Genomic DNA, 139517 nt, shown 5'->3' on the forward strand with positions numbered 1-139517 from the left:
TTCCCCTGTCAATGTAGTTACACGAAATATGACTTAGAAATTTCACGCTGCTCGACTTGGTGAAAAATGTTTAGGTTTTTCCATAATGTCGTAGCAGCAGAAGTATCAATGTTTCAGATTTATATATAGGATTCATTATCCGGAAAAGGAACCTATTTACTCTATCCACTAGCAAGAACTAACCATACACCAGTTCCTGACAATTGAAACGGTTTGTAGGTAAGAAATGATGGGTGTTTCCTGCAACTATGGCACAGTGAAAAAAAAAATCACACTTTCATATAATAAATAAGTAAAGCGCGGACCTCGTTGCCTTTTCATTGCCTGCTGCCGCGATACAAGTTGTCTGCACAAGGCCTATACCGAGAGTCTGACGTCACGTCCACATCACTCGAGATGGGTATGGCGTCTCGACGCATTCTCAATACGTACAGCAGTCGGTCGGGCACCTGTAGACCGTGCAGAGTTGTAAACAAGAGTGCCAGTAATGTCAGATGTAAAGAAACAGAAGTTGTTGCAATATGTGGAGGAATTTGGCCGTGAGTATTTCACAATACAATTAGTAAATATATTTTGCAAAGTATGCCATATACAGTTTAAAGGCCACAGAAAATGTTTCATCCAAAAGCACTGTAAGTCTAAACAACATAAAAAAGTATAACGCTGTTTGGCAGACATGATACACCATCGAGTTCAAATTCATATAAACCTACTCAGAGACAGTTTTGTAACGACCTCTACAATATGATGGTAAAGCCTGGTTCAAACGGTGCGTGTTTCTGTGATGGATTCCAAGGTGGCTGCGCGGATGGGTCGCCTGCGTGCTCACTGGCTGGCTCCCGTGTTGCCTACGGTGATGGTAGTTGTTCACACGGTGCTGGCTCTTTTCACAGTTCAAATTGGAAAATCATCTGCTGCTTCATCTGTTGCCAACACTCATGGTCAGAAAGAAACTAAACCGTGAGTGGAAAACAACTGAAGTCCTACATTAACAGTAGTAAATGTCGTAATAAAGTAATTAAGCCATAAGTGCAAAGCAGCTAAAGTCCGATATTTAATTCTTGTTTCTTAGAAACTAAAGAATAGGCCTAAAGAAAAACCAGGTTTAGTTGGAAAACAACGAACATGGCGACATGGTTTCAGTGGTGATATTATACGATCATCTTTGGTTTCCAGCCTGCAAACCATCACGAAAAACAGCAAGGAACCTACCCTCGAAATCCAGCAAGCTAGCCATCCACGGAGCCACCAGAGCGCGTTACTTCCGGTGAGTGACCACGCAGGCGACCCATCCGCGCAGCCACCTTGGAATCCATCACAGAAACACGCACCGTCTGAACCGGGCTTAAGTTGCATATTCCGTTACACAAGTTACAAAATCCTACTTTCAAATCATTTCTGCAGAAATATACTGGGCGAAACGTTCCATGCGAGTCAACTCTACGCAAAAGATATTTATCCCTGTGCTATGATCATGTCATCAACTGCATTAGGAAAGCTGTCGCAAATAATAAAATATGAGTTTGTATAGACGAAACGGCAGATATGGAAGGAAGGTCTATTGGCAATGTTATTGTTAGAATATTATCTCCGGACAAACCTTCACAAAAATACTTGTTAACAACCGAGGTGCTTACTGCAGTAAACAGTTCCACAATTGATACTCTCTTTGAGACTGCTATGAATCTTTTGTGGCCTGATGGAATACAAAGAGAAACTGTCCTTTTTGTGACCGATGCTGCAGCATACATGTTAAAAGCAGCACGCCAAATCCGGACTAGATATCCAAACTTCCTACATTTAACTTGCTTAGCCCATGGTCTGCATAGGGTAGCTGAAGAAATTAGGTCGTTATTCCCTGATATTGACGCTTAATCTCCAACGGAAAGAAAATCTTTTTGAAGTCCCCGTCTCGAAAACAGAAATTCAAAGATATCATACCAGGAATTTCTTTGCCACCACAGCCCATTTTAACTCGGTGGGGAACTTGGTTGAAGGCGGCATTGTACTATTGTGAACACTACAAGGAAGTCCGTGGTGTAATACAAACATTTGATGATGACGCGAGTATGTCAATAAAGCTCGCAAAGTCGTTGTTTTCGGTAGCACTCTATGAAGATCTGTTGTACATAAAAGATGTTTACAAAGATGTTCCCACAACAATAAAACTAGAATCGTCAATCCTCGAAATGTCCAGTGGCCTCCAACTCGTAGAAAATTTGTACCAAAGTCTGTGTGAAACAAAACCACATCCAAGTTTGGAACCGGTTAAGACGAAATTTGGAACCGTGTTGAAAAAGAACTGTGGATTTTTAGCAATGCGTGAAATAAGATATATTTTATCGGTTAATGGCGAGCCCTCAGATGATACGTGTGACAGCTCACATTTTCGTTTCGCACCACTCACGTCTTGCGCTGTGGAACGCATATTTTCTCAGTTCAAAATGTTTCTAAGTGATAGGCGAAGAGGTTTTTCTTTCGACACTTTACGGAAATGTATTGTTCTCTATTGTAATGTAACTGTGGACGCATCAATAAGTGAATCATAAATGAAAAATGTTGTACAGTACCTATTGCATTCTATTAATAATATAATGCTATTAAAGTTCTAAGGATGTGTTACAATGCATTTATTTACAACAACGCTGTCATGTAAAGAAGGTGCAACTTTGTCCTTCACCGCACTGAACCTGTACAACGGAGGGAACGTCTGTATCTTCCCCTCCCATCATACATCAAGCTAGGCATACACCACACTATCCAAGCGCAGGTAACTTATGAACGCGGGCAACGAAGTCCGTGCTTTATAAATAAGTTATTTGAACTGCTATGAAGGCTCGAAGAAACAGAAATGTTTCTTCAGAGATTACAGAAGATGTAACTATAGAGAATTGTTCACGGAATTAGAACAATAGGTCTCAAACTGTGGGGAGCGCAGTATCATGACGAGTATCACAGTGTGATCTATACGCATGGCTGCACTCAACCTGAAAACTATGTTTTCATATGAAAGTCATGGCCCCAGTCATCAGACCTGACCTATTCTATCCTCTCTCCATACTTTAAGACACAGCGGAATCTCACTCCTCTTAGTGTAGACCCCACTGTTTGTATTAAGACGTAAACAAGTTACAAGTCTGGTTCACAGTAGGACGCATGCATTTTTAGGAGTAGATAAAAAAAACTAATGATAATTTAACCAATGTTCGTAAGATATTTCTTGCTCAACATTATCTATAAGACTGATTCGTAAAGCGTCATTCTGTAAATTGTAGCATGAATAATTAATCCGTAAATGTTTCGTAACACTTAACTTACGAAGTCGAATTGATTACTATTTACTCAAGCACTAGAAAACTACATCTGATTCTATTTGAAGAGTATTGGCGGGGTGCAATATAGCGCATTCTGTAGCTTGGTAATGGGATTACAGTACTGTCCAATCACAGAAAGTTTAAAAGTGGAATGGTCCGTATAAGGTAACAAACATTCGGTACACTAGTTAAAAACCAGGAATGATCAAGTATTAAAACTTGTTTTTCTCCATAATGATGTTTTGTGTCATCCCAGTTTTTCCCAGACACAATTCATTACACCCTTTTACAAGGATTTGTTTAATATCAACTTATTTATGTCTTTTAAGGAACCCGCAGATTCATTGTCCCCCTCACATAAGCCCGCCATCGGACCCTATCCTGTGCAAGATTAATCCAATCCTTACCATCATATCCAACCTCCCTCAAATCCAGTTTAATATTATCCTCCCATCTACGTCTTGGCCTCCCCAGACGTCTTTTTTCCCTCTGGCCTCCAAACTAACCATATTTTGAGGTTTCGTAACAAACTATTTTTTTACGGTGATGGGTTGGTAGCCCTTCGCCCAATCCCCAAGCTGGAGGACCAACCCTGCTTATTCAATATATTCGCAGCTAATCTCCATATCTGGAGGCCGTCTCCTCTATCCGCAACCTGAGGACGCGACATGCCGTGGTGATAGGGATCCACGATACATGGTTTGTTTAATATCTATTTTAGCATAATTATCTTTCAACTTAATACCGACCGAACCAGAAACTTTGTCATCCCCTCAAATAAATATCAATAGTTTTTCACGAAAACCAGTCATTCACTGCTTCCATCACAGCATTGAATTTCCTTCCTTCAGAAGCAAACGGGGAGGAAGGGTAGATATACTAAAAAAATATTACATCTTCCCTAGGATCCCTGCTATTGCCTTTGGTTTTGAAGTTTCCTACACTAACACAAAACAGAATAGAACATTATGATGAGGAAACAAATGAAGAACTTACTGATTACAAAAATGAAATATGCTAAAATTTTTAGCTACATTGCACTGGAACCTCTGCGCTGTGGTGAACAACTCATGACTAAACATAATACCCCTAGAGGTGACTTATTTCTCTAATTAACTAAGGACCAAATCTATATATATACGGAAGTGTCAGATCTAAAAATACATCTGTAACATCCTCCGGTATTTACCCTTAGAAGAGGCTCTTTATCCGACTAGTCAACTTAAGCTCAAAACAGATTTACAGAAAGGAAGACAATAAATCAGTTGTGCTAAATGTGTTCTACGCTTAGTATTCCTTTATATAAGTATCACGTAGGAGTAGTAACCCTTAAAACTTGTTCGGACTAACAATAAGTAACAAAGTGGTTCAGGTCGAACGAGCCATTGTAGTAAGCTCTCAGTACTTTCCCTCCCTCTCAACAGATGACACGACACATTACACACATATAGAGCTCTGTATACAGAGCTTTACACTCAACTAGAGTGCTTCTTTGTATAGATCGTGAGTCCGTTGAAAAGGGGAATACTACTGCAGTCAGCCGTAATTAATACTCCTCCTCTTAATTTCACATAGAACATGTTTATTTTAATAACATAAAGATTCCTTAATTGGTACCTTTTCTCTATTTTATTCGATACCTTTAAGGTAACTGCAGTAAAGGATTGCATGACCCTTCTATGTAAATTTTATTTCCTCTATCTCATCCTTTCCTTTTTTCTCTACTTCCGGTTCCTGCCTCTCTGTCACTCTTTCCATTTCCCTCTCTGTTTTCTTTGCTGTATCTCTCTTTTCCAATCTGTGTATCTTTGTCTCTCTATCTCTTTGTGCATGTTACTTTCTCATTATACGAAGTATGTATACAAAAAGTATTGTGATTATGAAATCATTTCAATATTTTTAAGGAAATACACGTTTTAATCCGAGATAGCGTCTCTGTTAAGACACGCTGCAAGTCGAAAGATTGTGACTTCGATTCCCGATGGGCTCAAATTTTCTCCATTGATTTAATGCTTCCGGTAGCACTAGAACCCCTGGGGTTTACTCAGTCTCTAACAGAATGATACCCAGAAGTATTTCCTTAACGGTGAAGGCGGCAAGTGTGTGGGACTCGTATCATCACTACTACTAATGCCGATTGTCTGGAAAGGTGAGTGTCTTAACCTTCGCTATTCTGGGACTCCCGCATGGTGTGCAACAAAGAAATTTTTACAAATTTCTTCATTCCTGTTAATAAAAAAATTGCTTTCGGAATGCCGTCCATATGTGAATTCAGAGATTTCTCCTGGACTACTGACGATCTTTAGTGACCTAGGAATAAAATACTCTCCTCTAGACCCAAGGAATGCGAGTTCAAACCCGGCTGGGATGGATGAATTTTTCAGGACGCAAAAACCCGGGGCGCAACTCCTCCGGGAGGGACTTGTCACGCCAAATTTTCTCCTCTCCCGCGTCCTAGTAACATAGTTGCATACTACATGGCGTTTGAGACGATAAGCTTACCATTTGTCTATCTACCCCTGTCAGCAAATAAGTGTAACTAAATTCCTTGTAGGTACTGAAACCTCCGTCAAGGGGTAAAGGGGTACCTGTGTTCTGATATCGGAACGATAGGTTAAATACATACTGACGGTCTTTACTCATATTCTGTACCTAGAAAAAATAACGAGTCTTTTTCTGAAATAAAAGCACATAACAGCTATTCATCCGAAACTGCTGTAACGACTTTCTCTGAGTTTTACTTCTGATTAAGATGCACTGATACATGCATTTATAAAGTCAGTATGTTTCAATACATGTTCCTTCTAGAATGATTAACTATTTCTTATGTAATTACTGATATATCAATCTAAAAATTCTTCAGATAAAAATTTTAGCTTAAATTATATTTTGAAATATTTCTTTAAAATTAATGTAACCACATCCGTTACTCCAATATGCATTATCATTTCCATAGTATCTACCAAAATGGTATAGCTGGATGTAGAATTGGACGGAGTTACGCAATACTAGACCAACCGACAATTTGAAAAAATTATATATTTGCACAAATCTGTTGATGGCAGACTAATTTTTACTCTGAAAAGATCAAGAATGAGATATCTCAATTTTGCTGCTATTTATAAGCAAAAATTCGTTTATTGCATAAAATTTATTTATTTATTTTGCTTTGAAATATTAATTCAACTGATGGTGCCTTATTAAAAATCGGTTAGCCTTTTTTGGTATTATTTGTGCTATTTTTGTAATAGTATGAATGCTATAATACTTCTTGCATAAAATGTTTTATATAAAAAAAAAACAGATTTATTTCAATGGCCAATATCTCGAAACAGGTTTTTGGCGCTTGGTCTGTTATTGCCTAACTCTGTCCAATTGTGTCTGGAGAACAGAGCTAAGCTCTCACATCAATCCTAGCATGCAACAATTAGCTCAGTGATCAACCTACACTCATTACAGTCAGTTCACTTATCTGCATCACTAATGAAGAATAAAGTAAGTTCAAAACTTGAGTCTCACATTAGTCACATATTTTGAAACGACTGTGAAAGGCAAGGGTCCTAAAGAGACCTGGAACTTATTTAAACATGCTCAACAAGTGTCACCACAAAAAGTACCCTATGCTATTGGAGGTTAAGGGACCTCCAACGATAATTCACTTCACAGGACCTTAAACCTACGTGACTGAACCGACAGATGGACCACATAGCGCAGTCACAATATCTAGAAGAAAGCGGCCATTCGGACTCAAAAAATCATTCCAACATAAAGGAGTATTAAAGGACAATAAACCTGGGGCTATAGTGCAAGCCTTCAGACCCCTTCTTATCAAGGGGGAAAAACTATACTCGTACCTAGTACACAAAGAGGGCGAAAACATTACTTAGGAGCAAATATAATACAAAAAGAGGCATATCGTTGGAGTTTATTCAAAATTAATTACATACTCTATTTAAGCCGTACAATTTACAAATGAATGAATTATTTTCGTGTGTAATTTGTAAAACAAAAATAGTTTTCTTTCGATGCATAGTAGGCCCAAATTACTTCATGTTTTTTTTTCTTTCCAATACTAGTTAAAATAAAGAAAAGCGATAATATCATTCACAACATGATAAGGCCTGTCTCTCTCTCTCTCTCTCTCTCTCTCTCTGCTTATGTATTTCACCAATTTTCTTTTCATGTTGTCTCTTCTCTGCCTTTTCTTAGCTCAGTCTAACTCCTTTCTTCTATCTCTCCGTCTTTCTCTCTATTTCTCAATCAATCTTTCCCCCTTCATTTCGATCTTTATATTGTTTTTTTTTCTCAGATTTTCTTTATTAGTCTCTCGGTAGTTCTTTTTGCTTTCATTTTATTTTTCCGTGTACTTTTCTCACTCTGATTTTGCCTGCTTTTCTTCTCTCTCTCTCTCTCTCTCTCTCTCTCTATTCAGCTACTTCCATGCACACGGATTCAACACGATTTATTATGACCTCTCTCTCTCTCTCTTTCTCTCTCTCTCTCTCTCTCTCTCTCTCTCTCTCTATTCAGCTACTTCCATGCACACGGATTCAACACGATTTATTATGACCATACTCTTGATATCAGTTTATGATAGCCATGCACAGAAGAATTTTCGAAGTAAGATGCAATTTAAAACTGAAAATAAATTTATTTGATTCATAAATACGAGTTAAGTACATAACGAGAAATTTACTCCGCATTTCGCATAACTTCCTAAAATATCCAAGCATTTTCTTCAACATGTCGACAGCATAATATATAAATTCTCTGTATAATTATGTAAACCAATTTCTTAGAACTTCCATATTTAAATGACGGAAAAGAAGTCACCCGCCAGTATAGACCGGGAAATCGGATATTCAACCTGCCCATTAAAGCTAGCATAGCTGCAGTTTGTGGGTTAAAACGAAGCAATACGTTGATAAGAAGAAGAGATAAAGAAGTCTGAGCAGTCAAGTTGCCCAACAAGACTGTGCTGAAGTCAGTTAAATGCAGGCGAGTCAATCCATGACTATGACTGTGCCAGTCAGGATTGCCAGATTGGGCTACAAAAAGCCAATTGGGCTACTTTAAGTTTGGATTGGCTATTGATTTTTATCATTGGGCTACTTGGGACTTTTTGGGCTACTCAATTTTTGGGGCTATTTTTGTGTTATTTGTTTCTGACTTGAATTTGTGGAAAATTAATAATAATATGATGCTGGGTAACTTTCGGTGCCGGACCCCGGACTCATTTCACCGGCATTATCACCTTCATATCACACAGACGGTAAATAACCTAGATGTTGATACAGCGTCGTAAAATAACCCAATAAAAAATAAATAATGATATATATAGTAACAGGCTTCCCCTTCGTGAAAAAATTCTTACAGTGTACGTCCAGCCTTAATTCACCACCAGCTTTACAGCAAACTATATGCTTGAATCAAACTCGTCCCGATTTTTCGGAACTCCCTCTAAAACTCGTACGTGACAAATCTCAGATAGGTAAAATAGAAAACCAATGGAGACAAGTTTTATAAATGGACTGGAAGGCAATAGGAGATGAGGATAGTCCAACTGATCGTGCATCATTTTGGACTGCAGCTGCTAAAGTAAAAAGTGCAATTTGGGGAACTGGTACCTAAAGAGTTGTCAGATTTTGCCCTAAGAACTTAGTTTACCAATTAGCAATACTACAGTTGAGATTGTTTTTTCTCGAGTGACATCAACAAAAATAAAATTACGCAATCGGATGGGACTTGATCAAAGTTCAATTCTGCGAATTAAAATTATTCTAGAAGAAAGTGGAACATGCTGTGTGAATTTTGAGCCCACACCTGCTACGCTGCATTTTCTTCCGAGGCGAAAACGTAATACGGCGAACGCCAGTAGGGGAAGTTATCCCCACCCACATGAAATGTGCATTCGACACAACACTAGCCTATCACATAGAGTGTGTGGTGAGCTTGTAGGGGAAAAGTGGAAAGGGGTCGTGGGCGGAGCTTAGCGTTCGCCGTATTACGTTTTTACCTCTTCCGACATTTACAACAAAGATACCGCTGATGTGGAGAAGGAAGAAATATTTCAGTCATTCCAGTTGTGGGAAGTAATTTTATTACTATATTATTTCTCAACCATTATTATTATTATTATTATTATTATTATTATTATTATTATTATTATTATTATTATTATTGTAGATTTTGATGTTATATTTCACCTTTAAACAGTATGTTAACGACTTATTGTTGTACGCATTTTTTAAATATTGGGCTACTTTTTCTGAATGTTTGCTACTTTTTCAGCGAGCTTTCTCTACTTTTAGTTACACAAATCTGGCAACCCTGGTGCCAGTCTGTTCTCTCTAGAGAGGGGGAGCACAGAAGTGCACATCATCTTCTCTGTATTCCTCATCCTTCACTACTACTTCCACAGTATATACGTATTACTATTAATACCTATAGGCTACTGTGCTACTTCTCGTCACTAGGGGCCATATTCATAGACATTCTCAGCGCGGGCTTCAGGTGGATGATCACCGAACTAGCGTTTTTCGTATTCTTAAACCAGTGTTAGCGATATGATATATGGTACATGGTACATGATGATACATGATATGATATATGATATGATATGATATATGATATATTATATATGATATGATATATGATATGAATCCTGTACAAGTAATCACTCTATAGCCGGGACTAGTTTAGCACGCTCGTAGCGCGGGCTAGCGAAATGTCTATGCATAGCACCCTAGAACTCTCTGCCGCCTGAAGTCACGGGCTACCGAATCTTGAAATCTAAGTTAGAAAATTATCTGATGACGAGTTGGCAAACTAACTTACAGTTTATGACCAGTGTTGTATATTTCCAGATATTCTCTATATTTAGATATTCTAGTGATATTTACTTTTCTTGTTTTTTTCATCATTTTTTTATTATAATGCCTATCATATTATGTCTATCATGTGAGAACCCGTGATACTTATTATCATAATTTTCCTTTTCTTGTGTATTTAAAAATTATGCATAATGTTTGCCCTATATTTTACTATATTACGCTATTATTATTATTATTATTATTATTATTATTATTATTATTATTATTATATTTCTATGCATTGTGCATGTCTCACTCATTTTGACTCACTATTCACATTGTATTGTTGTTTAGTCAATTGTCCAAAGAAAGGTATGAACCTAAGTAACACCAATAAGATATTACTCATGAGGCAACTAAGTTAGAAGATAATGGGGTATGGTGGTTAGTTCCTTTCCTCTAATATTGCATTATGCATTTTATTTCTTTCTGTATGTTATATATGTCTCATTTCTATTGACTTATTGTTCACATTGCATTACGATTATTTCTTTCAATTTTTTTGTACTACTAGTACATTTGAAGTATTTTTAATGTTGTTTGTATCGTAGGCCTAATTTTACTCCTGGTTAAGTGTTAGAGGATGCGCTATGGCCTTAACTTTGCCAGGTTAAATAAAAAAAACAACATTTTAAATGAGAAGCTTTTCTTCCATGTGCGTATTGGACTCCGAAGTTGTAGAATACACTGTGGGAAACACCAATCCGCTTTAGGAAGATGGGGAGGAACAGTTAAGTGGCTTAACGAGAGAAGGAAAGGGGGCTGAAAAGGAAAGTAGCGCAGGTAAAATAGATAGAAAAGATGGAAGGAATCAAAGGAGATAGAAACACTGAAAGAATTGAAGGATGTAAAAGAGATGGAAGAAACGAAAAAGATAGAGTGAACGTCGATATGATACGGTGGAGAAATTAAAGTGGAAGAGATGAAAATGGTGGAAGAAATAGAAAAGGTGAAGGAAGTAAAATATGTGAAGGACGTGAATCGAGGTGGGGAAGAAAGTGAGAGGTGGAGGTGAAGGTGAAGGATAAGAAAGGAAGAGGTGCAGGAGGTACATTAGAAGGAAGAGAGGAGGATGGAAAAAAAGATGAGGGACTATAGGAAGAAAATTGTTTAAGGGTGCAAAGAGAAATAAAATTAAGTAGAAACTTAAAATATTTAATAACCAAATAAAAAGAAACATTCTCAATAATAGGCTGAAAATAAGTCAGTATCAGAAAATCAGCAATATAATTATTCACATTTTGTTCTCAGTTCCAGCAATTTTTAGTTAAGTATAAAAAAATAAACTTGACTATACTCTTCGAGACTCCAAATCAGACCTGGGCGTTAATAACTCAATTGAGTCACTGCAGACTATCCCTTAACTCCCCACTCCAACTTCCCCGACAGAGACAGTTATTTTTCGCACCGATGCGAGTAGACAATAAGTCAAGCATTCCAAGTGACGGTTTGTATAATGTAGACATCATAGTTTTCGGCTCTCGCTGCTCACTTAAAATCCACCACTATTGCACAGTGCTTTACTGTGGGTTTGTTTCTAAAGCAGTGTAAGCGAAAAGGACATAGGCTGGGGTATCTTCTTTCCTTTTCCCTTCTCCTTTACGCCCAAAACAGTTCCAAATAATGTGTTAATATAGAGTACATCAGGAACACATTGCAGTGAATAAGACGAGTCCGTTAAGCGTAGGAGTAATCATTCAAACATGTTACGTAATATAAAAGCGCTATATTTCACTGTAGGCCTAATGCATTTAAAAAAGTCAAAACTTTATCTTACTTAAAAGCAATATTTTCATATTCGTTATACAACTCCCCCACACCTATACATCATGACCATAAATGCAATTTATTAAACCAATTCAAACAGAAATCATAGTCGTAAACAAAATGTTCTGAACGTCTTTCAAAATGAGGACGCGGAACAATTATAACAGTACGCAAATTGTAAATATTACAAATAATTTTAAGTCTGTACTCACAATCTTTCCAACGATGTTGCACTGTGGAGTCGATCCTGTAAATGAAATAGAAAATATTAATATTCTGAATTTTTTAATATTTCCAGAAATAGTTAACAGTAAAAAGGGAATTCTATAGGCTATTTTGTTTTACATTCTCGTCTCGTCACATCTTACATTATGTTTTTAATCTATTTCCACTCTTTTCCCAAATTGTAATGTCATTATAGAAGTCTTCAGAACCTTCGTAAAAATTTTACTCAGTAGATGTAAATACAGAGTTGTTATTGGTTTGGTTTACCGATCTACGGCATATGGACCGGCCGGCGATAAACTATCGTCTGCTGCTGCCCACTCTGTTCCCCGATTCCGCTCCACGTTGGACGCCGCTTTTTGTGCAATTGTGCGATTGTTATGAGTGCATGGTGTGAGATACCGCTTAGAATGACTCGCTATTTGACTCTAGAAGAAAGAGTGTTGCGTGCAAGTCGTAATATGAATCGGCTCGCCGAGTCTGTACGGAGTTTATTGCGAAATTTTGGAATACTCGACCGCCGACGAGGCAGGGAGTGCTTAAGTTAGTGAATACATTTGAGAACACGGGATCGGTGTTAAAATACCATAGAAACAGATCAGTTTTTAACAGAGGCTACATTAGATCAAATTGGCGCCATTCTGGAAAGCGAATTTTATCTGTGGCCTACTACGAAAGAGAGGGCGTATCAGTCTAATTCCAATACACTTCAGAAACTGAAAGTTAACATGGAGTTGGAAATTACAAGAATTTCAGGGCAAGAATTGGGGAGAGTCAACGAGAACATATTTACGCGATATTCCACTTGTGTGGGACAAGAGGGTCGATATTTTCATCATCTATTATAAGCCAAGTGTGTTGTAGTTTAATTGCGCTGTTACGGCACTAATTCTGGCGGCCGAACCGCAGTCCTCGCCAAGGACGCGCGACAGTACATCGGTAAACCAAACCGAAAACAACTCTGTATTTTTTTGGAATTTAAAAAGCCACTGTCGACTCGGAAAAGTTTCAGCATGAAAATAACGCGAAAAAAGTAATGTGAGCAAGAATGATGAGGCCAGATAATCAGCGCCTTTCAGAGTATGTTTTCGAAAATTTAAGCCCTTGTCTAAAAAAAGGTCTCGAAATTCTTTCTGAAATTATTTGAGAATATGAAGTGAAACAGAACAAGTCTGGTTGGCACTTTGAACCGAGCAAGAAAAAGAGGTATCTGCTAAAGTAAAGAACTCCCGCTCCTCTTTGTGTGATATGAAAATCTTGAAAAGAGTGACATATTATCAAGGAAATTTTTAAAATGATACAATACAGTAGAGTCTCGTTAATCCGAACTACGCTGATCCGAAAATCTGGTTAATCCAAACAAAATTATTTTAATAAAAAAACTAAATTTATTGTAATAGTACAAAGTAGCGAAAAGAAAAAAAAAGTATAAATTTACTCAATTTCTTTTACTTTAACCCGTAATTGGTGAGGTGGTGTCAGTGAGTACCCCAGCCATTGTAAGAAAAGAAGCTTGCGCCAGGGGGGTGTGCGGAGGGTTCCTGTTCAATCAGATATTTTTTTTCTTTTTCATTGCTTATTATGCTGCCCTTTTCCCTAATTTTGAAGGAAACCTAGTTAAAACAAATAAAAGTACTGATTATATAAATTCAAAATTCAGTTTGATTATCTGAGTGCTACGATACAAGGTTCTAAGTTGGGGTAAGTGCAATCCCCACCTCACCACTTACGGGTTAAAAATTATGAAAATAGCACATTCAAGGGTACTTAAACAATTAATGTTTTCTGTACATAATTTACACTTCTGTCATGCTCATAAAATCAGTCATTTTCTGTTGTTGTAATGAAGTGAACCTGTTGGTTGTGGTTCTAAAAATAGCACCACCACCGTCTCTCAGCGCTCGTGAATAGCATGCATTGCATTACAGGAAATATTTCGGTTAATCCGAAAATCTTGTAATCCGAATAGGTCTTGGTCCCAATTAGTTTGGATGAACGAGACTCTACTGTACTAAGTTCATTTCACTTTGTCGTTCAAATTCTAACATTCTACAACGATTCAAACTATAGCGTTGATCATGTCGATCAAATGAATCACAAGTAGACCTACTCAGTAAAGTAAGCACCACATAGGGGCCTCCTGTACACAATCAGTAATAGTCTTGATCTAGCTGCATAAGTGCATGGATTCTACACAAATAGTTGAGCAACAAAGATTTCGCGACGCTACTCTTTTGCTGAAGCTGTCTTGAGAGCTCACTGAGTTAAAAGACTAATGGACAGAATCAAGTATATGTAAGTGATGGCTCTGATCTTCATAAATGAGACAAAAGAAGACGCTGCCAAAGAAAGAAAATCTATAAAGGAGAGAAAAGTTACAACAGATGTCGCACTTTAAAAAATGCAATGTAATAAATGAATTGGAAAGAAGAAGAAGAAAATATTTACATTTGTAACTTGTAATAATCATACTGCACCTTCTTCGCGCATTAAAAAAAATGTGTAGAGTAAGAGGAAGTATTAAGAAATTTGTGATGTTATCATAAAAATAGCAATAGATAACCTCTCAGACATATTAAGTGCTTTTGTTCTACAATATTCGTTGGTTCTTTTTTGCAAGTGTAATCCCTATGTAGCCTACGTTCAAAATATGTAGACTAATTGTTAATATTTAATTCATATGTTTAATAGGTCTACCGATAATAAAGGTCATTAATATCCACTTAACACAAATTAATGATTTTGAAAACTACATTTACTATGCAAATAAAATCTACGAACTGTATGCGATACTGTACACATCTCTCTCTCTCACTCACACACATACACACACACGTTCGCAGTTGTGAGCAGTATGGGATGAAAATAAATGGGGCGTTCAGAGCACAAGGTAATCAAGTCACAAAAATAAAGTTTTCAAAAAATTAGACTTACAGTCTTTATGTATAGTTAATAACCCATTAAAGATGAGTGTGATTTTAAACATTTGCACCATTGCAAAGATTGTGAGGGCATGATTCTTTTATGTTCTGAAAGTAGCCTCATCTATGGTACCTACAGACGAAATATCTCCCAATTGGCCGCAAATGGACTTAATTCCCTTGTGCTCGGAACGCCCCAAATGTAACGAAGGCGAAGACCATGATTATCGAAGGAGAAATTATTCGAAATGACGCTGTGGAACAAGTGGATAACTTCAAATACTTGGGGTGTACTGTAAGCAGTAACATGAGCTGCTATCAGGAATTCAAGAGGATAGCAATGGCAAAGAAAGCTTTCAGTATAAAAAAGAGCATCTTCTGCATACCTTTGGGAAAAGATCTCAGGAAGAGACTAGTAAAATGCTTCGTGTGGTGTGTGGTATTGTATTAGATAGAAACAAGCACATTCCGATGAAGTGAAGAGAAACAACTAGAAGCATTTGAAATGTGGATATGAAGAAGAACTGAACATATGAAATGAACAGATAGAATAAGAAATAAAGCTATGCTAGAAAGAGTGAGTGAAGAAAGACTAATGCTAAAACCGATGAGGAACAAAAAAAAATAATAATAATAATAATTGCAGAATCAATGGCTAAAAGGAAATTGCCTACTGAAGGATGCAGTAGAAGAAATGGCGAACGGGAGAAATTTCGGGACAGAAGAAGATATCAGATAATAGACAACATTAAGATTCATGGATCATATGAGGAAACTGAAAGGAAAGCGGAAAGTAGAGAAGATTGGGTAATGTTAGGTTTGCAGTGAAAGACCTGCCCTTGGGTAGAAGACTATATATGAATGAATATATACATGTCTCTCCAAGTTATCAGTTATCCCTACCGCATGTAACAGACATACGTACATAATTTGGTTTATAAATATTTCTTGTTTTGAAATGAGGCATTTTTGTCCCATTCCTTATTCCACAATGAAGACGATGTTCGATCTTACTAGTTCATTTCCCATGCCATGTAAGACACGTGTATCATACTGTAGGTTTCTGTAACACCTTTCATAGTCACTGCGTGCTAGCATGAAACATTCACTTATACGATGTGATATTACTATTTATATCATATCTCTTATTATTTTTGTTATTGTTATTATGATTTGGAATGATGTTTCTTCCGTCAGTATGACACATGGCACGAAAACTGACATTAAGGTCACTCTGCTAACCACATCAGTGGTACTATAAAAAAAGACCCTACACATATACTGTTTCCGCTGGGTTCGTCCATTTTGCACTCACTTGTCAGTGTGTGAAGTGACTGCAAGAGGAGAACTCCATTACCAAGAGTCGAAGTAACGTTTCACATTCTTCATGTAATATACATCTCCGTCAATAGTAAGTTAGTTGTGCATGTGTGTGTGAAACTTTGTGTTAGTAAGCACGCTCTTTTGAAATATTCAGCATGCCGAATATGTTGTCGTTACTATTAAAGAATTATTTTTGTTGGATTGATTTTTAATTTTTCGGAAGCGCATGTGTTTAGCGCAGCAGCGATCTTCGGCAGAGGTATGTTGTACAACCTATCACACGGACCCTGTATTAAAAAATTATAGTTTATGAGTTCATTTAGTCTATTACTTAGGCCCTATATAGAAATAATATACTGATTATTGGACGATACTGCATCACTTAAGAAGAAATATTTATTGCAGAAACAAATGCTGAACATTCATACAAATGTATCTATACAATTTACTGAAATGTAAGGAAAAAGTAACAAAATTCAACTAAGATTTTCATCAAACTTCTCGAAAGTGGGTTTGGACTAATAATCAGTTTATATTATGACGAAGTTGATTCATATTTTTGAGGTGGTTTTATGGAACTTCCTGTAACTTTATTATCTATCTATCTATCTCTATATATCTATCTCTATCTATCTATATCTATATCTATATCTATCTCTATCTATATCTATCTCTATATCTCTATCTATCTCTATATCTCTATCTATATCTCTATCTATCTATATATCTATCTCTATCTATCTATCTCTATCTATATCCATCTATCTCTATCTATATCCATCTATCTATATCTATATTTATCTATCTATCTATATCTATATCTATCTATCTATATCTATATCTATATCTATATCTATATCTATCTATTCATTTATTCATTTATTTAATCTGACAATTAAGGCCATAAGGCCTTCTCTTCTGTTTCACAAAAATTATTTTAAAATACTACTGGTACCTTTAATCTATTCAACGATAGTTCATACTGAATTAAGATATTGATATTATACAAATAAGAGAAGTGATATTGGACTATTATCACCACATTTATAGGCAGAAAAAGAGAAGGGGAGATCAGAGATACGGAAAGGAAATCCACAGGAGGGGTATATGATGTTTACATTACATTCATCATAAATTCTTTTATTTCTAAAAATATTCTGAAGATAAATATTTTGTTAATTCATCATAATACATGTTATACAGAATGCTTCAGAAATCAACCGAAGAAATTTATTTGGTTATGGAAGGGTTGTAGACAAGCAATTTCAGATAGGGAACCCAGAGTCTACGATGAAAAATATCTGAGTTATTAGTTGTTAAATTGTTTACACCTGACACTCATAATCCAGAATTAATATTAAATAGATATATGGAATGTTTGGGATGGTTTCGAACTATATTAGGGATTTAATGAAGCCTAATTGTTAAGAACTAACCAACCGTGTTTCCAAAATTTATATTTTACAAACTCAATAAAATTGCCAGCAGATAATGGGACAGTACGTCACTACAGCCTTACTGCTTTCTGTTTCAACCTCATTCATTTTCGTCATTATACCTATTTTAGACGAGAATTACCGGCATGAAACTGGGTTGCATTCAGAAAGTATTAATTTATTACATCTATCTTAAATACGAAGAAATTAATTGCAATCAATTATTTGTTTTATTAGATTTATTTTCTTTATTTGATGTTATTTTTTTATGTAACGGATAACGCGACAGACCTCAGATCAATAGGTAGTACTGGCCCAAAAATATATCACTCCATTCAACCACTTTAATTTCTTCAGTTGATTACTGAAACACTCTGTATAGTGTTTAAAGAAATTGTTACGTATTACTTTAGCGCAAATTTATTAAATATGCTATATAATATATTTGTTTTGCTCAAAAAATTGTTGCATAAAGACCTGCCCTTGGGCGGAAAACTATGAATGAATAAGTATACTGGAAATTTATGAAAAAAAATACAATGTATTTTATAAAAATAAATTTGCATATTTCTTTATAAGTTTCAATAAAATAATATACAAACATTTCTTTAACCACTGCACATAACATAGTACCATTGTTCACAACGGAAATTATTTTATCTTGTGTCACTGTAGGCCTAAACAAAATACGAGTAATTTTTTACTACAGATTCGGAAAGTGAACATTGTTCAAACACTATTTGTTTTTATTGATTTTACGACACTTTATCAGCTGCGATGGTTATCTAGCATACGAGTATATTGATGGTGATAATGCCAGCGAAATGACTTCAGGGTCCAGCGCCGAAAGTTTACCATAATCAGAATTTATTTCTTGTGTTAAGTTAAAGAAATTTTTCCTTGTGAATGTTTGACACTGGTAATTTTCACGCGGATGTGACAGATTAAAGTACACATCTAGCGGTACATTTTCAGAGCGCTGGGTGACGTCAGTGGACATTAAAATTACAGTAAGAACGAACGCCCATATACGGCAAACTGAAAACATTGATCACGATCACATATCTCATCTGATACACTTGACGTGTTGTAGCTAGTAGAAATCAGTGTAACGCATGCGCAGTAGATACCACTCACTTCCAATCCAATATTCGCTGTCGCACAAGATAATCGCAAGATCTTCAGAATGAAATAACTGAGGTGGCTGTGTGGTACAGATCTGTAATCTGACACGCAGAATGTCCGGTTTCGAGTTTCAGTGAGGTCTTGGATTTTTCATTGAAAATTCCACAGTAACTTTTGGCTAACAAGGTTGCAAGTTCTCTCTTCCCCATGATAGACATTCTCCGATCACTAGTTAGAGAAGTGAGAAGGGAGTTGACGAGGTACAAACGAGGTTGCCTGTATGAAACCTGAAACTAAGGGCTGGTTCACACGATACGGGAATTTCTCGAAACGAATATTTATTCAAATCGATTTCTTGCGGACAGCAGTGTAGATACAGTTCGATTTTTTTCCCGTGCATAACGAAATTCAAGTTACATACGAGAAAAATCGAATCGTGTGTACATTGCTGTCCGCACGAAATCTATTCGAATAAATGCCCGTTTCGAGAAATTCCCGAATCGTGTAAACGTACCCTTAGATACGCAGCACGGGCGACGTTTAAAGGGTATGGGAAGTTGGGAGGGAGGGATGGATGGAGGAAGGGGGGGGGGAAAGAGAGAGAGAGAGAAATTTCTATCAGAGTTTAATATTTTAAAATAATTATTAATTGAATAGTACCGCTAAAGAAAAAATGTGAGAAATGTGTTGCAATATTAAATATTCCACTTTTATGAAGTCTTAAGAATAAAAAAAGAGTTAATTATGACTTTGCTTAAATGAAACCAACGAGTTACCCTTTGCTACATTAGTGGTTATCTATTGCAAATAAAAGTTCTAGTTTTCTGTTAATTGAATTTAGAATTTATTTATCAATAAAATTATGTGTTCATTTGCTCGCACCTACGCCATATTAGTACCTAGTGTATTTAAATCTCGCATTGTATACGTGTATACGTAGGATAAATTAAAACTAGGTCTGTGTGTGAAAAGTGTAAATGCACTGTAAAGTGGGGTAAACTTCGCCATAAAACGAACAAATTAAAACATGATATCCACCTTATTTGTGATTTTAAAAAAAAGTAAAAATAATACTTAAGAAACTGAGAAGAAAAAATGAACTTTAAAAAATGTGTTCAACATACATGTATGTATCATAATTTAAAATTTTCTTTTTGTGATAAAGTTTACCCCCATTTTACGGTATGGAAAATAGTTCATTTCAGTGTAAATTCGTATTATGACGGAGGTACGCTACGCGTTATACCTCGAAAGATCTTCCCTAAAAATTAGACACCCCTCAAGCAAAAACTGAAATGACGCCCCTAATATATTGCGAACCTTAAGAACAGTTTGTAATGTGTGTCAGAAAGCTATGAACCGGGGTTGCGTAATAGTTCATTATAACAGACTCAGTGCTAGGGGTTCACACTCCACAATTAGGATAATAATAAAAGTAGGTCAAAGGATGGTCTTCATCATCTAGTTTTTCTAAACTTCTGCGTTATTCAATGGTGCGAGAAAAATGTTTTTTAGTATCTAAAGCAAGGGTAGGACGCTTGGCGCAATGGGACAGTTACGATATGCGAGACAAATGTCGAGGCCATCTGGATGCGTTATTCAGTGGTAGGTCCATAGTAAAAAATGTTTTTAGTGTGTACAACGGATGTGGACAAACTCCGGCTTGAGGATGACTTTCTATGGCTGATGGTAAACTATAATAATTATATATAATTAATCTCTTCTCCGCGGATGAGACGCTAGCCCGAGGGTGCAGTGTGCTGATTACCGCTGCTCTAGATAGAGAGAGGTGACGATTAGGGAGCATGAACGCGGCAGCAGCTGCAAACACCTTGATATATTTATATACAGTGCTTTTTTTTTTCTTCTTCATATCTTTGAAACTGTGCATTCTCTTTTAGTGCATTCAAAAACCCACAACTATACTTTCTGAACGTTGTACTTGATTACTGCAGTCAATTCTTAAACAAAAATAAAATTACAGTCCATAATTTTATTAGCGACATATCCTTTCGCTTTTGACATGGCTCGGTACGGACCGATCATTAATGCCGAGCATAGTCGGCGCTAGTGTTCCATATGATTGTCCAATTGTTTTTTTTTTTTTTTTTTTTACCTACAAGTTACAAATAATGACAGTTCTTATAATGTGTAATGGGCATTTGTGTAGCTATACCTCTGTAAAATCCTACATGGCAGAAGTGCATATTATGCGCAACTCTAGCCGACAGTGAGTCCAAGAAAAGACACAGGCCTATGTCGTTATTCAGACTTAGTAATAACAATAATAATATTAATAACAATGATAATAATAATAAATATTATTATTATTTAATATTCGGTAGTCTTTTTGTGCTTCTTCCATTAACCACCTACGTAAAGAGGGCCAGAGAAGGCCTGACGGCCTTATCTCTACCAGGTTAAATAAATAAATACTAATACTAAGTCAAAATCGTTGCTGCATGGGCCATTAGAAAATTAATGACAACATTTTAATAAAGATCAAAAGCTTATTTATTTACAGTGCACATAATTACAGTTCTTAGAGCTAACCTGCTTCAATATAAAATAACCGCCGCCACATCTCTGGAAGGCGATTGATGCCATCCACAACGTTACTTTGCTCTAAGCTTCTAATTGACTGTTCTACAGCTGTTATAATAGCCTGTCTATTTCTAATGCGTACCACTAGCTGTGGTTCTTTCATCTTATGAGAATGACGTAGTCGCAAGGACTCATATCTGGAGAATACGGAGGATGTTCAAGAATTATCCAGTTTCACATGTTCGGTAAATTAACGACTTGGGTAGCCATGTGACAACGAGCACCATTGCGAAGAACAATGGGTAATTAAGAAATTTCGTCGCTTCCTGTATTCCAAAAAGTGACTGTAATATGCAGCATTCATGTTTATTCCAAATGGAACAATGAGTTATTAATACATCTCCATAATCATAAACAACAAACGTAAGCTTGAGTGGGTCATGATCTCATCTGCATATTTTTGGCCTAAGGCGTTGCAGTTAACAGCTCTATCATTGCAATCACTGCATATAAAGTATAAATATGATACTGCCTTATAACTTACAAATACATAAAACGTACCACTCAATCTCACAGGGGAAACTCGGCTAATTTCGCAGTACGTGTAATTCCGCAATAGTGCATATATGATTTTACTGCGACTTTACAATAGCGTGAACGTATGTTTTGAGAGGCTGTCAACAGGAAGCATGTCCTCTGCAGTGCTACAGAAAAAATCAAGGATATTGGTCGAGTTTTTTTAATTGGGTTATTTTATGACCCTGTATCAACATCTAGGTTATTTAGCATCTGAATGATATGAAGGTGATAATGCCGGTGAGATGAGTCCGGGGTCCAGCACCAAAAGTTACCCAGCATTTGCTCGTATTGGGTTGAGGGAAAACCCCGGAAAAAACCTCAACCAGGTAACTTGCCCCGACCGGGAATCGAACCCGGGCCACCTGGTTTCGCAGCCAGACGCGCTGACCGTTACTCCACAGGTGTGGACATATTGGTCGACACCTCTATCGGCAATACAGTGAAACATCGAAAGTTGGCTGTTTTTCGTGTTTTGCTACACAGCTGTGAAGAAAGTGAGCATTGTTACAAATAAATTGCTCCATTTATGTTACTTTCATAATGAATTTCAAAATTATTTACTACTGCGAAATTTACTTTAGCGATACCCTCACGGGAGAGGCTGGGAACAGAGGGCTTTGGGTGGGGAGCAACCTGAGACATCTACACGACGGTGAGGTAAGTGTTGCATTATTCACACAGTGCAGTAGTGTCAGAGTTGTAAGCTCCAAAACCGGTTGTGGAGCTAGAGTCGGAGCGTGAACTTGCTTATGTCTGTGGAAACACCGGAGCACGCAACGAGTCTAGTGGAGCGCTCCGATCCGTTTAGTCTCTGTCTGACAACGCTGACATAGTGCATTGTGTTTGTGATACGGCGTCGTTTAACATATAAGGAAGAAACTAGCGCACAGGTAGTTCTGGTGATTTCGGAAGTGCATTTTTTTTTCTTTTGTGGAGATAGAGTTGGGAAGTTGAGAATTTTATGGGAATATATTTGAAGAAAGGAAAATGTTCGAAAATGTAGAAGATATGTTTGAAATGTGAGGTGCGTAGTAATAGAGGTAAAAATATTGTTGTTTGTAGTGAAAGGAGGAAATGTAGAGATACGAAACACACGATGCGATGTATGTGAAGAACGCATAACTTGTATTAATAGAATAAGCACTCAAAAATAGTGAAACAGAACAAACAATAATGAAAAAAACCACTCAGTTTTCGTAACGTATAGCCTAAATTCGTTTGTACATCCGTCATTACACTAGCTTATTACAGATCAGTACTGATCACTAGGGACCGGATTTTTATGTAATTACATATTATATTCCTTTCCATCTAATCGTATATAAATCTTTGCGAATCATGTAATTACCTTTAATATATTAAAATTTGATACTACATATTGTTACATATCTGTCCCACATTATATATTATGGCTTGGTATTACATAAATCTACATATTTAGTGGTTTTATTCATTTTTACTTCTCTAAAAGGAAAAAAAAAAAAAAAAAAAGAGGAAAAAAACATCTGCTGGGGAAGTTTACAATTTGAAAATACACAGATTTAAAAAGCCTTTTTACCTACGCAAGAAAGGACATATGAATTAATCGTGGACTACCGCCCCCGACACTCCCGCTTTTATTTTTCCTACCTTACAACACTTCATTGCACTCCCTTCCTCACATATTTTCCTATACTTCTCTCTTTCATCCTCTACCTACTTTATTACTAATTAACTTATATTAAATTAGAATACATGACAATACACCGGGATTCGATCCTAGGTCCTTTCGTTTGGTGAAACACTATCACAGCCATTACGCTACGAATTCGTTGATGAATAAAACCTTAAAAATTATACTGAGCATAATTAAAATCAAATACTTCCAAAGATATTAAACATATGAATTATTAATATTATTATTATTATTATTATTACTATTATTATTATTATTTTTATTAGTATTTACCAGGGCTCCCTCTAATTAGAGGCTGCCAGTACACAAAGCATACAAAACAAAAAGAAGAACAAATAGACAATGAAGGATAAGAGTAAGAAAAATGACAAACAAGTAAACAAACAAATAATGGAAGTTAATAGAGCAGGAAATTATTATTATTATTATTATTATTATTATTATTATTATTATTATTATTATTATTATTATTATTTACCAGAGCTTCCTCAAATTAGAGGCTGCCATTACACAAAGCATACAAAACAAAAAGAACAACAAATAGACAATGAAGGATAAGAGTAAGAAAAATGACAAACAAGTAAACAAACAAATAATGGAAGTTAATAGAGCAGGAAATTATTATTATTATTATTATTATTATTATTATTATTATTATTATTATTTACCAGAGCTTCCTCAAATTAGAGGCTGCCATTACACAAAGCATACAAAACAAAAAGAACAACAAATAGACAATGAAAGATAAGAGTAAGGAAAATGAAAAACAAGTAAACAAACAAACAATGGAAATTAACAGAGTAGGAAATTATTATTATTATTAAAACTATTATTATTATTATTATTATTATTATTATTATTATTATTATAGAACTCAATTCACTATTTCAGGGGAATGCTAGAATTCTATATATTCATAATTTCATTGTATTATATTTTTGTGGCCATAAATACTATTATTATTATTATCTTTATTATTATTTAAGAAATTATGTTGCGGATTATAGGCCTATTAGTTCACTATGAACATTATTACAGTTAATATGGAAAATAGATCACGAATTAACTAATTAACGTATATTGTACAAGAAACTAGTATGATAAATATGCGAATGATGGCGCTACTACACTTATGCACTATGAATATTGTCTTAGTATACGTATATTAAATGGATTAACTACACTACTCCCTTTAGTATTCCATTAATCTTATTGAGATAAGTTAAACTATCACATTTTTATTAAAACAGTTTTTCGTATTTGCATTGTAATGTGAGGACATACGTGATATCGTATACGCCTATTACGTCATCCAACTTATTCATCGGGAAAACAGCATGAAACTTTCGTAATATCATCAAAGTTATGTTGGTATGACTGAGGAAAGAACTGTATAACAGTTTAAGGTGTATACGCGGAGTAAATAACTCTGCGCTAGTTTAGCCCATATAACTATTATAATAGTTAACCCAACCTAACCCAACTTCTGGAGAGTGAGGGTAGCTGGATAGAAGTCACACAGATAGAAGTGGATGAAGTGTTTACGAACGACATTGCTAAAGTAAATAATTACGGAAAATCAATTTTTTTTTCTTCTCCTGTAGGATTTAAAATCTGCATATTAAACCTTTCTGCTCGCAGGTAGGCTATTCAAATATTAAACTTAATCTTTACAAACAAATCTCCTATAAATTAAACAGTTTTCATTTCCAGAATCATCCGACTTTCCAGTGCACTAGTTTCGCCGAATAAGTAAGAAAATTAGATTGGAGTTTAGCTTATCTAAGTGTAATTTGAGACTTTCTTCATAGGCTAAATGGTATAACTAGAAAATAGCTCTTAGTAACGTATCTAACAGACGGTTTCATAATTAGGAAAGGGAAACGACGAAAACTAACATGTATGTAGCTTGAAAACGTTAGGCGTCTGTACATCTAGAAAATGGTGCAAATATATCCAAAAAGTCCGCACCCAGTTCAGCTTGTTAGTGACTGTGTAGCAATAGAGATGCTACATTTTATATTATTATTATTATTATTATTATTATTATTATTATTATTATTAGTAATAGTCGTAGTGGTGGTGGTAGCAGTTGTACAGTGTTAGTCGTAGCAACCTCAACATTAGTAATAGTATAAAAAACCTAGAACATGTAAAAGTCACTAAAAGGTCACTAACATTTAACTCTGAAATAAAAAAGTTGGTAATACTTACTATATTCAACCAAGTGCCCGTCTTCTATCAAATTACCTAGTAATAATAATAATAATAATAATAATAATAATATTATTATTAATAGTGGTGGTAGCAGTTGTACAGTAGTAGTCGTAGCAACAGAGGAATAGTAATATTAGTAATAGTAGTAATATTATTACTACTACTATTATATGATTATTATTATTATTAATTATTATTATTATTATTATACGTTGTTACTATAAGTGTAATTTCTGTGGAATAAATTTTTCTAATAAATACAACAGAGCTTGTAAGTATTCTGTAAATCGACAGTGAGCTACAGTAGGTCTACAAGAGGAACCGGCTTACAGATACCATATTGCCTAGATGGATGCCGAAACGGCTTCATTTTCAGAGAATAAAGTACGTATAAGTTACTGTAGGCAGAGATTTGTTGGAGTATTTCACCTTCTGAATTATATCAGCACTAATTGCAAATAATTTAACACAAAGAACAGACAACAAGACATTACACGGTATTTTTAACTGCAGTTTCTAGTAATTAAGGAGCACAAATTATTGACTAAACATAATACCCTCATAAGACATCGAAAGAAATATTTCAAGACTACCACAAAGGCAAATTGAATAAAAGTTCAGATAATAACTAAACTAAATTTGACTTGAATAAGTGTAAGACGGAACAGGAGAAATCTCCTAATCCATGAAGAGATGATGATAAATGTAGATCGGTACAGGTTTATTTGATGCATAATGGGTATGGGAGGAAATAACAGGCTATTATTATAAATATAAAATACCCACCTGATGATGTCATGAAAGGTATCAGAGTCTATATAATTTCACTGTCCGTAACACCAACAATAACACAATCACAAAAAACACATATTTTTCGCGTTAGTAATAAAACTACGCATCACAAAACAAGATTGCCTTCCCTCCCTCCGATGTCATTTTATTCCACGAGTGTGATACGAACTGTCAACTCTTCTAAAGCAAAGCCATTTTCAGTTACAACGATTTAACATGGCCTCCTATACACAAAATATTACAACATTTTAATTGTCAACAACATAAAATATTATTTAAACACGATAAAGAACCGATGTCAGCAAATATCTTCGCGTCAGTTAGTCTCGCGGTCAACCCTAATTCAGAACCGGTACCGGAAACAACTAGAACGTGTACGATTGGTTGGATCATTTCCGTTTGCCCTTCAGATGTTTTTTCATCAATCAAAGAGAATCGAAGTTGTAACAGTGCTCTCTACTCAAGTTTGCCTTGAACTGCCTGCCTGGCTCAACAAAAAACACGAAGGCTGCAGGAAATAGGATAACGAAATAGTATTACTCTGATTCTCCGCTGTGGTTTGAACGATGTTGTTCCTAGCTAAAAACCTAATGAATCCATGTTCAATTCATTGGCAATAATAAAGTGAAAATGTATTTACCAATGAGACTAGACATGTGTCGCGAATCCAGTGTTACAATACTTCAGGTTAGGAGTTGACGTTGCGCCATGAGAAATGAGTCCCGCTACTTTTGAATATGTAATGTTGATTCATGTCCTTAAATACTCTGTGTGTAAGATGTGTATGTTTATTATTATTATTATTATTATTATTATTATTATTATTATTATTACTACTCATAAACGTGGTTTACCTTTGCTCCACGAACTTCAATGTATACTAGGTTCAACTGCACAATCCTAAGCGATCCTGGTGCATCTACATGGTTCAAATTTCCATGCGTTTACGAACGCAATCTGGAGAGAATATTGAAAGAATCGAGATGAAAACAAACGTTCAATTAAGATGCATGCAGATTTTCTGTCTACAGGGTGAGTTGTATTGAAAGTCATCTTCAGTATATTCATTTATTCATAGTCTTCTACCGAAGAGCAGGTTTTTCACTGCAAACCCAGCATTCTCCAGTCTTTCCTATTTTCCGCCTTCCTCTTTCTCTCTTCATATGAATCATATATCTTAATGTCTTCTATCATCTGATACCTTCTTCTGTCCCGAACTCTTCTCCCGTTCACCATTTCTTCCATTCCATTCTTCAAAAGACAGTTTCTTCTCAACCAGTGACCCAACCAATCCCTTCTCCTCTTTCTGATCAGTTTCAGCATCATTCTTTCTTCAGCCACTCTTTCCAATACAGCTTAATTTCTTATTCTGTCTGTCCACTTCACACGCTCCATCCTTCTCCATATCCACATTTCAAATGTTTCTATTAACTTCTTTTCACTTCGTCGTAAGGTCCATGTTTCTGCCCCCTACAATGCCACACTCCATACAAAGCACTTCACTAGTCTCTTCCTTAGTTCTTCCTGCAGAGGTCCGCAGAAGATACTCCTTTTTCTATTAAAAGCTTCCTTTTCCATTGCAATTCTCCTTTTGACTTCTTGGCAGCAGCTTATGTTACTTCTTTGCTTTTCTTCCTATGATCATGATCTTCGTCTTGTTCGCATTTATCTTCATTCCATACTGCTCACAGCTGTCATTTAGCTCCATTAGCATATCCCTTAGCATCATATCCTCTTCTGCTAACAACGACATATCATCAGCAAATCTTAAACACTTTATTCTCTTCCTCCTACTATCAACCTTACCATGTTCTGAAAACAGTTCTTCACTAAATCCTCCAAGTAGATGTTGAACAGAGTAGGTGATAAAGGGCATCCTTGATCGTACTTCTCTCCCTCTTTCACTTGCTTCTGACATTCTTCTTCTAGCCTGACTCTGACTCGTAGTTTCTTATAAAGGTTACTGAACAGCCTCCTCTCTTTCCAATCCAAACCAATTTTTTTTTGGATCCCCAATCAGTTTATTCTAATCCACTCTGTCAAACGCAGTTTATATATACATAATCATAAATATTAAATATCACTCTGATACTTAAGCCTACTTAATTCGCAAAATTGCGGGTTGAACACACCATAGAAACTCGTATTTGCGATAATCTTCAATAAAATTAATCGTTCTTGCCGCCATTTTCAACTTAAAATTCCACTATCACCAAACTAAAACAATTTACAGTTTATTCAAAGCTTCCTAGAATAATCAGCTGCTCGCTACAACGATGTTATGTTTTATTTAATGACACTCGCAACTGCCAAGGTTATATCAGCGTCGCCGGTGTGCAGGAATTTTGTCCCGCATGCGTTCTTTTATATTCCAGTAAATCTACTGACATGAGCCTGTTGCATTTAAGCACACTTAAATGCCATCGACCTGGCCCGGGATCGAACCTCGGGCATAGTAGGCCAGCGCTATACCAACTCCGCCAACCAGGCCGACTGCGCTATATGCTGCTGTTGAACGAAATACGCACAAGATACACACCTGTGACGGGTAGCTTTCATTGCCGCATGCGCTCTCATTTTAATGGAAAAGCAGGCACAATTGAATGTGTTTCGTTCACCCTTGCATGCATTGCTGGAATGCGTAAAAGTTGAACCTTAAGACATTTTTGCGTTAAAGACGAGTATTTTTCCTCCACATTACTACCATTAGACTATAATATATTTATCTACTAATGTTGCAAAAGAAGAACTTCAGTTGAAACTTTTACATTATAAAACTTTGAATTTATTCCATAGATTCCATAGCAACGTCTTATGAAGTAGGTCTATTTTACACCATACTTTCATAACACGCTTTTCTATTTTCATAGCAAAAGCTTCTAGAATTCAATCTCTTCGTAAATATTTTCAATATTTAATTGCAATTATCACGTTGAAAATGGCAACTTCACCAACAATGTTTATTGATCTCTACGTACACAATCTTGTTCCTTGAAAAGACTCTGTATACAATCAAGTAGGCTTTTACCGACTCAGATGAGCTACAAATTATTATAAATTTATCTAAAATTGACTAAATAACTATTACATCATACTATTACTAACAGCTATGTATCTGCAAAATTAATATGTGTTAATAGAACTAAAATTAGTATATAATGATGTCGTTGTTTTGATTTTTGTGTTATCAATGTTACAATAATGGTAACACTTCGTTTCTTACTCTGTCCATTTCACACGTTTCATTCTTCTCCATATCTACATTTCAAATGCTTCTATTCGCTTCTCTTCATTACGTCGTAATGTCCATGTTTCTGCACCATACAATGCTACACTCCACACAAAGCACTTCACTAGTCTCATCTTTAGAGATTTTCATGGAGTCCGAGTTTTCAGCTTCTCTCATAGTAAATAGGTGATTCTGGCACGCGTTTTTTTCGTTTGCACGTCTGTGTTCTTTTCTCAAAAACTACCGGTAATCGAGGTATTTTATTTATACTCAATGTCTATTCTTCTTTGAGTATATTAGTATGAAAAATATCTGCGTGATACATAACTTATAGCGTCGTTGATTTTATGAAACCTCCGATATGAAAATATTTTTTCAGGAGGAACAAAAAATTAATTAAATATCAATAGGCTCACAGTGATTCTCGATTATGTCATTTACGTTCATCATATTCACCAATGTTTTCTACCGAATTACTTCATATTTTTTGTAGGCCCATTGATTTAATTAATTTTTTTCTTCCTCCTGAAAAATGATGTTGTGTAATGTTACATAGGAGGTTTCATAAAATCAACGACGATATGTATTTATTTACTTATTCACTTATTTACTTATGTCCGCTGAAGGTTAACTATGTGGTAACACGTCTGGCTCCAGACTAGCAGGCCCGGGTTCGATTTCCGGCGAGGTCAGACATTTTCGTGTACAATTTCTACCTCGCGTCTAGGAAAAGTGGTGGTACACAACTTCTAACCACTAGATTGCGCACTTGGGTTAAACCCCAAATCTCTCCGCAGTGCGTATGAAGAGAAGGCGTATGTCACTGTTGATAGTGATTCGTCCATCGGATGGGGATTTTAGCCTGGCGGCACCCTTGGTGCTATTCGACAGGAGCAGGCTACGTACTGGCACCGGGTTTCCTTTCTCCCTTCCTCATTTCATCATCACCCTCACTCATTCCCTACATTACATTTACACGAAAACGTACACATGACATAACTCTCCACAGATACACATCATGCATAGCGTGGCCCGCCGAAGTGATGTGCAACTCGAATATGGGTCAGAGTCCTGCCATCTATCTGCAATATGCGGAATCTGACTCAAGCAAGTAAAGTTGGTAGGCATTGAATACATACATACACACATATATTAAACTATTTACTTATTTACTTATTTATTTGTTTATTCATTTATTCGCTCATTCATTCATCCACCCATCCAACCATTCATTGAATAATATGATATGACTTGAAACTCTATTGATAATATTTCAAAGTGGATTCTTGATCGAAATCGTTCTAATAATTGAGACATTCCTTAGAATAAAAACTGAGACAGGGAGATCAAAAACCTACTAACTCCAATTTTTGACAAAATTGAATTATGGGCTGGATGATGCTTTCTAGTTTGTCCCGCATGCGTGGAAGGCAAGAATACACTAATTTCGACATTCATCTGCATTCTGGGGGCTGTTTTAAAACTCATGGAAGTCAGAAATCCACTTACTCCATGGAATAAGAGAGTTTTTGCATTCCAAGTTTAATTTCCCGGTAGGTGGCAACACTACCGCTCAACCATCTGAGTAAAGTGATACGATACGGTATTCAGAAAGTTACAAAAATCTATGAAATCTATGTAAGTAAGACTATTAAAGGCACAATATCGAGTCGATTAACTTCCAGAAACCCAATACAGATGCATCATTCCCCAGCCAACTAAAGTACAATTCAGCATTGCCATTGAAAGAAGAAAGAAAAAGGACTTGCAAAATTTAATGCAGTTTATTTCTGAGGAAAGTAGGATCTAGAATCTAGATGCACAGGAAGAACATGAGAGTGAGAGAAAAAAACAGAATCTGTAACATGAATGAGGCTGTGTTAACATTTTAATATTTTGTATGGTTTCATTTGTGCATTTTGATGTGCTTTATGGTAATTTGTGATTTTCTGTCTCATATATTTGAAATTTAAAAAAAAATGTAGCAATGTTAATCTTAATAATAAACTTCCATTTTCTCGTATATTCCAATGTTTCATAAGGAAATTATGATAAACTTATCTTTTTTCTTCACATATCTCATATTTATTCACTTTTCTTAATTCATACACTGTGGAAGTCAGGTAAGGAAATGTAAAAATTTAGGTTTTGAAATATTTAATTGATAAAGAATGTAATTTTACACAATATTAATAGGTAAATGTATAATATTTAAAGTTAGTAAGAGAAATAATAAGTTTTTTTCTCTCTCCTGTAAAATTTGGTTTATTGGAGTTAGGGAGTTTTTGATTTCCCTGTCTCATCGTAAAGTACCGTACGTTACGTACTTTTTTTCAGTTCTCAACATATATTGAATTCTTAACAACACACCTCCCTCCTGAAAAAGATATTATTCCCCTTCAACAAACACGGGGCCTTCTAGAAGCATTTGAATGTCGTTCTGCACAATTCTCGTACATGGGATCGAAAATGCTTGCTCTGTATCTCAAATTCAACATTTCACAGTTCATTTAAGTTCTTGCTCCAAAGAACCCCTCAATTTTCGGTTTCATACTTAATTTTAAAGTAAATATAACACCATGTGAAATAAGTATAAAGCAGTATTTTATAAATATTTTCTAGTGTGCGGCTGCCATTACCCTTGAAAAATTCGAGCAGGCCTATTAACACTAAGTCAGCTTTCGTAATAATACTTTTTTCACATTTAAGTGTGTCTTATTTCAATGGATATTATTTGCACTGGTCAATCCAAAATTATATGAAATAATTATTCTTACACGTAACTATGCACATACTATTATTTGAAATGTAGAAGAAAACTAAGCTAAAATTATGAAAACATTGATTGATTGATTGGTTGATTGATTAATTGATTGATTGATTCGCCAAATGACAATATAGCATAATATGACACTGTCATTAGTAATAAACATTACCACATAATACCATAAAATGCATTAAGATCAGAAAGAGACTTTATTTTAAGTTGAGATTTTATCGTCCCTTTGAATGTCAGGATAGATAAATTCTTAATACTAATAGAAAGACTACTGAATAATTTTCGTAGACATTTATTCAAAACTGTTCTGCGAAAGAGAATATTTAATTTTGTCCGAATATATATTAGAATTTCCACGAGTAAAATGGTCATGAATGTAAAGAGAGTTTTGAAATTGTCGATATATTTCGGTGACATCTAAAAGACAAAACATGACATAAATTGAAGAAAAAGTAAAAATAGGCCTACCTGTTTTAATAAAAAGTGGTTTACAATGTTCTTTATGGTGAACTCTATAGCCTATACAATTCTATCAGTTCAATTCTGTAATAGAAAAAGCATTTTGGGAAAAGCATAATTACTCCATAACAATATTTCATAGCTAGAAAAAAAATTGTGATAACATCCATAATACACAGTAATAAAGTACCACCCTTTACAATATGTTTTAATATTCTAATAATGAATAAACCTTTACTAAATTTTAGAACAATGTCATTGACATCAACATTCCAATCAAAATTTTATTAGAGTCAATCTGAAGGTGAAGAAATCGAATTGAATTTGCAAGTAAAGTTTCATTACGACTTAAAGTAATTTTCATGCCTAGAGTTTTGTGAATATTAAGAGAAAGAAAATTAAAAGTCATTACTGCATGAAGATCTCATTATCACAACGCGATGTTGTAATCTTGCCAGAGAAAATTTCGACGCCATCAGGGAGTCGCACCACACAGATTGAAAACTACTGATGTAGGTTTATAGCCAAAAATGAGGGACAGAATAATAATTGAAGACTTCGGGGGTAAATAATGATAACCCACATACACAAATTGCATACATTTTAATTTTTACTGCACACACGAGAGGATTGTCACATTTTTCAAGCAGCATAATCCAATCATTTGTTAACATATTTACATAATTATTTAACCAAACCAAGATAATGTGGTTTATAGGCTGTAAAGAAGCAGAAAATTGTCCATCTCAGTTTTAAGGGTTATAACTATTTACCCCCGAGATCTTCAATTACCAACAACTTCTCCATATAAAATCTTATGGCTTATGCATTAAAAAGTATGAAACTTTTAACATCGATTGAATATTATTTTTTCATTTACCCTGTAATAAAAACGGTATCATAACTCTCAGCAAGGTGAATGATGGGGAATCAATGCTTCCTTGCTTCCATACAACTGGGCATAAAGGCAGAAGGATAGTCATATTAACCGCTTTACTCATGCATTTTGTGTTTTAAGGACCGCAAATCGCCATGGGAATCAGCTTGAAGTGCATCCCTCCCATGCAGTCTGTCAACTGCTTTTGTTGCACAGTCTCTCTCAAGAAGGCCACCATCGCCATCTGTATATTCGGAATTGTGAGTATGTCATATATAAAAGATTACAATTTAACAGCACGTTTCAATTTAAGTTCTGGGTTAAACTAGCGCTGAGGTATTGCCTTCCTATTCCACTTATATAAGCGTTAAATTTCACATAACTGATATAAACACACACACACACACACACACACACACACACACACTACCGGTCAAAAGTTTTCGATCAGCTATGAAAACAACTATATACTTTATTTCAATGTACAAACACATCGGAAAAACTAAATAAACCAACAAAATAAATATTTTCTCTCTCTAGCACAGGCTTGGAGAATTGGGCGACAATTGTGGCGTTGCGTCACTCATCGGAAACGTCACTCATTCCTTCCTTCTAGCCCCGCGTCATTGACTTGGCAGAGGAGGGGAATTGTATTCAGTGTCTGTGTTATATAATTGCGTACGGGACACAGTGACGTCATTCAACGCCAGTGGACTGTCGACGGGGAAGCAACGCTTTCCCCATGCTTTCCACCCCTCTCTCGCCAGTTCTGTATCCCTGCTCTAGCATTATGATATGATAGAATATTCAAAACGAAATCCCTGTTTAACTACAAATTCATCATTTTTAGTTGGTTATTTTACGACGCTTTTCAACATCTTAGTTATTTAGCGTCTGAGTGAGATGAAGATGATAATGCCGGTGAAATGAGTCCGGAGTCCAGCACTGAAAGTTACCCAGCATTTGCTGTAATCTGGATTGAGGGAAAACCCCGGAAAAAAACCTCAACTAGGTAACTTTCCCCGACCGGGAATCGAACCCGGGCCACCTGTTTCGCGGTCAGATGCGCTAACAGTTACTTCACAGGTGTGGAAAAAAATCCATATTTGTGATAGGTGATCGAAAACTTTTTACCGGTAGTGTATGTAACTGTATAATATATTCTGCATCTGTAAACAGGATATATTTAAGATTTTATCGTTAACTCTTTTCTAGAACATAGTATAGATAGTTTTAATGGTGCTAGATTCCTTTTAGCACTAAGGTTTAACGAACTCCAGTCTTGTGGTGCTTATGCTATTTCTCTTTTTTCACTTGAGTGTTCGGAAGATTTCAATATCCGTGCATTAGGAAAACACAAAGTGTTTTTAGAATGTATTTCATTTTTAAATACCTTATTATGTGTTCACCTTCTTTTCTTCCCATATAGGCCTACAACTTTCTTACGACCTCACGTCAAAAATGTATAAACATTTAACACATTAAAACAAAATTAATGTGTATAATCATTAGATTTCCAACGCCGCTACTGATTAATATCGCATATCATTTTTAGTCCCCCTTCAAGGAAGGGCAAGCAAGCCGCTATGATGGGTCCACTGTACTACTTACCACAGTCTAGTATTGTCGGACCATCGGATCTATGCCCCTTCAGTGCTGTCGTCGTTCTTGGAAACGTTAACGCCTCTACTCACCCCATTCCACCCGTTTCTCTCCCACTACGTCAAACAGCAAGCTACGAACCTTGCCGAATAGGGATGTTGCCAAACTTCCGTCAAACAGTGTCATGTCTCTTGAATATTGGTTATAATACTGTAAGGTTAATTATTACTTATTCTTCATTTAATTTAAGTGGGTCTAATGACGCTGATTGACTTATGCAAAATGCTATTACTTGCTTAATAATATTTCTTTCACCACTCCGTGGTAAAGTATTCAAGTTGAGTTGACAACACTGGACTGCAAGTGCAAATAAACTGTCCCGCAAGAAGGCTCAAAATTGTGAGTAGTGGGGGAGAGAAAGAGAGAGGGATAGAAAAGAGAGAAATAGGAATATAGTGGGAGAAATGAATTGCCGAGGCTGAAAAGGAATTACGGGGGCACAGATCCGATGGTCGGACTATATATAAGTCACGAAGCTTGAGTTTATGAGGGTACTAGGAACAATAGACTGTGCAGGTACTATTTCGCATTGTCTGTAATGAGGCGATAGTAGCGATCCTAGTGATTAGCAACTATCTATGGATGCATATTTATTTATTACTTATTGAACTTCGTATATACTAGACTGTGGTACTACCAGGGATGGAAAGGTGTGCATTCTAAGGCCCCCCGCACTACAAATTCATCTGCGCGCCACCTCCGATCTCCCTACAGCCTGCATTATCCCTTTACCTTTCCATGTAGGCCTCAGCGCGGTCCTTCAACCCCTGTCCCACGAGTTACCTAAGTTCTACTTCCACCAACAACGTATGACCACATCCATGGAGTCCAAGTTCGGCAGCAGGCCGCAGAAAACCTGCATCGGAGCGAGCCCGAAATCTACGAAAGAAACAGGGGTGACAATAAAAGATGGAAATGTAATTATGATGGAGAAATGAATGCGAGGTCCAACGCCGAAAGTTTTCCAGAAATTCTGCTTCGATTGGTTGAGGAAAAAACTTTGGAAAAACGTCAACCATATAACTTGTCTGGTCTTTTTACGATCATATGTGCTAACGGTTGCTCCACAGCGCGGTGAACATCGCACACCATATTCGATGCTTTTTATTGCAACGACCTATGTCGTTTTGGTAGAAACTAGTTTTTTTTTTAATACTCATACTTCGCAGTAGTTTAGACGACGATTTTTGTATACTCGTAGAAGTCTACATTCCATTACAACGCGGCTTGACATGATGTAGTCACGTAGCAAAAGAAATAAATGTAAATTCTCAGTGCCGCTGTTTTGTGAGAAACCGTTCAGTTGTCAGAAGAATGTGTGTAATTCTGTATACCTATGTTGCTACAGATTTCTGGCATTGCCGAGATTGTGAGACCCACTGTCGTTCTGGCCACACGTGATCCCAACCCTAGGCATCATAAAAGCCAATCAGGTGAGTAAACAGTAGTGTGTTCCTTTGTGATGTCACCATGCAAACTAAATAAGACTGGTAAGTAATCAGTGTCGTTAAATGACACATGCTATCATTGTACACACGTTGCTGTAGCAACTGAGCGGTTGTCTAACATCGGTGAAGAAGTATTTTGGAAACGTAAGTCCTAGCATTCGTCACGTGAATACCTTTCAGTTGAAAAAATTTCCGTTCAGAACCCAAACAAATATAATTCATAGAAGCAGAATTCGAACCTAAGCTCGAGCGTAGGCTCGGAGCTTGAGTCCCGCTCGATAACTCCTAGACTATGCCGGTAAATTGGTGTGTCACGAAGAAATTAAAAGAGCTGTGGCTATGAGTGGTGATGTAAACAATCTTGTATAATGTGACAATGCCAGAATTATACAAATCTGGCTTGCAGGTAGTAGCTCCCTGTAAAGCAGGTTTGAATAATTTCAAGGAAAAATTGTTCTGGAGCCAGGTATCGATCCCGGGACCCTTAGCTTAGCGTGCGAAATTATTCAGTGCCAGAATTGTTAATATTTTGTAGAAATATGAGCATTAAAGTACGTCTTGCCTTTTCAAACCCTATTCTTCGTTTAAGGAGAAACTAAAAGGAAAAAATTACAAATTATATCTATATTTTTTTAGATCCAAGATACTGACACCACTTCCATGCAATTCCTTCCTTGATACATGTTTAACGTTAGACTGTTACATCCAAAATCCTTCCTGAGCGTCCTCGTCGCGGGAGGTGAACAAGACAAGTAAAGGATAGACTAGCGCTGGTGTGATGCACTTGGTAGGTGTGAGCCAAGATCGCTATGGTAACCGAAGAGGCACAACAGGAGAGATGGTGGCGATCCTCAGCCGGAGTGTGATATGCCATGTTCCACTTACAACGGAACATTTTTTATTGCATTGTAGAAAATATGACCGTGTCCGTCGGCAATGTGGAATTCGTCCGACTCTACGTGACGCTCTTGGAAATGATTTTAATTGCACAAATGCAGTTCTGAAATTTCTATCTAACACAGGACTAGTTTTTTATTGACCCGTTTTACTTATCTTCCGGACCCTTTGCATCCAGAGGTGACATTTGTTGTTTAGTGTATATTTTTAACAAACTTGACATTTGGACCTTTTACATCCGAGCATTTTAGAAATGCGCCAGAGAACTTATTTCTGGTGGCATTTGTTTTATTGTTTTATTTTTTCTTTTTAGATACTAGCTAGGGTCTGAGAACTGTTCACATTTATGATTTTTAAGTATCACATTGTTGAAACTGCATTTGTGAACCTCGTCTTAACCGTGACAACGCTTTTCAGTTCTTTTAAGCATTTTGATTATTGTATTGTGTTTCTGTTTTGTAAAGGATTTTGGATAAGGGCGCAAATAGTCATAGTAGCTGGCGCACCCATTTTAAACCCCACTAACTAACTAACTAACTAACTAACTAACTAACTAACTAACTAACTAACTAACAGTAGAAACGAAACAACGTCTCTGCGCAAATGGTGACTCGAGATTTCTGGGCTAATGAACACTCTGGTGAGAAAGGAAATTGCTTGGAGACAGCACTTTCTCTTAATACTCGCATCTTATCCCTTAGCGGCCGGACGTCGATGCTGCCCGCAACACACTTCCTTACTGCTAGGCCCCGCCCATTCGCTTCTCTCCATCTCCACCCAAATGTGTCTGCTAGATCTACAGATTCCAGAAACGATCTTTAGAAATGTTAAATTATTTCCTCAAAACAGCAGAGAATGAACACTGACCTAATGAAAAGAGGAGACCTATGATGATCACAAAATTGAAGGTCTGGCTCGCTGTCTGGGGAAACAGATTAATGTCTACAATAAGAACATTGTTTATGATGACACGGGTAAATTACCTTTCCTTGTCTTGCAGAGAATCAGCAGACGTTGGTCGCCTACATCGTAGAGGGCGTCATCACCACGCTGCTTTACTCCCTTCTCTTGTACGGCACAGTCAAGGTGAGTGGCATCAGACTGATCGACAGTGGCATGAAAAAGACTGCCCTGACCACACGTTTTGTTACAGGAGAAGCTGAAGATCGTGTCGTGTGTGGTGCATCTTCAGTTCGTTGGCATCATACTAGTCGCAGTATTCAGCATCTCCGAAGTCACCAAGGCCTTCGCCATGGACCTTAATATTGGAATCATCACGGTCGTCCTATTCATCATTATCGTGGGTTAGTATACTCTTCCCTCTTCTTTAAGGGTATATGTACGTGAACGACCAGAAATATTATCAGAAAATGCAGGCTCTAGATTTCTAAAATTTTATAAGGAAATGAACTCACTATTGGACAAAAATTACAAGGTATCCCAACAAGACTTATTAGAACTTAAATATGTGATAAAAGTATAAAAAAGGATACTAATAATATATTTTTAAATTTACTTTTTACTTTAAATTAAATTTTCCAAATTTTGAAAATTTTCACACATTTTATTTCATAACTCCACAACCACTAGAGTTCAAATTCTGAAATTTTTTTACATTGATTTAACATGCATTTATGGAAAGGTAGATTAAAATAATAACCATTTCTTTGAAAGTAGAAAAATTAGGTCACAAAACATTATGAAAATTTTAATATATTTTATATAGGACAAATAAAAATTAATTGCAATAAATAAACAAAACTACATGTCAGAGTAGTCTACTTTTCAGAAATAAGTGTTTCTTATATGGAGGAAAAATATTAAAGTTGTCAGAGAGATCATAACAATGTTATGGTTACTAAATGATGTAACTGCAGAATTTATTTGTTTTTTTCATACTTTGATTAAACTGGTTTGAAAAATATTATTAGTAAACTTTTTTATACTTTTACCAGATATTTAAGTTCTAATAAGTTTTGTTGTGGTACCTTGTAATATTTGTCCAATTGCGAGTTCGTGTTCTTATGAAATGTTATAAATTTAGAGCCTGCATTTTCTGGTAATATTTGTGGTCGTTCACATACATACAGTATACCCTTAACAGCCGAAAACCCCTTATAAAAATTAAGTTAATCGATAGAGAAAGAAAGAAATGGTTTATCATCACTAAAGTTAAGAAAAACAGTTTCTATTCACTCACTCTGCAACGCAGTATAGTTGCGTGGCGGGGATGTGGTTAAATACCGATAAACAGTCTGATGCTGGCAGCAGTACAGTTTATTCAAGAGAACTAACTCAGATTATTAGTACGTTTTATTTCGTGTTGATTAGTTATACCAGGCCTTGGTGCTAATAACTCAATCGAGTCACTGCAGATTACCCCTTTACTTCCCATTACATCTTCCCCAGCTGAGACATTTAAGTTATATTTCAGACCGATACTAGTAGACAGGAAGGCAAGTATTGCTGCCTGGCGGATTGTATAAGGCAGGCATAATAGCTTTCGGCTCTCACTGGTCGCCTAAAATCCACCACTGGTGCATAGTGCCTTGTTTCTAAAGATGTGTAAGCGAAAAGAACATGAGCGGGGCTATTTCTTTTCCTTTTTCCCTCCCCTTTATGTTCAGGCTTGAGCTACACAAATTGAAGTTATTTTTCTTTCATCTTTAATACGATTCAGATTATGAATAATATTTCTAATCAGTCTTATTTGAGTATCGAGTTTTTCACCAGATGTTTCTAAGGATTCAAAATGAGGACATTCTCATCTGGGGACAACATTTCATAGATTGATTTCTTTCAGAGAGTTCTAATTCACACTACAAAAAAAAAATAAGTATTTAAAAATCATAACCCTGTTTATTACAAACAACTCACATTAAGGAACATAACATTCATGTTTCATAAAACAATAATTATTTGCCTGTAATGACTTATGGATCCAAAAATCTGAACATTTGTGAGACGGAAAGCGAAAAGGGACCTCTTGTCGGAGAAGTAAAATTTTCAGTACAAGAAAAATGAATGGTTAGGGTCCAAAATATCGAATTCGGTATTTTGTAGATTATTATAGCTTAGTTTGTCCTGTTCAAGCTCTTACTTACTTACTTACTTACTGGCTTTTAAGGAACCCGGAGGTTCATTGCCGCCCTCACATAAGCCCGCCATTGGTCCCTATCCTGAGCAAGATTAATCCAGTCTCTATCAACATATTCCACCTCCCTCAAATCCATTTTAATATTATCCTCCCATCTACGTCTCGGCCTCCCTAAAGATCTTTTTCCCTCCGGTCTCCCAACTAACACTCTATATGCATTTCTGGATTCGCCCATACGTGCTACATGCCCTGCCCATCTCAAACGTCTGGATTTAATGTTCCTAGTTATGTCACGTGAAGAATATATTGCGTGCAGTTCTGTGTTGTGTAACTTTCTCCAATCTCCTGTAACTTCATCCCTCTTAGCCCCAAATATTTTCCTAAGCACCTTATTCCCACACACCCTTAACCTATGTTGCTCTCTCAAAGTGAGAGTCCAAGTTTCACAACCATAAAGAACAACCGGTAATATAAATGTTTTATAAATTCTAACTTTCAGATTTTATGACAGCAGACTGGATGATAAAAGCTTCTCAACCGAATAATAACAAGCATTTCCCATATTTATTCTGTGTTTAATTTCCTCCTGAGTATCATTTAGCCTATATTTGTTAATGTTGCTCCCAGGTATTTGAATTTTTCCACTTCTTCAAAAAGATAAATTTCCAATTTTTATATTTCCATTTCGTACAATATTCTCGTCACGAGACATAATCATATACTTTGTCTTTTCGGGATTTACTTCCAAACCTATTTCTTTACCTGCTTCAAGTAAAATTTCCGTGTTTTTTCAAGCTCATATCGATTTAAAAGTTTCTTAAATATGTAAAATCATATTGATGGTGACAATGTAAAACTGTGAAGCTTGTTTTCTCAAAACACTTCATTTCCGTAACAAATATTCAAATTGCCATAACTCACTCAATTTATTAGTTATAAATGTAAATTTGATATCAAATTTTTCAGAATTTAATGCTGAATTTGAAAATAACATGAACTCTAAATCTTAAATTTGCAACAAGTGGTCCCTTTTCGCTTTCCGCCTCACATTTGGACCTCAATAACGCATGAATACAACTGAAAGGAAGTAATCGTATTGGATATATCTACGTCAAATTTACAGTACCTAGCTAATAAGACAGAATAATATATTGTAACATATCTGACGAACATGATATCATTCACAGCAGCAGGTTGAGTTGGTCTGGCCACATACTAAGAAATAAACGCTGATGACATTAGGTCTTCTTTCAAGCCGAAAAAGGAGAGGATCGTAGAGTGAACTTCGACTTCATTTGGGAAACGAGATACTTCAGAATCTCTAAAAGAAAGAAATTATCCTGTACAAGAAACGAGGCTAGAAGCTCTTAGGTTTGCAATGGCCATAACTGTAAACTTGCTGATGACAAAACGCTCGGTCACCATTTCAGTATCGCTTTAAAATGAAATAGCAAGAAAATATCACCAAAATATATAAACTATATTAATTTCAACTTCAACAACACGTGAATGATTTAAGTTATCAACTTGATATATTCAGAGGTTTGCTTTATCTAGCAGAAGAGCTATTATCCAAGGGATTGTTCATAAGCCACAAAAGCAGCTAGATTTTCTGAACAGATCTACTTATGAATAAATAAACAGTAGCATTTCACCAAACAGATTCATCGGCGTGGATAATACGATGCAAATATATACCTATGGAACTCAGCTTTCCGGACTGGCAACAGGAAGAAATGGGAGGGGAGTCTGTCAGTGAAAGAGATAAGATCACAGGATGACGTATGCGATTAAATATGTACAGAGTGGTTAAGAACAATACATAAACTGGGAATGGTAATTTGATAGGCGAAGGTAAATGTTTTTGCCAGAAAACGTGAAGTTGGCGACCTATCATTATCCTGGGCAGTATCACCGTAGTGTCTGAAAGTGAGAAGTCAATACTTGAGGTAGGCACCATGGCAATCATCAGTCAGTTGGCAAGCTTGTGTCTATATCGTCGGTGTAACCCTAGATCATATATGTAACAGATAGGTCATCGCTATGTTAAAATCGTTTGCACTTTGAAGAGAACAACCTCCAGGATCCCCACCCGTCCGCCGTAAACGAACACGAGATGGCAGTACAGTCGCCAATGCAATTCAAATGGGAATTATGACGTGACTCCTTATGTAACAACTAGATGGCAGAGTAGTAAACCTGAAAAAAGTTGTTAACCTCCTTATGTAACAATTAGATGGCAGAGTAGTAAACCTGACAAAAGTTGTTAACGTCAAAGCCTATAAGGCCGACCTATCTGGGGTATATATGATCTAGGGTGCAACATAACTTTTTCAGTCGATAGTAGCCATTCGTTGAGCTACATCGAAGCTGTTCAGATGTGCTATGGATGAATTACGGAGTAGAAGAGTATGCGTATATGTACATTTGGAGTATGATCAGTTGACAAGAGTTCGTATGCAGTAAGAGGCTTTACTCTGAACGATATAATTATGCAGCAATTGATAGATATCTGTAGGAAAATGAAAGCGATTTTGTTTTGGCGTGAAGCTGGGTGTCCGCGCAATGTTCGCACGTCTGAATTTGAAGAGTAAGTTCTAGAATGGTTCGACGAACAACGAACAACAAGCACTCGATCTGAAATCTAGATCTTAGTAGGTTATAAACAATATAGTAGTCAACTCAACAGTTCCAATTTAAGAAAACCAAAGACAGAAAATGAAGTACACAGGCCTATACACCGACTTCTACCCATATAATCAGAGACTCGTACAGCGATCTAGACCTAAATATGTGAAGCTATAGTATTTTATTTTGGATGTTTCGTGTGTTATGTTTAATTCAATTATAATGTCATGATTAATTATTTTTTTTTCTTTATCCCTCTCAACAAGCGTATTTCTGCTGCTTCAAACTTTCTATTTGTCTGTTTTGTGAAAGAAAAATAATTAATGTAGGGTATAAAGAAAATTAAGAATTCACTGTAACATCTTACACAAAGTATAACCGAAGAAATTTTGGCAGCAGTGATAATGAGAGTAGGACTTTGAACCGTAAGAGGCTGCCATATGGCTTACTTATAGGGTTCGGAACTTGATTATTTAAAAATCACAGAAAAATTACTAATAAAATGACCTTAAATTTCTGAAAATATGACATTAAACTTATAAAATGACAAATTTTTAAAATTATTATTATTATTATTATATTATTATTATTAAATTTCTCCGCAATCACGCCAAGGCATATTTAAATATTAAGAGGAGCTGAAATCCTCAGACATACTCTTGTTCAGCATTGCAGTAAAGAGCTATCACCAATCATAGGGATTCGGGTTTGAAGGATCGCCGGTTGTTTAAACTTTTGGCATTTTTACGTCTTCACTTGTGAGATACAGTACAAGTAGGCCTACTGCGGGTACAGCGACTGCAGTTTTTGTTCTGTTGCATTGAATTGGGAGGAGCACATAACACACGTGATCAGAAATCAAGCCTAATGCAATCTTAAGGGAAATTTCTGTATGACGCAATCTAATTGCGCAAGCAATCTGCAGTAGATTCTTGAGTATGGACTACGACTACACCATAAAAAAGTGTTCAAAAACAGAAAAAAAGAAACATGCAACAAAAGATGAAACATTTCCTAAAATAAATTACCAATGGGTAATAAAAGTCGAAAAAAGCAAAATAAAAGTGGGCTATATTGGTTCGTGTTCAATTGAAACGAGTTTATATTGCATCCTGCATTGTCTGTGATGTCTCGGAAAAAATATGATATTTCACCAATTTCCTAACCCTACTTATCAGTAAAGTGTAGTTTTTACATTTCCTTATATATAAGATTACATATTCCTTATAATTATGATGACTAAAGAGTAAGGTTCGGATAAAGTAGCTGTATCAGGATAGGTATCCATGGTGTGTGCGTTTTGTTTACAAACATTAACTGGGCCATTCCATGGTAACTGAGGTTGCATAGGGATTTTATTCTCAATTTATCAGTTTTTCTACAAGTAATTAAGTTCTGATAATTACAAGATATTTTGTATAACATTTCAAAGACACTTTTCTAATTTTACAAGTTTTAAATTTATGTAATTACAGCGTAAATTTAATAATATAAATTAATTTTGTATGGTAAAACAGGTTACTGTTTTCATGGAATGACCCAACTAGTTGTCGCGTGTCTCCCAGCCGACAGTAGTGACGACGTATAGGACTATTCAGTTCCTATCGACTGTATTCTACATTCACTGATGTTTTAGGCTAGGGAGTGGGGAGCGCGCTTCCCAGCAGGTAGAGTTTTAGCTAGTGGAAAAGGTAGTGTTTACTTAGTCTGAAGCAAGTCAAGGCCGTATCCTATACAGCCTACACTGATACAGCTACTTTATCCCAACCTTACTGATGAGGTACTACAGGGACATCACTTTATTTTTACCAACATTTTTAACATTAACCTGGCTATACCTACTCGGAAACACTGTTACCCCCCTTCCATTACAGGAGTTTGGAGTTGTTAGTGCAATATATAAACAAATCATTTTATTAGCTACAGGAGGAGATAAAAGTAGTGTATCCATTTATGTTACAGGGAAATACAGTATTACTATTTTCAATTTGATCATTACTTTTACAGTATTTTATAAAAAAAACAGTAGAATAGTAACAATTTTTTTTCACAAACTCAACTCTGCAGGCGGTTATATTCATTATGTAATGTCTACTTTATTCAGCATATTACTAACCTAATTTATTCCAGAGAATTTTGTGAGCACTTCCGTAAGAAACCCCAATTTCTACAGCTAACATCTTGACCGACTTATTAGGACCTCGCTGCATCCTTTCTCTAGCATCTTCTACAGCATCTTCTGTCGCCTTTGTTGGCCATATTACACTTTTCTTCCTTTCTGTACATTCTGTTGCTCTAAATTTATCTACCAGATTAATGACATTTCTACGAAAATATTCCGTAATGATATATAATCAGGAAATTGTGAAAAAAAATGTTCACATTCGGTTATATGTAATTCCAGTTTCCATCATCGTCCTTCATACCTACAAACAGTAAAACAAAACTCTTGTTTAAATAATGTTGTTAAGTACCGTACTTTCGGTAACTCTAATCTTCACTTGTGTTCAGTCCACACAGATAAATTCAGTTATGCTACACACGATACCTGTGTAAAAATAAACTTCAATAATATAAGCTCTTTCTTCTATAGAAAATGCAACATATTCTGAAACACACTGTACTATGTATTGTTTATTTCACTGCTAGCAACAGCGGCCTTAAGTTTGTGTGACTGACGTTAGCAAGGACATTAGTGAAAGGGGTGGGAGTCAAGCACGTTTAGAAACGCAGGTACAATAAAGATTGAAGTAAAAATAAAATGATGTCCCTGTACAAACCGGTATCTGTTCCGAATGTTGGTAACACAGCGAGGTTTCTCAATGTTTTCTGCAGTGTCCGTCATATGCTTGTGGTTGGTGGAGTACAGTTATTACCGTCAATTGGACGACAAGGAGAATCGCCCGGTCCCAACGCAGCTGCACAACATGCCCGAGCACGGCAAACTTGCGGATCCGGAAAACAAGTTGTGAATGCTTCCGAGTTAGCCCGGTTTCATCGCAGCTACTCACTCTTCCAGATCACAACTTGTAGAAGACCTGAGCTCTACCTATCCCAGCCACAACTCCGACTGTTCTCTTAATATACACCGTGTCCGGGCTACAGGTATCAAGAAATAATTATTCAGCATTTATTAACAGGAGGCTATTTTTATTAGTATATGTTTGGCACAGGATGCAGAAACGCCACTGAATTTTATTTTTATAGCAACAATAATAGAAATCTATACAATAAAGCAAGAAAATGGAAGAAAACAAAGTGATACGATTAATCATTGCGATTTGTGTCACGAATTTCACAGTCAACATTGATCATTCTAACTGAACACAAAATGTGGACACCACGACAAAAAGTGAAGTATGTGCTTTGATTTGCTGAATTTAAATCTGTTACCAGAGTTCGACGCCGATTTTGTCTAGGATTAACGTCGAAATCAATTTTGCAGTGGAATAAAACTCTTAAGCCTTGGTTTTTCTGAACCGACGCATGCGAGCTACGGGGTGCGAGGCCCGCCTCACACAAATCCGGACTATACGAGTGATAGTGAGTGGTTTCTAGGGCGAGGTGCGAGGTCTGCGTGCCTCGCAGTTATAGAAACCACTATCACTATCACTCATATAGTCCGGATTTGTGCGTGGCGGGCCTCGCACTTCGCACGTCCAATGCGTCGGTTCAGAAAAACCAAGACTTTAAAGAGGCAGGATCCTTGATTCCACAAACAGGCAAACATCCAAAGAAAAAAATAACCGAAGAAATGATCGATCGTATACGAACTGCATTCAAACGGAGCCCAAGGAAGTCCATTAGGCGGCTAGTCATCACTTCATCAGTTACAGATTTCCAAATCAACTGTTCATGACGTTCTTCATAAACGACTCAAACTACGTGCATACAAGTTCCAGCTTCTTCTCCGCATTCAACCGAACTATAGAAGATTAAGACAAAATTTTGCGACTGAAATTCTACAACGCATTAACGAAAATCCTTCATATCTTGAGGAAGTGGTAATCAGTGATGAAGCTACGTTCCGTCTCTGCGGTAAAGTTAACTGCCATAACTGCCGCATATGGAGATCCAAGAACACTCGTGCTGTATTGAAACACCAAAGAGACATGAAAAAAGTGAATGTTTGGATCGGGTTAACGCACAATTCAATTATTGGCCCATTCTTCTTCTTGAAGAAAACCGTGACTGGGCACAGCTACCTTCATATGCTAGAAAATTTCGCTGTAACCCTAATCCCCCTTGGAACTACATTTCAACAATACGGTGCTCCACCATATTATCACCATGATGGCACCAGTTTCCTTCAAAGAAGTTAGAAGATAGTGAACTAATACTTTGGATATTTCTATAAAAACATTTGGTCAGGTAAGAAGATATTAATCTTAAAACAGTATGGAAATGGCTCTCATGCTTGATAAAAGTGTCGTAAAGATATCTTAAATAGAAGTTCACTAATTGAATGGCTTCCTAGAATAACGTTGTAAGTCCGTTTTTGACCAGACTGAGTTTTCGGCTGAAAAATGTTGTATCGCACATCTTGCATCATGCGCTGCCATCATCTTGCTGATATTCACACTAGTTCGAGAGTTGTAGTATTTTGATTGTGTTGCTGAGCTGAATAACGTTGTAACGCAAATAAAATGGCGAACATTCATACTTGTAGAGTGTCACATGAGTAGAGGTTATTGCCAATGCAAGGCCAAGCAAACCATTTGAGGTTGTTCATATGCAACAAGATATAGGGATATAGGGCTAGTAGAGAAAACAATAAATAAGGATTCAGACCTCAAGATAACAACAGCTGCCTGGTTTCAGTTCAGTTCTGACGATCCTATAGCTCTGAAAATGCTGAAATTTCATGATATAAAGTTACCATGAACAGTGTATTCTCTTGAAAAAAAAAAAGTAAGCGTGCAAAAAATAAGACTTATCATGGCCCTATTCCAATCAGAAAAGAGAAAAAAATCTGATCGCAATGTCAAGTTTTCTTCCTCTTGGTCATGGTTACTATGAATTCTACCATGGCCTAATAACAGAAAAAAAAAAAAAAAAAAGGATTCTTGTGTGATATTGCATGCCTAAACATACAATCTAAGTTGTGTAATTTGTTTCAAGTCTTATGGTATAAATTCTTATTATTATTATTATTATTATTATTATTATTATTATTATTAGTATTAATATTTAATCTAACAACCATAAAGAATTTAACAGGAACTGACAGTATTTAAGTTTCTTTGCTTTACAACGTTGTTCTTCTGGACTGACTACAACGTTTTTCTACTGTAAATGTTCGAAAAGTTGTGTTCTTTGGAAGACAAAGGCACTACATAATATATAAATGGTGTGAATACTTACTGAAATATTAATACAGACCTCACACTGTCATATTTTATAATATTTAACAATGTTAGTATAGAATAAACATATTTTTAATTTCCTGACAAACTGTAAAAACTGACTTATGGCATTATTCTAGGCAGCCATTCAATTTTTATGTTAGTATATAGTGATGTAGTACCCGTAATAAATAAGTGAATAAATATAATAGGGCTAATATGTTGTGAATAAATGATATTAACAACTCACATCGTATTAAATATGTACAATATCCATGCCCCATTCAGTAGTCAAGACAGTGATCTTCACGTTCACGCAAAGTTAGAGATGCGCGTACTGTCTATGGTGAAAACACATAAGAGGTCAAACAGAATCCTTGAATAATTTACTGCTCCTTCCTTTTTTCAGCCATTTAAAACGATCTATTCCGCACTTGGAGACCGGGACAGCAATAAAAACGAGGTAAAATCTGATTTACGGGCGCAAAGCTCGAACGTACAGCAAGCAGGCAAGTTGGGAAAATATTTTACGATATTTTATATTTTGAACGTAACTACATTGTAAAAATGATATCGGATTTTGTGGATACATAGCTCGAAATCGAAAATTATTTTCACAAAATTAAAGTTGCTTTTTTCGAAATCTTAGGCTACAGTTAATTCTGAAAACTGATTCTGTGCCATTGTTACTCTGCTCTGCAGTCAACACGTAGCGCCACAAATCTTTTTGGGAACGGCGATCGGAATTTTGCGCAATTAAAAAGAAAATATTACTGATATGAGAGAGCCGCAGCAAGTTGACCGCGACATTGTTCCACGCCATTAAATTCGCCACTGCAGCAAATTACACTGCGGCCCAGCCAGAGCCCGGATCACAGTGGTACGCAGAACGAGGAGAAACTACTTCAATACAGTTCCAAACATCACAGCGCAACAGCCATCGATGTAGTTGAGGGACGGCGAGATAAATTCGTAATCCGACGGCTTGTTCGGTGTGAGTTCCAATCTCTCTTGGGCCAGTTAGATTCTTTGGGCTCAACTCGCCAAATACTATCTCGCCAACACCAAATTCATCAACGTTAAGTAACCTAGTTATTAATACATAGATTTTAAATTAAAATGAATAAAATAATAAATACAACAAATAAAAAAGGCAATAAATGAGGTACACAAAAATGAAGCATTTTAGTAAAATAAAATTTAAAATTACAGGAGCAGATTTAATCAAAAATACTACTATAAAAATATTGATTATAGTAAATTCAGTGTTATGTATATATAGTGAGGATTACGTAAGAACTGTTCCTAAAAGGCTAATTTGGCCGTCTCTTCAGTGTTGCCAATTAATTAATACCAGATACCACCAAAGAATGTAGCAACAGTAACAAATATAAATGACACTAGGGAGGAAATTAAACGCAGAATAAATATGGGAAATACCTGTTATTATTCGGTTGAGCAGCTTTTGTCATCTAGTCTTCTGTCAAAAAATCTGAAAGTTAGAATTTATAAAACAGTTATATTACCGGTTGTTCTGTATGGTTGTGAAACTTGGACTCTCACTTTGAGAGAGGAACAGAGATTAAGGGTGTTTGAGAATAAGGTTCTTAGGAAAATATTTGGGGCTAAGAGGGATGAAGTTACAGGAGAATGGAGAAAGTTACACAACGCAGAGCTGCACGCATTGTATACTTCACCTGACATAATTAGGAACATAAAATCCTGACATTTGAGATGGGCAGGACATGTAGCACGTATGGGCGAATCCAGAAATGCATATAGAGTGTTAGTTGGGAGGCCGGTGGGAAAAAAGACCTTTAGGGAGGCCGAGACGTAGGTGGGAAGATAATATTAAAATGGATTTGAGGGAGGTGAGATATGATGATAGAGACTGGATTAATCTTGCTCAGGATAGGGACCAATGGCGGGCTTATATGAGGGCGGCAATGAACCTCCGGGTTCCTTAAAAGCCAGTAAGTAAGTATCACCAAAGAATGTAAAATCACCATTTTATGTACCATTCAGTACTACCGTTAAAAAACTTAGGTTTCCATTTCGACTCGAATCTCAGCTGGAATGCACAGGTAAAATATGTCTGTAAGAAAACTTTCTCAATCTTGCATTCACTGAAAAGACTGAAAAATTTCTTTCCTTCTAAACTGAAACAGATCTTGATACAGACCCTGGTGATGCCTTACTTTGACTATTGCGACATTTTGTATAGTGATCTTAGTGTTGAACTGTCATTGAGGCTTCAGCGTGTTCATAATGCTTGTGTCCGTTTCATTTTTAACAGCCGTCGCTATGATCATGTCTCCGAGTATGTCTTACAGTTATCTTGGCTTCGTTTACGAGAGAGACGTTCAGTTCATTCACTCTGTTTAAATAATTCCACACCTATTTATCGAGTTCCCCGCTTCACACTTTTAGCATCCCATCACAACCGTGATACACGTTCACAGCATAACCTTGTTCCATCAATTCCATATCATCAAAAATCTCTCTACTCTGCTTCCTTCACAATACACACAGCCCATTCCTGGAATTCCTCGCCGCAGGAAATCAGGAGCAGTCGGAGTCTAAAATTTTTTAAGTACACCCTACTCTTGCGAAATTCTCTAAATAGTCTTAAATGACCAAGTTGTTATTTTTTTCTCCTGTCTTTTCTTTTTTTCCCTTTTTTATTATCTTGATATATTACTTAACCATTTGTATCTGTATGCCATATAGTACGATTTTGCTTTTCAACTTTTTATGTCTTGTAATCCACATATATTTTCCTATTAGTATATTAACATACTGTAACTCAAGTGCATTAATCTTCGAATTTATCTCAAGCAGTTCACGTCTTATAAATTGTATATATATATGTTATGTAACTGATTTTGATTATATATAATTTTCTACTTTATTTTTTATTCTGCTTATATTATGTATCTGATCTTGATTATTTGTAATTTTCCACTATATTTTATGTAATTTTTAAGGTATCTTCTTTTATGTTGTTTTGTAATCTATCATATAATTTTGTATTTCATATAATATTATTGAAACCTGGTTGAGTGGAAGAGAAGGCCTTATGGCCTTAATTCTGCCTGGCAAAATAAAACTACTACTACTACAATAATAATAATAATAATAATAATAATAATAATAATAATAATAATACAGTCCATGTATTGTGGGTCCCTATCACCACGCATGGCGCGTCCTCAGGTTGCGGATAGAGGAGACGGCCTCCAGATATGGAGGGTAGCTGCGAATATATTGAATAAGCAGTCGTGGACAGCCGATAAGGGGTGGTCCTCCAGCTTGGGGGTTGGGCGAAGGGCTAAAAAAAAACAGCTTGTTACGTATCCCTATAATAAGCCTGGGAATAGGACTGATTCTCTGGCACGACCACAGCAAAGGACTAAGGTTTTGAGATTTGGCACTTGGAACGTAACTAGTCTTTATAGAACAGGAGGGGTAACATTAGTAGAAAAAGAACTAGCTAGATATAGAATAGACTTCGTAGGAAAGCAAGAGGTTAGGTTAGATGGGAATGGCATATCACAAATAGGAGATTACTTGTTGTATTATGGGGAAGGAAACAATAATCACCAATTAGGAACAGGATTCTTTGTTCATAAAAGAATAAAATCAGCAGTAAAAAAGGTCGAATTTATCAGTGACAGGTTATCATATTTAGTACTTAAGGGTAGATGGTGCGACATCATAGTTATAAATGCTCACGCCCCTACCGAAGAGAAAGACGACCATATAAAGAACAGCTTCTATGAGGAATTGGAACATACTTTTGATCAGTTCCCTAGATATCACATGAAAATTTTATTGCGGATTTCAATGCTAAAGTAGGACGGGAGGATATTTTTAGACCAACTATTGGAAAAGAGAGCCTACACGCAATTAGTAGTGACAATGGAGTTAGATTAGTCAACTTTGCCACATCGAAAAATTTAATTGTCAAAAGTACAACATTCCCCCATAAGGATATACATAAATATACTTGGACTTCTCCAGATGGATTGACACACAACCAAATAGATCACATCTTGATAGATAAACGGAGACATACTAGTATAGTAGATATTAGAACTTTCAGGGGTGCAGACTGTAATTCTGACCATTATTTGGTGATTGGAGAATTAAGAGAAAGATTACCAGTAGCCAAGCGAGTAGAGCAACAAGTTAATATTACTAAATTCAATATTTTGAAATTAAAGAACGAGGAAGCTAAGCAAAATTTTCAGGTCGAAATTTCGAATAGGTTTGCCACTTTAGAAAGTTCCGACGAAGTTGAGAAAGAATTAGATGTTAATAGCGTGTGGGAAAATATCAGACATAGTATCAAAATTGCAGCTGAGCAGAGCATAGGTTATTATGAAACTAAGAAAAAGAAACCGTGGTTTGATGAAGATTGTTGCATGGTAATAGAAAGAAGGAAACAGGCAAAATTGAAATTCTTGCAGGATCCAGTTGAGGAGAAGAGAGATAATTATTTCAATGAAAGACGGGAAGCATGTCTTACACTTAGGAATAAAAAGAGAGGTTACTTGAAGGAAAAACTGAATGAGGTAGAAACAAATAGTAAGAATAAAAACATTCGAGATTTATATAAGGGTATAAAGGAATTTAAGAACGGATATCAGCGAAGGGTAAACGTGATCAAGGATGAGAATGGCGACTTGCTTGCAGACTCTCCATCAATCCTAAACAGATGGAAAAACTATTTTGCGCAATTACTAAATGTACATAGGCCAAATAGAAATGATCGGGACGAAATTGAAATACAAACTACTGAGCCATTTATACCCGAACCCACGCTTTCAGAAGTCGAAATTTCGATAGAAAATCTGAAAAAGTACAAGTCTCCAGGTGTCGATCAAATTCCAGCAGAATTAATACAAGATGGTGGAAGTGCATTATATAGCGAAATTTATAAACTTGTACTTGCTATTTGGGAAAAAAAATTGTACCAGAACAATGGAAGGAGTCCATAATTGTACCTATTTTTAAAAAGGGGGACAAAACCAACTGTGGTAACTTTCGAGGAATATCACTTTTGTTGACGTCGTACAAAATTTTGTCCAATATTCTTTTAAAAAGATTAACTCCGTACGTAGATGAAATTATTGGGGATCATCAGTGCGGTTTTCGGCGTAATAGATCGACTATTGATCAGATTTTTTGTATTCGACAGATAATGGAGAAAAAATGGGAGTATAAGGGTACAGTACATCAGTTATTCATAGATTTCAAAAAGGCATATGACTCGGTTAAGAGGGAAGTATCATATGACATTCTTATTGAATTTGGTATTCCCAAGAAACTAGTTCGATTAATTAAAATGTGTCTCAGTGAAACATACAGCAGAGTCCGTGTAGGTCAGATTCTATCTGATGCTTTTCCAATTCACTGCGGGCTAAAGCAGGGAGATGCACTATCACCTTTACTTTTTAACTTCGCGCTAGAATATGCCATTAGGAAAGTTCAGGATAACAGGCAGGGTTTGGAATTGAACGGGTTACATCAGCTTCTTGTCTATGCGGATGACGTGAATATGTTAGGAGAAAATACACAAACGATTAGGGAAAACACGGAAATTTTACTTGAAGCAAGTAGAGCGATCGGTTTGGAAGTAAATCCCGAAAAGAAAGTATATGATTATGTCTCGTGACCAGAATATTGTACGAAATGGAAATATAAAAATTGGAGATTTATCCTTCGAAGAGGTGGAAAAATTCAAATATCTTGGAGCAACAGTAACAAATATAAATGACACTCGGGAGGAAATTAAGCGCAGAATAAATATGGGAAATGCGTGTTATTATTCGGTTGAGAAGCTCTTATCATCCAGTCTGCTGTCCAAAAATCTGAAAGTTAGAATTTATAAAACAGTTATATTACCGGTTGTTCTGTATGGTTGTGGAACTTGGACTCTCACTCTGAGAGACGAACATAGGTTCAGGGTGTTTGAGAATAAGGTGCTTAGGAAAATATTTGTGGCTAAGGGGGATGAAGTTACAGGAGAATGAAGAAAGTTACACAACACAGAACTGCACGTATTGTATTCTTCACCTGACATAATTAGGAACATTAAATCCAGACGTTTGAGATGGGTAGGGCATGTAGCACGTATGGGCGAATCCAGAAATGCATATAGAGTGTTAGTTGGGAGACCGGAGGGAAAAAGACCTTTAGGGAGGCCGGGACGTAGATGGGAGGATAATATTAAAATGGATTTGAGGGAGGTGGGATATGATGATAGAGACTGGATTAATCTTGCACAGGATAGGGACCGCTGGCGGGCTTATGTGAGGGCGGCAATGAACCTTCGGGTTCCTTAAAAGCCATTTGTAAGTAAGTAATAATACAGTATTAGCAATAACAATGTACTGCTTATTTGCTTATTCGCCACATCTCATCTTTATGATGGGAAGTGTTTTATATAACTTATGCTGTGAAAGAGTAGCCCTATATTTTTCTCCTGGACATTTCACACATTAAGTTCGTAATTAGTAAATTAATAGAATCTATATTAAAATGTATTTTGTCTGACAACATGAAATTCATTGCTTTGACTAAACAGTTTACGTACGATTCACGAGATACAGAGTGGGACATAGGAACCAAGTGTTTTTAAAATAATCATAAAATAGTTAGTTTTTGTTTTCAATACAATTTATTGGTAGAACAACATTTGTGAGAACATACCATTTCAATTATGAGCGGAAAATTACATCTGGCATACGATGTTCGTCTGCGTTGACGCAGTGTTGAAGGCGCTGACGAAAATTGACCTTTACTCTTTCCAGAAGAGCTCTGTTGATTTGGGTGATGTGTTGACGTATTGCATCCTTCAAATCATCAAATATTCGGGATTTATCCTTGTAAACACATGCCTTTAGGTATTCGAATAGAAAAAAAAAAAAATCACATGTGGACAGGTCAGGGGACCGAGGGAGCTATGAAACATCACCAGATCTCGAAATGAGAGGATTGGGAAACAGGGGATAAAGAACTGCCATTGATGCACAGGCAGTATGCGCCGTGGCACCATCTTGCTGAAACCATAAACGTTGACGATCAATACCTCTTCTTTGTAAGTCAGGGATGAAAAACGTACTGATTATCTTAATGTAACGCACAGAGTTTACAGTAACCGTAACCCCAGTTTCTTGACCGATGACGCCAAACAGTCCCACCACGCACCAAACTGTTACTTGAGGCCTATGCAGAGATTTTTCGTGTAAGTGTCGCGGATTTTCAGCAGCCCAATACCGAAAATTTTATCTGTTAATGGCTCAATTAAGGTGGAAATAGGCTTCATTATTAATTGCAATCATCATGTTTTCATAATACTAATGGAGTGCAAGCATTTCCTGTCCGAAATTCATTGTTTCGGAGTAATCCCTTACATTGAATTTCTACACAACCACCCATCTTGTAAGGGTGTAAATGTAAATCGTCATGCAAAATCCGTCTTAAGCTTTGGTTTTTCTGAACCGACGCATGCGACGTGCGAGGTGCGAGGCCCGCCTCGCACAAATCCGGACTACACGAGAGATAGTGAGTGGTTTCTATAACTGCGACGTGCGAGATCTGCGTACCTCGCAGTTAGAGAAACCACTCACTATCTCTCGCATAGTCCGAATTTGTGCGAGGCCCGCCTCGCACCTCGCAACTCGCATGCGTCGGTTCAGAAAAACCGAGGCTTTAGCCGTACGATTGCTGATTCCAAGTGCAGCTGAATGCCTTCGAGCAGAGGGGCCTGGGCTGCGCAGTGTCGCTTGTTAACATTTTCTGGAGTGCGCACTCTGCGTTGGGGACCGGGCGGCTTATTCTTCAGTATTGCGCCTTTTGTTCAAAGATTGTTAACCCAACATAAGATTGTGTCACGCACGGGAACAGAATAATTGCAATTAATATTAATATGTAGCAAAACTCACCCCGTACCGCGGTCACCGACTCGCCATTCCTAACAAAACAATCGTAAGCAAACATGTGTCCACTGCTCCATGATACCGACTGCAGGTGAAATGCTATGAGCCACAGAATGGAATCTCACATGCCATACGTCTCTTCTTTTTATAATGACCGAGTACAAGCCATTCCGAAAACACTTGGTTCCCATGCCCCACCTTATATAACCAAAAAAAAAAGTATTGTTTGATCACTTAAAATGATTAGTGCAAACTCCGAATATCGAATGCCAGTTCGAAATGTATGCTTAAGAATACTTACTCCTAATAATTTTGCTATTCTAGTCATAATTGCTGCTCCGTGCGCATAATTTCTTCTTCATTATCTTCTTTCTTCAGTTAATTATACACTGAACTAGATAGATTCCTGAAGCGTACTCTGAATGGCACATGCTTTCTTTCTTGGAGGAGTCACTGCCATGCTATTTCCTCTCTTTGTGAAATGGCACTTCTATCGATCACCCAAGTGCATGTATCACTCCGTATGTTACATTTATTTACACTTATCTGACTATAACCTTGAATGGTAACCACAACGCAATTCAACACATAAAATAACTATTATAATATATTGATATTAATTAATTATTAATCACTGATTTATTACCAACTTCTTTACTGTGTTAATATGATTTACCTTGCTTAACTAGTTTCGACACAATCATGTACACACCTCACCACAACAGGAAACCAGAAGATAGCGCAGGATATCCACTAGACTTTGGACAATGAAGCACAAGACTTCGAAACTAGTCAAGCAAGGTAAATCATATATATTTCGGAACTTCCGGTGATAGGTACTGAACTACCTTCCCTACAGCCCCTGGAACCTACTGATTTCCATTTCTTCGGACCGTTGAAAAATCACCTGGGAGGCAAGCGATTCAACAACGATGTAACGGTCAGCAAGCCGTCATGACTTGGCTTCAGGGATTTCAAGCAAATTTCTTCTATACCGACATCGATGCTTTGGTCTACTGTTGGAACAGGAGTTTAGGCAAGCATGTTGACTATGATCAAAAGTAATGCGTAACAGTGTCCTACTACTGTATATCAGTATACCTGCCTGTTAAATAAAATTTGTCCATGAGAGCTCTTATTGCCTTACTTTTGAAGCACCCTTGTACAGTTACCCTTAAAAAGAATGAGACGATTCTTGGTCGTCGGAAGTTAAAGTTATACAGCGCGGTTCACTCGATATCGACGTAACGATAAGTACCATGAAAATTAGAACAAGAATTGTTACAAGGACCACAAGGACAAGGACCAGAATAAGGATCATGAAGAAGACAGCCATTTAAGGCCACGATTTCACAACTTAGCTCGGGTAACAATATATCATTGCTTCTCTGTACCGAATGGCAAATGCCTGCTATCGGATCTACATTCTGGACTGCTGCTGTCACTGTCTTGTCTCGGTAGCTCATATAGTAGCGTGTCGGTTCCTCCGTATAACCGACACGTCTCGTGTTCGATCCCAGGTAAAACTTTTTTTTTATTGTGTTGTAATTAATTTGTTCAGAGTTCCTCTACTATCTAATTTGTTGAAAAATATGGAATAATTTATGTCCAATTTTTGGGTATTACAAATGGGCTAAACCTCGTCAAAAAAAATAAATCTTACTTGGAAGTTAAAAGTATTCTTCCTCAAAAAAAATCATAAAAAAACTAAAAGAGACCTGTTAACTTAAAATCTTGTCCACATACCATCAGCTTCTATTACAGCTCTAAGTCGATCCGGCATGAATGTCACGAGATTGTGGAATAAGTTCTGATCCCCGACGAGATCTTCCCAGGTGTCAACAACTTGATCCCACAATTCGTCTCGATTTCGAGGGCGTCGGTGGGCATAGGTGGCTATCCTTCTCTTTTCAATTCCGCCCGTAAATTTTCCATGACATTCAAATCAGGCGACTTCAGAGGCCAATTAATGATTTCGATCTCGGGTCTCCTTTGAAACCATCTTTGAATGCTTGCGGCATAGTGCACGGGATGGTTACTCTGCTGGAACAGCAATGTTCCTTCGGCAAAACGTTCTCGGACGGAAGGAAGGAAAATATTTTCCAGAATGTGCTCGTAAGTTCCCGCATTAAACGGGCCATCGATGCGTTGTATAACGCCAGGTCCAACGTAAGACATCCATCCCCAACACGATATGCTTAAGCGCCCCGATCTTTCACGTCGGTGCACATAGCGCTGATCATGTCGGAGACCATCCTCACGATAGACACGGACACCTTCGTAATCACTCGAAATGGTTGTTTCTTCGGAGAAAATTACATTTCTCCAATCGAAATCCACTCGATTGGTAGCGAAGGCAAGTCGGTTGACAGCTTGTGCTTCCCCCAATATTTCCATTTGCGCAGCCCTCCGGCTCCTAATACCGCGGTTCTTCAACCTGCTGATCACAGTCTATGAAGAACCAGGAAAGTTAGATGCTGCTCTTATTTCGTTAGCAGTCCGAAAGGGGTCCAGTCGAACTGTCTCGAATAAGAGAGCATCCTCTTCCAATGAAGAAATCCGCGGACGCCCAGGAATAGGGCAATTTTCGATCTCCCCTGAATTTTGGTAACGATGAATCCCCTCGCGGCTGTACTTCCAGGAACACCGACCAAACGGCGAGCAGATCTAGCTCCATATCCAGCCTCAACTAGAGCTATAACTCGATGTCTCATGTCACGTCGGTTCGCCATTAAGATGAGAAATGAGGGATGACGATAATACTTTAGTGTAGACATGACTATTTAACGTGATATAGAATTATTGAAATAAGGGGCATCTTGCACAGTAAGAGTTAATAGATCAACCCTAAATTAAATATTTAAATAACAGGATATAACAGGAAGTCCAATTGTTGCGAAACTAATCAAATTAAATCTAATTCCATTAAGTAAACAACACCACATTGCTACAGCTAAATTGTAGGTTATTAACATAAGCATTGAATAGGTCCGTGCTTATGCGTTGGATGACAAAACCAAACATCGAAAGTTCGAATCTTGCCGAGGAATATAACTTCTTGCTTTTTATAATGTAAATCAGACTTCTAACTACATTCATATTTCTTACATTACTTATTAATACACTCAGGGACAAAAAAAACCGGACACTTTAATATTTGCTGGTATTTTGCAAAACATTATCATCCCATACAATATTATGGTAGCCATCTGTTGTTATGGAGACGTGTATACATTGTTGATTGTTTTTTGTTTTATAAACAAGCCATTACAACCAAATATTCCAATTTTGCTTTCGGAGTCTCAGCTATAACAATTTTGTCTCAACCATTTTGTGCTTCATTATCGTTATCATTCGTTATTTCTTTATTTTTACATTTTCTGAGTTTAAGTGGGGTTGTAACATTTGTCTTTAAACAAGATGCGACCTGAAGATGTCGCTCGAGCTGTAGCCCTTTACGATGATGGACGCAGTGTACGTTAGATTGCAAATGTTATGAATATGGCTAGAAGCACAACCCATGATGCCATAAAACGCTATAGAGAGACCCTAGAATATACCAGAAGACCAGGTTCGGGTCGTCCAAGAGCTACAAATCCAAGTGAAGACAGGTATATGGTGTTGAGAGTTCTTAGGGAGCGCAACCTGCCAGCTACTAGTGTAGCCCAGCAATTTGTTAACATGCATGGACGCCTAATTTCGGCCAAAACATTTAGAAGGAGGTTGAAAGCAAGTGGACTGATATCAAGTAGACCTGCAACTGGTCCCAGACTTCTCAGGATGCATCGAGTTGAACGACTGCGTTTTGCAAATGATCACAGGGATTGGAGAAATGGACAGTGGAGCTGTGTTCTGTTCACCGATGAGTCCCGTTTCAATCTGTGCTCACCTGATGGACGTGAAAGAGTTTGGAGAAGGAGGGGAGAACGATTTTCACAGTGTTGCATTTCCGAAAATGTGCCGTATGGAGGTGGTGGGGTGATGGTTTGGGCAGGAGTGTGTACGGATGCTCGCACAGAGTTGGTTTTTGTTGAAAATGGAAGACTAACAGCTGATAGGTATATAAATGAATGTTTGGCTGATCATGTTGTGCCATTTGGCCAATTTGTAGGCGATACTTTTGTTTTAATGCATGATAATGCACGGCCGCATATTGCCCATGCGGTCGGAGATTATCTCCAAGAAGTGGGAATCTATGTTCTTCCACGGCCAGCAAGGAGTCCAGACATGAACCCAATTGAACACGTGTGGGACATGCTGGGACGGCGTGTTAAGAATAGACGACCGAGACCAGAATCGTTACAAGAGTTGAGGCGAGCACTTGGCGAAGAATGGGAACTTATTCCTCAAGAAGACATTGCTAACCAAATTGAGAGCATGCCAAGACGTATGGATGCAGTTATTCAAGCCCAAGGGGGTAATACCCGTTACTAAAAAGAGTTTTTAATGTTTAAGGCACCATAAAATGAAAAAAAAAACCAGACCAAACGATGCCATAGTTATACGCCCTTTGTAATTTTTTGTAAATTTTCTCATCAGAGATTTTTTTCAAATGTTGTCGTATAAGGTGCTAAATGAAACATTATTTTGTTTAAATGGGTTTTGTTTCATTTTGAAATAATTGGCAACAAAATACAAGCAAATATAGAAGTGTCCGGTTTTTTTTGTCCCTGAGTGTATTTATAGCCAACATTGAATCTGTAAAGAAAAGATTTTATAAATCTCATATGGAATTTGTGATCTGTAGTGACATAAACATAGATTATCTCTCGGAACTTTTCCGTAAAAGTAAATTAAATTCACTCCTTGAAACTGGAAACCTTAGTCGTAGAGTCATTTTTCCACCTCCATACAAACTTAAGTAGCACAGCCATTGATAAAAGTTTTTTTACACAGAATTAGACAGACATAACCTATTCGACAGAACGTATAATCAATGGCTTGTCTGAACATGATAAACAAATCCTAAGAGTTTCCAATGTCACTGAACAATTTCAAAATATTAATTTAAAAACTAAAAAAGGGTCGTAAATGCTGTAGCGTATCTAGTGATTATTTACATTTATGTCTACGAAATGAATCTTGGGAAAACGTATATGATACTGATACTACTGATATTAAGAGTAAATGTATTGTATTTTTCACTTAATTTCAGAATCACTTCAGTGGATGTTCTCCACTCAATGTTGTAAAAAAATTCAAAAGTAAAAACATGTAGATAACGCAGGGACTTAAAAATCTCATGTATTAAAAAGAAGAATCTATATGTAATGAGTTGCAATGTAATGATCCTCATGTTCTTAAATACTACAAAAAGTACAATGTAATTTATCAAAAATTATGAAAGAGGGAAATAGAATGGTGGTGGCGGTGGTGATGGTGGTGGCGGTGGTGATGGTGGTGGTGGTGATAATGATGGTGGTGATGATAATGATGGTGGTGGTGGTGATGGTGGTGGTGGTGGTGGTGTGGTGGTGATGGTGGTGGTGGTGATAATGATGGTGGTGGTGATAATGTGATGATGATGGTGGTGGTGGTGATAATGATGGTGATGGTGTGGTGGTGATGGTGGTGGTGGTGTTGTGGTGGTGGAGTGGTGGTGGGTGTGATGGTGGTGTGGTGGTGGTGATGATGATGGTGGTGATGATGGTGGTGGTGATGGTGGTGGTGGTGGTGATGGTGGTGATGATGGTGGTGGTGATGGTGGTGATGATGGTGGTGGTGATGATGGTGGTGGTGATGGTGGTGATGATGATGGTGGTGGTAATGGTGGTGATGATGATGGTGGTGGTGGTAATGGTGGTGATGATGGTGGTGGTGGTAATGGTGGTGGTGGTGTGGTGGTGTTGTGGTGGTGTGGTGATGGTGGTGGTGATGATGATGATGGTGGTGATGATAATGGTGGTGGTGTGGTGGTGGTGGTGTGGTAGTGGTGATGATAATGGTGGTGATGATGATGGTGGTGGTGATGATGGTGGTGGTGATGATGGTGGTGGTGATGATGATGATGGTGGTGATGATGATGGTGGTGGTGATGATGATGGTGGTGGTGATGATGATGGTGGTGGTGGTGATGGTGGTGGTGGTGTGGTGGTGGTGGTGATGGTGGTGGTGGTGTGGTGGTGGTGGTGGGGTGGTGGTGTGATGGTGATGATGGTGGTGGTGGTGTGGTGGTGGTGTGTTGATGATGATGGTGGTGGTGGTGGTGATGATGGTGGTGGTGGTGTGGTGGTGGTGTTGTTGTGGTGGTGATGGTGGTGGTGGTGTGGTGGTGGTGATGGTGGTGTGGTGGTGGTGATGATGGTGGTGGTAATGGTGGTGGTGGTGTGGTGGTGATGATGGTGGTGATGGTGGTGATGATGATGGTGGTGGTGGTGGTGATGATGGTGGTGGTGGTGTGGTGATGGTGGTGGTGATGATGATGGTGGTGGTAATGATGATGGTGGTGGTGATGATGATGGTGGTGGTGGTGGTGGTGGTGTGGTTGTGGTGTGGTGGTGGTTATGGAATCATTTAACAATTTCACCTTATTTTATACAAAGAATAAATTAGTAATCAGAGCTAAGACCATAATTTCTTTACATATTATAGACTATAATCATGCAGACATTTCTGATTTTTATTAACATTTTCATGTGAAAGAGTAAGGTAAAAGGATAATAAACTGTAAGGTAACGTAATAGCTGTTCTTCTGTATGGCTGAGCAATGACAAGGGCTGATTATATTTCATAATTAAGATAGCAGAAATAAGCTCTCTGCGAGCGACTGCAGGAGACAGGTTCTTAGATCTGGAGACATGTGCAGACACAAGACAGAAGTTAGGACTGTTTTGCTCGAGAACGTTACACAATAGGGAAGTTAACGGAGAAGCTCCAAACCAGACACGCCGTTAGCAATTTATTGCAGGGCCCTGTACGAATCATCGTCGCGAGACTACACAAATTTTAAATTTTATATGGAAAGAGAGATAGATTCACCGCTGTGGAATAACAGTTAGCATGTCTGACCGTGAAACGAAAGGCCCTGGATTCAAATCCTGGTTGAGCCAAATTACTTCACTCAAGTTTCTGCGAGGTTCTCTCTCAAAAATATTACGTGGAAAGAGAGATAGGTTCACCTCTGTGGAGTAATGGTTAGTATGTCTGACTGTGAAACGTGCGGGCCCAGGTTCAAATTCTGGTTGAGACAAATTACCTGGTTGAGGTTTTTGTGAGGTGAAGCGAGTCTTAATGGGAGACCATCTGTATGTAGGCAACAATTTCGCACGACTATTCACAAGTAGTAATAAGTACAGGGGCTCTTATTTGCTACATATGCCATAGGCCTACTTATAGAATAAGAGAGCTCCAAATTTCATTTCCGTATCTGTGCAAATCTAAGGCCAGCGTCCTTCAGACGGTTCTTCACGGTTTCGCACTACTCGAACATTCTGGAAAATTAGTTATGCATTGCATTTGTGCGGAATTGAGAAATGGACTATTCCGAGTCAGACCCATCAACACGGCGCACAGTGGTTCCAAATACAAATCTAGCAGGACAAAATTAATAACTCTCCTCGTTTCTAACAGATTTTCATAAAATTTTGTATACAGGTTACAAATTGCATTTTGCATTTGCGTGTAAACTCTGATTGCGATTGGATAAAATAAACTACCCTTTTACAGGGGTTGAATTTTAAAAAATTATAATCATTTTACAAAACTGATTTTCGCAGGGATTGGAACGAAATCACAAATGCATTATATACTTTCTATTAGATTTTAATGTGTGAAAGATGCTAAAAATACACAACAGTTGTACATACTGAGTCAAATATCATTTATTTTTTTTATAAAATAGCCTACATATTAATGCATTTTTAACAAAACCGCTAACTCTGGTTAAATAAACCTACATTTGAAATATTTACAGATATTTGAGAGAGTTGTAACTCTATTAATTTTCAAACATCATCATCTTGATCATCATCATCATCATCATCATCGTCATCGTCGTCGTCATCATCATCATCATCATCACCATCGTGATCCTGGAGCATTCTCAATAGGTGTACATCAGAAGATACACTTTTTCTAATCTTTTGGCGTTAGGGGTTCCTCGGACATCATCCCAACTGAAGTACGGCTTCCTTTATCAAATGCGCACCATAGGTAAGTATTTTATGCACACTTTGCCGCATGTAATGCCACTTATATTTCTGGATGTATAATTCTACAGTGCCCAAGCAGTATTTTTTCAAACTCTCCAATATTAATACTGTACCCACTGGCGATTATTTTAATCAGTGGTCGGCAAAGATTACGTCATATAAAATGCAGCCCGCAATACACAGCGAAGGGGAATGTAGGAGAGAAGGATATCCAGATTGCTTAACGTTGAATGAACAACTGTTGGCTAAGGGGATGTAAATCATGCCTTACCCCTCCCCCCTGCTTGTATATTCGCGAGTAAGAAATGACGACCACTGGTTTTAAAGATGGTTCCAAATCACCGAATCAAGCCTTCATCTATGCCAATAGTTTCTGATGCCAAACCTGGATCTTCAGAGAACCTCCGCGCGCTAATCCCGACATTAGTCGTACCAAATTCTGGTTTGGGAATGTAGACATAAAGTCCCATTTCTTTACGTAAGCGATCTTGTTTTCTTTTCTTTCATTCATTTTCGTAACCCTTTCTGAGTAAAAACTTAACACTTGCTTTACCATTTGTGCTGCATCAAGCCTGTATGATGAACTCAAATCCATTTCTGCGACAAGAGCAATCTCTTCAACCGAGTGTGTTTCCAGCAAAGGCTTCAGCTTCCTCTTCTGACTTTTCTCAGCACATTCATGAAACGGCTTTTGTGGACGATCTTTGTTTTTTCTTTGCTAGACACAGTCTATTTAAAAAAAAAAGTCATTCTAACACTTAACCAATTCTAGTATTTCCTTAAGAAAATTTTTTAATACATAGAGGCAATTAGTCCATTGCTCTTTGTTTCATTCAGAATTCAGCACTTTTTCTGCACTAATTTACGATCATGTCCCTCAGAATCTCCTAAACCATTTTCATTAATACATACTCACACACACAGGCTAATCTTCTTAAAATATTATTTTCTTTTCACGAAATGTCAACTAGTTCTCCTCTTGGAATTCCGTCTACCATCACTAAAATATAAATAAAAGGAGGTGGTTGAAGTTGGTTACAAAACCTTTATAATTACATACCTAAATGACTAATGTAAATGCTGAACCTGCTTTGACAGTGGCCTTTTGTGGCCTTTGCTTTTGCGGGCCTGCTACAGCAAATACAATTTTAAAAATTTTCATGGAACACTTCTCTGTGTATTAATGAGTATTATAACTAAATAACACAATGTTAAAGTTCGAAAATACACTAATTCCATAACTGTAGGTATATAGAAGCGCGGCTGTGAAAGAGCAACTCTCCGAAGGCCATAGACACTTTTGGCTCGCTTTCTCTAAAGATATTATGGTCAAAATAAAATTGGGAAATATAATTTTTCAGAGGAGTTCGTATTTTCTTCGGCAAACGATGGGCTCGTACACAATGCAAAATATGTTAAGAGAGTGCATGATCTGGTTATCTCTCTGTGTCTGTGTGGGGGATGAGTTTCCTCGTGAGGAATCAAATATCTTTACAGGATAGATGGTCGGCTGAACGATGCCCAGTATCTCCATATTCTGAGAGATTTTATAATCTCTTCAGTGTGACAAATGTATCCCTATGGGGTTATTATTTTCCACTAAGATCAGTCCCCAAGGCAGACGTAGTCCATCGTTGGCTAGCAGAGGTAGTACAACGTTGCAACAACGAGGTGCAGGTGTTGAATTGATCTCTTGTGGAGTCGAACTCAGCTCCACCGAAAACGTGAGGGCGGAGACGAATCGCTCCATGGCCTACAAATTGGTCTCACCCATACTAGCGTCTATAGACGCCCTGAGGTGTGTCGTGCTGTAAGCCTGGGAAGATGTGGCCCAGGGTGAGCGTTATGTAGCTGGGAAGCTCTAATGAACTCTCAAAGAATACAGAGATGACGACAACCTTCATGACTGTGATGATGATGATGATGATGATGATTATTATTATTATTATTATTATTATTATTATTATTATTATTATTATTATTATTATTATTATTATTATTATTATTATTATTATTATTATTATGCACTAGTGACAATTTACAGAAAAAATCCCACCATACATTATCCATTAATTTTCTAACCAGTTACCTGAATAAAATCACCTCATATAACCTGACATTTCTGCACACTCATATTATGAAATAGCGACCACTTTCGTAATTATTTTACTACCTCGTCTCTACTTCAAACATATCATTCAAAGCCTTCACAAAATAGAACTCCAAAATACAGAGAATGGCTTTGAAGTAATAAAGAGCGTAAATAAATCTGTTTGCGAAACTCAAACAACAAGAAACTCGCTTTATTTCGCTAAATATACTCCTAGTTAATTATTTTAATTGATGTTTCTCCCTCAATTTCAATTATTAGCCTATAGGGACGAGAAACATGAATGACGCAAAGTCGGCTGTGATAACATGAAAATGGAAATCAGTGAGATGATGAAAAGGAAAATCTTACTCAATGCCCTGTTCATCCAAAATAAATGTCAGTAAATTTGTAAATACATTCAACATATTCTATTCTATTTAACAAGATACTTTAGAAATGGTTTGCTTTCATTCTCTGTGACAAAGGTTTTGGTTTATTTACGAACATAGAAATGTTGTTTGCATTTATCATGTTCTGTAGGGTATCATAATGAAGGAATTCAATTAAGTGTCAACATATAATCTCAGGAAATGGCGTACAGTGGAGGGAAAAAATAACAGAGTTAGTTATACAAGGCTTTCATTTCAAAACTTCCCAGTCTGAGGACGTCAATAAACAAATCTGTTAAATTCAATTTGTAATATTAAGTTATGTATACCTAACAGATCTTGCATTTAACATTTTAGTAAAATCGGTCGAGTAAAGCCAGTTAGCTCTGTGATAGCGCGTCTGATTCTATGCTAGCCGGCCAGGGTTCGATTATCGGCTGGGTCAGAGCTTTTCGTGTAACATTTCTACCTCAGGACTAGGAGAGGTGACGATGCAAAACTTCTAATTACTAGATTGTGTACCAATATGCCTGAGTTAAATTCCAAATCTCTCCGCAGTGCATATGAAGCAGGGTTTAAGCCACATTCACATTTGTCGCATTTTGCTACTCGACTTCTAAAAACGCAACAAACTTTCAATGTAAATGTGCAAAAATGCGACAACCAAATTGGACTTCAGAAACGAAGATGGTAATGGAGGAAGTGAAATCAGAGATGTGTCTGAACTAATCTGAATTTAAATGAAATGCTAATCGTATGGGCAATGTTCAAAAAGGTATTCAGGAATAGATGTTCAGGAATGGATTTCAAAGTGTTGATGCAATTCATGTAAGTTAACTAGTTAAGTGAACAATTTCTTCTAATTGATTGATACAATTTCATCGCATATTGTAGATTGTGAGCTAGGATTTAGTTGCATGAATCTTGTAAAAACTGTAATTAGGAACCGCTTTTCAGTAAAAAGAGTTAGCACTCTGCTAACAATAAATCTTGAACGGCCTACTCGTAAAGAAATTCAAGGTTTAGTGTGGCCATAAAATAACGTACTTTGATATGATGCAAATTCAGCAGCAATTGATTCTAAACATACCTACGTATAATGATTAACTTACGTAAGTATATCTAGAGTGTGGTAGGGTGAATTGAAAGTAATAAAACTCCAAGAAACAAATTACATACTTTTTGTTTCTTGCAAACCTTATTTATTTTATCTTTCTGTACAATTATTTAGCATATTGAACAAGCTTTTCTCAATTTGCACAAATAAAATTTTTCATTTGAGCATTTTTGCGACAATTATTTATTTTCTAACTTAAACCCTGATACGAAGCGAAGGCATATGTTACTGCTAATAGTGATTCGTCCGTCGGACGGGGACGTTAAGCCTGGCGGCCTCCTTACTATTCGACAGAAGTAGGCTATGTAATGGTACTCGGTTTCGCCTTCTTCTTTCCTCAACATCATCCTCACCCATTCCCAACATTATACTTACACCAACATTTACATACACTTACTCTAGTATACGATATAACTCTCCACAGATACACATCAGACACAGCGTGGCCCGCCGAAGTGGTGTGAAACTTGAAAATGAGTCACAGTCCTGCCATCTATCCGCAATATGCGTAACCCGAATCACGCAAGTGAAGTTGTTAGAAGTTGGATACACACATTGTTAATGAAATTAAAAATGATAACATTATAACTAGGGACACCGTAAAACGGTAAATAAAATGCATCAAATTCTACAAATAAAATTACTGTAATTCTTGAAAAAAAAAAAAAAGTAGTTATTTAAATATGTAAATCATGAAAAAAAGTTGGTACTTAAACATGTGAATCATGAAGAAAATTTTGAATTGAAACATGGAAATCACTTTTAAAACATTGTTAATAAAACACTCATTCCCCTACAGGCTTCCCGGTATTAATAAGGTCGGTTACACACTAGATGGAGAAAAGTGTCACGTAAATACAAAAAAAAAAACCATTAGGGCTATGTTCATTTGCACACTATGACAGGCCGCACTGCCGCGGAATTATCGAAATATATTACTCCTTTTAAGCCTTGGTTTTTCTGAACCGACGTATGCGACGTGCGGGATGCGAGGCTCGGCTCATACAAATCCGGACTAAACGAGAGACAGTGAGTGGTTTCTATGGCTGCGAGATGCACAGACCTCGCATCTCGCAGTTATAGACACCACTCACTATCTCTCGTGTAGTCCGGATTTATGTCAGGTGGGCCTCGCACCTCGCACGTCGCATGCGTCGGTTCAGAAAGGCTTTAGTCTTCGTTGCGTAGTCTTGTTGAAAATGTGGTAAATATTTTTTACTCGTTTCTTCTTATTATGTTAGCGTGTAACACGCCTAAGCGCTGCGCATGCGCGACACATAGATTTTTATTTTCCACAGCTGAGCAGTCATACTTTGTACATGATAAAACATGAAATACATTTTCATACTTACTTATTTTGAATGTTTCATTGTCGAAAATATAATAGTGAAATTTCGTGACCGATGAATGTACGATTCAGCGACATTCGTAAAAAAAAAATCGCGTTTAACGTAAAAAAAAAATGCCAGATTCGCAAAAAAAGGGGGGGAAATTGAGCAAAATTCGCGAAAAATAACGATCGTAAGACGTGTCTACAGAACAAGTCCCGTTCGTGCCTATAAAGATCTTAATTCTCTGACTCAGTCAGCAGAAATTGAAAAAAAAAATCATTCGTGAAAATGGTTGCCCCTAGTAATAAGCGATATTTTATGATTTTTGTTCATGCTGTGTGTATACACCTATCAATCTATCTACTTTCCTATCGATTTACCTATTGACCCATCTAGCCATTCATTCATCTATCTGCTTACCTACTAACCCCTGCATACATCGGCCTATCTACTTATCTACAGAAAGGAGACATAGATTCCTATCTCACGCACCGGATTTGGGGGCAGATGTCCTCTGAAAACGAGCAATAGGAGGACATGATCGCATTGCGTGTAATGGGAGGAAATTATTGATTTCCTTTGAGAGGGTCTGGGGCCGAGATTTTATTGCGTCGAAGAGGCGCCCCGACGGCGGCAGTGACGCCGACGCATTCTTCAGAAGGATCAACGAGCGTCTCGGCGCCACCAACGACTTGTCTTGCTCACAAAGACGTCCTAGCAGGCCTGCAAACAATAAGCGACGCATCAGCGTCCCTTGACTCAGTTCCATGACCCTGAGACCTCCTCACGCTCCACGTGTTTCCTCACTCGACAGTTTTAATTTCTTTGTGTGCAACAGTTTTCTAAATTACAAGTTTTACGGGCATTTCTAAGCTACATAAGCAATGGGAAGGCGGCTGCGGTGTTCACAACGTCATGGTTCGCAGCTTCAACGTTGCCTGGAAGCCACGGCAGAACGCATAGTTGTTTGTCCATTGCTAACGAGATGTCCTGTGTTGTTTCAGGTGGAAGCCCTAGGGCCCTGAGCTCTCCATGTTACAATATACTAATGTAGAGTATGATTCAGGAGAAAATAACCGTACCCTTGGCCAAGAAGTGATACCTCCTATCTACAAAAATGGTCATTTAGTTTAGCTACATTATTATTTAGATTAACTACCATTATTATTATCATTATCATTATCGTTGCTATTATTATTATTATTATTATTATTATATCGAATATCCTTTTGAGAAGATTAACTCCATATGTAGATGAAATTATTGGGGATCATCAGTGTGGTTTTAGGCGTAATAGATCGACTATTGATCAGATTTTTTTGTATTCTACAGATATTGGAGAAAAAATGGGAGTATAAGGGTACAGTACATCAGTTATTCATAGATTTCAAAAAAGGCGTATGACTCGGTTAAGAGAGACGTTTTATATAATATTCTTATTGAATTTGGTATTCCCAAGAAACTAGTTCGATTAATTAAAATGTGTCTTAGTGAAACTTACAGCAGAGTCCGTATACGCCAGTTTCTATCTGATGCGTTTCCAATTCACTGTGGGCTAAAGCAGGGAAATGCATTGTCACCTCTACATTTTTACTTCGCTCTAGAATAGGCTATGCCATTAGGAAAATTCAGGATAACTCAGAGGGTTTGGAATTGAACGGGTTACATCAGCTTCTTGTCTATGCGGATGACGTGAATATGTTAGGAGAAAAGCCACAAACGATTAGGGAAAACACGGAAATTCTACTTGAAGCAAGTAAAGCGATAAGGTTGGAAGTAAATCCTGAAAAGACTAAGTATATGATTATGTCTCGTGACCAGAATATTGTACGAAATGGAACTTTAAAATTGGAGATTTTTCCTTCGAAGAGGTGGAAAAATTCAAATATCTTGGAGCAACAGTAACAAATATAAATGACTCTTGGGAGGAAATTAAACGCAGAATAAATATGGGAAATAACTGTTATTATTCGGTTGAGAAGCTTTTGTCATCTAGTCTGTTGTCAAAAAATCTGAAAGTTAGAATTTATAAAACAGTTATATTACCGGTTGTTCTGTATGGTTGTGAAACTTGGACTCTCACTTTAGAGAGGAACAGAGATTAAGGGTATTTGAGAATAAGGTTCTTAGGAAAATATTTGGGGCTAAGAGGGATGAAGTTACAGGAGAATGGAGAAAGTTACACAACACAGAACTGCACGCAATATATTCTTCACGCGACATAACTAGGAACATTAAATCCAGACGTTTGAGATGGGCAGGGCATGTAGCACGTATAGGCGAATCCAGAAATGCATATAGAGTGTTAGTTGGGAGGCCGGCGGGAAAAAGACCTTTGGAGAGGCCGAGACGTAGATGGGAAGATAATATTAAAATGGATTTGATGGAGGTGGGATATGATGGTAGAGACTGGATTAATCTTGCTCAGGATAGGGACCGATGGCGGGCTTATGTGAGGGCGGCAATGAACCTCCTGGTTCCTTAAAAGCCAGTAAGTAAGTATTATTATTATTATTATTATTATTATTATTATTATTATTATTATTATTATTATTTAGTTAAGATATATATACAACAAGCTTTATAAAATTGGAAGAAGAAGTATAAAGATATGGGAATACCTACTGATAATTCTACAAGTTATACTCTGTTATTTGCAGACGACCAGCTAGTTGTCGCACAGGACAATGAGGACAGAATATATGACCAGAAAACTTATAGAAGAATATAATAAATGGGGTTTAAAAATAAATTTAGAGAAAACACTGTATTATGTCCTGTGGGGAGGAAAAGAAAGGTTTGGTTTTGGAAGATGGAATGGGATGTATCAAAGGATGTGAGGAGTGTGAATATTTGGGAGTAAAAATTAACTCAACATACAGCCAGAAAAGTGACATAAAATATAGAATTCAGAAAGATAGATCGGCAAAAGCTAATGTTAAATGGTGTTTGGTGGAATAAGACAATAACAATTGAAACAAAACTCCAAATCTATAAATCTATAATAAGGAGTACTATAACATATGAGGCGGAAACGTGGCATTTAAACACGAATCTGAGATTGAAACTCCTCTCCACTGAAATGAATTGTTTTAGACGTTCCACTAGACATTCTAAATTGGAAAAAATTCGAAACAACCATTAGACGAGAAATGGGAGTTAATAGTACATTGTTAGAGTTCGTTAGCTACAAGCAATTAGAATGGTATGGCCACATACGTAGAATTCCAGAAACAAGATCGTTCAGACAGATTTTGGAATGGATTCCGCCAAGAAGAGTAAAGAGGAGAAGACCAAGGGAAACCTGAATGGACGATATAAGAAGTGGAATGAAGGAGAGAGGCTTGGAAGAACGGGATTGGGAAGCAAGAGAAGAATGGATGAAGAAGATAAGAATTTAAACACTTCGGATACAGGAAGATGTAGTTTACATTGTAATCCTGTCAATAAATAAATTATTATTATTATTATTATTATTATTATTATTACAAAATTGAAAAGTTAACTAATAGCCTAAGGTACCTTGGAGAAATAACGCCATGTTGACGTTTGGGAATTTTTCAAGGAAAGTTCTTTTGTTCAGATATAATCTCACAGTTCTGAAGGTAAAACTGACTGTTCGATCATCTATCGCAGGGATGTCGAACAACGCTCTCAAACTGTGAAACGATTAATACTGTTTCCTTCCGTAGCTGAGCTGAAACGACAGTCAGTCAGCTCACTGTAGCAGTGTTCTGTACGCAGTGTGTTTATCAACTCTGGCGGCTGGTATTGATATGGAATGACGATTCAATAGTGAGTGGACAGGTAAATATTTATTTATCTTAAAGGACGGAAAGGCACATTGCTTAATATGTAGAAAAGTACTTGGATACATTATCCAACATAATATTAAAAAGCATTTCAATTATACACGTCATGCTGAAGGTTATGGACCAGGAAAGTTATCCGGTTTCACTCGTGAAAAGGCTGTAGAAGAATTAAAATCAAGATTGAATTCAGAAAACCTTCCATCATCATCGGGTGTTAGTAGAATAAGCTTGGTTCGTGCTAGCTACAAAATTTGTGAAATTATTGCAACGGCTTCAAAGCTATTTATTGACGGAGAATTTGTGAAAGACTGTCTCATAGCTGTTGCAAAAGGGATATGTCCGGAATACGTTAATGATTTTAAATCAATATGTTTGTCTCGTAATATTGTTGCAGAGTGCGTATCATAAATGGGAGATAACTTGGAGGAACAATTGATAGCAAGAATGAAAACTTTCACATATTACTCACTATAGCTCTTGATGAAAGTACCGACCGGAAAGATACGGCGCAGCTAGCTACAGTGTATTCATAAGGGGTGTCGACTCAGGTTTTAATGTTCATGGAGATCTTGTAGATGTCATTTCACTAAAGGATCGAACTCGAGGAGGAGATATTTTTGAATCTGTAAGGCCCGTTACACAGTCATCCGTATGCTACGCAGTACGCACTACGGATCCGTAGGCAGTTTGCTTTCACAGTCACGCGTAGCAAATCCGTAGCAGATTAATTATATCAGTCGGCTTGTTTGTTTCAAAATGAGCGTGCTTCAAGGAAAGCTTTTGGCTGCACATTATTTGTATTAAAAAGAGTGCATAATGGACAATATTGTGTTCACCCGCTACTAATTCTAAAAATCCTGAAGGAAGCTTTTATAAATCTACATAGTGACTTGCGCGAGACCGAAAGAAAGTTCCTTTAACTAATTTCGCATGTTTATTCAATCGTTTATGAACAATTGTAAAAATTACAATAAATGCAGCTTGAACTGGATCTACATAATTATGTCCTGCCGAGCGGTTTGCTGTTAACATTAGGTGATAAAAATTACTCAGATGAATAAATTATTTATAATCGACATTTTATTATTTCTTGTTCATTATAACAAATTACAAAACCATCAATTATTTTTGTTGTAATCTATATAGATCAGAGTTTCTCAACCTTTCTCATTTCCTCACTTTATTTTAGTGCGGGCCTCTAAGTCTAAGGTGTAGATTGTGTAGAATGTACTGTCATGTTTTTCCTTTCTCTTTTACGGGGGAGGGACCCGAAGGCTTACACTGCAGTCTGAGGCTTATTGTGCTTACCAATCCTATTCTGTGAATGATTGGGTAGCCGAACTGCCGCGCTCTTGTACAAGAACAGCACGCTGCACCGTGTATGGATGATGATATGTGAATTAATAATGGCGAAATGAGTCCGAGGTCCAACGCTGAAAGTTACCTAGAAATTCTGCTTCAATTAGTTGGGGGAAAACCCCGAAAAACCCCAACCAGATAATTTGTCCCAACCAGAACCCGGGCCCGCTCGTTTCATAGCCAAACGTGCTAACCAATATTCCACAGCGGTGGACTACTGTAGTGTTACTCAACCTTTTTTGATTTTGAGGCTCCTTTTTTCCTCGCATTATTTTAGTGCGGCTCCCTGGCCTGAGGTGTAGAGTAGAATGTAGAACATACAAAGTAGTAATATGAAATTTGGTATAAATTCAAAAAGAAAAAAACTTAATTAGCTTGTTTTAATTTAATGTAAAATTGTCAGGTAATAAAATTTTCAAAGAACAACTTTTAAAATTATTATTATTATTATTATTATTATTATTATTATTATTATTATTATTATTATTATTATCACATTTTTTCATTGCACCCCACTACCAGTTGGTCGGTCACCCTCAGGGCTGCAGCCCCCTTTCCCGGTTGAGAATCACTGATTTAGATTGAATCTGTTTTAAATACACTGAGGAAATATTTATATTGACTAGGTACTCTTAATTAAATAGTCCTTAACTTATTTTATAGATAAGAGGTTTTATATATATTATATACAGTAGTGTGTTGCCCATAGTAGGTAAATTCCTGTGAGTGAAAGAGTATCTTTGGAGGTTGATGGAGATTGGAGAATTGACATCAAGGAAGACTATTGTTCTGTTTGGGAAATGTTTCCAGTGTGACAATGTGAACTGATATTTGTGTAGGCCTATTCTGATGTACGATTTTTCTGAATGTTAGCCCACCGAAAAGTGGCAAATGAACAGACTAAGTAAGTGATGTGAATGGGAAGGATGGAATAAAAGGGGATGGTTCATGTTTTGTATTCGCAAGACTGTGTTTCCATACAATAATGTAGTTTCTACTTCTGAAAAATGTCCTAACAGCTAACTAAATTATCCTCAACGGAAGATTTTTTTCTGGAACTTCTGCCATGTCTTCTCTCATCTTCATCACTCACCTGCATTTCATTGTGTGTTATTGTCCATTTCTGCAAAATTTTTCAATATAATGTCACGCATATCACGCCACAACTTCTACTTGATGCCTCTATTTTTGTATTATTCAAAAAATGATCCCAGAAACATTGTCTTTTATCTAATTGACTGATAACAGCTGCGCATCAAAAATCATAATGCTTTCAAACATGAATTTTACTGCTTATTATGTCGCTACGCTATGCGTAGTACGCATGACTGTGTAAGCTCCCATATATGTAAGGTATTTTGCTACGGATCCGTAGTCCGTAGCGCGTAGCGGGACGTCCGTATGGATCCTACGGATGCGTACAGTACGCAGAACTGTGTAAGCTCCCATATATGTAAGGTATTTTGCTATGGATCCGTAGTCCGTAGCGCGTAGCGGGACGTCCGTATGGATCCTACGGATGCGTACAGTACGCAGAACTGTGTAAGCTCCCATATATGTAAGGTATTTTGCTACGGATCCGTAGTCCGTAGCGCTTAGCGGGACGTCCGTATGGATCCTACGGATGCGTACAGTACGCAGAACTGTGTAAGCTCCCATATATGTAAGGTATTTTGCTACGGATCCGTAGTCCGTAGCGCGTAGCATACGGATGACTGTGTAACGGGCCTAACAAAAACTATGAACGGTAAAAGCAATTAATTTTATACATCAAAACAGTTTACGTTTCTAAACTTGAAGTTGCACTGCTACAACACATATCACACAAAGTTGATATTTTAAACATGATATTAACAACATTATTATTATGATTTACCTATTTCCGTCACTAACGAACAACATTAATGGAATGACCCAGTAGATAAAACTCTATTATTATTATTATTATTATTATTATTATTATTATTATTATTATTATTATTATTATTATTATTATCATTATCATTATCATTATCATCATCATCATCATCATCATCATCATCATCATCATAATTCATCCTCATGTAGGCTACATTCTTTGTTTATCAGAGTTCATCAAGTGCAAATCTAAACTGAGTTCCTAATCAATTGGTAAGATGTATAAAAGTTATCAAAGTACCAGCCGCCGCAGTTTCGCTTTTGTTTACTATCATTCGGCCGGACTGCCTGCTACCTGTGTTCAACCGTTGCACGGTAAGGGAGGAGTGAAGCCTCTGCAGTTCACAGCTCGAGAGCGCTATTCGACATCCCTGATCTATCGCAATTGATGCAGATTCTGCTGTTTCTGAGAAAAACATTTTTCAGGATATCCCGCAGCAAAAAATTACATGGTGTTAGGTCGCATGATCTGGGTGGCCATTCTGTTGTGCCACGACGGCCAATCCACGCATGGAATTGCTGGTTCAAGACGTCCCTCACTCCTAAACCAAAATGAGGTGGTGCTCCATCCTGGTGGCATATCAACTACATATCGGTAAAACGCGGGCTATCTACAAGTTCAGAAATAATCACCTCTTCCAGCATCTGAAGATATCGGTCCTCGTAAACCTTCCTTCAAAAAAGAATCGTTCTATGGCACCAGTTATTCGTTATGACATCTGTATTATGTATATAAGTATGAAACCTAAGAACGAATATTGAGGAAAGCGACTTTTAACCTACCTTGTAGTTATATAACACAGCATGTTAGGTATCAAGTTTCTACTTTCTTTCAGGTCTGCAACTATACTTTACAGTAAATTCGTAAGTCTTTAATTTTTTCATTCTGGATAATAGGTTTCAAGAATATTATCTGTAGGTACCTAAATTGCAGTTATTGTATAGCCTATATCGTCCTCCTCCAAATGAGGTGACCACTGGAATCAGGAATGTAATAATTACAACAGCTATAAAAATTATTACGGAAATAAATAATAATAATAATATCTTTTTCTCCATTTTCTATATTTTATAACCGCATTGCTTCATTGTTGGCCCGCATGCGAATGATTTAGCAGGTAGGTACACGATTTGCGATAAAAAGTAGTGATATAGTTACGATAAATTAATTTAACACACTTATTTATCCGTAATGAACCATTACTTACCGCTCATTAGATGTTAAGAAAATTTGGTTGGTATTTTAAGTATTTTAATATTGATTAGTTAAGGTTTAATTTGGATTTATTTATTGAAGCTTGATGAAACCAGCAGTTTTCGATAAACGCTTCCTTTATAGGCCTACAGTACAAGCTCTTTAGTAGCCTAATAAAGTGTACATTATTTCACTCTTTTTCCAAACAGCTTTTGATAAAGCGTCGTAAAATAACCAACTGTACATGTTGTGAGGGGTGATAATATTGGTGATTCTGAACAAAAACGTTCTTAACAGTATCTGACTTACAGATGTTTGAAAATCGCGGGCGTCAGACTCATGTCCTTCATCAACACTCACATGCGGACCAAACCTAAACGACATTAAGTTGTAGTAGGCAGGGTGCGAATTAACGGAGGGATGAAGGGGATTTCCTCCCTGTTGGAAAGTTATCCTTCTCTCATAAATTCATATTAACATCCCTGCCAGGGATAACTTCTATCCCCCTCACAAAATATAATTGTTTTAATACGAGTATATGTACTTTATAAAGTACAGTATAAAGTAAGCAAAGAAAATAATATTGATGTATTATCACCACCGGAAAGGCGACAACAATCAATAACTTAGGAATTACACATCTTATCTTAAGCCTGCTCATGAATAATTATTATTATAATCAAGATGCAAGACAAGCAACTCAGTGCGACCAAGCGTTGAGCCGTATCGAATGAGGATAGTAATAATTGTATGTGTATGGTATTCTCTATCTAGGATTCTATCCCCCCCCCTCATCAGAAATCATAATTCACACCCTGGTAGTAGGATCAATGAAACGTATCATGGGCGTTTAATCTGTCGCTGTGGAATAATTTGTTGGCCACCGAGGTCATCCGGCCTTACTCCATTGGATTACTGTGTGTGGGGTTGCTTAAGAGCGAAGTCTACAAGGACAAAGTGGAAACAAGGCAGGAACTTCTCGGTTTCATTTTACATGCTTGTGCTCAAGTAAAGAAATGTCCGAATCAGCTCTGATCAGCAACAAAGCAACTGTCTACAAGAGCTGCAAAGTACATTGAAGTTGACAGTGGACTACTGTATTTGAACATGTTCTGTAAAGAAAAGTACACAATTAAACAGAACATAAGATAACAATGTTTTAATTTACTATCACCTGCACTTTTCCAGTTTCTTATTATTACCTTTAGTTTACTCCGAAACCGTTAAGAACAGGACATATGTTCATACAAACTTTTTTGTTCAGAATCACCAATATTATCATCCCTCAAACCATGTACGGTACCTTTCCTCCTGACTCATCCTGTATTTAAAATTTTTGTCAGACATCTGTTTGATTTGTAATTTTGTATTAAGAATATTACTTGTTAACCAAGTTTCAGACCCATACAAGAGTACAGCTTCCACATTGCTTCTGAATTTTTTTTAATTTTGTGCTTCTAGAGATGTATTTATTTTTCCAAATAGGGCAAAAGTGGACGGATATTCTATTAATAACATCATCAAATGTTCCACTAGTTTGGCTAACTGTACTCCCGAATGTAGAAACTGATTCTATTGCCTTATTTCCAATCATTTGTTTTTTCTGAGTCCTAGAATTTATACGCAGTTCTTTTATTTTTCCAATATTTGTTTTCAAGCCTGCTGGACTAGAAATGTTATGCAAATCAGAAACTTTTCCTTGCATATGCTCAAAGCGTTGAACAAAAAGGCAGATATCGTCGGAGTAGTCTAAGTTCTCAAGCCTTTCAAATACATTGCATCTGGTGCCCCGAAGAGGATCTTCATTGAGTTTTTTTACAATGTCATCCAGAATCAATATAAAGAGCAATGGAGACAAAATACATCCTTGTCGCACATTACTACTGACAGGGAGAGCTTCGTTGAATTTTCCATTATGAAGAACCTGGATATTATAACCATTATACTCGTATATTTCCTTTATTAAGCTTGAAATTTTATCCAGCAATCCATATGTCTTTAGCACCTTCCATATATATTCATATTTCAGAGAATCAAAAACCTGTTCGAAATCAACAAAAGTAACATGCAATTCCAATTCACACTCTGTTCAATTATTAGGCGTAGTGTATTAATGTGATCTTTTCAGATATGGTTTTTCCTTATATCTGCTTGCGCTTTCCTCATACGTGTTTTCAGTACTTCTTTTATCCTGTTCAAGATTATTCTGGAAAACACTTTCCCCGGAATTGACAAAAAGGATATACCTTTGCAGTTTTCGCATGTATTTGTCTCTCTTTTTAGGAATTTTAACTATAATACCACTCTTCCAATCATCTGGAATCTTTTCAATAATCCATATACTTCTGAAGAGGGGTAGTAAGACGGATGCCCAAAAGCTCTGTAGAGTTATGTATCCTTCTGTTACTAAAATTGTTCCAAGGGATACAAAATATAGATTCCTCTTTTCTTGACTTTCCTGATGTTGGAGACGATGCATACCTCTGAAACGCTGGATGTTTCTGCATCTGTAACGAAGTAAGCCACAAAAAACCCACAAATGTCACACTGTCATTACTATTACCTGCTCATTGGCGTACATCTTATCGTGGTGAGGAGGCTTCCGGTTCACAATGACTCTCAGAGCTATATCATCTTTAGCGTAGCTACTAGGAGGGCCTCTTTTGCCAGACAGTTCTGAGAAGACCCAGAGTAAAAAACACCCATGCCAATAATCCAGGCTACTCACCTACATCATCATAATCATCACCATAGTGATCAAGTTTTATGGCTATAGAGACTTGTTACACATTCTGTATTACAGAATCCTTCTATCTTTTAAGGCCCTCCTAGTAGCTACGCTAAAGATGATATAGCTCTGAGAGTCATTGTGAACCGGAAGCCTCCGTTTTCTTGTGCTATGTATTTGATTGTGTTTAGTTCTTCGTTGTAATGAACCAACAGGATTACAGTATGGTGATGATTATGATGATGTAGGTGAGTAGCCTGGATTATTGGCATGGGTGTTTTTTACTCTGGGTCTTCTCAGTTCACTATGAACTGTAATCCTGTTGGTTCACGGGTCTTCAAACAGCTGTAATACAGAATGTGTAACAAGTCTCTATAGCCATAACACTTGATTACAACGAAGAACTAAACACAATCAAATACATAGCACAAGAAAACGTATACAACCCCAACATAATAGACAACATAATACGTAAGACAAAACAAAACCACAAAAAAACAGAAGAATACAACATAAACACAAGAATACAAAAAATACATCACACTAACATACGAAAACAAAAACACACATAAAATTCCAACCTCATTCAAGAAACTAAACTACAACATCGCATACAGAACAAATAACATTCTACAAAAACATCTCAACACACAAACAACACAAACAAACAAACAAATACAACCACACAGGCGTATACAATCTCAAATGTAACACCTGCAACAACTTCTACATAGGTCAGACAGGCAGATCATTTCAAACACGTTACAAAGAACACATCACAGCCATAACAAAATTACAAAACACCTCCATATATGCAGAACACATCACAAATGCCAACCACACCCACAGAGACATCAACACAGACATGGAAATACTGTACATCCAACCAAAAAGCCAGAAACTCAACACACTAGAACAATATGAAATATACAGACACACGAAAACACACCCCAACGATATTCTCAGCACACAACTCAATTTCAAAACACATACACTCTTTGACTCTACACTACTAACACATCCACAGAGGAAACAAGAGGCGCCAAGCCCAACAACGACCAGTTCCGAAGATGACCGAAAATAGGTCGAAACATGTTAACAAGGTACGTTAATAATATTTAACACAAGGAAGTTCTTATCATACATATGCCAAAGTGATACAGTGTTAAAAGTTGTGTAATCAAGATGTATACTTAAAGAAGCATTTGTTATTTTAGTTGTTTATATTTAAAAAATAATATGGATCATTAAAATGTTAAAATAATAACATATTTTATCAAAATTGAGGAAAAAAAGTATTTTTCAAGAGGTAAGTAAAGGATTTTAGTTTATATTTTTCATATAGTTAATAGAAATAATTTTAAGTGAAAATAGTTTAAATGTTGAGAGAATTTTGGAAAATACCAGGGAAATGCTGAGTGACTCCATAGATTTGATCTAAAATATTGAAAAACAATTTCTGATGGTAAAAAGTATAGGCTATTAGAAAATACTCAAACTGCAGAAAAAGAGGAAAGGTTGTATTGTATGTTTTTCTAATTTTATTTCGTCACGATTAAAAGACAATAAGATGTAAATATTTAAATACACTTACTTTTACCTTTGGCAAAATGTACCTCCGGCCTTATAAGCTATCACTTTAGTTTTTTTAACATATATTTTCCTCGAAAATTTTATAACAACTTTATGTAAATTGTGTACTGAATACTGACGGTATTACTAATAAAAAGTCATACATACGTTTAACTGCCTTATACTTATACAGTGAATAGCTCGTTTATGAATCGTGTGTACATTCCTGAGTAATAATCACTATATACGTCGTGTATAGCAATAAATATAAGTGAAATGAAATAAAGTGTATGGAATAACCCGCATACGTTGGGAGAACTAAAAGATGATATAAGAAGAGAAATTTCAGCAATTTTGAGAAGAAGAACTAATGCTTTTTTTAATGGTGTGAGAGATGTCTGGCGGCACAAGGACATCATTTTCGACATATTCTATGACAAGGGTAGTTGCCTATTGTAATTTTCATGAGTAGTCTATGCGCTTGACTTAAAGAGCTATGAATATTCCACTCTACCGGCAAACAGCTTGCTTGAATTTCAGGTTGTTCTATCATGTGGGAGGAGAAAACATTTCGACATTTCGAAAAAAGTTCTCTGTACAGGAAATAATACCACTTCATCTCGATCTTCATAATTAAAACTTGAGTCCACACTCTGAACTGCGACAAAATCAATTCGATATTCTGCGCATGCGTACTATCGGTTCTATCACGTCCGCTCTCATTTACACATAGAGTATCCTTCAGATGACACATCTGAATGTTCCTACGTGGAGTATACATTTTACATCTACGGTCAGAGTTAAGCGGTTCAGAAAATGTAGGTCTACAACCGTTAAGTCGGTATGTGACTTTGTTAATTACGTAATTGTAGGTAAAGTGTAGCCTATATTTTCAAAGATTATTCAATTTTTAATTTACATGTTATGATACAAACTAAGTCAGGTACTCTAAAAAGCAAAGCCTCGTCCTCAAATGCAATCCATTAGAATAAAAGTTATGACATACATAAATATTATACAGACAAAAATAATTAGGTAATACAAATATTAAGCCACCGGTATGACTCAGGCGGTAGTGCGTTTGCCTGCTGATTCGGAATTGCGCTCGAGTGTGGGTTGGATTCCATCTTGGGCTGATTACCTGATTTGTTTCCCGGAGGTTTCAAAAATCGTGAGGCGAATATCAGATAATCTATGGCGAATCCTCTGCCACTTTTCGCTAAATACCATATCGTTATCACCAATTACGTCGACACTAAATAACACAGTAGTTGATACAGCGTGTTAAATAGCCAAATAAAAAATTACAAATATTAGAAAATGATAAAAAATAATATCTATAATAATAATCATCATAACAATATTAGTAATAATAATAAAATTGACAGAAATATATATAAAACTGATATGCGAGATGCATTCATATAAGCCTATCGTGATCATGCAAACCGTAGTAATATTAGTAATAAATATATCGTACATTGATTATTTATTTTCATTGGTTATTTTACAACCCTTTATCAACAGCTACGATTATCTAATGTCTGAATGAGTTGAAGGTGATAATGTCAGCGCAAAAGTTATCCAGGATTTGCAATTAAAGAATTTAGGGAAAACTACGGAAAAACCTCATGCAGGTAACTTGTCCCAACCAGGATTTCAATTTGGGCCCGTTGGTTTCACGGTCCGGTATGCTAATCGTTACTCCGCAGCGACGAACTCGTATATCGTTAATAACAATAAAATTTATAAGAAATTCAAACGCATTCATAGGCAATAAAATATAATTTTTTACCAGAGATAGACAAAAAAAAAAATCAGTAGTCAGGCCCTTTACTTTCAGGAGCCACCATATTTCGTTCTGACATACAATGAGGGAACCATTACAGCTAAGATAAAGATATATTTACTGAAATATATTAAAGAATATTAAATATTTATGCATTGCAAACACGCTCTCAGAGACGCTCTGAAGCAATGTAGAACAATATCTTGAGATGCTCAACAAATATAACGATATTCATTTAAAAAGTACATTCGAGTTTCTTCCTACAACCGATTTTGTTAACATTACATATTAGTCGTAATGACATAAAAGAATCGAAATCTTAAAAAATGTTGAACTCAAACAGTTCAGGCGCCACATACAATTTTTAGTCGCTTGGCGCCCGGAATTTGTGTACCGCTGATTTTTACAATAAGTAAAACGCATCTAGATACTTCAAATCAGGGATTCAAAGCGCCTGACCTGCGTGCTCTCAATAATCTGTACAACATTTCCTTAAGAGCGAGAAGTGAACTTTGTTGGATTTGGATTGCTTTAGACCCAATTAAAGTTTGAAATTATCAAATGAAGAAATATAATTTTCAGCATAAATTTAAAATAAAATACATTGTGAGTACATGCGTTACGAGTCTCTACACCTTAAACTCAATGACTGTAAACATTTTAAGTGTTTCAAATAAAAAATTCGCTTTCTTTCTGATGAAACACATTTTCTTCTTTCCTAATGAAGTGCTCAATAACAAATTCTTCAATTATAGCGCTCATTTTCAACCGGGCTAGCTTTGTTTTGTTTTCATATGTTCACTGAGTAGCAGATGGAACTAAGTAGTATTGGATGACGTCAAGCTATACTCCATACGTACCTACACTGTTACAGGTTGCATGGAGGCTTTAGGCAACCAAACGCAGGACTCTAATAATAACAAGGAAATGAGCATAATCCATAATATGAAACGTGATATATAGGCCTAAACAAATGAAAAACTACAATTACAAAACAGAAGAGCAAAGGAGTAGGCTACATACATTCTATTGCAACATCCATACGTTAAATTCAACATACATATATATATATATATATATATATATATATATATATATATACCTTCAAAACAGTAGTTCATATCTAATTATTTTTAATTACTCTAAGCCGATGCATTATTATTTTACTAAGAAACAATTTTTATAAGAGGATAGAATGTTACTTTTAACAAAAACAATTGCGCGCTGGCGTGGGTCTGATTCCTGCTTGGGTTGATTACCTGATTGGGTTTTTACGAGGTTTTCCCCAACTTTAGGCGAATAGTATGTAACCTATGGCGAATCTTCGGCTTCATCTCGCCAATTATCATCCCACTGCCACAAATTCAACCGACGCTATACAGGGTGATTCACGAGGATTTACCGTCATTTACGGACCTTATTTCCAAAGACATTCTGAGCAAAAAAAAGTCATATAAACATTTGTCCTAATCTCAATATTTTCAGAATTACATTAATTTGAAGCTTTTTTTGTAAAATACCATTATTCTTGAGTTTTAAGGGTAAAAGAATATTACAGATAAAAAATGAACTATTCAGGAGTATCATTTCTTTAATAAGATATTCTGAAGCTAGAACTGTGTTGTGTGTTCCACAGTTGCTTCGTACAGAATTTTTTTTTTCGATTTTTAACTACAAAATTACATTTTCTTACGCATTTATCACAACAATGGTTGCAAATCACGTCGCTCTTGTAAATTCTTTAAGACAGTACATAATCAAACTGTAAAGAATCAAGTTCCTAAGTCGTATGATTTGTAGCAATATTTGTGATAAGTACGTAAGAATGATGTCATTTTTAATTAAAAATTGAAAACAGAAATCTGTACAAAGCAATTAACAGCACATTTTTAGCTCCAGAACACTAGCCAATAAAAGAAATGACACTTCTGAATAATTCATTCACTATTTGTAATATTTTTTTTACCCTTAAAACTAAAAAAAAAAGGTATTTTACTAACAAATTCAAATTAGTGTAACTGTGAAAATATTGAGATTAGGACAAATGTTTATATCACATTTTTTGCTCAGAATGTCTTCGGAAATAAGTTCCGTAAGGGACGGTAAATCCTCGTGAACCATCGTGTATAACCTAAACAGTTGACGTAGCGTCGTCAAAAATCCAACTAAAAAAAAAAGTACATCCAGGCTCCTAATGTTTGTAGTTTCACGCTGCATGTCGTTCCTCTTGAAAATACCGAATATAATACCTAGATGGCCTTTAATTACCCAAAGCCGTCCATCCACAAAGAACGCGAAAAATCTCGAACATTTGTTAAACCGAACACAGACGCAGTCCGCAAGACGGAAGAGCTCCGCATACTGCCTACAGAGCCAGGCGACTAGTAGTTAAATTTTTCTTAACTGCAGGACTCTAATGGAAAAACTACAGGGACATCATTTTATTTTTACTAACTTTTTAATGTTAACCTGTCTATACCTTTAGAGAACCGGAAACACAGTTTGCTATCCCCTTCCACGACTGGAGTTCGATGATACTGGCGTAAAACAGAAACAAATCACTCTACTAGGTATAGGAAGGAAGAAAAGTAGTTCATCCATTTACGTAAACTAGGAAATATCGCGATTTTGAGTTTGATAATTTTCATTAGGTCTTTCTTTAATCAAAGTACAGTACTGTATTAAGAATAAGTGTTTTTACTCACGAACTGAGTTATCCATGCGAACGTATTCATTATACAGTGTATATTATACTGTCTACAGCACATTAGCATACAATATAGAGAAAGAAATTAAATTGAAAAATAATCATAATATGAATATTTAAACACAATTTTGAAAATGGTGGCCGTCCATTTCGATACAGGCTTCAGTTCTTTTGTGCATATTATCGCACTATAGACTATTGCATCTAACTCCAATTGCCAGTTTCGTCCTTCGTACTAGTAACTCATGTTGAAATAATTCTGTACCTACTCTACGTACTGTAAATTCAATCTTCACTTCTGTCCGACCCGAAAATATAAAATTACTCAGACATGCTATCTACTGTCCGTCCAAGTGGTTATGCCGCAGGATTGTAGAAAGGAGGGAAATCACGTGACAGTTAATTACTTACTTTATTTAAGTTAAATTAAACAGCTGTATAATATTACGTAAACGTCCAATTCCTAACAGAAATTAATGTTTTCAGAAGAGAGCTAAGACAGCCCAGCTTTTACAGAGGGGCGAGCAGAAGCAGGTGGGGGAAATCGGGATGCGACGTAGGCAAACGGACAGTACCTGTGCGAAAATATGATTCAATATTGAAAGCTCTTTCGTCACTGGAAAACGCGAACATATTTCTGGAACGTACTATACTCAGTAACTCAGTACTTCTTACTATCTGCGGTCATGGTTCTGTGTGGAGTAGGAACTTCATTAGTAGAAGAGGTGGGAGTGAAGTACATTCAAAAACTCAGGTACAATAAAAATTGAAGTAAAAATAAAATGATGTCCCTGTAGTTTCTCGGTAGGATGAATGCCGAAAACGTGTTTTTCGTGCAGTGAAAAAGCAAATGTATCGGAAAAGTATCGAATATAATGATTCGATAGTAGAGTTGCCTATCGAGGTATCGTGACTTGCAGGGAAGGAAGCCTGAACCCCCGTGCCGGAGAAGTGGGTCAGAGCCCGCGCGGTGCCTGCAAACTGCTCACGCAGCCTCCCTCAGTGCGCGCTCTGTGGCGCCCGGGGAGGGTTGTGCGAGTGTGCGGTCGACACTGCGGAGCGGCGCGCCATGTTCACACGGCACAACGGTAATCACATAACATTCATATTCAAACCTCTGTTGTACAGAACATTTGACACTTTCGTTCGTTAGGAAATATTTTGCTAGTTTTGTGTCGAGCTTATTTTCAAATATCATTTTCGGAGTATGAAAACAACTTTAGAGAATATTTCGGTGACAAGATTTCGAACTAAATGCATTGAGGCATTTGTGAAATTACAAGGCAGTATTCTAAACAAGGAAACATTGCTGATTGCGGTACACATTTTCAAAGCATGCAGTTTTATTGTTTATTCGAAGCCACATGTGTTCTTGTCTGTTATCAGTGAGATAGCCTGTGTTGTCTCAGGTGGATATCCAACATTGTATCGACCCTTCTCCACGACAACATTGCCATGTGTCTGTATTGTGAGTGAATTTAATTGTCGGAAAGTGAGAAAAATCAAGTAGCTACAACAAGAATGAAATATCTAATAAATAACATTCAAACATGTGAATTTGATATCCGCACAAAAAAAACGGTTATTTTTGTAATTCCAGAATACTTCAAATGACGTGTTTAATCAATGTTTCTATTACTTGTAGCTATTACTCTATTTCATAGTTACACGTGCACATTTATTCCAAATATATTTGGATACTGTAGTTGTCAACACATCACATTGTAGATTCACTTGGCAAAAAAAAGTATATGAGTAAATTTAAGTTTTCTAAAATATATCAGCATTTATTTATTTTTTAATCTTTGCAGTTTTAAACAAATTAAATAGTTTAATATTGCAGTGTAATTTCAAACCACATATCAAGCTTGAATCCCACCTACAACGGGAATATTTGTCGTTTCCAATGTTTCGTCTTGTGTTACTTTACAATAATATTAATTTATTTTAAATTTACGATCGTGTCATTATCTAAGATCTTTGTCGTACTAAGTCATCTTCAATAGACCTATGTAGTTATTTAAAAATTACACTAAATCATTAACGCAAAAAAATCTTTCGAACTATTTGATTCTAACATTATTATTTCGCACTACTAAAATGTATTTCAACTCATCCGTCCTCAAGTGAGGTTGACCACTGGGATCCGGAATTAACAAACATAAAAGATAAAGGGAAATGAAACGAGCAAAATAATGATTCGATTTGTACATTAAAACAAAAATTTACGTGTTAACATATGGATGATAATGTAGAATTTGAAGAGAGGCCTTCAAAATTTCCATTACAACCTTCTGAACCTCATAAACGGGAATTTTAAAGAATCTACTTATTCGACGGAAATAAGTTATCAAATCTTCAGATTAGAAATGAAAAAAAAAATTGAATACAGCATGCTGCACGTGATGTAATATCAAAATGTCTTAATTTTGTTATGGCTTCCCGTGTTTCACAATAATTTATAAAAGCTATCTGGTACATAAACGTGAACAACTTAATCCAACTGCTCTATATTTTAAGTCTTAAGTAAACATCGATATAGATTATTTCCCTTTTCAAAGGAAACGTTTCTAGAACATGAATACCGTGATTTGTTTCTCCATAGCATGCTCGTGTTTTGAAGTTGAAGCCCGAATAAGTCGTGATCTTGCAGGTTCGTGTCGACGAGGGGTGAAACTGCTAAACTCCGGGACTGCAGAGATTCTGTCTATGTGTGTGTGTGTGCGCGTGTGCGACAGAGAAAGGGAGACGATCCAGTGGGGGAGTTGTGAAAGTGAAGCAGGGTGGCTGGATGACCCAGTATACACCTCACGCGCCCGCGCCGTTTAAGTGGATAGCTAATTACATTTCCGCTCTGGATCACTAAACTTTTTAGTACCTCAAGAAATTTACCTACTGCAATCTAAACACACAAGGAAAATAATTGTTCTCATGTACCTGCATACATATATGCATGCTTTAATGATAATAATAATGATAATGATAGTAATAATAATAATGATAATGACAATAATAATAATCTGGATAATAATGATAGTGATAATATGATAATGATAATGATAGTAATAATAATATGGATAATGATGATAATGATAGTAATAATAACATGGATAATAATGATAATGATAGTAATAATAATATGGATAATAATGATAATGATAGTAATAATAATAATGATAATGACAATAATAATCTGGATAATAATGATGATAGTAATAATATAGATAATAATGATGATAGTAATAATAATATGGATAATGATAATGATAGTAATAATAACATGGGTAATAATGATAATGATAGTAATAATAATGTGGATAATAATGATAATGATAGTAATAACATGTATAATAATGATAATGACAGTATTAATAATATGGATATTAATAATGATAGTAATAATAATATGGATAATAATGATAATGATAGTAATAATAACATGGATAATAGGCCTAATGATACATAAGTGTTCTGCCATGAGGTCTTTCACTGCAAACCCAGCATTCTCCAATCTTTCCTATTTTCTGCCTTCCGATTAGTCTCCGCGTATGATCGACGTATCTTAATGTCGCCTACCATCTGCTATCTTTTTCTGCCCCGAACTCTTCTCCCGTTCACCATTCCTTCCAGTGCATCCTTCAGTAGGCAGTTTCTTCTCAGCCAGTCACCCAACCAATTCCTTTTTCTGTTTCTGATCAGTCTCAGCATTGAAATAATGATAATGATAGTAACAACTATGATAGTAATAATAATAATAATAATGATAATGGTAGTAATAATAATGATGATTAGTAATAATAATGATGATAGTAATAATAATAATAATAATAATAATAATAATATGGATAATAATGATAGTAATAATGAGTAATAAATGATAAAGATAGGAATAATAATATGGATAATAATGCTAATAATAATAATAATAATAATAATAATAATAAGGATAATAAAGATAACGATACTTACTTAGGGCTTTTAAGGAACCCGGAGGTTCATTGCCGCCCTCATGTAAGTCCGTCATCGGTCCTTATTCTGAGCAAGATTAATCTAGTCTCTACCATCATATCCCACCTCCCTCAAATCCATTTTAATATTATCCTCCCATCTATGTCTCGACCTCCTCAAAGGTCTTTTTCCCTCCTGGCTTCCAACTAACACTGTATATGCATTTCTGGAATCGCCCATACGTGCTAAATGCTCTGCCCATCTCAAACGTCTGGATTTAATGTTGCTAATTATGTCAAGTGAAGAATAGGTACCCATGTTATTGTGGGTCCCTATCAACACGGCATGGCGCGTCCTCACGTTGCGGATAGAGAAGACGGCCTCCAGGTATGGAGGGTAGCTGCAAATATATTGAATAAGCAGTCGTGGACAGCCGATAAGGGGTGGTCCTCCAGCTTGGGGGATGGTCGAAGGGCTAACAACCCCCCACCGTAAAAAAACAGCTTGTTTCGAATTCCTACAATAAGCCTCGGAAAGAGACTGATTCTCTGGCACGAGCACAGCAAATGAATAAGGTTACGAGTTTTGGTACATGGAACGTAACTAGTCTTTACAGAACAGGAGGGGTAACAGTAGTAGCAAAATAACTAGCTAGATATAGGATAGACTTCGTGAGAATACAAGAGGTTAGGTTAGATGGGAATGGCATATCACAAATAGGAGATTACTTGTATTATGGAGAAGGAAACAATAATCACCAATTAGGAACAGGATTCTTTGTTCATAAAAGAATAAAATCTGCAGTAAAAAAGGTCAAATTTATCAGCGACAGGTTGTGATATTAGTACTTAAGGGTAAATGGTGCGATATCGTAGTTATAAATGCTCACACCCCTACTGAAGAGAAAGACAACCATATAAAGGAGAGCTTCTATGAGGAATTGGCACATACTTTTGATCAGTTATCTAGATATCACATGAAAATGTTATTGAGGGATTTCAGCGCTAAAGTAGGACGGGAGGATATTTTTAAACCAACAATTGGAAAAGAGAGCCTACACGTAACTAGTAATGACAATGGAGTTAGGTTAGTCAACTTTGCCACATCAAAAAATTTAATTGTCTAAAGTACAACATTCCCCCATAAGGATATACATAAATATACTTAGAATTCTCCCAATGGATTGACACACAACCAAACAGATCACATCTTGATAGATAAACGGAGACATAGGCCTACTAGTATAGTAGACATTTGAACTTCCAGGGTGGCAGACTGTAATTCTGACCATTATTTGGTAATTCGAGAATTAAGAGAAAGACTATCAGTAGCCAAGCGAGTAGACCAACAAGTTAATATTAGTAAATTCAGTTTTCTGAAATTAAAGGACGAGGAAACTAAGCAACATTATCAGGTCGAAATTTCGAATAGGTATGCCACTTTAGGAAGTTCCGACGAAGTTGAGAAAGAGTTAGATGTTAACAGCGTGTGGGAAAATATCAGAGATAGCATCAAAATTGCAGCTGAGCAAAGAGTAGGTTATTGTGAAACTAAGAGAAAGAAACCGTGGTTTGATTAAGATTGTTGCATGGTAGTTGAAAGAAGAAAACAGGCAAAACTGAAATTCTTACAGGATCCAGTTAAGGAGAACAGAGATAATTATTTCAATAAAAGACGGGAAGCAAGTCGTACACTTAGGAATAAAAAGACAGGTTACTTGAAGGAAAAACTGAATGAGGTAGAAACAAATAGTAAGAATAAAAATATTCGAGATTTATATAAGGGCATATAGGATTTTAAGAACGGATATCGGGCATGGGTAAACGTGATCAAGGATGGGAATGGTGACTTGCTTGCAGACTCTCATTCAATCCTGAACAGATGGAAAAACTATTTTGCGCAACTACTAAATGTACATAGGCCAAATAGAAATGATCGGAACGAAATTCAAATACAAACTGCTGAGCCATTTATACTCGAACCCACACTTTCTGAAGTCGAAATTGCGATAGAAAATCTGAAAAAGAACAAGTCTCCAGATATCGATCAAATTCCTGCAGAATTAACACAAGAGGGTGGAAGCGCATTATCTAGCGAAATTTAAAACTTATACTTGCTATTTGGGAAAAGGAAATTGTACCACAACAATAAAAGGAGTCCATAACTGTATCTATTTTTGAGAAGGGGAACAAGACTAACTGTAGTAACTTTCGAAGAATATCACTTTTCTTAACATCGTACAAAATTTTGTAAAATATTCTTTTGAGAAGATTAACTCCATACGTAGATGAAATTATTGAGGATCATTAGTGCGGTTTTAGGCGTAATAGATCGACTATTGATCAGATTTTTTATATTCTACAGATATTGGAGAAAAAATGGGACTATAAGGGTACAGTACATCAATTTCATTTTTGTTTTGTTACCGATAAGCTGCTATAATTTAATGTGTTACATTTTTATTAAGCCGCCAATGCTTATCTACTATAATAGTCATTTACATGAATAAGATTTTTACATGAACGTTTTCGATACCATTTTTTGTTAATTATTAATTTTAATTATAATGCATCTGAAGATGATACAAAAGTGGTATCGAAAACGTTCATGTAAAAATCTTATTCACGTAAATGACTATTATAGTAGATAAGCATTGGCGGCTTAATAAAATGTAACACATTAAATTACAGTACATCAGTTATTCATAGATTAAAAAAAGGCATATGACTCGGTTAAGAGAGAAGTATTATAATGATATTCTTTTTGAATTTCGTATTCCCAAGAAACTAGTTCGATTAATTAAAATGTGTCTCAGTGAAACGTACAGCAGAGTCCGTATAGGCCAGTTTGATGATTTTCCTATTCACTGCAGGCTAAAGCAAGAAGATGCACTACCATCTTTAGTTTTTAACTTTGCTCTAGAATATGCCATTAGAAAACTTCAGGATAACAGAGAGGGTTTGGAATTGAACGGGTTACATCAGATTTTTGTCTATGCGGATGACGTGAATATGTTAGGAGAAAATCCACAAACGATTAGGGAAAACACGGAAATTTTACTTGAAGCAAGTAAAGCAATAGGTTTGGTAGTAAATCCCGAAAAGACTAAGTATATGATTATGTCTCGTGACCAAAATATTGTACGAAATGAAAATATAAAAATTGGAGATTTATCCTTCAAATAGGTGGAAAAATTCAAATATCTTGGAGAAACAGTAACAAATATAAATGACACCCGGGAGGAAATTAAACGCAAAATAAATATGTGAAATGTGTATTATTATTCAATTGAGAAGCTTTTATCATCTAGTCTGCTGTCAAAAAATCTTAAAGTTAGAATTTATAAAACAGTTATATTAGGCCTACCGGTTGTTCTGTATGGTTGTGAAACTTGGACTCTCACTTTGAGAGAGGAACAGAGATTAAGGGTGTTAGGAAAATCTTTGGGGCTAAGAGGGATGAAGTTACAGGAGAATGGAGAAAGTTACATAACGAAAAACTGCACGCATTGTATTCTTCACCTGACATAATTAGGAACATGAAATCCAGACGTTTGAGATGGGCAGGGCATGTAGCACGTATGGGCGAATCTAGAAATGCATATAGTGTTAGTTGGGAGACCGGAGGGAAACAGACCTTTGGAGAGGCCGAGACGTAGATGAGAAGATAATTAAAATGGATTTGAGGGAGGTGGAATATGATAATAGAGACTGGATTAATCTTGCACAGGATAGGGACCGATGGCGGGCTTATGTGAGGGCGGCAATGAACCTGCGGGTTCCTTAAAAGCTATTTGTAAGTAAGTAAGAAGAATAGGTACAATGCGTGCATTTCTGCTTTGTGTGATTTTCTCTATTCTCCTGTAACTTCATCCCTCTTAGCCCCAAATACTTTCCTAAGCACCTTATTCTCAAACACCCTTAGCCTCTGTTCCTCTCTCGAATTGAGGGTCCAAGTTTCATAACCATACAGAACAAACGGTAAAACAACTGTTTTATAAATTCTAACTTTCAAAATTTTCGAGAGCCCACTGGATGACAAAAGTTTTCAACCGAATAATAGCAGGCATTTCTCATATTTATTCTGCGTTTAATTTCCTCCCGAGTGTCATTCATAGTTGTTACTATTGGTCCAATATATTTGAATTTTTTCACCTCTTCAAAGGGTAAATTTCAATTTTTATATTTCCATTTCGTACAATGTTCTGATCACGAGATATAATCGTATGCTTTGTCTTTTCGGTATTTACTTCCAAACCATCTCTTTACTTGCTCCAAATAAAATTCCCGTGTTTTCTGTAATAGTTTGTGGATTTCCTCCTAACATATTCACGTCATCCGCATAGATGTGATGTAAGCAGGTGATGTAACCCGTTCAATTCCAAACCCTCTCCGTTATTCTGGACTTTCCTATGTCATATTACAGAGCTAAGTTAAAAAGTGAAGGTGATAGTGCATCTCCTTGCTTTAGGCCGCAGTGAATTGGAAAAGCATCTGACAGAAACTGGCCTAGACGAACTATGCTGTTCGTTTCACTGAGACACATTAATGATAATGATGATAATGATAATAATAATAATAACATTATTATTATTAGGACTATTATTATTATTTTTATTATTATTATTATTATTATTATTATTATTATTATTAACAAATCCCTCGTTTTAACTTAACTATTATTGTATTTCGACTGTAATTTCAGTGGACTTGAGTTCGAATACTGGCACAGAGATGGAGATTTATCTGACTCTCGCCCGGAATTGGGTACATTCTTTGTCTTAAGCTATGTCATTGTGATCACATGATCAACGACTCCTGCTATTTCTGAACGTGTTGGTTTATAATGTTCACAATAATGACGTCGAATTGAAAGGCCGTTACAACCCATTAAGGTAGATAATACTAGTGCCTTAGCTTATGAATCCGTGATAATTTATTTTGACACAACATGTACATCTCGCTTTGATTCCCATTCTTTGGTACAGAAAGTGTATTTTTTTTAATTTTACGCTTGTGTAATTTGTGTATGCATGTGTTATGTGCATCTCAATAACAACGACGCTTTCAATCAGAGTGAAAGGGTGCGAGGTTCATCTCTAAACGCTTTTATTAATGGAGGCCATTTTTAAGTAACTTGTACCCAATAATTTGACAGAAAATTAAATTTCAGGGAGGCGATTGGAGGAGGAGCCGAAGTGATTTTCGAGGAGTGATCCTGCCGCCTACACTAACACGTTGGAAACAATCTTGTACCTTCGTAGGGTAAACACGAAAACAAATAATTCTACTAATTTGGCGAAACATTATTCCATCTTTTCATGTGCCATATTCCATTATCATTCACTATTACCTTCTTTCTATGCTTTCAACTGTTATTTCCTCATTCTCCTTTCTTTCGTCTTTGTGACAATGTCTAAACTCAAAAGAGTATACCCTTAACTTACGTAGAAACTACGTCGTGGGTTCGAATCCCTTCAGAGCATTGATATTTGTTCGTTGTCAATGGGGTGTGTTGTCTTACGTACATACGTACTTACTTACTTACTTACTTACTTATAAGTGGCTTTTAGAGAATCCGGAGGTTCATTGCCGCCCTCACATAAGCCCGCCATCGGTCCTGTTATGTTGTCTTAAGTGAAGTTTTATAATGAGTGAGCTCTATGAAGAAAATCCTCCAATATATCTATCCGTCCGATGAAAAATAAAAAAAAATTATTTTGGACTCTTGATTATTGACTTGACTTGTCAAGGATTGCATCCGAGACGGATCCATGAATTTAGGCTCAGAGTGGCCCACAGTGCCCACAGTGCGCCCTATACTCTGTGAGTAGAAAGTATGGACATTGCTTGTAGCTTTCTTACATTTAATTTTATGAAGAGACTATAAATATACAAAAGTTATTGGGGGCGAAAAAGCAATATTTTCATCGTATTTTCAAAAATTATGTTTCTCGTTCACAAAATCTGTGCCAAGGAATCTGTTTTTCAATCACCTTGGGCTTATTATTTTCATTTTTTAATTATTCCGTTCCCAAAACGTATATAATACACAAATATTTTTATAAGCTAAATAAATCACATTGATGACTTAGAAAATGGACATGCATTATTGAAATTAAACTGAAATATTAATACAAGACAAAGAATTAGGAAAAAATAAGTTAGGAACAATTTAGCAATGTTCTAATTGTGCCAAGTGTTGATATCAGTTCATAGGTGTTCATAATGGCTCCCATTCACTGCCAAACAACGCATAAATTTGTCTTGGAAATAGTTTAATATTTTCAGTAATATTGTTCCATTGATAAGTTATACTTCATTCCTAATTCATTTTAACTCTTTCAGGTCACGTGGTAGGTCCCAGTAGAGACTCCACTTCAAATAACCCCACAAAAAATAATCTAATTGGTTCAGATCAAGGGATTTTGGGGATAATTCAATATTTCCTCTTCTGCCTATCCATCGCCCTGGAATTCTTTGTTCAAGTAATTCACCGCCTCCCTACCATTACGTGTAGCAGCCCGGAGAATAAATTACCATAGCGTAGGCATTGTTATTCAATTGTTTTTATTAGCTTTTGTCTATGATTATTTAATTCATGTTCCCCCAATCTCCATAGTGGTACATTGATATAACGTGGCGTACTGAATTATTACGAGTAATTCTCTATATTACGTACACATAGCCAACAAAAGATCATACATTTGAGGCAGTTTCTAGAAAATAATAATTTATAACTGGTTAAAAATATTATTTTCTTCGCTTTGAGACCTTGCAGAATCCGAAAATTGAAAAATAAGTATATATTTCCATTTAACAGAATCTATTGCAAATAAAAAGAAAGTTTTTGAAAACATATTCAAATATTGTTTCCTGCCACTTGTAACTCTCGTATACATGGTGAACCGTAAGTAATGTCATTAATCTCAAGATATTATTCTTTGAGATATTTCGAACAAAAAAAATTATTTTGCAAGAAATATTTCAAAGCATATTTTGGGAAAGCTACTGAAATAATTCCCAATATGCTCAGTCAATTTAAAACAGTAGTATATTGTGATAATAAGTGATTGAAATAATTTTAGTTTTGTCCTTTAAATGTGAATAAATTTGATCTAAACAAATGTAATTTTTCGTCCTGAAAAAGAAATTTAAAATGTTAAATTTGTTCGGATAAAAATTTGTGCACATTTGAAGGACAAAACTAAAATTCTTTCAATCATGCTTTCTTAAATTAACGGCCATGTTGGCAATTAAATCACTGGCTTACCCAAAACATGCTATGAATTGTTTCACATAAAACTATTTTTTTTCTCTCGAAAAGAAAGCAAGAAAAGAGATATGCCTTGAGGCTTTATAAATCATATTTTTGTTGTTACAGTGAAAAATAACAAATTGAAATAGATTGCAACACAAAATAATATACAAAATAACGTCAAGAAGATGTGAATTACAGTCATGGTCCCTTTGAATGATGCCTGAAAATAGCTATTAATCCTTTGCGTGTTTGTTTTTAAAATAATGTGTTTAATCTGTAAGTACAGTCAGTGTATTGTTATTAGTATCTCTTTGTTGTTACCTATTCCTTTAAAAAGAATGTATTTAATTTGTAATCTTAAGTTATTTTTTCTACTATTCCTTTACTGTACTGTTTACATTTGTTTTTAAATCTTTTGTATTGCCCCTACCATTATATATTGCCCTTCAAGAATTTCGGTATTCGTTAGTTGTAAGTCATTACTTGTGTTATATTTTAATTATTGTAATTGTTCCTGAATCATGTAACTTGTAACCGTAAATCATTGCTTGTAATATCTCTTTATTACTCTTAACTGTTTCATTGTTCATGAATTAAGTATTAATTTGAAAGTGAAAGTGAAACTTTGTTTTATTAATCTACTATTGATTATCTTTTTAAGATCGTGATTTACTCTGAAACGGTTAGACATTCTTGTATACCTTTTATATTGATTATTCCTCAAACATCTCATTAATCTTTAACAGGAGCCATTCCTTCACTAATGTGCATGTTTCTACATAATTCATGTAAATTGTAACTGTGACCACTATTTTATATTATCACTTTACTATTGTTTATTGGTTATAAAATATGTATTTTGATGCCAATTATAACCCTAATATACCTCAGGGTGAAATAGTGTTTGGATAATAAAAAAAAGAAAGCAAAAACGGCAAAATTGTATTGAACTTCTTTGTTTGGAATATCTCAAAGAACAACCCTCGAAAATAATGACATTATTTAGCGTTCACCCTGTAGGTCTATAGTGTTTATCCGTATATTTAAAAATACGAAAGCTATAAACATTATTCACAGGCCTACTTCTTCCTCACCTTGTAGGCTATCTGCGATGATTGTTCCTAGTATGACGGGTGGTCTGGGTGGCATTCGTAATGCTCTCAAGCTTTCTTGACCACGACTAAAGGAGAAGATGGTCAACAACACATCTGACTGCTTTTGCCTCCAGAGATATCCGATTTTCAATTTTATTGAAGGCTGAATGGATCCCAGAGCCTTTATGTAATATGACGAAATGAAAACTTCATCTTCGTCAGAGTTTGGCTCGTAGTTCGTCACTGCGCTAAGGGAGTCAACAAAGATCATATTCCTCTATTTATTGATCACACACTTTGCTTAAATCACTCAGTTCACACCTGTTCCATACATACACAACTCATTTCTACACATTACGGTACATAGTAAACAAGTAATACTTTACATAAAAGATAGAGATTTTATACAGATTGAGTTTAGTTTTGTTTCTGGTATTTTAACTGTATTTAATAAGAACTGTGTTTCTCGCATCGGAATCCATTACTATTAGAGATGGGTCGATACCACAATTTTTCGATATTCGATACACCTGTTTTACAGTTTCGATATTCGACACTCGCAACTCGATAATGCAATTTTCAAAGTGAAAACTGAAAACACATTGTTTGTTGTTTGTTTTGTCAACTGTCCGAAGGCAATAACAACCAAAAATTAAAACACTTCATTCATAGTGTTCTACCCAAGGGTAGGTCTTTCACTGCAAACCCAGAATTCTCCAATTTGTCCTCTTTTCCTCCTTTCTCTTATTCTCCGCATATGATCCATATATCTTAATGTTGTCTATCATCTGATATTTGCTGCAAACGTTTCTCTCGTTCATCATTCCTTCCAATGCATCCTTCAATAAGCAGTTACTTCTTAGCCAGTGGCCCAGTTAATTACTTTTCCCTTCCTGATGAGTCTCCGCATTATTCTCTCTTCATCCACTCTTTCTAACATAGTTTCATTTATTATTTATTCTGTTTGTCCTTTTCACACGCTCCATTCAAATGCTTTCTAGTCGTTCCACTTCACTTCGTCGTAATATCCATGTTTCTGCCCCACACAATGCCACAATCCACACAAAGCACTTCACTAGTCTCTTCTTTAGTTATTGTTCCCGAAGTTCGTAGAAGATGCTACTTTTTCTATTAAAAGCTTCCTTTGTCATTGATATCCTCCTTTTGACTTTCTGGAAGCAGCTCATGTTACTTCTTATGGTACATTCCAAGTCATTGATCGAAATTTCTTGACTCGTTTCCTTGACTCGCAAGTCAACCCCTTAATATACTGTACAAGTAGGGCAGAGGGGTAAGACATGATTTCCCTCCCCTCAGCGGTCTCTTTTCCATTCGAAGTTAAGCAGTTTGGGCATGTTCACTGTCCATCTCTGCACACTGAAAACTTGCAATAGTGAAGGTGTTCCCCGCCTTCTCCCGTTATACCTCTCCTTCTACCTTGCCTTTTGCTCTGTTCTGCGGGCTGTATTTTATATGACGTAATCTCTATCATAAGTATTTGATGCTGTCCAATTTTCTTTTGGAACTGACAAGACTACTTCTTTATTTTTCTTCCGATAACCATAGTCTTCGTCTTGTTTGCATTTATCTTCAGCTCATACTGCTCACAGCCGTCATTTAGCTCCAGTAACATGTCCTTGTCAAATTCCATTTCAGAACGAAAAAGTTACCTTTATTCGGTTAAAATTTCTGCAGATTTAAAGGACAAAACTAAAATTCTTTCAGTCATTTATTGTCGTAATACATAGCTCTCTTGAATTGACTGAATATATTGGGAAATAAGTCAATAGCTTTCCAAAACACTCTATGAAATATTTCATATGAAGCAATTTTTATCTCGAAAACGAAGCAAAAACGACCAAAATTGTATTAACTACACTTTTTTGTTTGAAATATCTCAAAGAATAACCCTCTGAAATTAATGACCTTACTTACGGTTCTCTTTATATGCATATATAATTAAATTTACTGGTTTCCCACGATATTAAAACCGTCCTGTTTCATTAAAGAAACACATAATTCAATATTTTCTTTTAAAATTGTTACTAAACTTCACATTACTATGTTCTGAAGTTTTACCTTACACCTTTCACCAGGGAGCCGCACTAAAGTAATGTGACGAGGGGGGGGGGAGGTGCTCATCGTAAAAAAATATTGAGAAATACTGTTCTACACAATACAGTTCGAATACCTCACGTGGTAGTAAAACACTATGGATAGGAATTGTACAGAAAGCTATGCCAATTCTCTCCTCACTTTCAGTGTTGCAGTGGCGTGCATGCCGCCTCGAGATGCCGCTGGAGGTGCGATGTGTGTCCGTGCGAGAGAACTTCCGCTGCTGTTGCTGCAACTGCAGAGTCAAGACAGGCACGATCATGATCGGCTGGCTACAGCTGGTAAGAGTGCGGCACATTACAAACTGACAGTTTTTAACACCTTGCCTACGTCGGTGTTACAAATCATCCGTATTTATTTCTCTGCGATGTTGTCACTTGTACTGGTTCATTTGTCATTAAGATGTTTTCTATTTCCTGAATAGGCCTACCTGTGCATAATAATAGATTTTGATAATAACAACTATCGAACTTTAAATGCCAATGTCGTCACTAGGGACCGTATTCTGTCCCAGAGCGTACGGAGCTAAGGTTGGCTGTTCATAGACTACGTCGACGTGACGTCATATTGGCGCGTGGCACAAATACTATAATGGAACATTTGCATCTTGCTTGTGCTGCATTTCACATTCTACAGGGCATTTCCGGGCTGGTGTTACAAACTTTCAGGGATGATGGCGAAGGGCACATGTATCAATTTGAGATAAGGAACCCTAGTCCGGAAATGATTGAGTCGAAAGTTATAAGCAAAAACAGTTGTGTGGAAATGGAATTGTAATTTCGCACCACGTGCCCTCCTTCCCTTAACCTTTGGAACAGTCGTGGAAAGATGGTGTGGGCCGGATGTCTCCTACGTGGGTACTTGTCCCGATACAATCTGTGAGCTTGTCTACTGTTTCCATTGACTCATCCGTATTCGAAAATTAGGTCTGCATATTCCGCTCTCGTGTACTCCTCCAATTCACTAGGACTGATCGACTGGACACTGCAACTTGTACACATACACTGCTGTCTACAGACGTGTATATCAGTACCGACCATGTCCGTTACACATTACGCTATCTGCATTGCTTTAGTGTGGTTTCCTGTCCCCACCCCTCAGACAGCGCACTGAATTTAATACTGTAAGTAGACAACGTAAACAACGACAGATGAATACAGTATGTGTAAGATGTACAGATAAATATACATGAATAAGGTGTACAGAGGAATAAAATTATTTCATTTCCACACAACTATTTTTGCTTGTAACTTTCGACTCGGCCATTTCCGGACCAGGGTTCCTCATCACAAATAAATACATGTGACCTTCCCCGTCATCCCTGAAAGTTTGTAACACTAGCCCGGAAACACTCAGTATTCACGATTCAAAACTTGAACTTGGAGACTGTTTAAAATGCATTCTAGTGATAAAGATTGAGCTACGATAACCTTTCCTACAATTTAAATTATTATTTGTTCATTTATTTAATTGATTTATTTTTACTGGTACAGGCAGGATTAAGGCCGAAAAGCCTTCTCTTTCACTCAATCAGTATAAAATACATAAATAACATATATACAGAAAACAATGGAATAAAATAATAATAATAATAATAATAATAATAATAATAATAGTTAATAGTAAGAGCAAAATGTAGATGTGTTTAGTTACATGTAATTCTAAAGAGTTAAAGAAGTACAAATTAGTGTTAAATAAGACAATTTGGATCGAAAGAATTATTAACATAATGAAGGAAAATTTATGCATCAAAAATAAATATTCTTCAAAAGTAATATTTGAAGAAAGATCATATTCTAGAGACGAAAAGCAGTCTTTGTGACAATCGGCTTAGTCAATGTCTGACAGCCGTTTACACTATGTACACTAAAATTCGCTATTCTCACTATTACACAATCATAAAGAATGAAGACTTACATGCTCCAATATTATTTTCACTATTGTACACAATTTGCAAAATAATTAGGCTATATTGTTATGGAATAAAATACATTGCATTACAATATTTAATACGGTACATAAGCTTAATATTGTAAATAATGTTTGATCAACGTAGGAATACATTCTTTATTATAGTGTAAATAGTAAAAGGAGTGTCTTCTAGTGTACATAGTTTAAGTAATTTAAATTGTAAATATTAGTGTAATTGTTAAAGTGGTCCATGTTTTGTCCTGCCCCATTTTACGAAACAAGAGTAGCGTGAGCCGTCAGTCAAATACTTCGCTTGCTAGACGCATGCACATCTATCAGTTATAAACTCCATTAATACTTAATCTTGTACTCTCCTGGAGCAAAGTACCGTTCCTACTCCTCACTATGGTGAGTTATTGTAGATTTTTGTAAACACTTCTTCAGCTATTTCTGACAATACTAACACTGTAATATTTTTGAATTCTTAAACACAATTCCACCTTTTAGTACCAACTTATTTTAAATAATACACGTTCATCCAAATTTATAAATCATAATATTAATTTATTTTACACCGAAACTTCGCTGCTGCTTACGAAGTTGCATTTCAAAATTTTATTAAAGAAACTTTTGTCTGTATTTCTCAGTATACATCTATAAATACACATAAAAAGTATAATTAAAACCCATTTTTTTCCGCAGCTATGTATAAAGTCTAAATGTAATCATTACTAAATAAGCTAGAAAAAGTTTAGGTATTTAATACCACATTTACTTTCACAAACTTGACAAATATCGTTTCACCAACACTAGTACAATATGCATCCTCCTCTATGCATAATTAAGAAAATAACTTAATGTTCCACAATATTACTTTCGGAATACTGAGCTTTTAAGATAAATTACTTATTTACTTACAAATGGCTTTAAGGAACCGAGAAGTTCATTGTCTCCCTCACATAAGCCCGCCATTGGTCCCTATCCTGTGCAAGATTAATCCAGTCTCTATCATCATACCCCACCTCCCTCAAATCCATTTTAATATTATCTTCCCATCTACGTCTCGGCCTCCCCAAAGGTATTTTTCCCTACGGCCACATGCCCTGCCCAACTCAAAAGTCTGGATTTAATGTTCCTAATTATGTCAGGTGAAGAATACAATCCGTGCAGTTCTGCGTTGTGTAACTTTCTCCATTCTCCTGTAACTTCATCGCTCTTAGTCCCAAATATTTTCCTAAGAACCTTATTCTCAAACACCCTTAATCTTTGTTCCTCTCTCAAAGTGAGAGTCCAAGTCTCACAACCATACAGAACAACCGGTAATATAACTGTTTTATAAATTCTAACTTTCAGATTTTTTGACAGCAGACTAATAACAAAAGCTTCTCAACCGAATAATAATAGTTATTTCCCATATTTATTCTGCGTTTAATTTCCTCCCGAGTGTAATTTATATTTGTTGCTGTTGCTTCAAGATATCTGAATTTCTCCACCTCTTCGAAGGATAAATCTGCAATTTTTATAGTTCCATTTCGTACAATATTCTGGTCACGAGACGTAATCAAATGCTTTGTCTTTTCGGGATTTACTTCCAAACTTATTGCTTTACTTGTTTCAAGTAAAATTTCCGTGTTTTTCCTAATCGTTTATGGATTTTCTCCTAACATATTCATGGCATCAGCAAAGACAAGAAGCTGATGTAACCCGTTGAATTTCAAACCCTCTGTGTTTCCTGAACTCTCCTAATGGCATATTCTAGAGCGAAGTTAAATAGTAAAGGTGATAGTGAGATAAATTACACAAATTAAAAATAATTTAAGTCACGGAATCAAAATTTCACAAAATATGGTGTAGTACGTCAAACGAAGAATAATACGTATCCTGTTCTTTCAACCGCAGGACTTGAGCCTCTTCGAACTGCTGCACTGCATCGCATCCCTCGTAGACATAAAAAAATTGTTCCCGGACGGTAAGTTCTCATTGATAAGTCCGAATTAAGAGTACCTAGTTACTTAGTAAGTAAGCATTCCTATCATCTACTCCAATAATTCTGATCTAATTGACCCGTTCCGTTATCATTTTTATAGGAGGTGTCCCAAAATCAATTATCGATTTTGTTGAAAGAGTGATTATACTGGTAATGTTTGTAATGGTTGCTTTAACATTTGCACCATTCACATCGAAACACACTTTCCATCTGTCGGCAGTGGCGCGAAAGTCGTTCTGGAGTATTGTCGGTGATATGGCGACAGCAGCTTATGTAATGCGGTTTCGGAGCTCCAGCAGTGTTTTAATGTATTGAATTGTATTGTATTTATTTACATTCTATAGTATTCGTACATCGCTTCACATCTTGAATATGAAACTTGTCGGAAAAATATAACACTACTTACAAAGTTTTAATTCATAGTCACAGTCTAGTTGAAATATATACCGAAGAAGTTTATAATATACCTACTAGTGTAACATAACAGGTTAGTATCGATACTTAATACAATACAGAAATATTCATACATTGTTGTTCAATGTCATAAATTACAGAATAGAAGGAGTTAGAAATTAGGTACTTCTTTAATTTGGTCCTAAATAATGTTATGTTTTGAGTTTGATTTTTATATCCACAGGGAGGCTATTAAAAATTTTTACTGCCATATAACGCACTCATTTTTGATAGCACGATAGATTTGCTGATGGAATATGAAAGTTATTTTTTATGAATATTTATGCCATGAACTGTTGAATTAGTTACAAATTTTTTACGATTGCATATGAGGAAGTTTATTAATGAAAAAATATAGCCTACTGGCAAGCCATGGGCATTATTTGTAGTTTTTAATGGTCCTACACCATTCTCTAGATTTGACATTAGAAGACGAGAAAAATTAGGTACTTCTTTAATTTGGGCCTAAATAATCTTATGTTTTGAGTTTGATTTTTATATCCACAGGGAGGTTATTAAAAATTTTTAGTTCCATATAACGTACTCCTTTTTGATAGTACGACAGATTTGCTGATGGAGTATGAAAATTATTTTTTATGAATATTTATGCCATGAGCTGTTGAATTAGTTACAAATTTTTCACGATTGCATAAGAGGAAGTTTATTAATGAAAAAAAATATAGCCTACTGACAAGCCATGGACATTATTTGTAATTTTTTTAATGGTCCTACATGATTCTATAGATTTGACACTTACTATTGCTCTAATTGCTCTTTTATGTAGTAGGAATATACTGTTATTATCTATAGAATTTCCCCAGAATATTATTCCAAAACTCATTACCAAGTGGAAGTATGCAAAGTATATTGTTTTTAAGGTATTGACATTTACTATCTCTTGCATAGATCTAATAGCAAATCATGCTGAATTTAGTTTGAGGGTAATTTATTTAATATTATTTTTCCAATTTAACATATTATCGATTTGTAAGCCAAGTGTGATAATGTTTCGGATGAACACACGTCCCTTGATAAATCTCACTCAAAGAAATCACACTCTCTACCAAGTCCTCGTCATGGAAGTAGTGCAGGACCTACAGGCGTTAAGGCTTATTCTTCAGCGTCAACACATTATCCACCGTCAAACGCAGAATGTCCAATTCCCGTGACAAACACCGCACCGATTTTGGACGACTTTCAGTGGACAACCTGATGGCTTCAATGTTGTCGTCGGAGGTTGTTGGATGTCCTTATCCGGGCCCATTGCGAATGTTCCAGTTTAAACCTGTTCAACAAAATGTTTGTTCCTTGAATCCAGCTTTACGGAATCGGCGATGAAATTTCGCCTGAATGTCACCATATGACAACCTCTTCAGCCTCCACATCGCAATAACTAGAACTCTCTGGTATGCTAAACGTGATGAACATATACTTGTTACGACAGAACACATGTTTAGCTGTTGTCACAAAACCAAAGCACGGACTCCAGCATAGATATAGATACACAAAGTACCTGCATTGCACTACCATACACATCTTAATCCCAAACACCTTATTTCTACAAAATCAATATTTAATTTTTGGACACTCTGTATTATGAACGAAATAATACATAAAATTATTAGCATTCCCTGCTCATGAGGTCACTGTGGCGAAAGTTAACCCCTTAAAATAATCCAGGACAAATATCAGACAATGTGAGTTGTAATCATTGTTTGAAACTTTCACGAAGTCCGACATGGTGTGAGATTTTTGGCGTCTACCATAGATACAAAAACATTTCTAACTGAGCGAGTTGGCTCAGACGATAGCATTTGAGACTCGCATTCGGGAGGTTCAGAGTTCAAACCCCATGGCCAACTAATATGACTGAGGTTTTTCATGGTTTCTCTCAGTCACAAAGGCAGATGCCGGATTGGAAATTTACATGCAATGTTTCGTCACTGCCTCAATCACCAATAACATAAACATTAATCAAAATCTATAATCTGTTACATGAACATAAGCCATCTATAAAACCCAATATAAACAGGAACTCAACAATAGTGAAAACGGCCTACACTCACAGATTCTAAACACGCGATATGACCGCAGATGTTAAAGCGTGTATAAATAAACTTAACAAAAAGAAAAAAAAAATCCAAATTTTGGAGCAACGTGTCGGCTCCATCAGCTGTTACTATTTCATAATGCTGTTATTATCACATGCAGACGCACGAGCACCTGTCATCGTCATCCTGCTAGTCATCGGAGTGTGTTTGTGTGTGAACGGCTTGCTGGTATTTAGCGCACGGAGGGTAAGTATCACGCGTGAGTAATATTTAAAGCTTGGAAGTTCCGACCTCCTGTCCTTTTCATGTAGCTAGAGATAGGAGCTTAGTATAAACAAACGCGCGCTTCCGACACGGGGGTGCATTGGGGCCTACTGAAAATGTCATCAGCTAGAATAAGTCAAATTTGGATTCCTATCTGGTGCTATAACTTGCTTAGAAAAATCTGAAGTTAAGTTAGTGGATCAGAGAGACTTAAGTGGCAAGTAACTTATAACTTAGCAAATGTGAATGGGAGAGTGTGGGGAAGGAAACAGCGAAGAAATTGATGCCGATTTTGAACAAAAATCAACTATTTGGTACATTGTCTTCAATAATTGCAGGCGTTCTGTCGGGAGAGAAAATTTCTCTTTGGGAACTGCCAGGGGACTTAGAATCTAAGTTTACTCTAAGTATTCTAGTCTAGATGTGGAAAGGATCTTCTCAATATATAAAGCTTTGTTGGCGGACAATCGGCATTCATTTTCCTTTGGGAATCTAAAAAATGGTGTTAATTGTGCATTACAATTTAGTATTGATGAAATAAACAATCAGTATTTGCCAGAAAAATAAACTAGAAATCGAATAATCAGTAGTGTAGGCTATTGAATAATACTGAAATGTTAACTTCATAAAGTTAATGTTTTCTCTGCTAATTGTATTATTTTATATTAATTTAGGCTTTATCTTTAAATCTGACACAAAATCCAGATATTAAAATAAAATGTTTGTAGTGAAAAATGTTATACGGATTTTTTATGTTATAAATGCATTATTTTTAAAGTGAATTTTTAGTATTTTACAGGGCATTAAAATCCTAGCTCTATTGATAATAGGGCCTAACTATTCATCATGTGAATCATTATTATTATTAACGAAGTTTGAAAATGCAAATAGTTGTTTCAGAAATGGAATTCTGGAAAACTTTCTATAATTCTGTGTTATTACACTTTTAAATTCTTAAAAAAGAAGTCCAAATTCCTAATCTTTTGTTATTTTTCGTTACGTGTAAGAGATAAGAACTGCACTGTCTTCTCTTTAATTGTTCCGATGAAATTCTTTATTTCACTGTGAAACGTTTGCAGGCGATCCCCGTGCTGGCACTGCCCTACCTGCTGCTGGGGCTGATTGCCCTGGCCGTCATGTGCCTCTTCATTTTCAAAGGAGTCACTCATCTCGTGTTACCTCCGCGCGGTATTGCCAACCTATTCGGTAAGTTTGTACTGCAACTCGTTTTCCATTTCTGTCCATAACAATATAATGGACAACTCTGATGAAAGTTTGTGTGTCACGTTCTCATTTCTTGAAACTTTGTCTTAGTCTGTGATGTACTGTAAGCTGCTGTGCTTTCATATAGCAAGTTGTATCCTCTAGTTATCCTTCGATTTGTTTATCGACATCAAATTTTATGTTCTCGAACATCCACTATCGGTTAAATGATGGTTGAAAGTATACTTGGGTGATATGTAAAATGCGCGTTGCATGTAATAGTCATAAATAACGTGAGATCCAACAAGCGGTGGAGTTTCCAGCCGTGCGCACAAGGTCACGAATGGTGTGATAAGATGCGACGGGAAATCCCGCTAGCATCAAACAGCCCAGTTCTGTGGAGTACGAATAGGGTAAAGATGCCTAATTCTGTGATACCCCTAATCCCATGATAAAATTTAAATTGACTGCCATGGAGTTGTGGTCTCTGACATAAGTTTTTGAAATACCTAACAGATGCCAGAAGATTTCAATTCTATTGAACTACCCGCCTTTTGAACAGAAGCAGTCGACTGCAGAAGCTTTTGTTCAGTGAAAGGTAGTTGACCAGTAGGTTTTTCTTTCTCTCGTGACCGCTCCTGAAGAAACATTTTATATTTGACGTAAGGATTAATACAGCATTATAAAAATGATATATTACTGTAGATTATAGTAAGCTAAATCAATGTGTATGATTATTTAAACATTATGAGACAGTAACAATGCCACAGGAGCTTTCCCATTTTCGGATTATTTTCATATTTCTCCTTCCTGACTCACTCGACCAGTGATACCAACGCTAAATTGTGAAAATTAATGTCTATGAAAGGAAATAGTTCGTGGAAATAATAAGAGAAATAAGTTATAGAAAACATTAATTATAATTATAATAAAATAATAGGGCATATATTTAAGTTACCGCTGTTGTTAGGAATATAAATAATGAGAAATAATTGTGTTATAATTCAATTTATTCAAATTAAATTTTGTATTGAATTTAACTTTCAGTTTATTTTATTTATAATATATTAATATGTAATATGTATTCCTGTAGTTACACAAGTATTTTCTATGAAATGTTTCACTTAGGCCCTTTTTATATGTTGTAATTTCTTGTTTAATCCATATTAAAACAATACATCATGGCTTTAATATGTTTTTCCAAATACACGTTTGTTTTCTGAGCAGTTAATGAGGATTATTTTAGTATCACGGAATTAGGATATCACTCACGGAATTAGGAAACCACTATCACGGAATTTGGAGCCCTGTCACGGATTTAGAAGCCACTGTATAACAATGAAGAATTATATATTATATACCAAACTTGTGAAACTGTCAACACTAAATGTTGTAAAAACTGTAGCTAAAGGTCCAAATAACGTCCGTTATGTGTTATTTGAAAAATTTTATTACAATTTTGGCATAAATATAGACTTTATTAAATATGTCACGGAATTAGGCAACCTTACCCTACATTGGTCGCGTGTTCTGTTCATTGTGACATTATTTGTGAGTGGTAGTGTTTGGCAAACAAAGCAACTGAAATGGCTTTCACTGCAGCACAAGGCATTTTTAATGTGTAAGATTTAGACGAGAGAAAGAAAGGTTACAAGAAAATGAACCGATTTTTCAGACAAGAATATCCAGAAACACGATTTCCTTCATAACCATTCGCTTAAAAACTTTGTCATAAGTTGAGATCTATCGGACCTATGTATGATAAAAAGAGGACTGTTGTAAAGAAAAAAAAAACTTACGAAGGTGTTAATGAAGTTCGTAAGTGCAAGAAATATTTGAAAGTGAAGGAGTGGTAACTTTGAGGAATATATTTGAATTTGGTATTGTCATGCTTAATTTATTTATTATTTACTCATTTCGCATATTCCCCTTTTATTAATTAACTAGTCCTACCCGTGCGCTCCGCTGCACCTGTTAGAAATAAATATAAAGTAATTACATAATTAAAATAGGACGTTTGATCCAGGGAACAACTTTTACAACAGCGCAAGATAATCTGCTTCGCTCATTACCCAATTTTTTTGCATTGCATTTATTGCATATATATTTTATGTATTTTAACACGATTCAATTGAGCATAGTTAAAATATGAATTATAAAATAATGGATTGCTAAGCTAACGTACTATTACTGCATACTAAATCAATACACTCTCGTTGTTCGTTAATTCTCTGAGATTAAAATGAGTGTACATAAATATTATTTTAAGAAATACAGAAAACGAATGTACAAAATAGCCTATCAAATTTTCTGTGCATAAGAAGCTATTTTAATCTTACCTGTCCTCGATTTACTCAGACGTTACAGTAATAACATTATAGCAGTATGTCCATCTAGAGAAACTACACTTTCCAATGGTGAAATAATAATTAATTATACAAATCGGTTAATTTAGCTTCCGATATTACTTCATACAAACACAGAAACATTCTTTGTAGGCTATGTTTAATAGCTTTCGATTGTTGATGCCCAAGGCCCCTGTTTCGATTGTTGTTGTCCAAGGCCCCTTATAGACGAAGTCATTTGTTCTTAATTCATTGCACCGTCTTAGATGGCGTTATTTTAATTTTAAAACTCATTTATCTCATTAAGTATCAGTCCTATCAAAATTTTGTAAAGAATAGAACTTATCGGAAATCATTTTTAAAGAAACGTTTGTTATGTAATATTTTTCACAAAAATCAATAATAAGCGAGATATTTCGATTTATTTAATTCAGGCCCCCTTATAACCACCCTTTTAAATAAAGTATTTTGAATTCCATACAGCCTAAAATCTAAGTCACAACGAACTTAATTTATATTCCAGTTTTCATATAAATCGGTTCAGCCATTATCGCATGAAAAGGTAACAAACATACAGACAGACATACAAACAAAAATTTCAAAAATGCGATTTTCGGTTTCAGGGTGGTTAATTATATATGTTAGGACCAATTATTTTTGGAAAATCGAAAATTACCAGAAAAATTTTGGCTACAGATTTATTATTAATATAGATTTAATTTATTATCCATAATTGCATGCGTTTATTCATTTGATAAAATATTTTATACGGGCATTATACGGGACGAACAGTGACAAAACCAGACGGCTAACGGGAGATTCCACTTTTCGTTGGAACTTCCATGAAAAAAATATATATAGGCCTATTCTTTGAGGTTTGTGTTTCTGTCGACGATTTTGCATGCATTTGTGTATAAAGGGTATCATAATTTAAAAATTATATTATCTGATGCAATTTCATACGTTAGAATAGGACAGAATAATATAAAAGTAGAAGAGAATACACTAAGACAATATTAGAATAGAATAGAATAGAATAGAATAGAATAGAATAGAATAGAATAGAATAGAATAGAATAGAATACAACGATGAATGGAATGAAACAGAGTCTAGCGAGCGTAATAGCTCAGACGCTTGCGTTTGAGACTCGTATTCGGAAGTCCCGGGTTGAAACCCGGGGGCTGACTGATCTGATCGAAATTTTTTCATGGTTTCCTCAGTCAATTTCACTATATATTTCCAGCAATAAAGGCGTGAAAAACAGACCCATAACCCTTCGACAATAGTATTTAAGTACTCTTGTCATCGTAATAGCTGCAGCATTATACACGGGATAGCGTCTGTCAAGTGAGAGTTCAAATGTCCGACTCAGAGATAGATAGTAATTCGGTCGGAGGTTAAGTGTCCAGCTGTCTCGATAAATGTCGTGTTGGTAAAAGAGCACCTCGACGGTCCGACCGGGGTTTTAAGTGGCCAGCCAGCCCAATCGATGTGATAGTGAGAGTGCACTTCAGGTCGGAGCGTCAGTTGTCTTCGGGTTAGAGAGAACGCCGGACTTCAAACAAAATGGCATTTATAGTAAAGTCGCCATATGACCAATTGACCATAGCAGTTAAAACAAGTATAAATAAAATCAAATGTAATAAAAATGTGTAATGTACATATTTTGATATTAATACGTATTTTGATTAGTTATGTTACTAAGTAGAAAAATAACAGTAGAGGCGTAACTACATTACAGGTATAGCTGTTGCATTTAAACCTGTTCAAAATTAAGTAATTATATTCTGCTTAAATATTAGAATGCATAAATGAAGTCAAATGTCTTACGTTTGGGATTACATACAATGACTTTTATGTTCTATCCAGAAAATGAAAGTTCATATTTTTTTTTTATTTGGGTGATTATTACATAATTTGTATTATTAATTTATTTTCAATAAGAGTTCAAAACACTGATACAACTGTTAAAATAGCATTTTATTTTACAATATGTTTGCAAAAGATGGCCGCAGGACGAGTGTAGCAACCCTACGAGCAAAATAAAACAATTTTTAACATGCGTAGCGTACACTATTTTTTAAACAACGATTCAGTATTTATAAATACATTATAGCTATTTTAGAATAATTTCGTGATATTTATTCTGTCTTCCGCTTTTTTTAACAAAGAACGATACTATTAATAAGTTGCATACCCTGCATTATCTTTTCCCCGGAGGAAATTATTATACCAGGAGGGATTGAGACAGCCAGAATTAGGCATTTGGGTATTCCACCGTGTCCTGGAACTTGATATTTCCAACGTTTCGGAACTACACGCGGGTTCCATCATAAGGACGAAAGGTAAGGCCAGAGAGGTAGCCTATTCTGTTGGGCTCGTTACGCTAGACTAATCCACTTGCTCAACAACTCTATGAAAATGCGACTGTACTCTGTAGTGTTCAAGTCTAGTCGAAAAAGAGATAGGTCCCACTATTCGCACCAAACCCCGACTTTCGCTGGATGCATAGGTGCTACCTAAATTACATGTAGATTTTAGATATTTTCAACAGGATGGCGCCAAATGCCATACGTCAAACGAATCTATGGAGCTAATTGAAAGTTTCTTTGGCGACCGGATAATTTCCAAAAACTTGTGACCACCAAGACATCAGACTCTTTCCTATCGAGTTACTTAAAGGACAGATTTTACGCCACACGCCCCCAGACATTGAACGATTTGAAGCATAGCATTACACACGAGATCAATGGTTGACAATAGCGGCCAGTAACATGGAACGAAGTGTTGAATTGTGCCTTGAACAGGAGGGAGGACATTTTCAGCATTTTCTAAAGAGATTAGTAATCTCCCAAAGATACTTTACAATTGAGGTAAACAAATTACGGTTACCATTATCCTTGTTAAAATAAATAAATAAATAAAATGTGTTACTTTTACATGTCTATGCGGATGACGTGAATATGTTAGGAGAAAATCCACAAACGATTAGGGAAAACACGGAAATTTTACTTGAAGCAAGTAAAGCCATAAGTTTGAAGTAAATCCCGAAAAGACAAAGTGTATTATTATGTCTCGTGACCAGAATATTGTACGAAATCAAAATATAAAAATTGGAGATTTATCCTTCGAAGAGGTGGAGAAAGTCAGATGTCTTGGTGCAACAATAACAAATATAAATGACACTCGGGAGGAAATTAAACGCAGAATAAATATGGGAAATGCCTGTTATTATTCGATTGAGAAGCTTTTATCATCTAGTCTGCTATCAAAAAATCTGGAAGTTAGAATTTATAAAACAGTTATATTACCGGTTGCTCTGTATGATTGTGAAACTTCGACTCTCACTTTGAGAGAGGAAAAGAGATTAAGGGTGTTTGAGAATAAGGTTCTTAGGAAAATATTTGGGGCTAAGAGGGATGAAGTTACAGGAGAATGGAGAAAGTTACACAACACAGAATTGCACGCATTGTATTCTTTACCTGACATACATTAGGAACATTAAATCCAGACGTTTGAGATGGGCAGGGCATGTGGCACGTATGGGCAAATCCAGAAATATTTTTAGAGTGTTAGTTGGGAAGCCGGAGGGAAAAAGACCTTTGGGGAGGCCGAGACGTAGATAGGAGGATAATTTTAAAATAGATTTTAGGGAGGTGGGATATGATGATAGAGACTGGATTAATCTTGCACAGGATAGATCTCTATCCTGGCGGGCTTATGTGAAGGTGGCAATGACCCTGCGGGTTCCTTAAAAGCCATTTGTAAGTAAGTAAATTATTACAAAATTAACACTGAAAACTACGCCAATAAAAACACAGCACATCTGACTTCTTAACAGTAACATTACTGACAATTCAGGCGTTAAAAATTTCAATCAAACAAGATCAGCGGGCAGACTTAACTATTCTAATAATTGTATAGTCAATTAGTCTTTTCTAAAATTCCCTGAATTAAAAAACTACCAATCTCTAAGGAATCAGTTACCTGAAAATCTACATAATTTTTAGTTACTAAAAAGTCATAACAAATTGAATATAAAATGTCTTTCCTCATGAGAACTCGAATCAGCTCTCATTCCGCATCGTTAGTTCAAAGCATGATGACTTAGACTTCGCAGTTAATTATACCACGGGAAAATGGAATAAATGTTGAACTATCTTATAGGTTCAAATTGAAATTTTGTCTACATTTCTTTCATCTCAGACTTACGCAGACTTGTAAAAAGCTTCTATTTTCTAGATAATGTAATTGAAAACAGGTCATGTCTCGCCTTAACAGTAGAGGCAACACAATGAGCCTGGATGTGTTGTTCATGTGCTTATGAGTTTGTCCCACCCTCCACCTTCAATTCATCGATCCATCCATTATCAATATTACTTTATAGCGGCGACCACATCCTTTGCTATGGATTGGAAAACTGACTGCAGGAAGCTTTCTATTGTCTGCGTAATATTATTGAAAGCTATAATATAACAATGTCAGGGATAAAAAGGAAACAAAATATGATTTTACCAATAACGAAAGCAATAACAGACGATAGACAACAGAGCAAATAGAACTTTTCAATTATCTAAACTGCAAAATGAATTATTTAATCATAATAATTTGTAGAAGCTAAAACAGTGGAGTTCCAACATTCGACTACTACAAAAAGTGTAACGTAATAAAATTATACTCATATTCTGTAAAATAATATCAGTGCTAATACTTCCATACTTGCAAGTCTTGGACTCTGAAAAATAATAGTATCACCATACAAATTACTCCAAGTCCCCTAGAGCAAACTGGAATGAAGGATTCTAGACATCAGGCTAAACGATAGGATCAGTAATAAGCAGAGCTAGGAAGTTGGTACCAAAACTGTTAAGTTGTGTGAGCTTGAACTATATCTCTACCGAATGAAAAGTAGCGCATCTCTCAATGTCAGTGAACCAGAACGACAAACATGTACAGCCGGATGGTAACAAAACATATGCGCTAATCGTCCACAGCCTTACTTACTTACAAATGGCTTTTAACGAACCCGTAGGTTCATTGCCGCCCTCACATAAGTCCGCCATCGGTCCCTATCCTGTGCAAGATTAACCCAGTCTCTATCATCATATCCTATCTCCCTCAAATCCATTTTAATATTATCCTCCCATCTACGTCTCGGCCTCCCCAAAGGTCTTTTTCCCTCCGGTCTCCCAACTAACACTTTATATGCATTTCTGGATTCGCCCATACGAGCTACATGGCCTGCCCATCTCAAACGTCTGGATTTAATGTTCCTAATTATGTGAGGTGAAGAAAACAATGCGTGCAGTTTTGCGTTGTGTAACCTTCTCCATTCTCCTGTAACTTCATCCCTCTTAGCCCCAAATATTTTCCTAAGAACCTTATTCTCAAACACCCTTAATCTCTGTTCCTCTCTCAAAGTGAGAGTCCAAGTTTCACAACCATACAGAACATCCGGTAATATAACTGTTTTATAAATTCTAATTTTAAGATTTTTTTCACAGCCTTAGAACAAGAAAATAATTAACGAATAATAAAAAAACAATAATTTGTAATTGTAAACTTCGTAACTCCCAAACTATAATAATTACCCAACCAAATAAAAATAACATGTAAAGTATACAATTATGATTCTAGCCTCATTATAACAAATAACAACGAACATTTTCATTTTATAAAAAAGAAATACTCTTTTATGTTCTGAAAAATATTTGTACTCTGGAAATACCTATTCGTTCTACATCACAAAACGTTACTGGAGCAAATGTGAAATATGATACAGTAGCCCTATATCTTACTATCATCGAGTGAACAATTACTTAGGATAATGATGATGACATATAATGTTAATATTATGCACGATTCCAAACAAAGTAAACTCATCTGTTATTAAATAATTATGCAGCATAAAACATATTACTGTATAGGCCTATCTTAAAGTCAAGCGTAGCCTAGGAAAATACCGTACTAATTAATATGAGGAGAACAAACACAATGTGAAAAGGTAACTGGCAGTCACGCCAATGCTTGCTGAATAAGATGGTACTAATAGTATTAGGCCATTCGTTATCTCGTGAAACCAACTTGCGCATGATGAGAAGAAGAAAGTGAATTGGGATGTTTCCTTCCCTCACTAAGCTTCCACTTGCAGCTAGCTAGCAAACTAATCTCTCACAATACGGTTCTTATTATGAGGTACGGGACACGAATTCATTTGGTTTCACGAGATAACATGACCTTTAATTATGTGTTGTTATCGTCACTTGCAGGTGACATGGTGCTCGGCCTCCTGGTGACTACACAGTTGGCTGTGAGGATCCTCATTGAAATTCTCCTCCTATACGGTGCATATAGGGTAAGTGAAATGAAACTAATTCATGAACACTGTCGAATAGTGACCACATTGCATATTTATTTATGAAATGAAACTAGCCTCGATTAATCTAACCTCATTTTGTTTTCTTATTTATTTTTCTTCCTCTTATTCTATTTCCTGTGTCACAAGATACCAATTTAGCAATCACTATCTTCGTCGCTGTCATCGTCATCTATTTCAAGAACTGGGCATGTTTTCTATTTTCTCCCTATTTTTTTTAGGGTCTTGAACTAATGAAAGTCAACAGGAACGAACATGAATTCCTTCCTTATGATCAGGCCACCGAATGAAACAACACAGACAAATATAATAACGGGGGTACGTCTGGAAACAGATTTCGCTTAGTGCGGCGCCGTTCAGAACGTGACATGGGCAGGTAACAGCCCGTTTATAACCAGTGTCATCGTTTTTCGGCACGTGTCTTTGAGTAAAAACCCAGTCAGTGAGGACTTGTTGCCAGTGCAGCTGAGAACGGTAGCACCCAACACGTCACATCAGCAATCTGCCCACTGCGGCAAAAGCAAGACACTCGCACTTCGCTTTTCTGGGGTATGTCCTTGAGTACACTGTCCAGTCAGTGACATCTATTGTCACTTCGGCTGAGAGTGGTATAGATGTGACGTCAGCAATCTGCCAATAACAGTTGTCAGCTTTCTCACCCACCGATTGTGGCAAAGATAAGATACTGGCTCTCAACATTCTCATTACTTATTTCACATACCAGAAACGGTGACACTGGCTGTAGCTATGAATCGGCACATTATACATGTAATTTATTGATTTATCTCAAAATAACAGCTGGAAATGTCTGTTATTCTCTCTAATACATGCTTTACATCCTTTGAAAAGATTTGTAAACACAGTATGGATTTCGTCTCTATCGATTGAATTGAAACCTAGAAAAATGGTCTGCTTAAATCAATTTATGAATGACTGATGTTTATAAGGCTTTAGTTTCAACTATTTCTTCGTTTTCGAGCTGATGTCTAAAACACTTTCTTAACAATTTAGTGGGAATATTAATATTTTTGGTCCTAAAATTTACGCAGATTCTTCGTCCAACAGTGCACATACTGTGGAATCACGGCCACCAAGTCACTCAATTGAGTGCGCTCCTTGTATAATGGCAGTTGACTTAATATACTGCCAACGTAAATGTCGTACATGGAGTAAGGCCACAAAGGGAAAAATACTAGAGGAGGAGATTCGATCCGGTGCTGTGGATTGAACTTTGGAGTAGCTCAGTGGACAGAGCACTTAGTACGTAGAACCAAGGACCCGGGTTCGATCCCCGGCGCCGGAGCGAATTTTGGTTATTAACCCTTTCTAACCCAAATTAAATTTACAAGCAATCCATGTTGAAACAAATAGCTGTATTAGGACCAATTCAGTGACCAAGTTACGGGAGTGGCAACATTTGAAACAAAACTATATTGATGAAAATGTATTGAAATAGAAGTTATCCAGCAAAATTTACCTTCATATGTAACACACAAGTATATAAATGCTATAAAGTTAATTATTGCCATATGGTATCTATAGGTAAGAAAGGGTTAAACCAATTTAGTGAGCGACTAATCTACTGTATGGTATATTTCATCGAGTTTTTTTAGTTAGAATAGTTAGAACACTATTTAGGCGTCTCCATTTTCAATTTAAGAATAAGCCAATTTCTCTTGCTTTTTCACTAAATTTTGGATTGTTGGATCAAATGGTTGTTGAACGCCAGGTTATATTCGTGAAAATATAGTACGACGCTTGTACGTCGTTGTAATATACGTATCGTAAATAAAAACTCGCTGGCATAAACTAAACTGAATTGCAATGAATGAAAGCCAGCTGTGTATTAATGCTCTAACCTTGACGTCCCTTCAGACCCTGTTATCTGTCAATACTATGCTGCGCAAAACCTTCCACATTCGATCAGGAGAAAAGCACACACTATTTTCTCAGCAGTCGCGTTCAATCTATAAAAGTGGAAGTTTCACGGTATTTATCTATGATAAACCTGTTTCCTTATGAACACTCTGTACAAAAAGATAAATCTCCAGTTCCTTACAGGAAATCAAAATCAAGCCAGCAAAATTGTAACTAGACCCTAAATATACAAGCACTTGAACTAGGCCTATATTGGACTAACGAGAATATTAGAAGAAAATTTGTTTTTGTGATAATATATCACATCAGTAATTGCAGTCTGGATTTCGTCTCTATCGATTGAATTGAAACCTAGAAAAATGGTCTGCTTAAATCAATTTATGAATGACTGATGTTTATAAGGTTTTAGTTTCAACTATTTCTTCGTTTTCGAGCTGATGTCTAAAACACTTTCTTAACACTTAAACTAGGCCTATATTGGACTAACGAGAATATTAGAAGAAAATTTGTTTTTGTGATAATGTATCACATCAGTAATTGCAATTTATTAAGTTAACTACGTACTGTATGCAGATGTGAAAATTGATCTGCATAAAATTACACCTAGTTAATTGAGCTTTTGACCTCTCTTCGCCAGGTAAAGGCTAGAAGAGTGCAATAAAAAGTTATCAGTATTAATATTTTATAAAATACGTTTAACCAAAGTTAAGCTCAGAAGAAACTGCCTATTGAAAGATGCACTGGAAGGAATGATGAACGGGAGAAGAGTTCGGGCCAGAAGAAGATATCAGATGATAGACAACATTAAGATATATGGATCATATGCGGAGACTGAGAGGAAGTAAGAAAATAGGACGGATCGGAAAATGCTAGGTTTGTAGTGAAAGACCTGCCCATAGGCAGAACATTTATGTATGTAACCAAAGTTAGATATTGCAATTCATACCTTATTATGTGCAACTGTGGACGCAGTTTTTTATGGAGAAGTATTATTATGAACACAGTAATATTTTGTCGGCCGTTGTCGAGGTCTAGTGGTTAGCGAACTTAACTGGTGCACCGAGACTCTTCTTATATATGTGTCTTTTCTAGTTTTATTGTGGAGCGTTCTTCTTATTGTTCCGCACATAATGTTAAATCTGGCAATTTCATGGTTCACATACAGTCCACCTTTAGGCTATAAGATAAATGGCAACCAAAGAAATTAAATTTATTTACTGTTCAATAATATAGGTTTCCAGTACAACCTTCGATCTCACAGTTCTTTACAAATGAAAGCCATCACCTTAGTTTTTTATCTTTTGAGATTATGATATTAATTTCTTTTATTATTTTATTTAATTCAAATAAACCCTCTGTAGTGTTTCTTCATCACTGATAAAATAACTTGTTCGTCTGCAAACATACAATTCCTTAAAAATTTTCTCCTTTCGAATTTCTCTGATATTCAAAATTTATTCAGCTGTATACTGAACAGTATTCATAACTCCGCTCGACTATTATGTCTGGATAATGTAGATGACATCAAGTTGTAAGGAAAGCAAGAAGATACAGCTCCCGGCTTTTCCTCGCTTATGTAGCCTACATGGAGGAGATTAGTGGATAACATCACAATTATGACTTATTTAATAAAAACCATATTTATGCTAATTTCGTAGTGACCTGAGCGAGCCATTACACTGCTGTGATATTTGAAAAATCACACACATTAGCTAAGAATCAAAATTGCCGCTCTACTGGTTAAGAAAACATAAACATATTTCATTCTGTCAAACAGGAAGAACAAATGTTCCTGCTGCCATACGTAGTGATGGATCCTATAGGGGTTGTTTGGGTGGCCACCGCAGTTCTCCTGTTCACAATCTACCGTGCGGGAGAGAACCTCGTCCCTTACTTGTTGGTGATACCCATCATAGACTCACTCTTCATGGGTAAGTACATAAAATTAACTTGTAACTGATGTTCAAGTGATACCTTCGTCTGACATATGAATTAATTTAGAATGTACCGATCTGTTGTTCCAGGCATCAGGGCGTATATGTGGGTGATCGTCTACAGTTACTACAGACAGCTTGTAAGGGGCGTATGCCCCGGAACGGAGATACCCATGCAGGACGTTGCGACGACGAGAGAGATCCCAGAGATAGAGCCCATAGTCACTACTGAGGAACAAGAGCAGCCCAAGAAAGTGAGAATCAACTTTTGTAAAATTAAGCGTACTACTTGGAGGAGAACAGAACTGTCGTGTATTATTATGTTGAGTATTCAGTTGTGCGTTACAATCACGTTGTTTACACTACTGTAGTTCGTTAACACCACATCTATCAATCACGTTGTTTACACTACTGTAGTTCGTTAACACCACATCTATCAATCACGTTGTTTACACTAGTTCGCACACCTACCAATCACGTTGTTTACACTAGTTCGCTAACACCACATCTATCAATCACGTTGTTTACACTAGTTCGCTAACAGCACATCTACCAATCACGTTGTTTACACTAGTTCGCTAACACCACATCTATCAATCACGTTGTTTACACTAGTTCGCTAACGGCACATCTACCAATCACGTTGTCTATACTAGTTCGCTAACACCACATCTATCAATCACGTTGTTTACACTAGTTCGCTAACAGCACATCTTCCGATCACGTTGTTTATACTAGTTCGTTAACAGCACAACTACCAATAACGTTTACACTAGTTCGTTAACAGCACATCTACTTCATTTCGATATTTCGGGGTCGTGTGTATAGTGAGCTATCTCTTTCATTTTTATGCATTTTTTTAAATCGCATGTACAATGAAATGTCTCCTATTCATGTGTCTCTTGGAGACTTGTGTACCTATAGTGAAACGTCTTTTTCATTTCCATAATGTTCGAAGCCTCACGTACGTACCGCTTTCTTTTCCATATGTTTCTCTGAGCCGAGTATAGTGAAATGTCTTCTAATCATACATTTTCTTGATGTCGTGTGAAATTGAAGTGTCTGTCTTGTATCAATATATTTCGTCGAGACTGTGTATAATGAAACATCGATTTTATATCTATGTGTTTTTTTGGAATCATGTGCACAGTGAAATACTTCCTCATCCATGTGTTCATTTTTTTAGACCGAATATATAAAATGTCTCTTTAACTTTCATATTTTTGTTGGAGCCGTGTGTATAGCGAAATGTCTCTTTCATTTCCATGTATTCGAAGTTTGACATACATATCACCAGGGAAAGGATTTATATGTAAATACATATTTACTTATAAAGCTAATATAATTTATATTTTGCATTATCTTTATGTTTCACAATGTGTAGGGTTGAAAAATCCTACTTTTATTTTCCATATTTTTCCATATTTTAGAGTTTAGTACATATTTTCGTTAATTTCCATATATTTTCCATATTTCATATAAAACAGTCCATATTATATTAGGTTTAACAATAAAACAAAACAAAATTCCATTAACTTTTAAAAATACATTTCAACAATAGAGATTTAAACACATGTTCAGTAATCCCTTTAACATCAGAGTTATTTGAAAATTAGCAGTCCTATCAACAATGGGAAAGTAAGTTACAAAACTGTATTAATTTAATTTAAAATTTTTAACAGACTTCAGTTGTGCAGCTCAACAGTTAAATGCCAGTCAGAGTACACATAGGTTCAGTTTTGTAAATCATACTATAAAGACGGTAAATATGCCAAAAGTACGTCATTCAGTCAATTTAAAATCAAAACTAACAAGTTACATTTCAGAATTTAAAGAAGATGGTTTATCAACTGACAATAAAATATTATTTTGTAATTTGTGTCAGTGTGCAGTATCATCTACACAAAAGTTCCTGGTGCAACAACACATTACAACTAGTAAACATCAGGCCAACAAACAACTAAATTCCAAGCAGAGACAATTGTTTTTAACACAACCAACAACATCGAATGTAAGATCTGAGTTTAACATCGACCTGTGCCGTTCTCTCATCTCTGCTGATATTCCTCTCTACAAACTAAAGAATAAGGTCTTCAGGGAATTCCTTGAAAAATATACTCAACATACAATCCCGGATGAGTCAACACTTAGGAAGACGTATGCTCCATCCATCTACGATGAGACAATACAGAAGATAAGAGATGAAATTAAAGATAGTTCAATTTGGGTTTCCATTGATGAGACTCCCGACAAAGAAGGTAGACTTGTTGGTAATGTAGTTATCGGTTTGTTAAGTGAACAATATTCTGAACGAATTCTTTTACATTGTGATGTTCTAGAAAAGTGCAATAACAAAACTATAGTTAAACTGTTCAACGAAGCTATGGGTATCCTGTGGCCAAAGGGTATTATGTACGATAATGTGTTATTCTTTATTAGCGATGCTGCCCCTTATATGGTCAAAGCTGGACAAGCATTATCTGTTGTATATCCTAAATTGACTCATTTTACTTGTGTGGCGCATGCATTTCATCGTGTGGCAGAAGTGGTCAGAGACAATTTCCCTAAAGTAGATTTGTTGATTTCATCAGTGAAAAAAGTATTTCTCAAAGCTCCCAGTAGAGTTAACGTGTTGAAAGAAATGTACCCTGAAATTCCATTGGCACCAAAGCCAATTTTAACTAGATGGGGTACATGGCTAGAAGCAGTTGAATATTATGCCGAACATATAGACTCTATTAACAATGTTCTCCTTGCATTGGACTCTGAAGATGCAGTCTCAATTGATACTGCGAAAACAGTTACCTGTGACATAAATGTGAAGAATGACTTAGCTCACATTCAGCATACATTTTCATGCATCATAAAAACGCTCAAAAGTCTCCAAAATAGGCACCTTTCACTATCTGAAAGTTTTGAAATTATAAATAGTACTGTGGAACAACTGAATCGTGGTAGAGGTAAAGTTGCAGATGCAGTAAGAGCTAAGGTGGACACTGTACTTTCAAAAAACCCTGGATATGAAGAACTACAAAAGGTTGTTGCTGTGATGAGTGGTGAATCAACAGTGAAGATTAACTTGGACTTATCCCCAGCAGACATTGTGAAATTGAATTATGTACCAGTTACTTCTTGTGACGTCGAACGCTCTTTTAGTCAGTATAAATCTATCCTCAGAGACAATAGAAGAAGATTCACTTTTCAGCACTTGAAAAAAATGTTTGTAACCTATTGTTATGGTAACAGACAATAAAAATTGTGTTTTGTTGAAACTACATTGGAAGATAAGGTACGTCCATTATATTTTTTGTTTAGTTTGATTAAAATGTACCAATATTTAACGTACATAGTCATTTTTTTATAATTTTAAGTCCATATTTAATTCCATATTTTGGTAAAAATCCATATTTAATTCCATATTTTGGTAAAAATAACTACATATATATTTACATATTTCATATATTTTTAGTCCATATAAATCCGTTCCCTGCATATCACTTTCTTATCCATACGTTTCTGTGAGCCGTGTATAGTGAAAGGTCTCCTAATCCATATATTTTCTTAATGACATGTGAAATTGAAGTGTCTCTCTTATATCCATATATTTCGTGAAGACTGTGTATAATGAAACATCAATTTTGATTTCCGTGCGTTTCTACGAATCATGTGTATAGTGAAATGCTTCTTTTTTGAGATCGAGTATATTAAAACGTATCTTTCATTTTCATATGTTTCTTGGAGGCATATGTATAGTGAAACGTATCATTCATGTCCATATGTTCGAAGTCTACAGTGAACTATCTTTATTCCATCATGTATTCCTTTAACGTATAGTGAAAGGTCTTCTCATCTTTGTGTTTCTTGATGCCGTATGAATAATGAAATGTCTCTTTGGAATCCATACCTTTCTTGCAGCCATGAGAAAAAATGAAACTTTCTTCCATTTCTACTCGTATAAGTTTCTTGTGTTTCTTTTTTGGGATCGGGTATATTAAAACGTCTATTTAATTTTCTACTTTTGAAACGTATGTATAAGAAACGTTTCTTCTATTTCCATATGTTCTAAGCCTAGTGCAATATCTCTTTCTCATCGATGTGTTCCGTGTACAGTAAAGTACATCCTCATCAATCTGTTTCATTTCTAGTAAATATCACTTGCAGGCATGCATGTAATGAAATGTCTCTTTCATTTCCATGTGTCTGAACTTTTGTGAGTAGTGTAATATCTTTTCTTCATCTTTGTCTTTCTTGGAGCCGTATATATACTGCAACTTTATTATTCGTATGTTCGAAGCTTATGTCTAGTGAAACCTCTATTTCATTTCCATGTGTATTTTGCTGTTGTGTATCGATTGAAAAATATCTTTCATTTCCATATGTTTCTTGGATCCGTATGTATAGTGAAACGTTTTTTAATATCCGTGCGTTTGATGTCTTATGTATAGTGAAATCTCTCTTTCAATAACCATGTGTTCCTTGGAGCCGTGTGTGAAGTGAAACGTATTTTTTATTTAGGGCCTATATGTTTGCGGAGTGAAACGTTTCTTTCATCTGTAGGCCTATGTGTTCGAAGTCGTGTGTAAAGCAAAAGGTTTCTTTAATTTACATGTATTCGGAGTCGTGTGCAAAATGAATGAAACGTGTTTTTCATTTATATATGTTCGGATTCGTGTAAAGTGAAATGTCTCTATTATTTCTATTTGTTCGGAGTCATGTGTAGAAAGAAACGTCTCTTTCATTTATGTGTTCGGAGTCGTATGTAAAGTGAAACGTCTCTTCCAGCTATATGTGTTCGGAGTCATTGTGTAAAGTGAAATGTCTTTCATCTACGTGTGTTCGGAGTCGTTGTGTAAAATGAAACGTCTGTTTCATTTGTATATGTTCGGGGTCGTTATGTAAAGTGAAACGTCTCTTTCATCTGCATGTGTTCGGAGTCATGTGTAAAATAAAAGACTCTTTCATTTATGTGTTCGGAGTCGTGTGTAAAGTGAAAAGTCTCTTTCATCTGTATATGTTCGGAGTCATGTGTAAAATAAAAAGTCTCTTTCATTCATATGTGTTCGGAGTCTGTGTAAAATGAAACGCCTGTGTGTTCGAAGTCGTGTGTAAAGTGAAACGTTTCTTTCATTTACGTGCGTTATGTGCTCGGAGTCGTGTGTAAAGTGAAAGAAAAGCAAAAAGCTCCAGTAAACATCGGTCCGCAAATTAACTACTTCCAACAAAAGCAATGACAATTGTATTTTGTTTATCAACTACGAGACAGTAAAATTTATAATTCTGGCTTCAACGCTATAGAAATGTGATTAAACATACACAAATTAACCTTTTTGTTTGTGGATAAACAAGGTACAGCATAAACATATTAACTGAATAATTTTACAGCAGGTGTTCAAAATACTGACCATGCACTTGAATGCATCCGTAGTCTTCTCCGCAAAGATTGCTCTCGAGCTTCATTTGCTGGAAGGCATCTATAATCCGATGCTGCAATTCTTCAGATGTGATGATGTCTGTTTGAAGTACTGGAAATGATGTTTATGTAGTATTTCTTATTATTGTTGCACCATGTACCTCTATTTTTTGGTCGTTCTTTGGGTGTTATCCATTGATTTAGAGTAAAGTTATCGTTGTTTTCGAATTTACAGAGATTTGTATTTTCCGAATGAGCTTAAGCACCGTTACAATGTTGGGGGGGAGGGGGGGGGGTCGCGAACAAAAGTCTCGCCAAAAAGTGGGAGCGCCTTAAAAAGTTTGGGAATCACTGATCTAAATGACACAAAAATTAAGAATTAGGAATGAATATTAAGAATAGGACGAAAGGATCATGTTGAGAAGGTCAAAACGTTTAGCTGAAAGGCCGCAGAACAGTGATGTCATTCACCTCGCATACGTGTCCAACCGTACGCCGTGAGTTTAGATCGCACACGGAGCACGCGGGTTATGGTGAAGAACGAAAAAAGAAAGGTTGAATATATTTATCATAAAATAGTCACGATAGAGGCAAGCAAGAAGTCTTGCAGTAAGTTCTAGTCCGATTGGGCTGTGCACAGAATGTCTAGGGGTTATTATGTGCTTAATATTTGGGGGGGGGGGGGGCAAACATTTTGCTACTAAGAAAAGTAGTATCAAACGATAGTACGAAATATTTAATGCCGATAAATATAGACGAATTGTTGGTGGACGAGCTTGTTACCTTTACAATAAATCATGAATTCCTGCAGAGTACCCAGAACTTCCAAAATTTGCAGTGCATCTTATTTCTGTGTATGTATTGTCAGCAGTTCTTTTCACTAATGAAACTGACAAAGCTACGTTTAAGATCAAGATTATCCGATGAAAATATGTGGACTGCACTTCGTCTCGCCGTTGTAAATAACGTATGCCCAATCAAAACCATAGAATACGTGGTTTTGAATTCGATGAGGCTTTGTCAAGTACATGTGATGATTTTGAAACAGTACATTGCTGAGATTAAACAGAGATATTTAATACTGCCTAAGTTTTATATTATACAGTTCTGTAAATGGTATTATTCTAAGACATTAATCGCGTATTGCAAAATGAATTTTGGATTCTGAGGATCACATTAAAATATGATTTTCCGTTCTAAATACCCTAACGTACGACAAACTGATAAATAAAATAATTTTCAAATACTGTCAAAACCAGGTATGACAAACATGCGGTCCCTAGAGCACAAATATTAACTCTACTCCCTCCAGCTTCTGTCAGCGACTCTGTTTTCATTCTGTTTAGTCAGTCATTATCTGCAGAACATAAACATTCAGTGACAAGCAGTTTACAGAATATTTGAAAATGACACTGTCTAAAGTACCCAGATACAGCTTCAATAGGGAATAGGAATACGGTTATTTTGTTGTTGAATGAAATAATGAAGCTAATAATTGTCTATTATGTTCCGTTCAATATATAATAAGACGTTATTTCAATGGTACCCATGGTAAAGACTAGGGAGGAAAATAAACTTACAAGTATGTAATTATGTCAAATTTTTGTTGTGTTGCTCATTTTATGTAATTTTGTTTTATTTAGAATTTTTTTTATTCCATAAATGACAAAATGGTTAAACGATTTATTTATTAGGGAAATGTGGTCGAGATTTATAGGCCTATATTAATTATTGGCAATAGAAAGGTATTTTAACATGAAACATGTTGTAAGTCGTATTGTAATAGCAATATTTGGATGGACATATTGTTGTGAAAAGTTTTTTTTAATGAATCAATGTAAATCAGATGCACGCTCGAGGTTAAATAATTGTCATCTTATATTTGCTCTAATAACACAATCCAGCCGAACATTGATACATTATTGTAAAACAAGGTGTCTGCGATCAGTTAATCACTAAATAGATTAACGTTCAATAGTTTGTGTATGGACTTATCAATCTTATCCTAATTTAAGTTCAGACTGGTGATTGTTTTTAAAACATGACTTCATGTACTACCCGCCACTGAAGCAAGTTTGAGATTGAGAGCGATGCATGGACGTCAGTCGTGTCTAAAAGATTTTGGGTGAGGTTGACGTCATACTTTCCCCTTCAACTCAGTTTGGCATGCCTGGTCAAAACTGTTTTACAACAAATCGTCGAAAATTAAACCGTAATTTGCACACCTTTGTTTTGCTTCCTTTCTAGCGACAGAAGCAGATCACTCTAGCCAGATAGCATGCTGTCGCACACCAAGATGTGCTCTTTTCTGGACATGCCTGTTGTAGAGCCTTAATAAGAAGAAAAAGAAATCTCAGCGCATGGTGAAATACCCAAAAGTTGCTTTCTAAAACGAAATTAGTTTTCAACCTACCTCTTTTATCAGATTTTACTATGTGGTTCCGCCCAGTTCCGTCACGGAAACTTAATATAAGTTAATCGAATGTGAATAAGAAAGTGGTTTCACCGTAGCATTCAATTCGCACCTTTTGTTACAGGAGAACGCAACACCAGTCACGGAGTCCGCAGTCTTGCGCATCGATAAGAAGTTCCTGTGGCCGAGCAGCAGGGAGTACCTGCTCTGACGTCATTTCTGCGTTCTTCACACTTGTATTCATCGACAATATGTATTACCCGAATTTCAGGACCGCGGGGATGCCACGAGAGCGGCTTGTACATGTGACACTATATACAAACATGGTGTCGCAAGTGGATTTTTAAAGATAAACATGTCATGCTGTGACTTCTAAGAAATCGTTAAAATTTCCACACATTCACCAGCGGTGTGCTTGAGGGTAGTTAAACAATGCTCCTACCTATTGGGAGGATGAAATTAACTCTGAAATACATTTATATTCATAACTTTTAGATTTTTCAGAGTTTATAGTGTTATGTTTTGTTCGTTGAACTTAATTGGAGTATGATGCACAAGAGTAATGTCAGAAACCTTGAGCAAGTTATTATCACGATCAAAGAAAGAGATCCAAGGGAAAATACTTACTACTTTTCAATTAATCACTATCTTGACTGGGTCATTTTTATTTCCATAAAAGTTAAGAACAATTTTAAAGTAAAACTCTTTGCCTACTTTCTTCAACACGATACAAAGCATTTCGTATACTATTCATCTGACCCTGCATTAAACCAGACACTAATACAAGGGTCCCAGATCTAGACTGTGTGGTGAGTGGTGCAGTATTTTCCGTCCATTTGTCTTGATTATTTCCACGTAGAGATACTGTATGCACTTTTACATCATATGTAGTCATGCTACCGAAGGGTTATTTAATTACCTTGAAAGCTTAATTTCTTGGGCGTCTTCATTTAAATGAAATCGTTGTCAGGAGAATATCGAAATTCTTGAATACTTCTCATTTTTTCGTGCTCATCAGAGAATGCCTAGTTGATTAGTCCAGTACTTTTTGTTTTGTTAGTTTGTTCTTTTTTTTTTTTTCAAAAATAACATTTAAGTTTTTAATCATAGAAAGCTTATTTAGTTCAGTTTTATTTCCAAAACTTTTATATTTAATACAATAAATATGTTTATATTCTTTATGTGTTTATATATATATATATATATATATATATATATATATATATATATATAGAAATAATTTATTGTAAAGCAAAATTTGTTCATGAGATTAAACATATTACTTAATATGTCACACCAAATGTTTTGGCTGTGTTTTTTATTATTATTAGCGTGCAAGAGTATAATGAAAATCACGAGTAAGAATTTCTTATATTTCTCTCTAAACATTTTAAAATTTAAGTGATTTTGGCACAAAATGACTTCGTTGGAGTCATTCTCAAAATAGTAACTGGAATTAAAACTGTTCTGTATTCTATGCTCGAAGTACTGACTGTATTTCTGTATATGCATATTCAGACGAATGACCCACTCATTGAGGGCACGTCATAAGACATGTAGGGCGAATTCTCTGCAAGCACTGTGATTCTTGTTTGAAGATGACGCAGTGACGTTATCCTTTCTGCATACACAATGGACTTTAAATGACTCCACAAAAATAAAAATGAAAGGAAAGGAAAGGTAAGTGCATTAACTAAAAAGCTGATAGAGAGTAACATTAGAGTGCTGTATAATTTAGCATTGTTTCGTTTAATTCTAAATGCTAAACTTACATCTGAAACAGTACAATAAAAACTGGTGGCTCCACAAGTGCATTCTTCTCTCGTGAGACAAATTAATTATTGTAATGAAAATGGATGGTTAGCTTCCTAAATGGATGGCAATACTTTGAGCAAAACATGAATTTTTTAAAGAAAAAGGCAATGCTCTAAGACGTCCAGAATATCAGAACCGAAAGCACACCGCTGGTTCAGTGGTTCTCTGCTACGTCAAATCTATAATTTTCCTTATAAAAGGATCAAGGTTTTAACACTGCCATATCATCAACATTCCTTAATGGAATGTCCTAGCTTCTTACAATTAGAGTGGTGCATTAAGTCCAATTTATCATTAGAACTTGAGAGGCACCGAAATCGTTAATATTAAATCAAAAGAGTAAAATATATATCTTCATTTTAAGGGGCGTCATAAAGTATTAATGTACAGATACATACAAACAGAGGTAGGAGAGTTCTTAACTTTACATATAAAAGATTTTACCTTAAAGTTAATAAGATTATTGAATAAGAACAATTTAATAATAGATGCATGATTAACAAAGGCATTTTGTCACAAGTTCTTAAGCCAATCTAAGCATTAAAACCATAATATCTACACATATTCTCTCAAACTTCTCTTTGTAGCTGGACGATGAACCAGAATTATTAGTTTTGAATATAAAAATGTACAAACTTTTAATGTAAATATGTGACTCTGGGTTATATGTCGTTGCATATATCATCATGTTGAAAATTATTCATTCTCTACAGTTCATGTACGTTTCATTGGACAAATTAACATCGTACTTGACTTCATTGTTGAAATCGTTCGTTGTAAAGCATTGGGTGCGTTGGCTAATACAGATTTCATAAATTCAAATGTGTTTTTGGGCTGCCATTCGACAAGTTTCTATAAAAAAAAATTAACAACAGCCTTCTCAAAATAAGATATTTGTTTCCTGTCTTATATCAAACAGAAATAACATATCATGTTGATAATTATTACACATTATTTAAACTATCAAGAGCTGTATTGCAATATGAGCTGTAGACTCAACGAGCAAGGTTTCATCTTTAAGCAAAGAAGTGGTGGGCACATAGTTCCTTTTCATAAGGAATAGAGTTGTCATTTAATATAACTTTCAGCATGTCTGCCAAGTTTCAAGTCTAGGAAAAGCTGATATCTGTATCTACAGAAGCTGATAAAGGATAAAAAAAGGCTGACATTGAACTTAATTACTATTTAAAGTAGGGACTTCAAAGAAGAAATCAGTTTATTTGTGAGATTTACTTTTATTGTAGTTGTCAGGTGACACACTTGGCTTTGCTTGGCTTTCTTCAAGAATTTCTCATCAAATTCCTGTTCATAACATTTCCCCTCATAATTCGTCTTGCAACATACCGATATAAGAGAAGATAGTGTTCTGTCCATTTTCAAGCTGGAACAGAACTGTGTTTTATTTTGTCGGGTAAGACTGAATACTCTTTCCTCTGTTGCATTGCTGTGGGGCAAAGTTAAAACAATTTGCACAACCCTACCTACAATTGTCTACTAAGACCAAATCGCCACACACAAAACTTATATTAAAGGATGGGTCAGAGTTCAAGCGGATTAATCCCATGTTTGTCGCATATTAACGTAAGCATTCCAAGGTATAGCCTAGGCCTAAGTTTCATTGTAATACAGAAAACATTACTTTTAGTGTTTCTCATCAAACTGTTTAATTACTGAACAGCAATGATGGATTTCAATATAGCACGAAACTGACAAGCACCTTCTTCCCTTATACGACAAATTTTAACTTTCAATTGTGAGTGAATTTAGAAGAATTTTAGGTTTTTCCTCTTGTAATGGGACTCTTAAATTCAACATTCCGGAATTCCTGTAGGTTCTATCATCAGTGTAATATAGACCAAGACATCAAATTTCTCATACATGAAAGTAATCGAAATATATTGGATCTAACAGAGCCTTTGGCAAGCAGTACCTTGAAGTTCTTAAGTACCAACGCATATACGTACAAGAAACTCTTCTTCTGAACCATTTTCTCTATGTGAGGATCCATGGACTTGGTTTACTTATTTTTTTTAATTTATATGGTTTATTTTACGACGCTTTATCAACTGCTAAGGTTATCTAGCATCTGAATGAGGTGAAGGTCCAAATAGAAAGTTTTCGCACCCTGGTAGTCCGCTAAACGTTAACCTTATGTTGACGTCATTGATGAAAGAGCCAATCAAAGCAATTCAATGTCTAAGGAAGGCATGTTATTTCAATAGCGGAACCTGCTATCTCTAACCGAATAACGTGGACGTGAATGAAGTTTACCTAGGTCTAATTCGTTGTTAAAACATGATATCTCGTTTGGAATTTACCACTGTGGATGATATTCATCTACTTAGAAAACCCTTAGGTGGATACATTATTCAGACCGAAGTACAAGAAGGTTCAGGAAAGTATTTTTCGTTGAGATTCCAACAGATAAAGAGGTTGATTCATGAGTACTCCGCCATGCGAAAATGCTCCTTTGTTTAACTCACCGTAACTTGCAAACCAGTAAAAATTTTGAGTAACGACCACTTTTAAAAGTAATCCATTCCTTCTCAATATTTATATTGCTTTGATTCTTAATATGATGTAAAAAAAATTGTACTGCTTATCAACTTTTGAAGTGTGAAAGTCTATTCTGAACAGATCACATCGAAGTTAGTATTTTTCTTACTTTTCAAAAAAAAAAATTACATTTCGAATTTTTTTTATTCCTCCCTTAGATATTGAACGGGAAATATCGTCTAATGATTATTTTTAAAAGTTTTACGAACGTTAACATACGTCACTACTGACGCCAACATAGCATTAACTGATTAGTGGACCACGAGGGTGCGAAAACTCTTTATTGCCAGCGAAATGAGTCCAAGATCCAGCGACGAAAGTTACCCAGCATTTGCTCTTAATGGGTTCAGGGAAAACCTCAGAAAAAATCACAACCAGGTAACTTGTTCCAAATAGGATTTGAACTCGGGCCCCTCGTTCCACAGTCAGACATGCTAACCGTTACTTCACAGCGGTGGACTGGTTTACATAAACCTGGATCCGACTGTTTGAATTGAAGGTATTAAGATCAGTCTTAGCTCAATCAATAGCGATTTTCCTTTTCTTCATCGCTATATCAATGAAAGTCAGGGTACAAACAGCCTGAAGGTGGTGTGACACTTTGGTATGTATATAACTTTACTGTTATGCTGACGCACCCGAAAAACATGCTGTCTTCTTAATATTACATGTAAATAAATACTCTTGTATACATTTTGATGTCAGAGATATAGCATGCATTAATGGGAACGAAAAGGTTACAATATGGTGCCCCTTAAGATGCGCAAGGGTTGGCGAATAGCCGAGAACCACTGTGCTGCTCTGTGATCCAATCTCTCCAAGTTGTTCTATTGAGTGATACTTGTTTTTGATAAGGAATTGTTACATATTTAATCAATGGAGCCAGTTGTTGCCTTTCAAGTTGTTGCTTACTATGTCATTTTATATATATACTAATTGTACCTCATTATATTGACTTGTTTGGAAGAATGGTCCTTTATTTCGCACCCTACCTTTAACTAAAACTCCTCATCACCAGAGCGGAAGTTTAGGTATTATGAATAATTAAAATAGGCAGGCAAAAAGGCATCATAAACAGCTAAAATAGGCAGGCAAAAAGGCATTATAAATAGCTAAAATACGCAATAAAAAGCAATTACAAAAACCTTGCACTTTTCTAAAAGAGATTTCGGCAGCAAGAAAAGCTTTACATAAGTCGAATGCAAATTGAGATTTTCGACTCGATGTTGCAATTACTGTTGGAAGCAAAGATATCTTCTTCCCAGTAGCCTTGGAAAGTGAATTTTTGTCTTTGGTTGTACTGATATGTTGCGATATGAAATATTTAGCTAGCTACAACAACGTCGCAATGAAAATTGAAAGAAAAATAACCGTTAAAAATAACGTTAGACCAGCACTCATTGTTGCCTTGCCAATAAACACAAACGATAATTAAAACCCTTACTGTTATACATTTTTGCACGGCAGCACTCATTGTTGCAAAGAGAATATGAACTGATTGAAATACAATAATATACATTCGGTGAAGTCACTTTCATTGTACTGATTATAGAAATAAATTAAAATATACATGTAGGCAATATTTAACAATAAATTAATAAATAATAGATAAATAATCAAATAAAGGCAAAAAAAAAGGATTTATTTTGTAAATTAGGCACTTATATTAAAAGAGGCAGAAAAGGTCAACATAAAACTGTGACATTTCAATTACAAAGGTATAATTCGTACAGATTTATTTTCAAAATGAAGATAGATTTAATACATTTAAAAAGGCCTTCTGCCAAAGTTCCGGTCTCCGATCATCACATATTACAGATTGATTAACCTTATGGGCTTTAAAAACAACTTTAATCAATTTCATTATGCTGCCATCTAGCAACTGCAAAAGAAGTCACGTTATAACCCTAAAGGTGCATCTGCAAGGTTCAACTTTTCTTTCAACTTTAAACATTCAAGCAATGCATGCAAGAGTGTACGAAACGCATTCAATTGTGCATGCTTTTTCCACTAAAAATGAGAGTGCATGCGGCAATTGAAAGCTGCGTTACTTCGTTCAACAGTAGCATGTAGCGAGCATGGATGACTTCCACATGCCTCAGCAGAGGTGGACGATCACCCAACCAGCACGTGAGTAACGTGTGGTTAGCAGGATGCTCCTCCAGCCTTTATAACCGGTTTTCGAAACCGGATGTCCCTACGTATTGAGTTAATGCTCCTAGCACTTTAGCTATCACAACATTACATGAAGCGCATCTAATAATATTTACGATATGAGTATCGTAACGTTTCATATTGCAATACGAGTTTGATAACCAGTCGAGTATTGTAATATGAAGTTACGATAAGTATATCGTACAACGTTTTTTAATAAAACTAATTGTATCATTTTTATTAATTTTGAACATGTCATTTGTGAAGAGGCGATTGTATTATTATTAGTTTCTTCCTGCTTATGTGAGGACGGCAATGAACTCCTAATTCCTTAAAAGCCACATGTGAGTAAGATAGATTTAGAAAAGCTATATATCAATATGAACCACAAGGAAGACACCAGTACACCAGACCACGACATCGATGGCAAGATGACTTCCGAGTCGAACGACCAGGATACCTACCATTCAATAAATAAGGATGATGACCACTATCTTAACGACTAGGGTTAGGTTCATTTAAAAAGTTATTCGTTTAAGTATTCTTAAGATTTAAAACTGTCTTCATAATATTATTCGACCCGAGATATAAGTACGTAGAAAATAAGTAATCGATCTGAAGTATTCAGTCTGTAAAATTTCATGTGCCACATGATCTAAAATGTAAACAATACATTCTTGAGAAAAATCGTTACTGCCGATTTGGAATAAATTCTTATTTTTCTTTACTTATTCCCATAAATGTTTAGTAAACGTGATTATTTAAAGCGCTTCTTTCCTAGGTTAATTACTTATAGTTACTGAACATAGAGAAAATTCTTCTTATTACTTTGTAAAAAAACCGCTATAGAAAGACAGGTGGCATACGGAAAATAAGTCTCCAATATCAGGAAAACTAAATAGCATATATTTCAGAAAAAAAATGGAATTGATTTTTCTGAAACATTAAAATACCTTATCTTTAGCCTATATTTCATGTAACAAGAGAGTAAAATCACATCAATCAAACCTAGATCGGATGAAAGAAAAATTATTATCTAAACAATTATTACATTACAAATGTTAAATATGTATGAACGTAAGATGTTGCAAAATCAGACGAATAATTTCTCTCCAATTTTCTGGAAATTTAAACGGGCTTACACCCTCAGTTACGGCGAAGGATAATAAGCCTTCTCTGCTATTTACGAGACGGGTGAAATTTTTGCCGTTTTCAGTCGAAAAATCGCATGTTTGTTTTTCTTTTCTTTTTTTATCTTTTCTTTTGTGAAAAATTAAGCAACAAAAATCTTATTTATAAGATGAGAAAGTTTCAGTGGTCTGTGGTACATGGAAGCATAAATACACAGTGTCCCGCTTAGACGGATCAAGCAATAAAAGCTCACCACTTAAAACCAGATAAAGATATCGTTGAGATTTACATCTGACAAGATACAGAAACTGTCCAAATTTACGCAACAAAGTCTGAAAACAGCTGCATGCGTAACTTTCGTTTGTTTTTTGCTAAAACAAGCCTGGCTTCATATTGTAGGAGAATACGCCATAGTCAACATGTGGACACCATAACAGAAAGATCAGTGTATGCTATGGCTAGCAGAAGAAAAATCCGTTACGCGAGTACAACGCCGTGTTCTTCGTACATGGATAGGTGGATCGGAAGATGAGGACCCATTGCATGGCCAATCAGGTCACCCGATTTGACCCCCTTGGACTTTTTTTTCTGAGGCTTTGTGAAGGATGCTGTGTACCAAAGAGGCAGAGCTAACACTTTGGAGGAACGATCACAAATGCAGCTGCGCTAGTGACTCCACAAATGCTACAGAACACTTGGCGGGAGGTTGAATACCGTTTAGATGTCTGCAGAGCAACTCAAGGCGCACACATCGAGTTGCATTCAGCATTCTCCGAAACTCGGAGAGTTTTTACTTTAAGTTATGTAAAAAGGTACGTTAATAAACCATTATTTACACTTGAAATTATCACTTATTTCTGGATCCCTCTAAGCGGGACACGGTGTATTATTCCATATTTGAAAGGCCATACCCTTGAATTTGAACTTTATATAAACTTCACAAACCATTTTGTGACACATATTTTCAGTTTCTTTTGTCATTTCCAAAGAGTAGACGCGCTTAAAATTTTGGTAGTAGAGCCATGAAATGTTTACTGCAGACTGGTTATACTGTGATTAAAGAAACACAGTAGCATTTTTTGGTAAACAAATACTTTCGAAGTTAAAAAATAAAACACATTTAGTGGACACTAAAAATTTAAGTTCTGAAGTTGCATTCGTTTTAATTCTCCCCATTTTACAGACATAAATTTAACATTATACATTCTTAGTTATTTTGTAAGAATATAAAAGATGCCATAAAAATAATAATGTATGAAACTTAAATTTTCTAAGAGGAGATAAACTTAAAAAACATGCAGATTGTTTTTAATTTGAATAACTCAAAAACCATTCACCTGATTATAATGAAACTTACATGCAAGAATACTTACAGCAAGGAGATGAAATGTACAAAATATGAAGTCTCTACTTAAAAATTGTAGAAAATATACATTTCACTCACCGTCTTCTTTAACTGCTACAACATTATCTCTAGCTTAATTGCCTCATGAGTGATGCGTTACTGATGTCACTTATGAGATCCGAAACAGTGTTCGGACAATTGACTAAATCTCATTTTGGTAAATAATATATTTTTTTCTTGATCATTTAACGATGATATATCATCTACTAGGTTGTGTCGATGGGACTGGTGATAGCGAAATGGTATTTGGCAACATGAGGCCGAGTATTCGTCATATATTATCTGATATTCGCCTTACAGTTGGGGAAAACTTCGGATAAACCCCAACCAGGTAATCAGCCCAAGCTAGAATGGAATCCACGCTCAAGCGCAACTCCGGATCGGATCGGATCGGATCAGATCGGATCGGCAGGCAAGCGCCTCAGCCAACTGAGCTACGCCGGTGATTTCCACATTCTTCAATGGTATGGACTCGACATGGTGGCTTTGTTTTTGAAA

At 36.0% G+C, this 139517-nt stretch overlaps 2 protein-coding genes across 3 annotated transcripts; both read left to right on the forward strand.

Annotated features, from left to right (window-relative positions):
* The first annotated feature begins 460 nt into the window (after window positions 1-460).
* LOC138697914 (uncharacterized) lies at window positions 461-49460 on the forward strand. 2 transcript variants are annotated; one of them, XM_069823510.1, is made up of 6 exons: window positions 461-539; window positions 34276-34394; window positions 37145-37229; window positions 39142-39227; window positions 39295-39445; window positions 46702-49460. In XM_069823510.1, exons 1-6 carry the CDS (start codon window positions 488-490, stop codon window positions 46836-46838), a joined length of 630 nt encoding a protein of 209 aa, XP_069679611.1. In that variant the 5' UTR covers window positions 461-487; the 3' UTR covers window positions 46839-49460. The 2 variants fall into 2 exon arrangements, with proteins under 2 accessions (XP_069679611.1, XP_069679612.1); XM_069823511.1 differs by lacking the exon at window positions 461-539 and adding an exon at window positions 16399-16510.
* A 38879-nt stretch (window positions 49461-88339) lies between these two features.
* On the forward strand, window positions 88340-131090 carry LOC138697915 (uncharacterized). Its single transcript, XM_069823512.1, has 9 exons — window positions 88340-88403; window positions 101880-102013; window positions 105543-105612; window positions 108295-108380; window positions 109478-109604; window positions 118217-118302; window positions 121979-122132; window positions 122226-122389; window positions 130083-131090. The coding sequence occupies exons 1-9, from the start codon at window positions 88385-88387 to the stop codon at window positions 130167-130169; spliced, it is 927 nt and encodes a 308-aa protein (XP_069679613.1). The 5' UTR covers window positions 88340-88384; the 3' UTR covers window positions 130170-131090.
* The last annotated feature ends 8427 nt before the right edge of the window (window positions 131091-139517 follow it).

Source organism: Periplaneta americana, chromosome 4, assembly GCF_040183065.1.
Source record: "Periplaneta americana isolate PAMFEO1 chromosome 4, P.americana_PAMFEO1_priV1, whole genome shotgun sequence".
In the NCBI taxonomy this organism is placed as follows: domain Eukaryota; kingdom Metazoa; phylum Arthropoda; class Insecta; order Blattodea; family Blattidae; genus Periplaneta; species Periplaneta americana.

Excerpts from the sequence above, each read along its gene's own strand:
- LOC138697914 (XM_069823510.1), top strand. The coding sequence starts at position 488 with ATGTCAGATGTAAAGAAACAGAAGTTGTTGCAATATGTGGAGGAATTT. Across the intron at positions 34,395-37,144 it reads CCATCTGTATATTCGGAATT|ATTTCTGGCATTGCCGAGAT; the intron begins GTGAGTATGTCA and ends ATGTTGCTACAG. Across the intron at positions 39,228-39,294 it reads TCTTGTACGGCACAGTCAAG|GAGAAGCTGAAGATCGTGTC; the intron begins GTGAGTGGCATC and ends GTTTTGTTACAG.
- LOC138697915 (XM_069823512.1), top strand. Across the intron at positions 105,613-108,294 it reads AAAAAAATTGTTCCCGGACG|ACGCACGAGCACCTGTCATC; the intron begins GTAAGTTCTCAT and ends TATCACATGCAG. Across the intron at positions 122,390-130,082 it reads AACAAGAGCAGCCCAAGAAA|GAGAACGCAACACCAGTCAC; the intron begins GTGAGAATCAAC and ends CTTTTGTTACAG.